The 144179-nt window shown below is 38.5% G+C and overlaps 3 protein-coding genes across 7 annotated transcripts; 2 read left to right on the forward strand and 1 right to left on the reverse strand.

The window, feature by feature from the left end:
• Positions 1-1298: 1298 nt before the first annotated feature.
• Positions 1299-10402, forward strand: wdr31 (WD repeat domain 31). Of its 2 annotated transcripts, XM_086314498.1 has the most exons (11): positions 1299-1627; positions 2200-2271; positions 2404-2536; positions 2800-2874; positions 2989-3133; positions 3347-3376; positions 4770-4870; positions 5052-5119; positions 6227-6368; positions 6805-6967; positions 7089-10402. In XM_086314498.1, the coding sequence occupies exons 2-11, from the start codon at positions 2225-2227 to the stop codon at positions 7283-7285; spliced, it is 1101 nt and encodes a 366-aa protein (XP_086170624.1). In that variant the 5' UTR covers positions 1299-1627; positions 2200-2224; the 3' UTR covers positions 7286-10402. The 2 variants fall into 2 exon arrangements, with proteins under 2 accessions (XP_086170624.1, XP_086170625.1); XM_086314499.1 differs by lacking the exon at positions 3347-3376 and having other exon boundaries at positions 1300-1627; positions 7089-10401.
• Positions 10403-11102: 700 nt separating this feature from the next.
• Positions 11103-17576, reverse strand: bri3bp (bri3 binding protein). Its single transcript, XM_086314500.1, has 3 exons — positions 17246-17576; positions 15843-15945; positions 11103-15234 (listed from the first exon to the last, which is right to left on the reverse strand). Exons 1-3 carry the CDS (start codon positions 17420-17422, stop codon positions 14813-14815), a joined length of 702 nt encoding a protein of 233 aa, XP_086170626.1. The 5' UTR covers positions 17423-17576; the 3' UTR covers positions 11103-14812.
• Positions 17577-19705: 2129 nt separating this feature from the next.
• On the forward strand, positions 19706-79539 carry stpg2 (sperm-tail PG-rich repeat containing 2). Of its 4 annotated transcripts, XM_086314502.1 has the most exons (15): positions 19735-19837; positions 19971-20283; positions 20614-20717; positions 20861-21028; positions 22011-22169; positions 26092-26204; positions 27383-27494; positions 32644-32763; positions 39890-40049; positions 41488-41651; positions 41872-41964; positions 66197-66362; positions 68408-68523; positions 78280-78480; positions 79093-79532. In XM_086314502.1, the coding sequence occupies exons 2-14, from the start codon at positions 20178-20180 to the stop codon at positions 78445-78447; spliced, it is 1749 nt and encodes a 582-aa protein (XP_086170628.1). In that variant the 5' UTR covers positions 19735-19837; positions 19971-20177; the 3' UTR covers positions 78448-78480; positions 79093-79532. The 4 variants fall into 4 exon arrangements, with proteins under 4 accessions (XP_086170631.1, XP_086170627.1, XP_086170629.1 ...); XM_086314501.1 differs by having other exon boundaries at positions 19710-20283; XM_086314503.1 differs by having other exon boundaries at positions 19712-20283; positions 32644-32748; positions 79093-79528.
• The last annotated feature ends 64640 nt before the right edge of the window (positions 79540-144179 follow it).

The following is a 144179-nucleotide window of genomic DNA, read 5'->3' on the forward strand; positions in this document are numbered from 1 at the left end:
TCGAAACATTTTTTAAATATGAAAATACATGTAATAGCAACGTTTGGTTGTGATCTCCGTATATACAAAGATAATGGCTCTTTAGAGAACAAAGTAAGAGAAAAAATATACACATTCATACTAGAAAACTCTTAAACATTGGAGTAACATGGATTATTTGTTATATTGTAAAAGTGTAACTATATTTATACACAATTAAGCCTTTTGCTGCAAGCAAAAAAAGTTAGAATTGAGGTCATCTCACATAGGTATTGAGCAGTGTTGATTGTAACCTAACTAAGTGGCCTATTTAGACCGTTTAAATGGGGGCGTGCCAGTGACTCAGTGGTTAATTGCATGTGATGTATTTGTTCAAATCTAGTTTATGAAGCCTCGCTGATCTTATCTTTTCTCACTGCAACTGGGAAAGAAAGGACTGAAGAAGAGCCTGAATAAAAGATGTAAAGAGGAGAACTGTTTCAAGTAGTAGAATTAATGTTATGTGTCCAGAGACCTGTCTGAGGTGTCCCAGATTTGCAGCTTGGGGAGTTTATTCAGCCTGTGCCTATAATAAATGTCTACAAACCGGCCCTCTAAAGGGAGAGTCATCCACAGGTCAGTGACTTTCTAACCTGTCAAGTTTAATTGATTTTAATGAGGAGATTTCACTTAAAACAAACCATGTTCCATGCTGCCAAACCATAATGCTTCACCAGTGTTAATTCCTCCACTAAAAACATGCAAACTTGTATTTTGGATGGAATTTTGTTTTTTGTTTTTTTTTTTTTGTTTTTTTTTGTTTTTTGTTTTTTTTTTGGGGGGGGGGGGGGGGACTGAGAGGAGTCGTATGCTGTCGCTAGTTAAGTGTATGTTATATACACTTTATAATATCTTCATTTAGGATTTGCAATTCAACCAATGCCTCTGGGGATACATGGGGAAAAGAATAAGAAAAAAGCCATCTTTGCTTTTGCTTTAATGTGAAAATAAAATTATTAGGGTCCACCATAGGTCTATACCACTGTAGTTTAAGTCCTGGTTTTGGAAAAGAAAATGTTCCCTCTAGGCAGTGTTTTGCATTTTTTGGTGCACATGATGAGCTTGGGCAATGGATACACTGCAGTGAACAAAGAGGATTTTAGTAAGCTACCCTGTGGTGAAATATACCCAAAAGCCAGTACATTCACCTGGATTACTCCTGAAAAAACAAACATTCCTAAAAAATTGTGGTTTTTTTGTGTTCATTTGTGTTCACGTTTGTCCAGTTATAGAAACAAACAGTGAACAGGCTTTTATTTTTGTAAGTTTCCGGTTACTTCCTTCTGTTTCTCACGTGACCTCGCCTGGTTACGAGAAAGCGTCGCTCCCTGGTCGCTACGGAGGGAGGGATGGGTGTTTTGCAGTTAAAAAGACACTTTTGTGCACTTTCCCACGCAGTTAGGACAGTGGTCTGTCATGGCAATGTGTGGGAAACGGTTCGCTTTTGTTAAAATAACAACTTTTCCAAGCTTTAACGCGTGCTCGTCTATGTTCTACTGCCACTAATGCATTGATCTTTCTTAGAATGACAGATAAAGATTAGTTAGCATGCTAGCAAGCTAGCTCCTCAGCCTCTGCATCACCCAGCGACGACACCTGCCAGTGACAGGTAAGAAACCCTGCTTCTGTGCACTACAAGTGTGCGCGAGTCATCATCCATTTTTCAGCTTTATTAACTACGGTTAAAATCCACCGAGTACCGTTGCATAATGATCGCCAGCAAAGTTCTTAGCAGGTGTTTTCCAGTGACTAATACCTTGTGACAGTAATGATGCCGCTGTAATAGGATTTGAGCCCTCTCCTTCCTGTCGCTTGTTTGTGGAGTGGAGTACACCGGGATAACGAGGGTGGGGCGTAGCTGTGCGTGTGTGAGAAAGTACTGTTTGTATTCTGTTTGCTGAATGATTTCCACCAAAATGTCACACAAGGCTTCTAACTCACTAAAAACAGACAAAGTAGTTAGTTGTTGTTGTTCTTTTAGCTGCAAGAGAAGCACAGAAAGTGTGTGCCTAATGTAGCTATTGCATTAAGCACTGCTCTGGGATAGACAATCACTAAGTGAACTGTAGGGTTGTAGTGAAGTCCGAGTAGTTATCCCTCATCGTTACTACCACAACATGTGCGTTTAGTTGTTATGAAGCGTGATTTTTCAGTTTGATGGCATTTCTCTGTGTGTGTCAGTGTGACTGCAGGTTCCTAGGCAGACATGGGCAAACTACAGAGCAAGTTCCGCAAGAGGTCTGAGCTCTACAGGTGAGACTTGTGCTAGGCCTTCTCTCTCTCTCTCTGTGTGTGTGTGTGTGTCTGTATTATATATATTATTACATATTAAAGTTTTTGCAATTTTATGTATGTGTGTATTTTTATGTGTGTGTGTGTGTACAGGGCATCTCAGGCAGAGAAGACAGATAATACCTTTGACAGTCAGGTGGTGCAGTATGAGCCTGCACATCATGGGTCCATTAACACAGTGACCACTCTCAGTCCAGACCTGTGTGTTTCTGGCGGGAGTGACCAGGTAAAGCCAAAAATTGAACTGTTGTACTGATTATTAAGTCTCTTTAAATATTATAAATGTTCAAGCCACAAATTGAACTTTATCATGGTTTTAAGTGATTTTAAATCATAGAGCTCACAGAGTAAAATGCCCAATTCAAAAAAGACTCACAATATTGGATCTAAGGTATGATACAGGTTATATTAGAAACCCATGAATTAAGGGTATAGATTTTGTGAAAACTACACTTAAACATGGTGTGATTAGCATCTCTACCTCTGTAGGCTGTGGTGGTGTATGACTGGAAACAAGGCCGGATGTGTCAGTCTTTCCAGGGCCACAACCGAGAGGTTACCAAGGTAACATCAATACCGTGTGCGCACAAACTGATAAAGGAATGACGCCTTAAACGTGTGACACATTTCACGTTCCCCAGTCTCCTCTTATCTCCTGTGAATTCTGTACTCTACCAGGTGATTTGTTATCCAGGTAGTACATGGATCTTTAGTGCCTCACGGGACAAAACTGTACTGATGTGGGACCTCAACCAGGGAGACGAACCTATTCAGGAATTCTGTGGGCATGAGTTGGTGGTCAATGGACTAGCTATCAGTCCTGGTACATACACACAGGCACTCACACACAATGAATCTCCTCAGACGTGAGTAAATGTTTTAAGTGTTGTCTTAAAGGTTATATTGCTTAAGGTAAATGTACCAGTCTCTGATTTCTAGTATGTTAAAGTGCATGATAAAACACAATTAGTAAGTGTATTCTGTCATATCTTTGTACAGATAGCTTCTTATTTATCCCCAAGTATTTTTTTTGCAGTTGCAGACAATCAATTCAAGAAAAACAAAGGTACCTCAGAAGACATTTCATAAGCATGAAATAAAAAGCAGAATTGGTGTAATTAAAACAAAAACAAAGGCAACCCCCCCTCACAAAAAAAACAACAACAACAAAACAGACAAAAACAAAATAAAACCTAATTAGCTCTAGTTTTTGTTACCAGTTCAGTTTAATTAGAGGTAACTTGCAGAATGAATTAGCTCATTTCAGTTTAGTTTTTATTGTTTGAAAATGTTTAGTTTTGGATACATTTTTATCAGTTTTAGTATTGTTTTTGGTCTTTTCTGTTGTTCACTTTTTGAACACTTTTACTATAAATGTATAAACAAAAATAAGCACATTTCATCTGTAAAGGTCTGGTCAAACTTACAGTCATGGCGTCAATGTCATGATAAGTTTGGGCTTTTAATGATCTGTTGATGAACTGTTTTTCCAGGGTCGAGTGATTGTACAATATACATCTTTATTAACTTTAAAAAAGAATTGGGTGCAATTTGAATTTGGAGATACCCAAATTGTGTTCCAAAACATCCTAACCAAATTCCTCTCATCTTAGGCTGAAAGTCTGGGTCTTCTTCTAGACGATGGCAAAGTTGTAATACATCTTAGTAACTTATGTATAATTGTTGATCTGATGATCCTGGAACCTGCTGTTATTTGGGAACGGCTCATTAAGCTTCTGGAATGGCCCTCACGAACTTAACCCTATTGAAAATTTATGGACTACGCTTAAAAGCTGAGTCTGTGCCAGGAAATCAACCAGTTTCAAAGAACTTTACCATTTCTGCCGAGACGAGTGGTCAAATATCCAGCCAGAAGCTTGTTGATGGCTGCCAAAAGTGTCTGGTCAAAGTGCACTTTCCAAGGGACATTTAACTAAATGTTAGTGGGGGTGTATTCGTATCTTTGACTCTGTGTGCATTAGAGAAAATCCAAAATAAGTTCAAACTTGTGCACCCAATGCTTGTTTTATAAAAATCATTAAACATGTATGCTGTACAATGATTCAACCTGGAATAATTAAAAGACCAAAATTACCATGACAGTCATTTCCATGTAAACTTTTGACCACAGCTTTCATGCGTGTGTTGTGTGAAATGTGACTTCTTAGCAAACCAAATCATACTGAAAGATGAAATATCCCTGAAGTGAACCCATATTCATATAGCAGCTATAATAGTTGAAGTATTTCTTCTGCGTGTCCTGTGGTATGATAAATGGCTATTCTCAACTTGACTGAATAATTTGCCTTAATTAGTAGAAAGTTAGCACTACCTGGAATGTCGGATTTTCTCATTTTATTGGAAGTAAGAGTTTTTATTTTCACTTCTGGCTGCACACCAACATCTATTTCAGGTTAACGATTTGCACCAAATATAAGTGTTTCTTTTATGGTCGGTAGATGGAAGAAAGCTGTGCACTGGCTCTCGTGACAACTGGATGTGCCTGTGGGATATAGAATCTGCAAAATGTGAACAGAGACACAACATATCTAGAAACCTGGTAAGAGTAACAGTATTATATTTTTATGTGTTCACATCTGCGTACTAAGCATACTGGGCTGCTTTAGATAAACACCTGAGCACATGAGAGAAATAATTAGATCACCAAGCTACTTAATCAGACTTTTAGATCCTTTGTCCGCAGGGTGTAGATTTTTCCACTTTCCTGTCTCTCTTTCCAGGTGACTCATGTATGCTGGGTTCCAGCCAGCTCCTCTATTGTCCAGACCTCCGAGGATAAGACTATAAGGCACAGAAGGATTTTCTTTTGCTGTATTATTATTGAAATTCAGTGGAAATTAATTTTGTGTGCTGTAAAATATGATGATTTGTTTAAATCTCAAATGAGTGCAGATTTTTTATGTGTAATTAATAGCAGGAGTGGGATGTTTCTCATTCGGTAACACTGAAAAAGATATACTTGATGTCAATCTACAGCTTTTATTATTGAATTATGTGGCACAAAAAATAGATTCAGTTATGCCTTCCCTATTTTCTCTGCTAAGTCAGTATCATGTCTGACTGTTCAATCAGTCAAAGGTGAGTTCAAGTCCCATTTGGTGGTAAAATTTGGATTGGGAAATTAAACCGTTCACCTAGTTTTTACTTTGTAGCACTTTTCCTGTCCGTGACCTGACCCCATCTCTAAATTATTGCTGAAATTCAAAAATACCTCGTGTCTTTGGGAGCTAACACGCTTTCTGCCTTTGAAATGCCATAGAAGAAAAAAGATAATATTGTGAGTACACCAAGACAGCAAATCAGACAGTAACACAAACCTTAACATGAACTTATGCAACCCTTGTTATCCTGTTATTTAATGCTGAAGGACTTACTGCTGTTGTCCACATAAAGTCAGCCAAAACGTAGCTGCAGCAGCCAATTAGAGCACCAGAGACAGTATTAAGCCTCGGCATTGAACCTAAACTCACACAAAGCAATACTGCTTGTTTTTTTTTTTTTTTTTTTTTTTTATTTTATTTTAGTAAGGCTATAAATGTGAGTCATATATAATGTATAATCAAGGGATTTAGAAAATGTTTTAAACCAAAGCCAACATTTTTGGAGTTTTTACTGTTCAAGATCCTGGGAGAGTAAAGTGATTACAGAGCCTAACACTTAGATAACACATCCATGACCCCTTGATCATGTTGAACCCTAAGCATTTGATGCAGTTAAGACATTTAGAGACTTAGGATGTGTTCTGGGGATAATCAGCATGTGTTGCGATTTATTTGGAAAATTCACCCTGAAAAGTAGAAGACCCTAAGGACATGCACTCTCATGTGTAAACACAGCATTTTCTTACACGTGTGTTAAATGTCCTTCTTTAGTAATGGTTTGCTTATGTATACAGGGTGTGGGACAGCCGTGTATGGCAGGTGACCAATACTTTTCCAGCTAAGCAGTACATCCAGACCCACTGTGATGTCTCTCCAAATGGAAACTACTTGGTGTCCAGTAGCAATGGCTTTGGAGGACAGGGGTGTGAAGCCACAGTAAGACCTCTGGAGATATGTGTTTGTTGTTGTCTGTAAAGCTCTAAATGCACAGATATTGGGTAGATTGAGGCTGTCATTAGGTTATTTATTGTCTGGGTTGTATTACGTTGGTGTGAAAGACACACTAATTGGAATGAACAATTTCTTTTGCTCTGCCAGTTTAAAATTATGAACTGATGCAGCACAATTTGTTTTGTGTGTTTGTTGTCTTTGACTGATTTTCTTGCGGGCTTCACTTCCAACTTCCAATTTAATATAGAGATTTAGAGTGAGTATAATACAAAGTAATATAGGTTGAGGTTTTGCCCTCATGAAAAATGGATCAGATTATTTTTTTCACAGTATCTCAAACACTCCACTGATTTTGCCGATGCTTTTGGAACATAAAACACTGAGATTTGTGATGGGTGGACTTGTGTCTGTGGGTTACTAGCTCTGGGACCTGCGTCAGCCTGGCTGCAAAGTTGTGGAGTACAGAGGCCACCTCCAAACCACAGCCTGCAGTGTGTTTCTCCCCATGCATCCTGGTGGCACAGCTCGAGTGGGAACATCCTCCCATGACAGCTCTGTCAAAATCTGGGATCAACATACAGCAGGTAACACCTCTACTCACTGATGAAACCATTTCAACACAAAATAAATAATGAAAAACCACTCTGCCTTTTTTATCTCTGTGCTGGCTTTGCTGCAACCTTGTCTCTCCTGTCCTCTGTTTAGTTTGTTTAGGGACGCTGTCTCTGGAAGGTGCCGGTCCACTGGTTTCGTTGGCACCGAGTGATTCCAGCAATCTGTTGTGTGCCAGCTTTAACAATGGCGTTCATCATATCCAGGTGGACCAGGGACCACAGCAGGCTCAGAGTTCTGGTGCAGGTGGTGCAGGGGGTCTGGATGTTAAAGTTGTGGCACGATTTTGACACCCAAGGAGTGCCAGGTGTGAATTATAATGTGAACAGCCAGAGACTCAGCGAGAACGCATCGCTGGCTACGGAAATCAAGTCATTTTATTTTATTTATTTATTTTTTACAGACTTTATTTCTATAAACATTTTTGATTTATTAGACTGCCATGCAGTGAAAAGAGGCGACAATAATGACGTATGGAAGATGCAACTTTTGTCCAATTCTGGCCCACCATGGATGTCCATCATAGATACTCTTCATGGGGACTAAAAACAGGAAATCATACCTACAGTCACCACCAGAGTAACATGATGGAGGGCAGGATTTACCTGTTTTTTTATATATATAAACTGCCACTTTATTTAGAAATATGTACCATGAGGGTAAACAGCCATTCCAATAGGTGATTGTAGTTTACATTGAGTGGTTCAAGTTCTTGCACAGTTAACTAAATTGCCAAAAACTACTAGACAGCCTCTCGCTGTTGTATTGTTGGTCTAGGCTCTGTATACATTGACTTACTTGCTGATGTTGTCTATTTAGCCCAAAGTAATATTTACAAAATTTTATGAGCTGCTATAGTTGGGTGCAGATGTTGTTTTGCTTTTGTTGGTGAGATGATTGCAGTTTGGTCACCGTTTTCTACCACTGACAGTTCTGGCACTAGGTGGTGCTAATTAATTTTAACAATTGAACAACTGGACTAGTGGATTAATTTTGACAAACTGAACTGCCCAGATTACAAAGGATCAGATTGAGTGGATGTCTCATAATTAACAGTACAAGAACTTAAGCACTCAATTAAACACAAACTAATGCACGGTGAAAAGAGGAGGAGTGAACCTGCTGTTTGGTCAGTTTTTATACATCATGAGCCATGAAGGAGAATTTGAAGTCCAGAATAAGCAATCGTTTTTTGTTTTCCTGATGTTTCTTTTTTTTCTTTGGTTTTTTTGTTTGTCAGCAAATGTGATGTCAGCAAAAGAGCTTGTTTGTATGCTGATAATATTTATTGGTTTGTATTTTAACGTCAACCTGTTGGGGTTTAAAGATCAGGTCAGTACAACACCAAACTGTAACACATCTGGTTGCCATGTAAACGTAAATGGACAAAGACTTTTTTCTTTTTAAAAAAAGATAGAGATCCTGATATTTTTGTGAAAAGCAGCTGATAGTTGAATGTTTTTTGTAGTGTTAACTGTAATTTTTAAAAGTACTATGCAAAATACCAGAGTAATTCCACTTTTTTAATAAAACGTTGACTCAGTAAACACGGAAAATACGAAATATTGCAAAGCTAAAGTTGAAATGCTGTGCAGGCTGTCCACATAAAACTTTCCAGCAGTTACTTTAGATCTTATTTAATCAAGGCTGATGAAGAATTTAAGTGTTGCAGATGCTGAAGTACACGCTGCAGTTTAGCAACCCTTTTCATAAATAACTGAACTTGTTTTGGAGATATGAAACAAACTATTATTGTATTTACAGTGTAGGTTTAAACAGTTTAAATACAACAGCATTCACCTTTTTTGTTTTACAGATCTAGATGGCCATCTGTCACAAGGACAGTTGTTGCTTAAGCTTCCAATTTAATCAAACAAAAATGTTTTGGTCAGGGATGAGAACCACAATGACTAACTTATATTTTATGTGCTGCGAGATGAGTTCAGATACAACATATGGATGCTCATCTGTGGAATATGCTCAGAGTCACTTTATTAGGTACATTTGTTCAACTTTGCCAGTTAGGCTGGTCTGAGTGTTTCAAAAATTGTTGATCTGCTGGGATTTTCCCACACAGCCATCACTATGGCTATCTAAAAATTGAAAATATCCAGCAAGTGGGAGTTCTCTGGGTGAAAATGCCTTGCTGATGTCAGAGGAGAATAGAGAGAACGATCTGAGCTGATAGGAAGGCAACAGTAACTCAAATAACAATTTGTTACAACCGAGATTTACAGAAGAGCATCTCTGAACGCACGCCCTGTCAAACATTGAAGTAGATGGGCTAGAGCAAAGACCACACCAGGTGCCGCTGCTGTCAGCTAAGAACAGGAACCAGAAGCTACAGTTCACATGAACTCACCAAAAGTAGATAATAGAAGATCAGAAAAATGTTGCTTGGTCTGATGAGTCTTGATTTCTGCGTAGTGTTCAAATTTTAGTCTCAAAATTTGGTGTAAACAACATGTAAGCATGGATCCATCTTGCCTTGTATCCTCTTATGGTGGTATAATGGTGTCTATATTTTCTTGACGTGCTTTAGGTTCCTCAGTCCCAACTGAGCGTTGTTTAAATACCAAAGCCTACCTGAGTATTGTAGCTGACGACGTCCTGCACCATGTCACAAAACTCAAATAAATCACAACTGCTTTCTTCAACATGACATGGTACTCAAGCAGCCTCTACAATCACAAAATCTCAATCTAATAGAGCACCTTTGGGATGTGGTGAAACAGGAGATGTCGTGGATGTGCAGCCAACAAATCTGTAGCAGCTGCTATCATGTTAATATGGATCAAAATCTCTAAGGAAAGTTTCCAGCAATTCACTGAATCCATGTCATTCGGTATTAGGGCCCTTCTGAAGTCAAAAGTGACCCAGTACCACCATAGCGTATATAATAAAGTGTCGGGGGAGTGAATGTTGGTGTAGTCTTTGCTGAAAATGGGCTTGTTCCAGATAGATGATAGGTAGCAACTAAAGATTGCAAGGAAACTAATGAGTTTCGGTGATGGATTGTTCCAAGTATGATGGATTGTTCTGTCAAAAGGTGCTAAGAAGTCCCCACAGCAGTTATTCTATCTACCCTTGGGGAAGAAAATCAGTGGTAGAGAAGGTGAGATTTAGTTTTGTTTGGATATTTGTCAAGCTGCCAGATGACTCAGTTCATTCTGTGTGTTTGATATCGTATAATACAGCAATAAAAGCATTTCGTGTCATAGTGGTAAAGCTTTATTGCTCTTTGTGTCTGATGACTTTTTATCTAGGTCACAGCCTTATATTTTATCCACCACCTTGCGTAGGACTGCTTTAAATTCATCAGGTTAATAACACGGTTATATGAAACTATTTGTAGTAATACCATGAATTTGAGAGATGCAAATCTACAAAACAAAACACTCCTGTTGGTAAAGTTGTACAGCACTTTGGTCTACCAGGTGTGTTTTTAAAATGCTATATAAATAAATAAATAAATAAATAAATGATGATGATAAAGTTTACACAGGAAAGCTGCCAAGTACAACTTCATTTTTCTCTCATCAGGCACTGGCAATTTTCTGAAGGTTATTTGTTTTGCTTTACCACGAAAGCCTGTTTTGAGATCACTGTTTTCCCACGGTTTCCAATCCTTACTTCACTGTTTCAGTAATGCTCTTTCCATTTGTGATGGTCATACTGGAACTATAGGTTGAACTATAGGCTGAGCACTTTCTTACAATAAGAGTATTGAGTGTAATATATAGCTTTTTACAGTATCGTGTATTTTTTTCTGGGATAACTGCTGCCAAAAGTGATCATTTAATTCCCAATCTGGCTGAATGGGAGCACCTATTCCCAAACAATCACGGCCTTTTAGCAACCAAATAAAACCTTTTAGCACCACCTAGTGTTAGAAATATAATTGAAAGAACACTTCCAGTAATTACTAGCTATACTACAATATTGAAGCAATTGTTTAGGCGAAGAATTGCAAACCAAATAGCCATTTACTTTTATCGTGTATTATGAAACTGAGCATGAAGCAATGTGTTTCTCCTTCTCTCTCACACACATGCACAAACAAACTTTAGATCTTAAAATTATTAATGAATCATAAAGTGGAAGACATTCAGTCATAATCTGGTGTTTATTTAAATCTGGACCTCATTTTCACTCTGGCACAAAAAGAACTGCATCCCCACTGACAGGTTTTCATAAACACAAACATCCAAACAGAAAGTAACAGCAGGCAGAATAGTTTGGCTCTTCAAACAACAACTGAGTACAAAAATACTCATTAAAAACAAACAAAGAAAGAAAAAGGCCTAAAAACATTAAGTGGTGATATGAAAAAGAAAAGCCATCTGCATCTACTCTAAAATCAGCAGTTACAAATAACAAAAGAAAGTAAGTGAAGTAAAAATAAAAGAAAACATTATTGGCACAGCACAATATAAAAGCAGGCTATGTGGAAAACAGAGAAATACACAAGATACAGTACATTAAAAAGAAAGAAGTACATGTCATTCAGATGATGTTGTTAACATGGAATAAATAGATTTTGAATGCAGCATATATTCTATGCCGAGAAGGATCTACTGGCATCTTTTGACATCTACATGGTAAATGAAGAGACATACAGCTGCCAGCAACTTAAAACATGAACAATTGCTTCCATAATATCTAAAAGGAATGGTAACACCTCCCTCTTGGAGCTGGTTTGTGAGTGTTTTCAAGATGTTAGACAGCAGTGTAAGAACTTCTGGGTACTTTAAAGAGAAACTGTTTCAAGTTGTATCTGTTTTTAAACAGTTTTCAGTGTCTAGAATTTAAAGTCTGATAAATAGCCACCAAAATCCTGAATTCACTCTAAACCAACCGCATGGCCTTTTCCGAATTCAATATAATACCATCATATACTAAAACCCATCAACATACATCAATATCACACTAAACCTTTATTTACCTCACATGCTGCCAGTAGTTAAACAAAGGTCACTGGCCAGACTGTTCATTTACAGCTCATAAAATGATAATTTTGTTTTAAGTACTTTAAAATTTGACTCCATGTCAGCGACACAGTGATAATGGAATGATGGGAGAGAGTCTGTCCGGCTCAGGATTGTAATGATAGCAAACAGCATACACAGTTTAATCATCAGTGCAGAAGAACAACACTTATAACACAATTCCAAAAGTAATTAACTTCTGGCTATTTCAACCCCATCACACATACTTAAGGGCCCTGCCTAGGCAGTCAATAACATGAATATACTGTAATGCAATGCAACATTATAGGCATAAAAGTTAAGCATGCAGGAAAATCTCCGGTTACACGGGATATATGGGTGACCTGGGCTGGCTGATGGCACTCTGGGCAAAATAAGGAGACACTAAGAGTTTATATAGTTATTGAAGTTTGCCATCATCAGGCTTAATTCTGAGATGGAGTTTAATGACAACCTAAACTCCATGGGAATTATCACACAGCGCTGGGAATCAGTTAACAAGTTCATTTTTCTATACTTGGCATAAAATTACACAAGATGAGATTTTCATGGTATAACAACCTACAAAGAAATCATGGTTTCAAGGTACAGAGTTATTAGTGTATCGGTTTGAAGAAAAAAAAAACCCCAAACGACCCTTAAAAGTACAGTAACAGACTTCAAAATAAAAGTAGTTGGTGGGTGGAGCTTTTCTCCCAATAGTATATAAGCAAATACAAATTGTATGATAAAGTCCACTATATAGGGTGTTTAAAAAAAGAACCATTCAATTCTAACGGCTATATTCTTTAAAGATATACATACAGGAGACAGCAGTAAATTTTAAAATGTATGGCTGAATTTAAAGTTTTACATAGAAAACCTACAATGTTCACAAGTGCTCAACATGTTACCTGTGAACACCTACGGAATTAAAGCACTTTTAAATCAGATGATTCTCTTTGATAGACCCTGTATACTCTGAAGCCAAACGGCCACTGCAACCCTGACCGGTTGATACAACACCTTTCATTTACAATGCATGTCATAGCACCCACACTATTGAGAGAAACAAAATTACAGCCCACTAATCCAGCAACTACCACTACATATACTGGTAGTTTGTGTTAATCAAAATGATTAACACAATCATGATGTTTGATGTATGAACTCATCCAACCATCAGCACCACCACCACCTCCAAAAGAAAGATCTGAACAGCATTTGGGTCATTTGTTATAACAAAACTGTGATTACAGAGTTCAGATTTAATAACTTTAATTTAGAGTAAAGGATGTTGGGACATTATTAAGGAAGACATGCTATAAACATAGACAAGCAGTGCAGGGGACATTCTCTTACACCAATCCATGGTAACAAATGAGATTATGAGAGAAAACCACCTTCAGAAATATACAATTAAAAGAAAAAGAATATATCAAACCAATTAGTGAGAGCTATGGTGATGCAGACTAACAATGTACCCAAAGCATTACTTTTTAAACACAACATTTTAGTGCATGAATCAGGCAGGCTGGTTTTAAACTACCATTGAAATACTCATAGGAGAAATAATCACTTTCATATTAGTTTCAAAAGCAGGGTTAAGTAATATCCAATACAATTTTTTCCCAGCAGTATTAAAGTCACTAAAACCTTTTTAATCTGCAAGTTCAGGTCAGATCCTATTACAATTGATTAAAAATTCTTACCATAACAGATGCGTCTGTGTTGAGACAGATTACATATTTAGGACGATTAGCTACAGTTCAGATAACCAAAATAACCCCATGCTGGCATTTAAATAAAGAATAAAAGGCTAGATTTAAACTCCAGCATTTCAACAGAAAGTATTGTAAGATGCTGGAAACAAATGAGAAGTCGCATCTGAATTGTGAAGAGACCAATACATGATTTTAGCATACTTGATATCTCATTTGAGTTCAACATGTGTTGGGTGAGTCCCTGAGATATTGCTGCCTGTCTGGTGTTGACTTTTTATACAGTGTTTTTCCATTTCACAAGGTTGCCCCTCACACATGCACACAAACACGCACACATATTCAAGTAGGTCACTGAACTGCATCTACACACATATTCAAGAAAAAGAGGTCCTGATGTCAAGCTTTTGTCACTATGAGGTGGTGATTCAACAAACTAGATCTACATTTCAACACTTTGGATGGAAAAATTGAATAAATAAATCTTGCTATGGACAACTTTCCAACAGCTGGAATATACATATTAGAAACAACAATGCCCCCCGGTACCACACACCCTACCCCCTCCTATAGCAGTAGCTTAAAAAAAGAAAAAAAAAAAAAAGGGGAAAAATGTTTTTGTGGACAAGAACTGAGACTTAACCCCCAGGTCATTTACAAGGATCAAATTAAGTAAATATACGTAAAATATGCTTATTAATCAAGCACAAGCATTGACAGTGCCTAAGCAAACCTTAAAAATTTAAAATAGAGGAGTTTCGTAAAAGTAGCTGAGGTGTAGAAGTAGGCTAGCATTTAGAAAACCTCAGACATCTCCTGACAACTTCCTCAGCGATGTAAAAAAACCTTCCAAAACATCAACAAAAAAAAAAAATCAAAGGAAAAAAAAAAGTTGTTTGGTTTTGTGCAAGCTCCAATTCAACAGTTTCTCTTGTTACCCAAATCAATTCAAGCCATTAAAATACTGTTTTCATTTGTACTTTTGTCCCCAACTGACAATAGAGTTGTAAATACCCAGTAGTTTTGTTGCTGTAGATGTGTGTAGGAGACAGTATTCTCTTATCAAATACATCAGTTTTTCCCCTGGACCCACCCCCCAAACTCATCTTTGCTTCAACCTAAAATGTGCCTACTGGTCTCCGGTGCGTTCAATGGTGTCTATTACACGACTCAGCCTGATATTGAGCAGCCTGATCTGAGTGTCCAGGTGGTCGATTTTCTCTTCCAGTGAACCCGCCCCACCGCCACGGCGCCAGTATGCTCCCACAGGGCCTGTCATGAAGTACACAGCCATGATGAAGCACAACGGGAGCACTGCGCGCTCAGGGTCACCCTCAAACTTCTGCAGGATGTAGAGGCAGGATAGGGCGAAGAGAGTGACGCGGGCTAGCCAGAAGAAGCGTCCAAACACAGCGTGCAGCAGGTAAAAGAAACCCCCCAGGAACATAGACAGGAACCAGTAGGCCAAGAGCACAGCGGCGACTAGGAGCAGGGCACGTGCTGGGGAGTTGGTGAGAGATGTGGGGCTGAAGTAATGGCTGAGGTTTGAAGCTACACGTGTACAGGGAGAAAGGGAGAGACACGAGAGAAAGTTAAAATTGTTAACTGTTTCCAGAAGCATGTATAATTTCAGATGCGATCTAGGAAGATAAATTTTAAACATACAGTGCTGTTGAAAAGTATTTATGATCTTTGTCACACTCACATGTTTCATCAGCAACTTTGTTTCTCATCCGTAATTGAGTTTCTTTAGATCATGATGATGTGTTGCTTTTTGAGCTCCTTTAGCAAATTTCACTTAGCCAGACAGTTTCTATTCAAGTGATTTCTTCACTCAACACATCTGGCAATATTTAGGCACAATTACTTTTACACACAGGGCCAGGCGGGTTTGGATAGCTTTTTCCTCTTAATAAATAAAATGAAATAATTTAAAGAACTGCATTTTTTAGTTACTCTGGTTGATATTAATATTGTCTAATATTAAATTTAGTTTGAAACATGCAAGTGTGGCAAGTATGCAATAAACTAAGGGATCTGGAAGGGGACAAATATTTTTTCATGGGACTGTACGTCTTGGCATTTTTAATTTTTTTACCTGCCTTCATCATTCGGACATTCCTAACAGACATGTCCTAAGCAGCAATTTGTAGACTTACAGTCAATGCCCATCACATCCAGCAGATCCGACCAGATCTTCCAGATGGTGTCCAGGAAAGAGTCCACTCCATGGACAAACCTCTCCGTTGCTTTGGAGAAAACCTATGAGAAAATAAACAACCAATAGCAAAAGCAGGGTGAAAAATAACGTCCATGTACTGAGTGCATCATCGTCTCCTATGAATTATGGCAGTCTGTTGGTCAGACTACAATGTGCATTTCCCAACTATTAAATAAAGCAATGCTTTGGTGGCTTTTCAGTCCATAACCTATATTATGAATGATGTTGTGCTCATAGGGACTCTATGCAAAGTATGCAAAGAACTGCATTAAAACCAGGAAGGGCAGTTATGGGTGTGTTACAACTTTTGATCTGGCAGTGACCCAACACCATGGTCTCTGCAGCTATAAATCAAACCCCAGTTTACCAACTCTCCAGGCAACCGACTATTTTTCACTCTCAAATGGACAGGTAGCTAATGTGTTGATATAACAGTGGCCATGGTCGAATTTCCCAGAGGAACCCACCCGAGGGATTAATAAAGTTCTATCTCATCTTATCTTATCTTATACAGGATTATCATTACAGCAGCAGGTGCTTTTATTACACCGTGAAAGCAGTGTTTTCATAAGAACCCTTTGGCTGCCCGCTTTAGTAGCTCTTTTTCACAGCACACGTAAACATTGCTGGAAAAGTCACAGATGCAATGAAGCATTTACAGCTGTATTTAAGTAGTCACAAAGGCTGATGTAAGTATCAGAGACAGTGGTTTAACATCCACACATCACTATCTTACGCCATAACTTTAATCAGGCACTCATTATTTGCATGTTCATCAGGTAAGCAGATGCACACTAAGACATGAAGCTCCGTGTTACACTGTTAAGTCTACAGGAAAAACTACTCAACTCAACATATCTGACTTAATTACGCTTTGGCGGCTTAATGCAGGAAATAACATCACATTTCAAAATGCAGGAAATGCCGCAGGGCCAATGAGATCACTTGAGCAGGCCCCACTAGTTCCTTAATAAGAGCAGATTTCTAATACATAAAGAAACATAAAGGCGGTTATGCTGTGAATCAATGAAGCTATACCTATTTTATTTAAATTTAGATTCTCTCATTCGTGGCTTGATTTGGCTTCACACACAAATAAGAATGCAAGAACACGAAGCACGTTTTTGTTTTTACTACGATTTTATACCCAGGCTTTTTCTACCGACTTAAACAGAAAAAGGGGGCGATAAAGGCTTTTTTTTCCCCAAAATGGCATCCGTGGAATTATTAACCAGGCCTTTTCCTGTTCGCCATGCTTGGACCACAAACCGTAATGGCAGCTACGATGAGGCTCATGAACAAAGCCAGCCGCCGACTTAGCATGATATGGGCCTAACTGACCTTGTATAACCCTCTAATGTTGTCCTCTCCGAAGACGCTGCTCAGAGTCTGATAGATGCCGTTAGCTGCCCGTCGGAAGCTGTTCTGGTTGCTGGTCCTGCTCCTGCCCGCTTCGGCTTTGCCCAGCAAAGACGCGGAAAGCACCAAGAAAAACACGAAAAACCTGATTCTTTCCATGGCCCCAAGTGCCGAGAGTGTCAAAAGTAAATGTGTATCAAAAATTTTCACTTAAACGAGGAATAAAACGGGTAATTAGCTGCCGAAAGCGACACCTTGCCGGGCGATGACCGACGCTGGCCGTGACGGTGGAAATAACTTGTGGCGCTTTCACGGACGCTTTGTAAAATTCTCGATCTTCGCCTTTACCGACTTGCCATTTGGGAGACTTTAGTAAAAGATTACCTGCAGAGTTGATTAATACATTTAACACCCTTTAACACGGCTTTATTTTCTCAGATAGAGAACAAATATATGAACTACAGTCCACTAAAAGAATAAAGAAATCGTTTTTAGTGGGAATTAGTGCTTTTCTAGATTTATTTGCAAATAATTGCATTAAATCTACAATCTACTTTCTATATATCTAAATATACAAAAAATTCTATATAGAAACACTATAACTATTCAGTGATATACTACTGAATGCATTTTAATCCCTTTTAGTCTCTTACGGCTGGGTATTGTGTTTTCCGTTTTCATGAGAAGCAGCATTGCCTTCACGTGAATTTAAAACAGGTTAGACTCATCTGAGGCAACCTGCTGCCCTCTGGTGGATATATTCCCCATCTCCATCGTACCCCTTATTTCTATCAGCCCTTCCCCAACGTAAATGTACTATAATTTGTATGTGTAACCATTATTAAGCTGAACCCAAACTGTTAAAATGACTGCTAAATAGCAGCCCATCGTTGTTACGTGTTTAGTCAGTTATCTACGATGTACATCTCTGTCGTGATTTGTCCAGTTTCCTTCTCCCATCACAGATACTGCATGCTTTGTATTTTTCAGTTTAAAAAAACGCTCTGCTTTCTGGTGTTTATGAGAAAGGAAATGTTAACAGCTGCTTATTAAACCACAGCCAGAAAACGAAAGCATTTATTACATCAAGTTCTTCTAAGTTACAAAGTGTTATTAGAAGTACTCTCAGAGTTTGGGTAATGGCACAGTTTTCCAGTCAGCAACATGAATAATATAAATGCAAGGAGTCCCAGGTGTGAAACTGTAATATGAGTCTTAAGAAAATATGAATACATGATGGGTTAATAAATAAATACAGTTGCTTTTAGGATATCACTATTGCAATTATGATAATTCAGACTCACCATCTGAGTTGTCAGAGATGGTCTTTGAGAATATATCTTTAAGATATCATATGTGCTGTGTAACGTTAATGAGATTTGTCCAGTCAAAGACACACTCCACTAACTAAGAGACGTGAAGGGAAATTCAAGTATATGCAGTTCAGTGCCCCCCTCAGAGAGCTACTTGTTACTTGCATAGCTTTCCCCTGAGTTCTCATTATCCAAACCTTAACTACATTGTGGGACAGGAAGAAGTGGGTCAAGAATGAACTGAGACTGGTCAAAAATGTAAATCAGTAGTACTACTACTAGTGTAGTGGTGGTGGGTGGGATGGGGTGAGGCTCTGTCACATTCAACCACTAGATGGTAGGATGGGACTATGGCTTCAATATAGAGGCTAATGCTCTAATTAAAAACAAAACAAGAAGCCCCCTCCATGAATAAAAAATGCCAGAAAAGGCCAATAATGTAACATAAGCAGTACTACAAGAGTTACAAAAAAAATGTACAGGTGATACAGGTAATAAATGCTGATACGTCTCTTCAAAGTCCTTCCAAAAGCAAGTCTCACTCTTATTTCAGTAGTTTTTTGAAATTTGCTTGAAGTTCAATCCCCTCCCTCCCATAGAGACACCACTGAATCAGGTAAAAGCTAAACGGTTTGTCGACTTGACCCTTACAAGCTTTCAAAGAGTTTTTTTATTCCAGACGTTGTGGGCTAATTATACCAGTCCTTCGAGCAGCTATTTTGAAATGTCTCTGGGGACTTATTTGGAAGTAATAGTCTACCTAAATTAAATTTAAATTCACTGCTGCCTGGAATCCAAAACTACAAGCATAGAAGCACTAGTCAAATCTGATACATTTGTTCTCCATTACATATATATATACTAAGTATTAGGCTACAGGGCAGTGATTTTTAACTAAAAGCAATCACGACTTAGACTTTCCTCAAGTCAAAAGCACGTTTCTTAGTTTACTCTCACAGGTTGTCTTTATGTTCCGAAGATATGCTTCGTCCAGTAGGAGAGCAGAGAGAACAGCTATGTTGCTACACTGGGTCGGTAACCGAGCTGGACTTAAATACAACAGGTGAGCGAATAATGGTGCACAGGTGCTGCAGCGGGAGCTTGGAAAAGCCACGCCCACTCCGGGAGGAGGCGAGCAAAATTAATGCTCACTAGCACAACCACGCACGAGGGAGAGAAAGAAAAATAGAACAGCAGGAGGAGAAGAGAAAGTCAGGTGTTCCACTTGGAGAGCAGTTGGTACTATGACAGATATAAATATGTAGGAGCTTGTATTCTTCTTCTGAATTCTCCCATGAACTTCAGTTCTCAGAGTGCCACGTCTCTCACTCGCCTGTCTTGTCTCTGTGGTCCTTCTGCTTACTTCTCCTCCTCCGTGTGTGTTCGGTCTGCAGTTGCCATGTAACAATATGTGGTAACCAAGCAACTATGCAGGCGAAGTAACCAGCGCAGTCCTGACAAAGGGGAGCACAGGGCAGGCATTTTTTAACCTTGGTGCAGCATAATTTAATGAAAGTACAGCTACACCCTATCACAGAATAAAGAAGGAGTATTTATTGTGTAATTACATTTTAGCGAGACTACCACTCTGTGAGTTAAACATGTACGGACGGGCTCCAAGAGTGACTTTCATGACAGCAGGGGGTGCATCGTCTGCTGTTGGTCCCGGATCATACAATGTGAGCCAGTCCAGTTACAAGATATCAGGTACTTACAAGGAAAAATATCTGTCCTCCCAAAATCATTTTTTTTCTTCTTCAGAAAACTGTAAAACTTTAAGTTAACTTAAATTAAATTTAGCTAGCTTGCAAAGAAAGAACGTCGAATATTTAGGCTTACAGATTTGAATCTGCTTATACACTTTCAATTGATAAAAGTTAAATTAATATGTCTTGGAAGTATAACAAAATATGTAAGCAAAAAACCTTCCTGCTGCTTTGTTGTTTCACAGTTACATAAGTGTATTAGAAAATAAAGCGTCCTGCAAGCTTGCAGTCATTTGTATACCTTACCTTGGGAAAATTTTCACTGTTGCAGATGGCTATGCACCATTCCTTTCCTTGAGTGCCAGGCAATCAATATTCTCCAAAGACAGTGAGAGTTTATTAGGACCTGGACACTATGACTGCTCACCTGTCAAGGTGAGTGATCCATTTAATTTACAAAAGCTAAATGACGATGTTGCTTGTCCATGGTTTAAAACAAATATTTTAAGAAATATATTTTTTGATACCAGCCTTATTCTCTCTTTGCTTGGCTTTCTGTTGAACCCTTGTCTCTTCAGTTAAATGTCCATGGTGGCAGCAGTCTTCAGAACCGCTCCAAGCGTTTTGAGGATGTGGTGTCAGAGGTTCCAGGCCCTGGGGCCTACAATGTGTCGCCTGCCTCAAAAAAGGCACACAGGGCTGTGACAGCTAATGTAGGACACCCTGGAAGGCCTGGCAACAAAGTGGTAAGCATATGGGTGAAGATAGGAGGGCATAGTACATGAGTAGTACTGACACTTGCTACTTTTATTGTATTATGTCATACATCTGTTCTTCTGAAATACTCAGTTATCATAGATGGCAATGGCTTTATAATGCTGAATATGCCCACATATCCACTTTAGTGCTGTTATTTCTTGGCCTTTCAAACTTTTTTAACTCTTTGTGTTTGGTGTACATTTTGGGCAAAATCCCATTGGCAGGCGTAATACCCATTTTAATACTGCTATTTGTTAGAATAAAGCAAGTAGAAGAGACTTGCACAATCAAAAGCTGGTACAGAAGACTCTTCATCCTGTTTGTGCTGGTTTGAGTGTTGAGTGCACTTGCAAACTCGCATTCTATATCATATATGAACTATGGAATAATGGTAATGAATGACACAGTATCTTGTTTATCCCTTTTGTAATTTTTTCAAGAATATATGCAAAAATCAGCTATAAGTAAGTGCTTTACAAGCTGTTATCTGTGGATATTAGTGGATACCTAACTTGGTGCGTTTGAAACTTGCTCCTCCAGAGCTGAATGCGAGCGTCTTAGTAGGCGTTATTTTTTTATGCTAGTTGTAATTAACCAAGAAGCAAGAATGTACATTTACATTACTCTCAGATCCCAGAAAGTCAGTAGAAAAACTTCCTGGCATTTTTTTCATTCGATTTCTTTTTTTATGTTCCCTCAGTATCTCTGGTTTCTATTGCACTGGTGCAGTTCTACTTTTTACTTCTTTTTCTCTTCATCGTGCCCTCACTATCTTTTGCTGATCTTCTGTCCCTCATTTATGGTTCTCCCTCTCGCTCTGTCCCTCTCTCAGTCTCGTCTTTTATTGGCCCCAGGCACTGCTCAGCTGCTTTGTAAGCCAGGGCATTTTTTTCCAACAGAAACCCTGACTTTTTGCTTTACTCTTTCTGCTTTTCTCCTGCCTTTTTTTTCTCTTTGCATTGGCTGCAGGCTAAAGGTCTCCGGCTAGCTCTTCAGTCAGACATTCCATCCATTCCCTCCCCGAGCCAGGCCTATGGCTATGAAGAGGATGCCCGGGGTGTCCTCCGTAAGCAACAGCCCCCTCCTAAGGACACAACCATGGGGCCAGCCTACTACAGTCCGCTGCTGGTAAGGACAAATACACACAGACAATTTCGAAGTCCTGTTGGAGTTTGAACATTCATCCATCAGAAAAGGTGAAACCCTCATTTGTGAATGCATGCGTGCTTTCATTAATCAGTACGAGTATGTGTCTGAGTGTACTTTCTCTTCCATGAGGCAACATCCATTAGTGTTAGGTAGATCTAATGCACCGCTGAACCCCCACCCCACCTCATTCACTTGGCCCAAAAACCATTTCCATAGCTAATGAATGCAGCTCCACTTTAAAAAAGCCACAGTGCACCAATGCTCATCCATTTTACATGCCAACAAAGAGAGCCATTAGTAATTATTCTTCAAGCTATATTACTGTATTCACTTAAAATAATGCACACGCCTGCTGGTCTGGCTCTCAATTAAGTAATTTTTCATCTGTTAATGACCTGAGGAAGTCAACAGCGTCCTTGAGTGTTGGCCGAGGTTGTGTCAACACACCGGCGCAGGCACAGAGGCGTGCTGTGATTTAGGGCTATCAGCAGTGCATCCATCCATGGCTCTTTTTCTTTTTTTTTTCTCCTTTGACTCAGCTTCTGTTGCTCTCCCTTTGAAGGTTCGACCTCGGTATCTGTCTGTCTCCTTCCCTCTGTTCATCCGTCTGACACACTTATTTCTTTAAACTCAAACACTTCCCCCACCCCGTGCTCTGACTGAGTTCAAAAGTGTGCAGAGGAAGAATTAAGTGGTTGTCTGAGGACATAACTTCAAAGTGCCTGGGACAATCTCTGAATGATAAGACATTAGAAAGACATCAGAAGAACAAAACTTTTTTTTTTATCTTTGTGTTATTGAGAAGCACAAAAACATGTTTAATCACTTTTATTTACAGATATGATTGGACTCTGTATTTACGAAACAACATCAACTGACTTCTGTGTATTAAATTGGCCAAATCAACATAGTACACAGGATTAGAGTCAGACTGCTAAGCTGTATAATACAGATTCCTCACTGATATATTGGTTAAAGTACATACGATGGTTCATATGTTAAATCCATGAATAATGCAGTAAGAACCACTTAATATTTTGTTAGTTCACAGTATTGTGCAGTATTAAATTTAGCGAATTAACGGCCATCCAGATGGTGATGTGGAATGCAGACTCTGCAGACCCCAAAATCTGTTGTACAATATCTGCTTTGTTTCTTCAGCTTTCAGCTGTGCACAGCATCGTCACCATGTCAAGTTATGCTCTGTGAACACTTATTGATGATAGCCAGGACACGTGATGACAAATTACTGGGCAAAAGTCGTGTTATGAACCAGGGATGTCAGATTTATTTTACTTGACAGCCCAACTGATCTCTAGTGAGACAGATGAGTAAAAGAGGTAAAGCCATTACATAAGAACCTATAAAAATACATTTTATATCTTTTATGTTATTTTCTAAAAACATATGAAAACATTATTTTTCATGGTGTTATATCACCATTATTTCACAAAGCAGAAAAATAAGTGCGCATTCAACATAATGGCTCAGCTTTTCTAGTCAGTCAATCTAAGCAATATATCAGCACGGTTCTCTGATTTAACCAGGAAACATGCTTCAGTGTGCTATGGCAGACCATTGTTAATGTCTTTACCAGTTAGACCCTATAGCTGACAATGACTAAGACTAAGAGTTTTGATCATAACTCTCATGGTGTAAATTATTATTAAGGATTTGCAACGCAATCCTTTGTGGTGCAAAATACACCAAAAAGATTAAAAAAAAATCAGACCCTTCTGTTGATTTCACACTTTGAAACGTCTTTATTTATGTTGTTCTTTTTAATATGTCAGATATTTGTATCACTTGTCAGACCTCTTATTTTATTTTATACCAGCAGGCTTTTTTAATTTATTATTTAAAAAAAAAAATAAAGCCTTTGAGAATGATAGTTTGTCCATAATACACCATACAATCACGGCCCTAACATAATGCATTAGTCATTTTACACATAATCAGCATTTGGCACATTGTGGATAAGTTTATGTAACACACAATTAGGAGTTTCAATGTATTGAACCTGCCACAAAAACAGCCCTACCAGCCCTTTTTTCTAGTCCACTTTTTCAAATTTTTATATAAATAATACATATTTTGCCTTTCCATTTCATCATATCTGAATGCACATCTTTATGCCCTCTATTTGCAATGTTGTTTTTGCTTTTAAAAGCTTTCCTTGACATAAATAGGCAATTTGTGACTCTGAGTTCAGTGCCGGCTGCAAAATCATCATAGTTTGTGTCTGTAAGCAGTAGAGAAGTGTTGCTTTTTTTGAACATCCTTGTTTCTTATCTCCCTTCCTTGAAACCTGATTGTGGGATCATAGGGAGCCTAACCTTAGATCTTGTCCTCCAGTCACTGTTAAAGTTGAAATAAGGAGACAGGCACCACACAGAGTTTGAAACTTTTTAAGACTGCCTGGCAGTACCTCCATAACCTGCCTCACAGACAGTTGGGTCAAGGAAGAAGTTAAAAGAGAAATGAAAAAAGGTTTGCAGCTTTGATTTTTTTTTAATCTAGCAAACATTTTTTGTGTGTTTTTTCTGTATTCAGTTTTGAGCTGCAAGCAGCAGACTTATGCCATTGTCAGAAACATGAATTATTTGAATTGAAGACCAAACTGAGAAGAAGGCTACTTATATGAATCACATATTATGAACAGAATGCTGTAAAGCATTTAATCTTTCTTATATTTAGTAGAGCTACAGTCCATCCATTGGGTATTGTGTCAGGAAAGGCACTGGGTAAAAAAATCAGCTTAATCATATTAATCAGCTGCTCTGTTATGGCAACTCCTTGTGAATGAGGCAGCAGCAGATAATTGTTTGAATTTGAGATTGATGATACTGTAACCAATACATTATCACCAATCTAAACAGGAAAATAGATGCATAGTTTTTAGATTAATAATATATATACATGTATTTATTAATATGTAATATAATATCAGGGCAAAGGATAAGCGGAAGCGAATGGATGGATAATATCAGGGCTTATTGGCATGTGTGTGCATATATAGGACACAAAAAAGCATTTGAATATCTTAATATCGGTCATGAACCTTCACCATTTAAACAAATAACATCATTCTTTCCTCCGCCCTACTCCCTTCTCATTCTCAGTTAGAAGACACTCACTGCTGGTACAAGAGTGCCAACAATAATTTAGCTATTAGTTGCATTAATTTTTATTTATTTAGGTTTTTGTTTTATTTTTTTTTAGCTCATTTACAGAATGTCATATCAATCAGAGAAAGAATCCAATATCGAGTGGCTGTGTGAGGTGTTAATCGTGTCAGTGTTGGTGTGAAGGGGACTGCTTTCATACTAGTTTCAAATACAGATGTTGTTGTGCAACCATTGTTGTTTTCAAAGTGTAATCTTCCCTCTGTGGCTCTTATGCAAACCTATTTCCACTGCTGAAATTTATTTGGTTTTTTTTGCCATCTGTAAGTTAAAATTGGGTTGCTTTGTCAGCTTTGAGTTATTTATTCTGCATATTGATTAGCAAGTCTCAGACTGGGTAAATGCAGGTAAAAATGCAGGGAGAGAGAGAGGGAAAGGGAAGGCTGTTTTTGAGAAAAATTCACAAATGTTACCTCAAATACTGCAGACTAGTACCCACTAGAGAAGTCTTTCTTAATTTTTAAGCTGTAAAATGGAAGTGCAATCTATAAAATATAGAGGATCTACACCTGGCATAATTATATTTCCTTCAGTCTTCAAGAATATGGGCTGGAAGACAAATATTCTTCTCTTCTCTTCTCTTCTCTTCTCTTCTCTTCTCTTCTCTTCTCTTCTCTTCTCTTCTCTTCTCTTCTCTTCTCTTCTCTTCTCTTCTCTTCTCTTCTCTTCTCTTCTCTTCTCTTCTCTTCTCTTCTCTTCTCTTCTCTCATTTCCAGGAGATGAGTTCTACACAGAAATATAAAGGGGTCCACTTTGGCAACATGACAGGGAGGAGATCTGAGGAGAAGGTGGATGTGGGACCAGCTCCAGGACAATATGACCCCGAACTGTGAGTATCACATCATTGCTAGAAACAGTCCCATGGACAGCTAATTAACAATCCAGGCATGTAACTTCACATGCCTGGTTTTCTGTAAGTTTTCTGTAGGAACTCCTTAAGTTTGCAGTACCTATGGAGAGCCTTGCCAAACAACCATGTAGCATCATGTGCAGTTCTGAAATATTGATATTTAAATTGATTTGATGGCTAACCACCGGTGCATGGATTTGGAATTTATTTTCACAAATTCACATCTTGAAGCAAGGAGCTGAGAGGGTGGTTAGATAACACTCTACCCTGCATGGGATCTCAGATGTTCACTGCTCTTGAACTCTTACCAAGATGTGCGCTGAATAGAGAGGCTGCTCTTCCAAAGTGAAATATTACTTTGATCCTATAGCTGGAGCATTACAGTTGACATTTTTCAAATACCATTTCTATTGATGGCCACAGAGGATGGCGCTTACTAAGCACTTCTACATGGGTGGGCACACACTCAGCTCAGCTATTCATAAAGGAATTGACTTAGAAGAAAAAGAAGAAGCCCTTATTTGTCACGTTTCCTTTGCAGCACAGTGTAATTCTTTTGACTGTGCATCACCGTTGTTAGACAGCTGGTGTCAGCGATGATATGGTACATCTTTATCAGAAAGGGTTAGCAGCCTTGCTAAAGGGTTCAGCAGGTTAATTTTAGTGGTGGCTGGGGCTGAAACTCTGACCTTCTGATCAAACAGAACCCAAACCATTCGAGCATCATTGTCCCTTGGCAGCAGAAGTAATAAAAAGGAAGGTGGTTTACTGGTGCAGGTAGACATTAAAACATCCACACAGCCATGTCTGTGGCACACATGTGACTACTGGAAATGTTTAAAAATAACAGTATATTCAGTCTTTGCTCCTGTTACAGTTATTACAGGCATTTCATCCTTATGAGCTCCTTTACTCTGGATTATAACTTTCCACTCTTCTCCCCTGCTTCCCACTTTCTTTGCTTTGCTGTTCTCTTTCTATTTGTTTTTCCACTCCACATTTGTCTTTGCCACTCAGTCAGTATATTTTTTCCCCAATTCTCATTTTTTCTGTTCTATTTTGTATGCTTTTGAACACCTCCCCCTTTGTATATATTATACTTGTTTGCCTATGTTTTCTATTTTGAAAGACATTGTCATTGCCTCTTTTTCCTGTAGAGTCCCAGAAACACAGTACGAGAATGTGAACCTTCAAAAGGATCAGAGAGGTAGAGTTGAGCTTGCCATCCCTCGCTACCATGAACTTGTGTCCATGCAGGCAGAAAAGAAGGTGGGTTGGCATGACTTTGTATCCCTTTGATTCCATATATAAAGGTTTAAATCAATGATAAAAAAAAGCTTTAGAGGGCATGAATCAAGGTTAAACTCTGAGCTCACAATCTGTATGGGAACGGCTGATGCAGCCAAGGTGGCATTGATCACTACAGTAAATACAAGCCATATAATTTTTCCAATAAATGCATTAAAATGCTCACAAACACTGCCAACACAGTCAAGAGGTCTAGTTCAATGACTGGAATCAGCTGAGGTGACACCTAGCAAACACACAGCTCCCTCTGGTTGGCACCCATATGTCACATAGAGTGCTGATGCACATGATCTTGATTACTTTTATTTCTTAGTTCAGTTTAAACCTGTTTGTTATTAAAAAAGAAAGTGGGAATAAAGAGAAAAATTAGCCATAGAATCCAAAACAGTTTTTTGCATCAAGCAAGTAAAGTTTTAAACTGAGCATCTGGGGATTGACTTGATTTTGGAGCCAACTTTAAGTGACAGGAGATTCACATTCTAAGTAACCCAAATGATTATCCTAAAGAGTGGCCATTCTGGTCACAAGTGCTAATTAAAATGTCAGCAAAATCCAGCACCTTCCAGTGCTATCACGCTGTTAGCCTAGTGGTGAACGCAGTAGCAGACATCAAGCAGACACAGAACATTTACTGAGTCACGTCTCTATTTACTTGGTTAACGTCAGTGCGATATTCACTCTCCTTTCATCTTTGTTTTTGGTCTTTACAGGTTTTTTGTAAAGACATCAGCTAAACTGACTCTTTAGCTGATGACTACTCCACTATGTTCACGAACTGGTCCCTCAGTCTTTTAGTTTTTGGACATGTATCTGTCAGTTAGTTTATAGGATCATTTTGGCTAAGAGAAGTTTCTTGTTGCTGCCACAAAATGACTGATCAAAGTAAAGCTGAAAAATAAAGCTGTGGCTTGTGAAAACAGTGGGCAAAACACTAACACACAAATGCTCTACAGAGCTGACAGCAACTAACTTATGCAGTATCATGAACAAGTATTTCTCCCCTTCCACATCCAGTTCCACTTACATGTTACCTGGCCCTGTGTGAAAAAGTAATTGCCCCTAAACCTAATAACTGGTTGTGCCACCTTTGCTAGCAAGAACTGCAATCAAGCATTTGCAGCAACTGACAGTGATTTATTTCTCATCACTTTTGGAGGGCATGTTTAAGGTCATGCCAAATCATCTCAAATTTGAATTTAAGTCCAGACTTTTTTTTTTTTTTGGTTTATTGTCCAGCTGCATCTATCTATCTCAAGTGCTCTTGAGCTTCAAGGTAGAAACTGATGACTGGACATTTGATTTCAGGATTTTCTTGTAGAGAGCAGAACAGCTCCATCAACTATGGCAAGTCGTCCTGAAGCAGCAAAGCAGTCCTAGACCATGATGCAACCACCATCATGTTTGTCTGTTGGTACGATGTTCTTTTTGTGAAATGTTGCATTAGTTTTACACCAGATTTAACAGGACTCAGACCTTCCAGAGAGTTTGGCTTTTGTCTCATCAGTCCACAGAATATTTTCCCAATAGTCTCTGCAATCATCAGGATGTTTTTTGGCAAATGTGAGACGAAGCTTTGTGTTGTTTTTGGTCAGCAGTGGTGTTCTCCTTGGTTTAAAGTTTTCTCCATTTGTAGTTAGTTTTTCACATGGGGCGAGGTAGGTTTTTCACAGCACTGTAGTTATTTGAGCTATTGCTGTATGAATTATTAGCCAACATAGTACAATACAGCACAAGAATAATGTTGAATTATGCTTTTGTAAAACAAAGACTTGAATGTGTCCATTCAATTATTAAATAATCTTGCTCAGTTATGCTCAATAATAGACATTGAAGTCACTGACTTAATTTTATTTGTGTTACTTATATATTTTATGATATTTTCTCATATTTGTTTCAGTAGTCTTACTCTAAAATCAGAAAAAATAACAAGACAGCAGAACCTGCTATTTTTAAGGCACTAACCAACCTTGGAACTAAAAAGACTGAGGAAAAACAAGCTTGAGCACACAAAGTGAGCTGTGCTACAAGCTGAGGCAGGAAACTTACTAACAGCACTGTCACACTGTGTTTTTTTTTCTCCCTGAGAATGCTGCATGCTGACCACAAATAAATCTAATCACACTTAATTATAAAAATGATCTCTGTGTTATGGTCCTTTTGTAAGTACCATTTAATGTAAAGCCATCATAATCACATTATGATTGAAAAATGAGCACTGCCTCTGACCCCGCCTAATGAGTCCTCTAACCTTCTGTTTGAGCATGTCATGTTATTATTTAATTACACTAAAATACAATGTATATGGTAGTACCTTTCAACAACAGGCCTTTGATTAACAGGTAACTAACGTGTGATTTTTACATGGAGAACCGGGTAAATATGTTGGATTCCTAATGGATTTTTCTAAGCTGAAAGACAGTTCACTAGTTCATCTCATAGGGGGCAGTAAAACATAAGCTTTTACTACAGACTAATATATTGGAAGTGGATGAGTAGAGGGTAGTTATTCACCTGCATATGAACTTGACTGTGCTGGCAGAGTAATGCTCTGTGATGCCTTATTTTACCGATCGGTGGGTTAGAGAGGGCGAGGTGAAGGCTGGAGTTCATGAAAAAAGGTAAATGCACCGTTTAGGTTTTTTTTGTTGTCATTTATGCTTTTCCCATTACTTGTTTTCCTTTTGTCTCTCACAGCCTCTTATTGCTGTTTTACTTCTCTTCACTTTTCTTTATCTATATTTAACCGTTAAACAGTTTGTTTAAACACGTACCTTCAATTTACCTGAAATTTCTCACTGACTTTACTGTCTGTGTATTTTTTGTGTGTTCTATATGTTGTATTTGGACCCCCAACCATGTTGGTTGCACCTCCATCCGTCATCATTAGTATCTCACATGTCAACCCATATGTACTCCCACACATACATACACTGACCAGATGGGTGATTTCCCACAGTGGGGACACTCAGGACAAACACCTTTACTTCCTGGAGATCAGCAGACAGTCTGCCTCTAATGGCTCGGGGCTGCTGGTGTCCTATAGACTTTAAGAGTCTGTGTGCAGGATTTACCCATTAAATAGACATTCTGACATAGCTAGGGCAATATCTGAGCAAACCACTTTAAGATACCATTACAGTGTGCATCCCTGCAAACACAAGAAAAACAGATAAAGTTGTACCCGTGCAGTGTCTGATATAACCCTGGATATACAAATTACACTGTCAGTTCACCTTTAAAATGCTGTGAATATCATGTTAATGTTATCACGGGTGGTGATATTATGTTTGCAGCATGTGATATATTTAGAAACAGGGAAGCAGCACAGCTCCCAGGGGGGAAGAAGGAAGAATTCTTGGCAGGAAGTTTAACTTACAGGATTACCTACCTCTAAAACTGTAAATTGAGCCTATTGGGCATGCAATATATTCATTTAAATGCGTTTTAATTATAATATGTGTGTTGGGACAGAAAGGCATTGTTATCTTTGTAAAAAAAATTAAGAATGTCTATATACTGTATGGTTTGATTTAAAACTGTATCAACAAAGACACTATACAAAAGCTTAAAGTTCTGTTTAATTCAATTTTATGTAAATACAGCCAAATCACAACCACGGTCTCCTCAAAGTACTTTATACTGTAAGGCAAAGACCCTAAAATAATAGAGAAGTTGTATAAAGTTGGCGTGGCTGTAGAGCAGGTCATCTACTAATCGGAAGGTTGATGGTTTTATCCCTGGCTACTCCAGACAGCATGGCAGATATCTTTGGGCAACCCTTGAGCTGCTCTCTGATGCATCCATCGGAGTGTGAAAGTTAGACAGAAAGCATTTAAGCTTAGGGGGGGGGGGGGGGGGGGGGGAAGTGCTTGTATGAATGGGAGAATGAGGTCTGTTATATAAAGTGCTTTGAGTGCTCAGGTAGAATACAGTTTTTCTTGAACACTTGGCAATAACTTGCATGCAGAAACCTTTACACAGAGTTCCTTTCTCTCAAGTTACACATGTATTTTACTGGATTTGATTTTAACCAGCCAGCTTTGAAGACTCTTTTTGAGCACATATGCAAATGTATTTGCATATGCAATGATGAAATAAAAGCATTGTAAATCTCTTCAGAAAGTCTTTGCAAACCAAATTCTTATGAATGACAAAACAGGCACATATCTTCTTATCATTATTAAATGTGGAAAAAATGTTATAGGTATGTGCTGCAAATCAGTAAAACAGGTTTCCTAAGAAAATGGTGGCAGTCTTACTGTACGTGAAGCACACCGTGGCAAATTTGATTAAGAGGAAAGGAAATAAGAGGGCAATATAGTCATTGTTCATTAATAGACTCTGAGCTGTCCTATGGCATGGGGAAGGTCCAGAGGTTCACTGAGCTTCCCCCTCACAGTGCTAACAATGGCCAAAGAATTTTGTGATGTTTTACTGCAGAACTAGTTAAACCACCTGCAGTAGAGAAACCTTGTTGTTTTCCAACCGACAGAAAAATGCCCAGCTCTGTATCAGGCAGCGTCGAAATGTGCGTAGGTGTGATTGTAAGAAAGTGTCCAGGTTTTCTTAGCCTCTCACTGTCAGCTTCTCTGTGAGTGCTGTTTGCTGCTTTGCCAGATGCAATGATTGCTGCCTCAAAATTACGTAGTCTTCTTACGTTGGCGTATGACATGACTATTACAGCTCGGTCACACAAAAGCACAAACACTGTGCACACTTAATGCTGATTGTTTTTTCTGCTCTGTTTCTTTACATAAATGACTTAATTGGAGAGCAGAGAAAGAAAAGGGCTTTTTCCTGTATGTATTCACAAGTTACTCATCATTAGCTGCATTTTTTTTCTCTGCTCTTTTTCCGTTCGATCTTCTTAATATTTCAGCCTCATCTCCTTGCCAGTGAGTGCTCATCATTCATAAGAGATACAGGAAAGCGCAATCTCAGAAACTCTGTCCTTGCATCCTATCCTCTGTTTCTTTCACTTCCTCAGCTTTTCTCCTGTTTTTCTTATTGACACAGCTACACGAAAGGTGATATTAGCAAATCATTTAAATGTATCCCGATAAATTTCACCTTTGATGTACTGTAAATTTCACTTTCTGTTTCCCAACAGGGAGTTCCTGGTCCAGGCCAGTATCACATCAGAAGTCAGTTTGAGAAACCTGTTGAGCCTGGCGGCCTGCCGAAATTCTCTTGTACCTTCCTCTCAAAAACTGAGGTACAGTCCAGACAGGTCTGTGGTAACCTATGTTGGTTTCAGGATAATATGGTATATTTCAGTTTTATGTATTGGTTTTCGTGTTGCTGTTGCATTGATTTTATGTCAGTTCATTTATTTGTATCTTACTGGGCAGTATTGCAATAACTTTGTAATCCCTCAGTCTTGTCTTAGTGTTTCTTTAGTGTTCTCCTCCTGTCTTCTTACACTCACCTTTATGTTCTGCCCTTAGGATCTTCCATGTTAGGTCTGCCATGGTTCCATGTCTGTTTGTTTTCATGCTCTGTGTCTCCTGCTCTCTCTCTCTATCTTATCCCAGTTATGTCTTGGGGTTTTGTCTCCCTTACCTGTTCCCATGTTCTTCTTGTGTTTCGTCCTTGTCTTCCTGCCTGTTGTGTTCTCTCGTGTTTGTTTATCCCTGTCCTAGTGTCAAGCATGTGTGTCCTTGTCTGAGTCTTGCTGTGCATGCTACTTCCTGTTTTATTTTGTCAGTCCCTCATCTGATGTGCATGGTTTTTAGTTTTGCTTCCATTGTCTCGTTATGTGCAAATTTCTTCCTGCTGTGTTCCCATGTATTTCCACTTCTCTGATCATCCCACATTGTGTATATTGTGTACTCTGTTTTCCTTGGTCCTTTGTGAGAGCATCTGTTTACCTCTCATGTGTTTCTATGTTCCAAGGCTTCCAGGTTTCTAGTGTTTAATTTCCCAGTTTAGCTTTCTAGTTTAGTAATTTGTTTGGTTTTCTCACGTTTGTATTAGTTTTTGTCTATCAGCCTAAATAAACGGCTTGCCTTCACTTAGCTCCTGTGTCCATGCAACTGCATTTGGGTCCTCTCCTCTGGTCTGCACGATCTGACAGATTTAGATTAAATGCAAGAATGCTTCTATAATTTCTCTACTTTTAATTTTATGTAAAAATAAATCATTATTATTAACATCTATTAATTAAACCTCTGTTTGTATCAGAGTTATAACCCCCATTAGCTACTGTACTACAGTTAGGTATTTATGTAGTAGTTAGCTGTCTCCTAGCAACTGCAGCAAGTGTCTAGTTGACATGATATTGATTGTAAGATAGAATATGAATAAAGGGGTTGGTGACACACCTTTATATTTTATCATTTTCAAAGAGGAACTGTTACGGTCATTTTGCAAATCCATAAATTTATTCTTAGACTCCAAATCTTTATCTATTTTATACTGCGCCATAGTACAACCTCTCAGTTCATCCACTGTCTGAGACAACTCCCTCCTAATCTGAATTCTTTTCATGTAGTCAGTCCCATTATAAGCTATATATAGCACTAGACAGTACTACACCAGGTACAGTCCTAAAGTGTTTCTTCTTTTCTCAAACCAGTGGTCTCATAGCTCTGAGTCTGATGACAGGCTGAAATATATGATGGCTTGGACATAATCTACAGGAATCAAATATATTCAATTTACTGTACAATATCTCAAAGGAGATTGCTTTTTAATATGAAATACTTTCAGATCAGTTACAGATCCACAACACTGAGCCCTTCTTGGCTTGTTTAATTGATGTGCTGGGATGGGAGGGATTCTTCAGATAGGGGTGAAGATGAGTTTATTAAGAGGCTCAGAGGAGCGAAGATGAAGGACGTGAAAATGTGTAGTTTCACGTTTCAAGAATAGCTGTCTTCTCCTCTTCTGTGGCACTGGCCCACAGATCTAGTCCTGTGAAATTCTCAGACTGATTTCATTATCGCTCTGACACACGTGATAGTGCATGTTCTCACACATAATTACGAATTCAGATTGTGTGTATATTAGGTGCAGTCAGATTCAGATTCAAGTTGCTGCTGATATGCAAGCACAGTTGGGATATACACACACATGCATAAACACATTCCAAAAACTACCTTTATTAGATCTAAAACGTAAAAGTTTTACTGGTGAAAACGGCCAATGCTAGATTCTTGGATGTATTTTATGCATGTGTGTGCATGCATGGGTGTGTGTGTGTCACAGTTTGCTATGACCTAATTTCCTCGACCACATGCTGTGTTGGTGCATCGACCCTGTGATGTCGTCACTGACACCCACCAAGAAGCGTGTGTGTGTGTGCGTGCATGTGTCACAAGTCATCTTCAGTGAAGTACTGAGAGCGACAGTTTTCTTAGATCTTCGTCTCACTGTGAGTCCGGTTCCATCTGACACTGTTATCCTGTGGAGGGATGGAAAGGAAACGAGGAAAGGAGGGAGGGGTGAAAGAAGCAAGAGAGGCAAGGATAAAAGAGGAACAGTTGGAATCTTCCAGTTCTCATCTCTCCTCCCTTTGACTTCCCAATTTTCCAATATCAAAGCACCAATCTGACACATTGTGAAAACATGGATTTTATTTGGTCTCACTTTTCCAGTCGTCCAGTCCCTTTATTTATTTACTCGTTGTCTGATCGCTTGTAAGACCTTTCTGTGTGCTATACTTAATGCGTTTCTGTATTTGTCCCCATGTTTTTGTTTGGTTGCTTCTCCCCATACCCTCATTAAAAAAAAATAAAAATACAACCTCATTTTTTGAATTTGATGGTAAATAATCACTAAGATGTGAAAATGAAAAGTTTTGGGACTCTGTACACAACAAACCAAAAGGTAGATGAAGAAAATATGTAAATTAAATTCATCCACCATCCTCTTCAAGGTGGTCTCTGCATACATACCTCTGGACGACTTCCCGTGATCCAACGTTTATGATAAGTATAATCAGTGGTTATGACACAGACAGCAAACAGCAGTCTTCAGCGAAGGAGTTCACAATCTTTAAGCCCTAAAGTGTCTCATGAGATCAGGAATGCAGACAGGAGATTGCCTGTCATTTTTCAACATTTATGAGGCTTTGCTCCATGAATTCATGTGAATTCAGATGTGTGACAACCTTGAAGGGTAGAACAGCTAAATTTAAATCAGGTGCCTTTTATTGGTTGAGCCACAAAACTTTTTGATCGCTCCTCATATAATCCACACATTTTAATACAAATCACGGTCTGTGGATTGCGTGATTTTATTTATTTTTTATTTATAGATGATAATGCTTGAATAAGCATAGAGCCGTGAAGCTCTCACAAAATCCTAAAAGGAGCTTAGAAATGTTTCTGCAGCTGATGCTGTGCAGAGACAACCTGAGAACATAAAAAATGAATTTCATGTATGCGTCAGTATAGAGTGTTTAAGAAGACATCGCGTTTGTCATCTGATATTTGAATACAAATGGAAAATGGTAGCTAAGCTATGAAGATAACATTATCTAGCAGATGCTATTGTTTGTGATCTAGATGTGATTTAGTACAAACCGTGATGTTCCTTACTCCCTTAGTGTTGATGTGGCCTAGAAACAAAGCCTTGAGTTTAATGTGCAGCACACTGATAGTATTTAAAGTTGTGGTCAGAAATTTACATACACTCATCATGGGCATGTATATCATGGTAATTTCTGCCTTTTAATGATTTCTTTTGAACTGTTGTTTTTCCTGTGTAATTGTACAGTATACATCTTTATTTATCTTACTCTGGCTGGATATTTGACCTCTCTTCTTGGTACAGTATTCTTAGGATTGAAAGACCCCATCAAACATTACTCTTGTCAGTGAGGCCAAATAGCTCAATCTGTCTCGTCTGACGATAAAACCTTCCTCCATTTGGCTCGTCCACGTGTGCAGTTGCAGCTTTCAGCTGAGGTTTTGATTTTCTTTCTTTCTTTGTTGGCACCATCTTGGTCCACGGCAATCAAAAACTCACTTCACTGTGAACAGTGACACTGTTAATGACCAGTTAATGACCAACTTGAGCCTTATTGGTTTCTGAAATCTGCACCAATTTCTTTTTGTCTGTGGGTGACACACCTTGGGTCTTCTTCCAGACCCAAGGTGTGTCACCACTACAAAATGGTGACACATTCGAACAACTTCTACTTACATATAGTTGTTAGGACTAATGATCGTAGTTAAATCTACAGTCTGCTTCTTAGATCTTCACTGATTTCCATTAACTTTTCCATTGCACTGAGTATTGGTCAGTCCAAGAGTGCTGTAGAACAAATCCTTTTTATGCTGTCAAAGACAAACTACCATTTGTAGTCAATCATGCTCACAAAGAGAAGTTAATAAGCCTCGGGCTTGTCAAGGTAAAATACAGCATCACCCAATTCTTGTTCTTTAACCTCCTAAGACCTGAACTTTTCCACGGCATGCATTTTTAATTTCACTTTTTGGGCTGATTGGGACCTGATCAATGTAAAAACAAAGAATTACCAGATATTTTTTTTTAACCTAATTTTTGTTTCTAAGAAAAATGAGAGCCACATATAAGGACATTCATTTAAAATTTCGATACAACAGTAGCAGTATAATGTCCTCATAAGTGGATATCAGGCCCTTGTAGATTAAAATTGAGTATTTTGGTCTAAATAACCCAAAATGTGATGTCCACATATGTGGACGCCAGGTCCTAGGGGGTTAAACTCAAGAAAGAATGTCTTTAATGCTATACAATTATTTCTGTTCAAAGAACTCATTATCTCACTTTATTCATGTAAATTTGACTGTCTCTGCTGAGTGCTGAGTCAAGCTCTAGCCTATTAGCAATTTACACACTGGCAGCATGTGTGCTGAGTCTTTCTATTCTGAATTTGTGAAACAGCTCAGACTCAAAATAATCTCAGAATTTATCAGAAATTTTAGTTGTTCTCCTAGTTTTTGTCCTTTTTCTTCCGACCTACACAAACCCACATACACGTTACGTTCTTCAGACCTGACATTGAATGCTCAGTGGACTAACACACCATGTAAAAAACACTCACGTCACCCACCCTGTGTATGCGTAGACATTTTGGCTAAGGTTATACATCTTGGCCTTTTTGTGCCACCATAGGATTCACTTCTTGTAGTCCACCTTCTTTCTGCTTAGTATAAACTGACATCAACAGTGTAACTTATAGCTGTTTGTTGCCAAATGGCACCAGTGAGAGCTCTTGTACTTGGGCTATAGTCTCACTTCTCTCCGTGTCTTCATTTTTCACTTTAACAGTCATTATAACATTCTGTCACTGAAATATTCAACAGTGCCAATGAACATTTTGGCTTTGAGTTTGAATTTCAAAAGAGTTGCTCTGGCATTTTTCATCATATGTGCTTAAAAATGGAACAACAGGAAGCAGAAAAAAAATCCAGCATCCATGTGAAGTGGTAACAAAGCTCAGCATGTCAGTTAAAGAGGGAAAATGTGCCTGTTAACAGGACTTTACTCAGAGCCAGTAAGCCAGAATCAGATTGACAGATGGTCACAAACCCCCGCTCTATAACTGCGTTTGAAAAAATAGTGTGGTTTGGCCCTGGGACAGCTCTTCTTGTCATTCTTGTTCTTCTCTTTTCAATCTCGAACCCAAAAAACTTCCCCACTGTGTCATTTTCAACTTTCGCTCAGTTTTTTTCTTCCATCTAAACATATTTTCTTCCTTTATTTTCCCTTCACGTTTTTTTACCTTAAAAAAAAAGCTCAATAATTCAGCTGTGCATTACTAACACAATTCATTACCCCACAACTAATTTTCCATAGGCTGCATCTTGTTTAAATGCAAACTGTAAATCAATAATTGGCATGCCTCCAAATACATTATATTTAAGACCATTCTGTAGTTGAACATCAGTCATTTGAGGAATTGGCTGTGGTTTGTGTGGGGGTAGGCATTGTTAATATAGCCTCGCTGCCATTTGAAGGTATCAGGTGATTTGTATTCCTCTGCTGAATGGTTCCGTTGTGAGTTAAACTGAAGCATAGTTCACCTTCAGTAATCTTGACTAAAAAGGCAACTTATCTGTTTTGGTTCTTTGGTTTCCTGTGTTGTTATAATAGACTATTAGAGAAACACCCTGGAAGTGAGGCTGCCATCAGCAAAATGTTCAAAGAACATTACATACCTGATTGTGTGAATCATTATCTTTGCATTGAAGATGCTGTTTCTCCATCTCATTTTCTATCCTGCCACTTAGTTCTCTCTGTATGCATTCTGCTCTCATTTTTTGTGTCATTGATTTCATTATCACTTTTGCTCTTTCTATTTTGCCTTTAGTGTTTTTTAGTTTTGTCAGAAGAGCTTTTCCACATGTAATTGGGATTTGAGATTTGAGGCAAAAAGGCAGGAAAGAACTATGGCTTTATGGATAGTGATTTGTGTTGTTGTCTGACTTTGTTACTGATTGAAATATCTCAATGAGTATTTGAATGAATTGTCATGAAATTTGTGTCCTTCTCATGATGAAATGCAATAACTTTACTTTCATTTATTACCCTGCTTATGCTATTGATATGCCATCTGCCCCACCTGTGTTTTTTATGTTAACCCTTTAAAGCCTGAACTATTAAATAATTGCCAGAAATTTATTTTTTAAATGAAGTGTTTATTGAATCTTCTGACGAATTAAAATATAATTATTAAATATTAATTTGTATATATGAGTTTTAATTTGTATCTTACAGTATTTGCTACATCTGGAATTTTTAAAAATGTATTGTTCAGTTTATTTAGGTTTTAAGGGGAGAAACTTAATCACGCTGATGACTTAGGTTTATCAAATGTGATACAGTAGTCGTTTAAACCAATCAAACTAGTGCTTGCAGATTAGCATCTCAAAGCCCTGCTGTGCTCCAACAAAATATCTACTGTATGTTAACCCCAGTTCAATCATTACACAATTTCCCCAACTCTCTTGATTTTTTTCAGCTGTGCATGTTTGCTCATACTTCTGCCAAAAAACGTCTTTATTAGGAACAAAGACTGTTGATATAAAAACAAACCCATATCACCATGGGAACTTCCTCCACCACTGCTTTTCATCCCAAATGACCTGGACAGAGATGAGGGCCCAGCTGACTCTGGTAAAGTAAAGCTTTGACTGATTGAAGCGGAGTCTGTGGATATTTGCAGCTGGATTTGTTACCGTGTTCCAGATGGACACCGAGGAGATGAAACTGTGTTGGTCTCTATTTGATCGATAGAAGAGGGCTATTAAACATTCAATTGTGAAATTTCAGTGTGTGCTGGATACTTGACTTAAGACGCCTCACTTTGTGTTTCTTCCTTCACGCGTTTATCTGTGTCATTCTCTTTATTCTCTTTCCATTAGAGGTTTGGCCCTGTGAATGAAGTGTCGCCCCCTGTTGGTACATATAATGACCCGCGCTGTGCCCTGGAGCTGCTGAAGAGGACCTCAGGAATAAAGAAAAGTCCATTTGGTGTCACTGCACCTCGCTTCTCTTCTAACCACAGAAAAGGCACCACACCAGGTCAATATGTGTTTTTGTTGTGTGTGCGTATGTCTGTGTGTACTTGAATGCACAGGCAGTGATTTTCCTCTGACCGGTAGAATGTAGTTTAGCAGATATCTAGTAATCAATTGTTGCTCCAAACTGTGGGTTTCTTGCTTTGCACAGATTTTGAAACATAGATCTTTCTCTTAGTTAATAGCTGAGGCTTTTCAGTTAATATTCATACCATGTCAAACATGACTTGCACTTGATTGCTGCCTTTTAATGTTAGAGGACAGTATTTATTAGCCTTTGATGCTTTTTTAAACAAGCCATGTTCTCTGAAAGATCAGAGTTTAACCTGACATGGCCATTATACTCAATTTAACAAGTAATAATTAAGAATAAGTACTACTTTGCAGCTTGTGTTAACATTTTGAAAAGAAATGAAAGTGACGTGACTTGTGTGTGTGTGTGTGTGTGTGTGTGTGTGTGTGTGTGTGTGTGTGTGTGTGTGTGTGTGTGTGTGAGAGAGAGAGAGCACGCTGTGTTGTCCCATGAGTGAACCCTTATTTATAGAGGTATGATTAATTTCTGATGTCTGCTTGCATTAAGCCTTTGAAATACAACACAAGGAATAATAAAACTAGTGCCTCGTCTATTTCGGCATTGCTACCTATATTACTTTGAACAGCAGTCATTTATGTAAAAACAACCCTTAGACTTTACGAGCACACCAACATTAAATCTATTTCTGTACTTTCTTTTCCAAACATCTCTCTGCAGTCTGTGGAGCAGAACTGACAGATGTGATGCATCACATGATTGATTTTAAGAAGCTGCCTTAATTTTTTTATGGTTCTGATGATTCACTTTATACAGATAGTTTAGTTATATTTTATTGCTTTTTTAAAAGTTTTTGGCAAAGTCTTAGTTTTATTTTAGCTTGAGAAAAATGGAGAAAATGCTAATGTTTTTCACTTGTGCTACCTTGAATATTTGAATATTGCTGCATTTTGTCATGTGTGTCTGTTAACAAATTCTGCATAACAAATATGTATTTTCTTAGGTTAAAGTGCAAAGGACCATTTGTTCGTTCTTCAGTTTTTTTTTTTGAAGTACATCTGTAAACACAACATATTGCAGAGGAGACAGATGTTAGAAAAGCAGTAAAATGCCTCCATATGAAAGTTATTGTAGCACAGGTGTAGCACAGATGTCACTTCCCAGTCAGCACAACATGAATGCTACACACCCTGCCAAATGTGCCACTAAGCCAAAGTTACACCTCTGCAACATGTGTCTAATAGCTGTGCCTGAATGGCAAGATTTGCATCATCGTAGTTGTTTCAGATAAAACTAACAAGTGCTGGTTTTGAGGGAAAGTAGAACAACAACCAATTACGATGTAGTCCTGGACTGCTTTATTTAAGGTCAGGTGTGTAAAAATGCACAGTGAACACCTCTGTCTGTCCAGGTCCAGGTTCCTACAATGTCTTTGAGCATGGCTTAGCCCGGGAAAGTTTTAAAAAGGCGTTTTTTTCTCAAACCAAGACGGGAGGCTTTGGCTCTTCTTCTCAACGCAGCTCCCTTTTCTACAAAAAGGAATCTGTCGAGACCCCGAGTCCAGCACAGTATGAGGTAGGACAGATTAGTAGTAAGTCATGAAGTTTTCACAGTGTTATTCATCACATCATTTAGAGATTAGTCCCAGATTCGTCAATATGTTTGTCAATATTTTTTGATTTAAAAAAATCTCCTAAAAAGTTTAAGCTTGATTAGAGTCTTGCATGTACGTTGCATGTTCATATTGTCACGTGTATGGGCACATTAATGTCATTGTCATATGTTTTGCATATAGAAGGAAAAGAAGACAGAGGAGAGCTACAAACAGCAGCACACAGCGGCTTTTAAATCGGTCACAGAGCGTCTGGCTTCACCACTGCTGGCTAAAGTAAGTTTCTTTTTCTCTCCTCTTTCTCTGAGTTTGTCTCCCAGTTTCTCGTTTAAAATGGAGCACTGTAACAAAAAAAAAAAAAAAAAAATTTCCCCCAGGGATCAATAAAGTATTCTGATTCTGATTCTCCCACAGTTGTTGTTGTTGGACAATTTTCCATCCAGAGATCAAGTTTATGTTGCAAATCTTCTCAAACCTACTTAACAGAAGAGCCGAAATGAAGTAAAACAGTAGAGCGTGCCAAGGTTTTAGTTCCATAAATGGGCCATCACAGCAGTCCATTTTCTCAGATTGTCTTCTTTTCTTTTCCTTTTTCCTCCTAATGCTCATTTAAGCTGAAGAAAACAGGTCACATCTGTGATAATTATTTTCTTGCTCCTCTCCTCTGTGATGTCACTTTTCCTGTGAACATCCTCCTTTTGTTCTCTTCCACTTTGCTTAATACAAAATCTGTCATATATTTACATACCAAACTCTTTCCACTTCTCAGTGTTACTTTGATTATTTTTCAAAGCAGTTATTTATTTTATTTATGATCAAACAGTTTTGTGTGTGACTCAAAATTAGAACAAGAGGAAGCTATGTTTTTAGGCTTAATTGTATGATTCAATATTAAATACTTTGATGTTATTGTCTTCAAACTGTTGTTTTTCTAGATGCCATTATAAGGATATTATTCTTGAATTTAAAGATTTCTACAGCAACTGGTTATCTTAAAGTGTTTAATAATTCATCTCAACCCCAGAAATTTTGGTGTTTATGTTAACTTTTGCTTTCTTACTCTGCGGGTCCCGAGTTAAACCTTTCTCAGCTTTAAGGCAAGCGATTAGAGCAACTATGAATAAAACGCAGGACACTGTTAAGTGATATACCCTAACATACATTAGAGTTACCTAGGTAACTGGAGGCTGGAATCTAGGCTAGCAACAAACCACCAGCGACAGAGCAGTAGGGCTGCCACGATTTGTCGACTAGTCACGATTACGTCGACTATCAAAATCGTCGACGACTGATTTAATAGTCGACGCGTCGTTTGAAGCTTTGTAAGATCCCAAAAGACGCAGGAATAAGTAGCAGGATTTAAGAGTGTAATAACGGACTGAAACAGAAGATGGCAGCACTGCATGTACAAGGATGCCAGCTGCCGTTAAACCCCGAAGAAGAAGAAGAAGAAGAAGAAGCAGCTGTGTCCCAGAATTCATAGCGCGGCCCAGCTCAGTTTCCAACAATGGCGGCAGCTAGTTAGTTTTAATATTACTCTTATTATTCTTTCTGGGTCACAAAATAAACGTTTAACATATTTTCAGCCGAGAATGTAGCTGTGTAAACCTCAAATATCGGCTCAGTTTATCAGGACACCACATATTTTCAAAAGCGCTCCGACGTTTTCGGAGACATCTGTTACCCACTAGCTCGATAGCTAGCCGGGGGCTAGGTCACTAGCGCGGTGAGAACACCGGACTCCCGGCAAATTGTTTTCAAACCCACCGCTGTCTTTCGCTACTCAGGTTAAATATATATGAGTCACTTAGATAAATTAAAAATGTTGTTGTTTGGCTTTTTCTTTTTTCTTTTTTTTTAGTATTTTATTTGTTCCTGAGTAAATCGGTTTGTCTGAGATTAAAGTTATAGTTTTTACACAGCTGAATAAACGTCAAGCAGACAGCTGATTATCAGAAGTGTGAGATGCTGGAGAATATACTCCGTTGTCCTGTTATATTTTAGATAGCAAGGAGTTTATTAAACTTCACCGAAACAATCTGCAAATTTCATTAAAATTGAATAAACTATCATCTTGTCTTTATGTTTAGTGAGCACCTTAAAAGCTTAAAGCTGTAAGCTAATGATAGTTATATAAGAGCAGATGCTGCTGGTGCAATAAGCTGTAGTTTTACGTCCAGTGGATGATGATCTGATTAGTCGACTAATCGCATAAATAATCGGTGACTAGTCGACTATCAAAATAATCGTTTGTGGCAGCCCTACAGAGCAGTATGCGATCAGAAAACCTACTTGTTATTGGAAGGTGCTGGTAGGGCAACTTGAAAAAGTGTGGTCCAAATTGGAAACAGATTTTGGCTTTGTCTTCAAAGTGAAAGTTGCGTTACACTTTTCAGAGTTTTACTGCTGCTCACTGAGTAGTTCATGAGCATTTGCAGACAAGTTGAGATCCTCCATGCACAGAAGCATTGCAGGTAACCATGGGAACCTTCCAGACTCCAAAACAATCACAAGGAAGGTTTTGATGTAGGTTTGTGTATCTCATTTTGAGCATTTTTCTCTAGTTGTTCTCTGGTTTGGAGGGGGCCATGGACTGACCTTTATGCACAGGTAGTGTGCATAAAGGTACTGTCATCAAACCCCAGCAATGTATATTCACCAACCAGTTGGCAAATATATACATTTTTCCCTGGTAACTGATGGGTATGAGAGGTCGCTGGCCGGGTTCTAGGTCCGTGTAACAGGGTGGCATCATGATTTAATCTTTAATATCTTTAATTTTTCAGTGTCAAAATGTTGGTTTATATTCTTTTGTTTTTAAAGTTGAGAGATCAGGACTTTTTTCATACTGGGTCCTCAGTGTGTAAATATTCACAGATGTGAAGTCCTGCAAGAGTGAATCAATTTACTGCTCAACACAAGATGATAACTACACAGCCAAAGGAAACTGCACACACACTGTAAATTGAAGGACTTATTTATTCCTGGGTGGTATATTTCATGCTTAAATCTAATATTACATTTGATAAAAAATTATAATAAATCCCACGTCTTTGCAGATTTTCATCTAAACAAACAGACAACTGGCAAAAAGTAACTGTTTCGAATGTGAAGCAGTATTTCTTTGCCCTGTATGAGACATGCCAATATTTACTTGCATATAAATAATGCAAATGTGAAATTGCTGGATGTGAGGGATTGAATTTTACTAACTCGAGCACTGAAAAATTGTGAACATGTGAATTTCTGCCTGAGCTACAGTGAATATTAAAGATGCAGAATTTGTACTTTCAAGTACCCTTCTGGGTACCAGCTGCTGTTTACTCTGATTAACTCTGAAGGGTAGAAGCGTTATCTTCATCTTGAGGCAAAGGTCCCCAGAGCTGATTTTAACACTGCAAACTGGTGCTCTCTACAAAGACAATGTTTAAAGGGTAATTTTGCACTTGGCATCGTGGGCAAAGATCTGTAGGTACATACTGTAACTCTAGCATCACTGGATTCAATTGATCTTGTGAGATTCATGTGCATCTCTCTCTGCATATCACTCTCACAGGATGTTTCAAAGAAAAAATCTATTTCTGGCAAGTAATCTTGAACATGCCTTGACATGTCCACTTGTTTGCACTTCTCAGCAACTCTAATTAAATTGGTGCGATATCAGCAGTGTTATTATTTATAGACACTCAACAAACTACACAATATGGGTACGTGTGTACATGCAGGCACTCAACAATTCTTTCTTATTTTAACTGCATGCTCCTTTATGACTTTTTTCTATTGTGTGTGTGTGCGCGACAGCGAGTGGTGGCACAGTGATGTGACAGACTGACTGGCAGAGTGCGCAGCTTTTCCTCACAGTGTGAATGTGCCTGAATTTTTCAGTGTTTTTCAGGAGTGAGAATGAACTTATTTAGACTTCAAGATGCTGCTTTGTAATATTTCGGTTCAATCTGACTTCACACTCTGCTGTCGCAGATTTTTCATATTCGAAATCATGGCTGTGCACTTACTGTATGTACATCAAAGAAGCTGATTAAAAGCTTTCTGCCTATATACATATTCATTTTCTATGTTTGTGTGTGTATATAGGTGACAAATGAAATTCCTACTTTTTGTTGTCAGTTTTAATGTGCTGCATTATTGTGGTGTTTATTTATTATATCCCATTTGGTTACTATACTATATCAATAGTTAAAACGATAGGAAACTCAGACAGTTTAAGTCCCTTTGAAGTTAAATATTAAAAAATAATGATAATGGTATTTCCCAAGTTAGATGACGTTGAAGTCCCAGTGGTTTTCCATCCCCTCTGCACAAACCAAAAATGCTTTACAGTCACTGGTCGTGACACATAACCTTAATGGGTTTTGTTCTTGCTGTATGTTCAGAGAGGGATTTACACCGTGGACACCAGCTGGATGCCATTAACTACCTGTTAGGACATTAAACCAGCAGGACTCTGGGGACAAAGGAGCAGGGCTTAGGAACCGCGATATTGCATAAGTAGCTCAACTTTAGAAATTGACATGTGCGAGAAATGAAAATATTATCAAATGCGTCTCCATTTGCGACTTAGCATACTAATATCACACATCGGCAATCTCCAGTGAAAAAATTCTCTTGCTCTGCCATGTAGTGAGATCAGAGATCATTGTCATTTGGGCAAAAGATGTTAACTTAATTGTGTTTCATGGTGCTATGAGCTGCACAGCAGAAAAATAATGTCATAAAACTATCTGCGTAGTGCAAAACATTATTTTTGCTGGCCTCATGAGTTGTACTGTGTGCCTGCCACTAAAATGCCATCAGGCAAAACAGGGCATTTGTTAAAGCTTTTATTCTCATTGTATTTTTTTATGGCAGTTTGGCAAAAAATGCAGTAAGCACGCTGTATATATTTATACATTTTTACATTGTTTATGCATTCAGATAATGCAGATCTGTCAGATTTTATTGCATATCACAAATGAGCTCAAGTGAGAGTGTTGGGACTAATTAGAAAACTGCGAGCGATCCATCAAGAATTGTGGTGCTGATCACCTCTTTATTAGTCTCTACCTCATATATCTGTCTGCAGCGTTTGCTATTTTTCATGACAATGGCTCAGTTGAGTTTTCTGTCAAGCTGCAGTATATTGTGCTGATGGATGATCTGACTCACTTAGAATCCTTAGTTTGCTAAATTCCAATGCAGTAGAAAACTTGACAGCATACTACACAGAATCTGCATAATGTTCAGATTTTGACATTGTCATGTGCTAATAGTTTTTGATCAGGATTGGATGTCTGCAAGTTGAAATGATCAGCAGGAGGCTTTCATTACATGCTGGAGACATGAGCTGATTAAATATTTAACAACGGCTTTAACTTGGTTCAGTTCCCAGTCGCAGTACCTCCAGCTTGGTTGTGTGTTCACGCAAACATAATTGGTCATGTTTGCAGGTGGGAGGCTGTTGAAGTCGAGGTGAAAAGAAGCAGCTGGTGGCACATGTCTCAGAGGTAGCACATGCCCGTCTGCATCTCTCCTCAGGCAAACAGCATTAACAGAGACGAGGACTGCAGCACAGAGGATTTTGTACATTCCAAATTGGGCTAGGGGAAAAACACAAACAAAAAATCAAAACATCATTCTCAAAATAGCAGAAAAAAACAGCTTTCATTTACAATATCGCCACCCTGTTTTCCTCGCTTACACCTGTCTGTGGTTTTGTTTATAGGGGAATAGCACCTTCAAATTGTCCGTGGTGGGGACGATCTGAGGCTAAGTGTAGTTGCTGCACACAGAGCCCCCTTTATGACCATTTAATGAAAAATCACCTGGGGACATCTTAGCTGTAACAGTTAGCCACATGCTGTGCTTCAGCCAAGGCTGTATCCCTGGTAACGGTCCCCCACTGGGATGGATATTAAAAGAGTCTAATCAGAAAGCAATCACGAACATGAGAAGGCAAAAAAGCAGGAAAAAAGAATAAAGGCAAAAAGTGTGTCTTTATTATCTCTTTTATGTGTGGGAGTTTATGTCTTCTGTACTTTGACTTAAAAGCTTCAATTAGTATTAAAGGTCAACATTTTGCTGGAGAATTTATTCACATTTCATGGCTTTTGAAATCAGAAATATAAAAGATACACCATGTCAGTTGAAATGATAGAAGCTGCTTTTGTGCAGTGCGTTAAACACACATCCAGGAGACCTGTTATCTAACTTGTCTTTGCTATTACTGGGTGACTTTTATTTTTCTGATCATTTATTTTAAAGAGGTTTTTTTGTTTACTGGCGAGTTCCACATTATTTGAGAGGAGTCTATTATTAAGTTTCCTCTCAGTGAATTTCAAATTAGTTTTCTAAAGATTTAATGACTAAACAGTTCCTAAATAGCCACTCACTTGCCACTTTGTTAGGTCATCTGTGTAACTGCTTGGCTGAGACAACGTGCTGATGTTCAAAGTGAATATCAGAATGAGGAAGAAAAATTCATTTAAGTGAGTTTGAACAGGGCATTGTTGTTGGTGTCAGAAGACTTGGTCTGAGTATTTCAGAAACTGTTGATCTGCTGGGATTTTCCCAGACAACCATGTCTAGGGTTTACTTTTACACCCTAGACATGTCCATCACTTTATCACCACTGTGTACCTATTTGTGATGGCTACTTCCATGTCCCAAAGCTCAAATCATCTCAAACTGGTTTCTTGAACATGACAATGAGTTAACTGTGCTCAAATGGCCTCACCAGTCACCAGATTTTGATCCAACAGAGATTGGGTTGTGGTGGTACAGGAAATTCGCATCATGGATGTGCAGCTGACAAATCTGCAGCGACTGTGTGATGTTGCCATGTCAATATGAAGCACAGAGGATTGTTTCCAGCATCTTAGTGAATCTATGTCAGAAAAAAAATAGTTTTCAAGAGAGAAGTGGATTCAACCTGGGACTAGCAAGGTGTACCTAACAAAGTGGCTGATAAGTGTATACTGTGTAACAAGTACTGCATAATTTAATAGGAAGATTTTGAGGAGTCTTATCTGGTGGTGGATTTCTTAAATTTCTGACAATTTAAATCAAACACAACATGACTTGTTCAAATACTTGAAGCTATGTCAGATCTGCACTTTACCCACAGGTCTGGATCTGATAGGGGCTGATTACCTGTCTGGGGAGAAGAAAGACTCACACCTTGTTGGGAAATGGCAGATATGAAAGGAGAGATGATTATGAGTATAGAGCACAGCTTAAATGAGTGTTTGCTTTTCTCTCCCACTTTAATCCAGAGCGTTTTCCAGTATCATTTCCCTTGATCCCCAAACCTTCTTTCTTCACTTCTGGACTGGTCTCCCTACATCTCCCCCCCCCTTTCATCACTGTTTTCTTTCACCTCATATACCTCTTTTCACATTCTCTCCTCCTCCTGTCCAACCCTTCCTGACACTGGCCTTTCTCCCTCAAAGGTCATGGGATACCCTCAGGCAGTGCTGGCAGAGAATAAGTGTAGAATTTAATTTGGACCTATGTTTCAACCCGAGGCAGTGGAATTCCTCCCTTTTCTATAAGTCAGTGAAGTATTGCCTTGTCCCTTGAAGTGACAGGAGAGAAATTTGACTTGGCATTTTGTCTGTCAAGTTCTTCAACTACATCTCTGCTTTACATCATCTCTGTTAGCAGTGATAAGATTAATAAAGTTTCTAGTGGATTTTCACTCTTTTTTATTTAGTGAGAGTGAGGAATTGTCAGTGGTAAGGGTATTGGTTTATCGTAAGGTGATAGCTATTCCTTTAATAAGGGGTACATTGCAACCTGTGATGTCATTGAATTGTGGACAGTGGGTTAAACTTATTGGTTAATCCAATGAGATACACAATGCAATGACTGTGAGTAAATAGAGTATTATTTGATATTAAAAAAAATCCATGAGGTAAAAGTGAAAAGTTCAGCCAACACCTTAGATTAACCACCGTTACACCACTAAAGCAGAAACTCACCGAAGAAGCAGAGCCTCATTATTCTGTATTTTCAGCAAGTGAAAGGTTGCAACTTTCTCCGCTTTAGTTTATTTCCAGCATTAACAACAGTCCTGCAATTTTTTCATTTATCTCATTACTATATTCTCAATTAGTATACATATTCAATTTTGCCAGTACTATCCTAAAGTAGGTAGAATTAAAAATAAATAAAAATAACACATTTGACTCATGTTGTTCAGACACCTTAAACCAACAGGCTTGAGCAGTGATGAAGATTAGAAAGTCATACTCAAGAAACTGAAACAGTACTGTCTGAGGAGGAAGCCAGGAAATATGCAGCTTTCCAAAGTGTTTCCATGGGAGTGACAGAGGTTGTTATTATCATTTCCTCCAAGACACTCACTGTGGGTCAAATTAAAAAGACAAACAAAACAAAACTAACAAAGGTTTGGACATCAAAGTTTATAGGACTACGAGACTAAGCAAGAGAAGAAAACAGGTTGAGATCAGTGAGCAGCTGATCTGTCAGTCTGAGATGAGAAACTCACTGCAGTGAAAAAAATCAGTATTCTTCAGCATCAGCGGTGCCGTTAAATGCCAAGAAATGAGACTGTGTGTGATGACATCCAACAATAACAGAAGTCATTCTTAATGAAAGACGACATAACTTAAGGTAAAATAAAATGAGATTAAGAATATTAGAAAAATTTGTAAATTAAAAGATGAAATCCTATACCCTCACATTTAGCATTTTGTTTTCTTTACATACAATTTAATCTTTTATTTAATTATTTAATTGTAATTGTGAATATTTTTTAACTTAAAGCGTTTTGGAAAACTCCAAATAATGACCATAAATAATGATCGTAGAGTACAAACAAATCCAGGTATGAAAATATTGATGAATCACTGATTTGTGCGAAATGTCTGTATGCATGATTTACGCACAGATTTGTGTGAGAAATTTGCCCTCTCTTATGTTTATAGCACAACAGAAAATAAGAGGTTTTTCCTCATTTAATGTATGATCTGTAACTACTCTAAATACTGACTGTATGCTATTGTTGTTAATGAACAGGTGTGAATTATGGCAGATATACACAAGTTAATACAAAAACTATTTCAAAAACATAAGAAAAAGGGAACGCTCCATGGAAACTCAATAAATGTAATGTGATTAAAATCTGTTCATCTGTGCAGTTTGGGGGCATTTGTGACTTACGATATGACAACATGTAAAAGTGGTCCAAGTTGAGATCTTCAGATGTTTTGCCTCATTTAAAAATAGTCCTCAAGATGTATGTATTTTAGTGCGATGAAAGAAAAACATCTAACTCAGACATTTGACAAACTGGAAAAGGGTGGAATGCCCACTATGGGTCAGGGACGAGTTTAAGTATCTCAGGGTCTTGTTTACGAGTGAGGATAGAGGGAAGTGGGAGATCAATAGATGGTTGATTGTAGTGGTTTGGTGTGTTGAAAAGACAGCTGAGTAAAAGCGAAGAGTTCGATATACCGGTTGATCTACGCCCCTTCCCTCAGCTATGGTCATATCGACATCTACTATTATATGAAAATAGTTTAATTGTAACACCAAGATGAAAAGACAGCATAAACATAGCATAGCTTTGGTATCCTCACTGGCCTCCCCTACCTTCTAGAACATAGGTGTCAAACTCTGGCCTGCGGGCCAAATAATTACATTTGGCCCGCGAATCCATACCAAATTACTGTTAGAGCTGGCCTACTGGTATTATACAGCTAATATATATATTGTTTAGTATTAAGCTTTGCTTGTTCCATATTCAGTTTTTCAGCTAAACGTGTTTGAGTCCATAAGAAAAGATTCATTCTTATATCTGGAGGAATAAATATATTTCAATAAATATTAACGTTAGCCCGCGACTTTGTTCCAGTTTTGAATTTTGGCCCACTGTGTATTTGAGTTTGACACCCCTGTTCTAGAAGCTCAAAATTCAGTGAGCACAATAAGTTATTAACTAGAGCAGGTTTTGTATACCTTGAACAGGTCACCAGTCTAACACAAGGCTAACACAGGAAACTCTCATATAAATGTGAGCTCTGACACAGGTACATCACCAATATCTTAAACAAAAATATCTTTGGATTATGGGGGGAACCCTACAGTCCTGGTATCAGAGTGAACACATGCAGGGCCCCAGCTGGCCAGTGACCCCCCCCCCCCCCCCCAATTTAAATATTCAACAATATGAAGATTTTTGTTGCAATTTTCTTTGCCTCATGGAAGAAACTGGAACCAAGCAATAATGTCTCTGTCAGTCAAACACACTTCACTTTATCTGTACTAATATCTTTTACTGACAATGAAGAAGACTTCATAATTCTCTCTCAGAGAAACTGAATCAGTGAGAGACGATATTAAACATGTTTTTTATTACATGTACCGCTGACATTGATTGGAAGCAAGATTCATAATATATCAATGGTGCCAAAATAATAATGAAAACAAATAGAAAAAAGGGAGCACTTCTCAGCTGGAGACATTTCCATCCTCCGCTTGGCAGCTCCTTCTGTTGCTTGTTAAGATAATACACAGGCTGTGTGCATTTTACACTTACTCATATATTATAATTTTGCTTTTGTTCCTGTGAATGATGGGTAATAAGGGCCATGTACTGAAATGAAGTTAATTCACTCATAAAACATAGTTAACGCTAAATGCTAAAATATGTAACTGTGCTAGGTGTTACTGTACCTACAGTGTGTGAGGCAGCTCCAGAGTGTCCTGCCAGTATTGATGCACACCAAGTCAAAATATATTGTCAAGGGGAGGTATGTGGATTCTAAATTGCTGTGCTTCCCTCCTATCCCTTTTGTTGGCCATATACAGCATAAAATTCTTATTCAGTCGATGCTGTGTGTAGTGACACAGAGAGACATCATTGACAAGGGCTGACACAGTGAAGAAAAACCTCATTAATGTGGATGACAAGTGCAAAAAACAATATACTGCTCTCAGAAAAAGATACCACACATAATGGATTTGAGAGAGACAGAAAAATTAAAGGAGAGATGAAACTAAATGGAAAAAACAGTAGGAGGGATTGAAGGAGAGACAAAGAGAACGCGAAAGAGAACCTCTGTGTATATTGTGTAATTATCTATCCTATTAGCTCTGGTTGAGATAATTAGAGTGTTTGCTAAACATACATTTATCCAGCTGAAGAGCATCAACGCTTGCTCTGCGCTGCAGAATGAACTGAAATGTGGAAACCCATGTGGCGAAATTACACAGAGAATGAAGGGGGTGAGATTAAGGAACTGGGTAGAAAGTTGGTGGTGGGGTTTGATGGAAGAGGGAAAAAAAGAGTTCAAATGAAGGGAGAAAGATGGGAGGACAAGTGGTGAAAAATTAAAGATGATAAATAAAAGCAGCGGGACTCAGTCAGAGAGTGTGACAGTTGCATATGCCATGGGCGAGATATGGTTGAGTTGCAAAATATGCAGTGGGCCAGGGTTTGTCACTTATTGACTTTTTGTCTCTGTGTTTCATTGCATTTTTATGATATATCCATGGACAGCTAATGGCATGTCATGGTGCAGCCTCTATTTATGGGAGACAAGGGAGTCGGGTGATGAAAGAAAGGAACAAAAACAGGAAAATAGACTTATAGATTTGATATGGATTTTACTGTCAGCTGTCTGGGTAATGATGATGATGGGAATCCCTGTGAGAATTTAAGCAAGCTCACACACACTGACACACAGTGCTGTTACTGTGAACGCGACTCATTTGAAATGCACCCATAAACACATAAATACATACATATTACTCCGATATCACCTGGAATGTAGAAACATGTCTAGATAGGTCCATTTGCAAACTCTTATTAATGCACACACAATTTGTAGTGGTTCACACACAGGAGATCAACACACACACACGCACAATTAAGTGATTGAATGAGCGCTTAGTGACACTTCTACCCTGAGGCATCAGACAGTAACACTTCCATCATGCTTTGAATATCTTGAGAACATTTCATAAATGTGATAGATAGCAAAGTAAAAAGTGAAGAGGAAACAGGGGGTGGAACGACTCCTGCTGCTGCATTTTGTAGCGGTATTGACTGGTTTTTTTTCAGGTGAGAGATTTGACTCCCTTTTTCTATCTTTTTGTGTTTTCTATACTTGCTCACTCTCCTCTGTTTGCTTGCAGCAATAAACAAAATAAGAAAGGAAATGACCTACGGCTATGTGCTGTTGTGCGAGCTGATTTACCCTCCTCCTTGTGATGTGCGATACCACTTATTTCCTTTCAGATCCGACACAAAGTCAAACCCCGGCTGGCATATATTGAATACCAGTCCTCATGGATACTAATACTTGATGCATACAAAAACTTTCTGTGCTCAGTGAAGTGTACCCTGTTTGTTTCCCAGGTATCATGTGATTGTTGCTGCTCTGTTTGGATCCACTGGCTGAAATTGATCACTATATGCGAACTCTGCATGCAAATGCTTATTTAGCCACAGCTATGAATGCAGCCTCTGGAAATGTACTGGCTACTGTTAAAGAAACAGGAATCAACAGGTTGCTTGCTCAAACTTTATAGGAATAAATGTTACTTTATAGAAATACATTCTATTAAGATTGAAGTACAAATGCGGGCGGCACAGTGGTCAGCGCTGAATATCTCACAGCAAAAAACGTTGGCACTCAAATCCAAATGTAGTTTGCTTGTTCTCCCTGTGGCTATGTTTTTTCTGTCCAGGTAATCTTCCTCTAACAGTCTACAGACATGGATGCATGTTGTGTTTTAAATTCGTTGTAGGTGTGAGTGTAATAGACTGGCAAGCTGTCCAGGGTGTACGCCACCTCTCACCTGTGACTCTGAATTTGATAGGTGCTTAAGAAAATCTATGGATAGAAACTGTCTGTATAATACATAATGAATACTTGTCAGCTATATGTCTATATTTGGTTAAGGTTTGCAATATAATAAGACTTTCAAAATGAATGTACAGGTTAAAGTATATTGTCCTGTATTTAATACTGCTAGTAAAATAGCCTTTTTCAGCATCACCTCCCTTGAAAATTTTAAAACAATTCATACGATCCTAGGGACAGAAATCTAATCATACCTCAAACATTGATGGTGAATCATTATAAAGATATATACACTATTTAGGATAACATTTAAACAAGATACAGTGGGATTCCCATATTTAAAAGTAAAAAGCAATAAAGTGCAACAAAGTGATAACTTGAAATTCCACAAGTGACAGTTTTCATTGGGGTGGGGCAAACACTGATTTGTTAGTGGATCCACAAGTTTTAAGGCTTATTAGGAGCTACAACAAGGTAGCCACATATAATACATCAAGTAGGTATTTTATAGCACTTAAGAGTTATCATGTCAGAAACTGTTTGAACTGTCAGATTGAGTGTTGCCTAGAAATTTATTCAGAAAAAAATAAATGTGTTTTTTTGCCTGTTTGACCAAAACAGTACTGACACTTCACTGACTGGAGCCAGATGTTGGATGAAGATGAGTGGGACTATATGTACTCATGCAGGTCTGATGTTGTGACATGTTTTGAGTGTATGTGTGTATGCGTGCGTGTGTGTGTGTGTGTGTGAGAGAGACAGAGAGGGAGAGGAGAAGGTAAAGCTGCTTTATAAATGCATATAATGACAAAGCTAAAGGTTCTGCTGGTGTCTTTTAGAGGTTGGGATTTCCATGACCTCTTACAATATTAATTAACTGTAGTAAACAACAAAACTTTCACTGCTCTTTGTGGTGAGATTGCTATTAAAGGCAGTGCCTGGGCTTCATTAAAACCAGATTAGATTATTCAGACCATGAATATACACCAAAAATTACACAGCATTTTGGAGAGTCTCCCAAGTGAGTATAATGTCCAAAAACAACATATGTTTACGTTCCTGTGGTAAAATCCTTTAGCACAGGAACGACTTTAGCAGACTTTAGCACCACTTTAACCACAGTTTTTTGTCCTGAGGTCTTGTTTTATCCAGGTAATTTAAGTGTTAAGGGTTTTTCCCTTCTCACTGGAGTAAATCGCCCTGGTAACTTATGCTGTAATCCTAACCTGCTCCGGGACAATTTATGTTCCAGATTAGAGATCAGCAGGCAGGAAACCATTGCCTACGGACCAATTGATTTTCCATAAAATAGTGTCACTAACCCACTTCCTGGAACACCCATCGGACCTCTGTGCACAGACAGTTGGTGGATCTAAAGTTTTTCATTAGCATCTAGTCTTCATAATTCCCTGATGAGGATCAGTAAGACATACAGCTTCTTAGATGGAACTTTATTCATTGGTTTTCTTTTTTATCTATTGACATCAAACAATTTATAACAGTTTTATTTTTCTATAACATAGCATTAATATGTGATCCTAAAACAGGACATCTGCACTGTTGCAGATGACATTTGTCCAGAGAGTGATCCTATGTTTGAATTCTATTTTTATATTTAATCCTTACTCTCAAAGCCTTAAACAGAAGCTGAGTCGACAGCTGAGAGAATCAAAAACAAAACGGAGGGAATTACATTCTGAATTTTGGTTTAAAATTGCTGGAAGTGCCTGTTTTCCAACAATTATTTCATTTACAGCTAGTGTAGGCACAATATATAGTCTCTGCTGGGGGAATACGTATTATATGTGCAGCTTGTTAAGTCGTATCTCACTAAAGCCACTGAATAGAGTGCAAACTGTGAAGAAAGCCTGACTGTGTTGAACTTTACTTTGTGCTAGAAATGCTGATTTCTTTTGACCGTTATCACCACTGGTTGTGACAATAACCAAAATTACTGCCTTTAATTAATGCCTTAAACTAAACTATGTTGTCTTAAGTTGGATCAAGGAACTTTGCTACCTTACCTAACCCTAACAAACTTTAACAGTAGCAGTGATACGATATGAAAAAAGGTTGGCAGTTTGGGGAGCTATTATAGATAATGTCATGCTGCTGTTGGAGGTGTCAGATTAGGGAACATTTCTTTGTGTTGCTTGAGAGGGCAAAGGATGCGCTCTCATTTAAATCAGTCACATTTTGTCTGTTGCATCACAGCATCCTGTACCTCATGTGCCAAAAGCTCATAGTGTCCAAAATAAAGAGTGATTATCTTCAGGAGTACATACATGTTCTCAGTTAGGCTCCTGTCAGTCCTCACATAAAAGATTAATATTCAGAGCCTATTGACAGATACTTTGACTCATAAAGGTGCCATAGAAGATGCGATAAAGAAAATTGTATTTAGCTGTGGTTAAAATGCGGCTTTTGCTGAACGTCCTCGCCCTCAATGAGAATAAAAATGAAATCCTGGTTTTTAATCTCGCTTGATGCCAGAAAGCTCAGTTCACAAATATCACTTCATTCTGTAACCTTCATATAAAGAATCATGTATCATGTCAATTTCTGTATAATTGTTAATCTTTTTCCACCCTGAAATTAGAGTTGCAGATTAAACCTGTCATCAAATAGCTTATTTCAATTAAGACTTTTAGGTAAAGTCAAACCTTTGCTTTCTTTTAAAAACAATGAGAGGGTGATTATCACATCCAGACTGATATTCTTTATTTAGAGTAGGCAAGGCGCTGTTAGGACAAAATGCTGCTGCTAGATTCCTGGCTGGTAAATGGAAACATGAACATATTTAACCACCTGTGGAGTTTAGGATTCATTTTTAAAACCCTTTCTTCACTTATAAATTCTTACATGGGCTTGTACCAAAATATCAGTCACAGAAATTACAGTTTTATACCCCTTGTTATATTCTTATTTCAGCTGACTGATAGCTCTGATAGTTCTAAGCACTAGATTGGCTTCTAGAGAGAATTGATTGAAGCTCTTAGGCTCATAGTTTTAATGTTTTAATTATGCTTGTAATTATGTTCTCTTACTTTTTTGGTTTTCTCCATTGTTTTATTGATTGTTGTGCAGCACAGGTCTACATGTCTGCTGTGCCAAAATCCTAATAAACTTGACAACATTATAGTTCCAACCTTCACTGAAACATGTTATTGTAAAATGTCAATATTGGTTAAGAGTAAACAACGGGTACTTGTTGAAGGGTACTTCTTTTAATAGCTACTTGCTTAATGCAAAAATGTCTTTTTCTGATCCCACCTGTCCTCTAATTAAGGCGTGGTAAGCTTAATTTCCCTTGAGTGAGACGGCTACATATTCATTGATTCATAACTGATGAAAATGTAGATGTTTAGTAACACTATAGCACATTGTTGCAAATCTTTTTCAGTGTACAAAGACAGCGTATTGTGGGTTGTAGAGGGGGTGGGGAGACGTAAAAGATTAGAGATAATGGAGACCACAGAGACAGTAAAAGGAATGTGTCAGAGGCACAGGAATAAATGTGGGAAATGCGGCTGGATGCACGAGCAACAGAGGAAAGACAAAGAAATGAGAGAGAAACACAAGTACGTCTTAAAATGTGTGATAGGGCACAGATGGGGATCTTGTCTGTGTTGCACTTTCAGATTTGATGATGTGTGGATGCTATCTAAGTTATTGCTTGAAGAAAAAAGATCACATACGCTTGGTGGAATTCTTTTTCTGGCGTTTCCCCCCTACTCTTCCCCTCTTGCTGTGAAGTCCTGGTTATTGTTACCTCCCTGCTGTCTCGCTGTTATAAAACAAGTCAACTGAAAAACAGCCCCTCCTCAGTCTGTGACTCGGAATAAAAGACGTTTTACGAAAGAAGGTGGATAAACACAACATGACTTCTGGCAAATTCATAAAAGTACAACAAGCGTTTGCAGAGGCCACACCCATCATGTGCATTGCTGGTATGGTGTTTGGGCTGTTGTCATTAAATACTCATATCTGTATCATGTACAGACAAAAAAAATCATTTGTTTTACATTTTCTTAATTAACTCATTCACTGCCATTGACGTCTATAGCCGTCAATGGCAGTGAATGAGTCAATGGGTTTAACTCATTCACTGCCAATGGCTGGCAGTGAATGAGTTAATTAGCAGATATTTTCCATTGATTTCACATCTTTACACTGTACTATAAGACATATAACAAACAGATTGTATTTTGATCAGAATCATCAATGTAAACAACCTTTCTTACACTAAAATGCTACTTAAAAGGAAACTGTTTATTTTGCCAATTAAAGTCAAAGTCAAAGTCAACTTTATTTGTCGATTCTGCCACATGTACAGGACATACGGAGAATAGAAATTGCGTTACTCTTCACTCCCTAGATAAATAGCAAATGAACATTTAAATATATTTAAATATAAAAGTGATTAAAAAATGCAAGTAAAATAATTAAAAAGTAAAAATTTAAATAAATACAATTTTACATATAACAAGAAAGCTATATAATATACAAAATAAGGCAAAAAATAAGGTTGTCTGTCATCTGCTTGATTTGTTAAAGTTTACCCATTACTGTAACATGCTCTATGCCAAAATATCGAAGCATCATTTAGAAGCATATTCAGAAACTTCATTAAAAGTTTCTCTGGTCAGCTTGCTTTTCTAGGATTAAATTAAATGTTTGGTGCCAAGCACTGAAACAACATTTCAGTTTAACATCCACCAGTCTGCCGTCTGCTTTCTGGTGAGGAAAGTCTTTAATAAAGTAGGTAATGATTCCTTTCACGTGTCCACTGTTTCTTTCAAATCAGTTGCTTAGAGTGAGTCAAATAAGAAATATTGTCAGCTAGCAGCATTAATACAAAGCCAGATGTAAAATGCTGCGATTTTGATAAATGAAGCCTTTCAGATGCATCTTTTCTTTCTAGCGTCAGGACGATGCTCTGTCAAATCTTATTTGTATCGACCTGCTTTTGAAAGTAGCGAGAGATTGGGTCCCATTTGTATTTATTTATTTGAGAATAATGGAATCGTCAGCAGATACCTGCAGACCTGTGACACTGCCCAGAATAGAGATCAGTATTTAAACAAATTAAAAACTTATTTTCCACGTATAGATTGGATTAGGAGAAGTGAGATGTAGCAGGCCTGGTTCTTTAATTTGATCTTGTCTTTGTCTATTAAGAGGACTGCATTTCACTTATGCCGCCAGTTTTCTCAGCTTCAGTTGTTTGTTCTAATCTTTACAGATTTCTTTTTGCTTGTATACCATTTATCTTTTGGTTTGACCATCTCTAGATATTTTTCTCCCCTCGCATTACCTTTTTTTCTCTGACGGTTAATCGGTTTCTCGATGTTTCTCTCTCTTTGTCTCACTCTTCGAGTTGATGAAGGAGACGCATGTGTTAAGCAGCTGTGTCCACTCTGTGTATGTGCATGCCTATGTACACGTGTATTTCTCTGTCCAAAGTATGGGCACCAGCTGTGGCCAGCAGCTGTGTGTTTAGTGCCTTTTTTTTGAGTGCGTGTGTGTGTGCTGCCATATGCAGGTGTGGGCATGTATCCGTTTTATGCAGCAGCTGTGTGTTTTGTGTGTATTTGGCTATGGACAGCTGTTTAGTAGGAGGTGATGATTTTAGGAGCCAAGTGCACTGTCATCTAGGCAGGCGGCCAGGGGACAGCAGGAAAAGTAAAGCCCAGTAAGGTGTAAGGCCTGGCGTGGGTGTTATACTCAATTGGGCACTTCTGGAACACTGCTGGATCTATCATAGATCATCAAGGCCCCAGCTGTGGGTGTCAGACTTTATACAGGATTATTAACCTGCCCCACTCTATAGATTGGTCTGTGATTGCTGCATAAATCAGTCAGAAGGAGTCACTTAAAGGGAACTTATTATGCTCACATTTTGAGCTTCAGATTTGTATTCTTGAACACCACTAGAAGAACTTTGTTGGGTTTTACTCAGCCTTGGTGCAGAGCGTCAGTTCATCCTTTGTCTGAAACAAGTTACATCCATTAATTTGCTTCAGCCCTGGGTGGTTGGTGGATTCAAACCCAGGACTTTTAAGCTCTGAGGCAACAATACAGTTCTAACCACTGTACCACCGTTCTGCCCCTGATGTTACTGAAGCCAATTCCTCCCTCCATTCATAAAAGCATTCTTTTTAATCAATGAGGTGATTATATTTCTTCCAAATGACATTATAAAACACTGTCGGAAGCTGTCTGAAGCCTGAGCTTTGGCCTACAAGGATTACAGGCAATATTTAATATGAGCATCCCTGATTATAACAGTAAATGTGACTGAAAAAAAGAAAAGTGTGTTAGGTCTCGGTTCACTGTGGTTCATCAAGACAGAAATGTAAAACTTCCATACAATTGTTCCTCAGAATCCAACCAGCTATGGATGTGTACATTTAAGTTTGTTAAAGCAGGAAGTTGAGCACTTTTGCAAAAGAATGAGTGATGGAGACCGAGCTAGCAAAAATCAGCACAAAAAGAAACTCAAGAAAGAGAAAGGCAAGGCAATAAGGTAATAGTAAATATGCAAGGAAAGACAAGGATAAAAATAAATTAAGGAGAAAGCAAGATTACAAGACTACAAAACACAGCAGAAAACTGTAGCTGTCAGCAAATTGTTAGAATAACTGCTGCCTATAAAGTGTGAGTAGGAAGCAAATGGGACCCATATGGTTTCCTTCTGTCACTGCATCTATATTGAAGACCTGTCTAAAACCTCATTAAGGCCTTACGACACCAACCATACCTCCACTACTAAAATCAGACAGATGGTTATCAGGCTCTGTGATGAGACACCAGCTGTGCCTATGACACACTGATAGACAGTGCTTTCTGGGTGTTCTCCTTTCATTTAAATGTCATCACTCCATTTTGTTACACAAAGCAAAACAACACACACAAAAGAAAATAAAACAAATGCTGCTGATTAAACAAAAAAATGGTGCAGTGCTTGTCATATAAACAAATTATATTATTGTGTCTATAGATTTACAATCCATTAATTTATTTTTCTTCTAATTCAACCAGTAACACCCTTTATATAGCAGCTGGGTGAACCACACAATCTCCCACTGTTTTTTCTTTGCTGAAGGAAAATTCTTTGCTAGAATTATTTAGTATTTAGGCCAACAGTACTCTTGTTGGGTGTTGATCACAGCCCCAGATGTCTAAGCACTTTTGAAAAGTAAGTAGAGTGTTGCATGGACTTAACGGTCTTAATTGCCTACACTTGAGAGCAAATTAAACAGAGAATTTAAGGATTCGAAAGTCTTTGCACTGGAAACAGGTAATATTATTCCGAAGACACATGCAGACTGTGTATGTATATATATATATATAAAAAAAAAAAACACCCAGCACGCCCCTGCGGGCGGTTTATCCTTCAAGCTCGGGTCCTCTACCAGAGGCCTGGGAGCTTGAGGGTCCTGCGCAGTATCTTAGCTGTTCCCAGGACTGCGCTCTTCTGGACAGAGATCTCCGATGTTGTTCCCGGGATCTGCTGGAGCCACTCGCCTAGCTTGGGAGTCACCGCACCTAGTGCTCCGATTACCACGGGGACCACCGTTACCTTCACCCTCCACATCCTCTCGAGCTCTTCTCTGAGCCCTTGGTATTTCTCCAGCTTCTCGTGTTCCTTCTTCCTGATATTGTATATATATATATATATATATATATATATATATATATATATATATATAAACCGAATATATATATATATATATATATATATATATATATAAACCGAATATATATATATATATATATATATATATATATATATATATATATACATATATATACATACGTACATACATACACACACATCTATCTATCTATCTATCCATCCATCCATCTATCCATCTATCTATATATACATACACATACATACATATATGCAAGAGAGAGGTAGAAAGTCAAAATATATTATATCCAGCATGGAAGTACAGTCTGAAAGTCTGAAAATAGCATTCCACTCTGAAAAGAAGAGTGAAAGGCTTTAAGAGTAATGAGATGATGAAGAATGGGATGTACGTACACACACACACACACGCACACACACACACACACACACACACACACACGTGGATGTGCACATGGACAGAGACACACATACACCTCATATGTTATGCCTGACCATTATTCAAAGCTGTCACTGCGCGTACCGCCAGATCATTAATACAGCCACTGTCAAGTGTGCTTGAGTCATTAGTATGAGAGGAGATGGTGCGGAAGAAAGGCTATACTGTAAAAAGATAATATGAAACATCTCACTTTGTGTTTGGATTTAGCCATGGTGAAACTCTTCTAAAGCTGTGAATGACGATGCGTGAGAATACTAAAGGATAGTATTCTGGCTGTTCTTGTAGAAATGATACTTTACGTATGTGCATGAAAAAGTAAAAAATAACCAACATTTATACATATACATGTATATGATGGCTGAAATTGTAAAAATTTTGAATAAAATAGTTAGAAATAACCATAATAAACATAAAATTTTGTACAAGGAAAAATTGTTCCCACAACTTCATTTTTCTTGATCAAGGTAACAGTTCTGAGAGGTGTGCTCCAAACATTTTTCATGAATAACCCGAATGCTCCACAGAGACCCTCACTATAATGTGAAATTGTGCAGCAGCCCTCTTGAGAACAGATTTGTTTTCTTCAAATAGCACCAGCCACTTGACACAGCAATGTGAGGTCTAACAACTGATGTGGAGATGCACACATATTCAGTTTTTGTAGTTTTTTTTTAATCCTTCAGTGAGAGCATGCATTAGAAAAATACCATTAATTAATATCTTATTAATACTTATAGTTATATTCTGTTAATTTCTGATAGACTTGCATTATAAAAATACCAACATAAAAATATTTAATTTATGTTGTTCTGTACCATTGGCTGTCACAAACATGTATCTAGCATCTATTGTATTTATTCACTCAGTCACTTTCAGACAGACAAGGGCAATGTGACAGAATCATTAAGAAAAGTGTGTCTGTGTGTGTGTGTGTGTGTGTGTGTAGAAGGCAAGTATCGAGCTGTCTAAATGTCAAGGGTGTGTAATTAAAGTCAACCTGAGTGCTGTCAATAGTTGATGACTACTACTGGGAACATGTTTGTTCCATATTCCGGTATAATTATAGACCATAGGGCTCCACAGATGTGCCTACAGGTGTCAGTTGTATTAAATCAACTATGACACCAACCAAACCAGGCAAACTACAGGAGACTGTGTCACTGTTTTCTTCACCTTCTTTCAATTTCAGTTTTCTATGTGCATCTTCAAATTGAATGTTTCCATGTTTTGTGTACGGTTATATTGTTGTACACATGTTGTGCTTGCCACCTTGTCCCCCTGCTGTGTCTATAATGAAAAGCTAAATGGCCGCAGTTAAAAGTGATTAAAGATGGACGGCTCACTAGGAGGAGAGGGAGAATGCAGCAGTTGGGAAATGACAGCGTGAGGTAAATGACAGCCTTCCTATGTTTAGGATAAGTGGATAGTGCCGCTATATTCAGCATTCAGCATCAATTATTCAGAGACCCACTGACAAATCCCCAGTAACTGAGGTTCCTCTGCAGCAGTCGAAGTGCGAGTTTCACCCGCGATTCACCCATTCTCCATTTCAGATTTAAAATTCTATCACTGGTATCACCAAGGGTACCTCTGTGAATTAGCTATGTATTAATATTTATTATAAACACTAAGGTTATAATAATCTGATATGTAGTCTATGTGCAAGAAATTACTTGTGACATGTTGGAGTTGCAATCTGTTTCTGACATTGTTTTTTGTAGGAGTGTAGTATCTACAAACTTTCAGTGTATGTGCACATTTAGGTTGATTTGGTTGGTACAACAGATAGATTTCATGCAGTTTCATGTCCTGGTTAAAGACACTTATAGTCACAGTTTTGAAGATAGACGTGATCACATATGAGGCCCACATATCAGCACACATACATACATACAATGCTCTGTCATCATAGTTAACTATTACTAGTTGGCGTTGTTGTCAGCTGCCAGTTTAACATTAGTTTAACTCCTCTTGTTGGTGCTAGCAGTGCTCCCTTTAGTGAGCAGATTGCCTGGGGTGTGCTAATTTAACTAATTTAATTTCTCAGGGGTGCAGCTTGTTTTGCACAACAACGTTCCTGAAAGGTATCCCGGAGCTAACGTTTGAGGAGAAAGTTCTTTAAAGCTGTGCAGTTCATAATACACTCAGAGGTGACAAGGGTAAAAAAAAAGAAACACCTGTCCCTGTTTTCAGATATCCGAGTTCACCTCGACATGGAGCCAACCCCTGTCTATTTGCATCACTGTGCACAGCTATGAATTATCTTTGGATCTGAACAATGCGGAAAATAGCGGCTTGCTTAATCCACCACCTGTGGAGCCGTCAATGTCAGTGTCTTATCTAGTCTTGTCCGGCAACCATGGTGTGGGTTGCCTTCGCAGCTCTTCTGTCTAACCTCTGCAAATTTTCTACAAATTTTCTAATTTTCTCCTTCTCAGCTGGACCAAATTTACTGGCTCAGGCAGGTACTGCCCCTGCCGCGAACTCTGTGACCATGAACTCCAAACATATCGGGGCATCTTAGCCTGCCTGGTTGATTGGGCTGCAGAAAGCAGTTGGCAATTTAGCTGCTGGTCATTCTGTCACACATTCAAACTCTGAGTTTCTCTCTAAACTTTTTTTTTTTTCCACAAAAAAGCGTGCAAACTCTGAATCAGCAGATCTCATTTTTCAGGCTCGAAATATTCTCAGTTTCCAGCTGTGCATGTCTGTCAGAGCACAGGGTGGCTTTGCTGAATTTCACTTTGTACGCCAACTCCATTTTCACACCGTTTTACAATTACGGGACATGATGGCATTTATGATTGCCATTGTGCCATTCAGGCTTTTAAAGATGATGTCTGTGTGCATCACGTCACTTCCGAAGTAGACTTGCGATAACCGTTAGGTACTTGAAGGGAGCCTGAGTTGCGTGCTACACTAGGGCCCCTCAACAGGGGCCCACCTTTTCCCAAGGTGATGTCCTCAGACGCCTCCCTGGGGGGGAATATGTGCGGTCACACAGGTATCGCAGTTCAAACTGCACACTATCCGCCTAAAAACCAGTAGCCATATTAAACATAACTGTAAATCTTATGCAGATATTTCATTCTTCACAAACATGTGTTGACAAATTTGACCAAAATGACAAACACTACAACTGAAGACACTGTGCATGTGTTTATCATTATTGGTGCATTTTTCTTTTAAGCAACTTGTTTTGTAAGTTCACAATATTGTTTGAGTTTGTTAAATTGTTCAGTTTTTTAAATTCTAGTTTGCATTTTGACATCAATTAACTAAAGTAGTTTTTCACTGCTTGTTTTATTTCTAGATAAAAACAATAGCCCCGACGAAGATGATTTGACACTGTTTGGATTACCTTGCATTTGCACGCCAATATTCATGCATACATGAGTGACACTATAATAAATGGGATCATGTGAGTGTGTTCTAATAACAGATGGCTGACCTTGCAGCTGTGAAATGTTAAAAGTGGAAACTGCACATTTGTGCATTTCATTTTGTTGCATAAATGTTAGTGTCAGTTTTTTCTAATATATCATTACTCTCCTATGCTCTGCTTTTCTCTTCTTGTAGGATTCCCCTGCACCCAGCAGATACAATGTGAGTCAGACATTTGAGAAGGTTAATGGCCACTCTTACTTAGAACCCCGAAGTGAAGACGCTAAGAAACGGCAAAGCTGCTTCCTGTCTGCTGCACCGAGAAATGATTTCTTCCTACACAGTAACTCCAGCGTGCCAGGTGTAGCACTCGATTTTATGTTTGGTCTGTCAATCAAAATAATGCATTTCCCTGCCCCATACCATAACCCTTACTTCCACAGCTGAATGCCTAACTGAATACCTAAACACTAAACAAAGCGTTAAACCCAATTTCAAGTGTTAGCTTTGTTGCGTCCAGCATTTTGGTCTTCTATGTTGTTGGGCTCCACAGGTTCAGTGGCCCCCCTCAAAACACATTATAATAAAGACCCACAAGGACATTATGTAAAGAGAAACGGCTTGGTCTATGTGTGGGTCGGTCCTTCCTTTCTTTTCAGAGCTAAATATTCACAAACTGTACTGTGCCTCCCTTTGCTATCATACAGTCCAATTAGTTTCATCTCTATGGGCCTCAAACCTAATATTTACCTGAGTTACACCCCCATTGAAAAATGTTGTTAGAAAATTGATAGATTCATGACTTACTTGGATAATTTATGACTAGCCCCCTTTCACCAAGGGACTCAACCCAGGAGAAACCTCAAACCGTTTAACCAAAATCCAATTTGCATATAAATAGATTTGAACTGTTTGCAGAATTGTTTCTGCTTAGAACGCAAACACGCACACACTTATACATCTCCACCCTGAAGCACTTATGTGGACACGCGTATATGGACACTTAACGTGAACTTAGAGACACACAATAAGCACACTGATATGCACATGCTTTTTTCCCCCCCCATAGTTGAATTTGCATTTATGAATAGGTCTATAATATATGGAACATTATATTACTTATCATGCTGGGTCTAACGTGATCATATTTCTGATAATGGTAGGACCGAGCGTTTAGCTATGCATTATTTCTGAGCAAAAATTAATGACTGTGGTGCTCATAATGATCTGTGACATTAGCAGTTGCTCAAGGTGTTTTTAACCATGTGTGTAGTCATAAGTTGATTGCATTTAGCCACTGGGGCTGAATAGCACCTACTGTTGTCTTACTTTAAAGCTGTTAGACCAATGATGAATTCTTTATATATTTTATGTCCCCTCATCACAATTCTAAATGCAGTGAATATAATATCTTGCCCAGGGGTCCATTAAACCATTTAAAAATCAATTGTAAAAGTTCTTATCATAACTCCTTAAAAGTTGGGTGTTAGCATTATTCTTGTAACCTTAGCTTTGAAGTTTTATTGGATTGTGTCCATCCTCTGTCCATCCTCTGATTCACATCAGAGTCCAGTATTATGCAGGTATATCATTTTCCAGAGATTACAAAAAACAATTACAATTCTTATCTGCCACAGCTTTGCTGTAGACCTTTTATCCAGAGAGTCACATGGCAGTTACTTCTTTTAGTTTTAATTGTGCTAAAACTTGTATAGAATTTGATAATCAACAGAAATATAGATTTGTACTAACAATTTAAGATTATGATGGGATTTTTTTGGCTGAGATCTTATGATTGCTTAGCCTGAAGGTGATAGTATGTGGCCAGGTTATTATAGTTAACTAAAACTAAATGAAAAACTAAAGGTGAAAAAAGATTTAGTTAACTAAAATTAAATTTAAATCTAGACTTTTAGAAAGAATTTAAACTAACTGAAATGATTTTTTGAACTTGGAACACTAATGAAAATAAAATAAACATATTGTATTTGTTAGTTTGGTAAAAATGTTATCCCAATTTGCCTTATGAGGCTTTCATAGAAATATTTCTTGAGACTTTAGATTTCCACAAGACTGTGAGTGAGCTGTTTTGAAAAGGTTCTGTGTTTTTATTGTAATACTTGTAGTGATTTTGCTAAATGTTGCCTCTGACACATGACTGTCATACAATAATAATTAATAAAGATTAGAACTAAGACGAAAACTAATAGAAACTAGACTAAAAATAAACATTTTCAAACAATGAAAAGGAAACTAACTATAACTACAATCAAATTAAAACCAAAACGTAAAAAATAAATAAAAATAAAAACTAATCAGGAAATACAAAACTATACTAAGTCCGGTAAGGTAAAAAGAATGTTCTTTGTATGTTTACTGGCTTTTAAGTGTGTTTGTGTTCATCAGGCCCCGGCCAGTACAACCCAAGTGTAAAATCTGCTCCAAAGTTGGCACTGATGTCCTCCAGAGAAGATCGATTCAAAGTTCCCAAGAACATCAGCCCAGGACCTGACACTTATTGGGTAACAGTACAAAAAGATCTATTGTAAAACATCCTCACTTTGTACCATACTCCCAGTGCGCTTGACTGAACTAAAGTGCATTTATGTCCACAATTTGATGCAGTTTGTACAGTTTTGCCTCTGTATACCCCCACAGTGGATTTACAATCAAACAATTATATGACTGACGTTCAAGGGTTTAACAAAGTTACATTACAGACATTTTATACACATTATACATTTTATGAATTCATGAAGGCATCTCTTGATTGTAGACTTTGACAGTGATACTCTTATCTCCTTAACAGTGTTCTTGACTTGTTCCGGGTGTTGTAAAGTTGTTTTTCTTAACCCCGGAAATAACTCTGTCTTAATACACTTTATTTGTGTGGTATTTTGGGTCTTTTGGTGTTGCTGAGCTGCTAGGTGCACTCCTTTTGTACCAGACTGGTAATTTAGCCACGACTAAAGATTTTGCTCTCTCTGATAAGTTTATTTTGGTTTTTCCACCTAACAATGGCATCTCTCACTAGCATGTCTTTGAAATACAAATTCCACAGTTGAATCAATTTCAAATATTCTATCTGCTTCATTTGTCATGAAATCATAAGTTAACCAGGCTCACCTTCTGAAACATTACAGACCTAAGTTTAAGTGTGCAGATGCATGCTGAGTTTTTAGCATATATGGACACAGCGGTTGCTCTTTGTGTGTGTCGTGTACACCTGAGATGTAATACCCAGAATGTCTGACACTACTTGAGTTGCAATCCCCGCAGAATCTATCACATTTCTCCCAGTGACCTTGAGCTGTGCGGAAGAAATTGATTGCTTAATAGAAAAAAGAAAAACAAATCCAAATTTCAATATCTTTCCTGGGCTGATGTGCTTTTTTGCACAGGGCAGGTTTTCAGTTTGTGGGAGACTTTATTCTTAATTGACCTACCTGGTTGAATTAAACTGGGTAAAAATAGATGCCTTTTATTAAGTGTAATGTCGTTTAATGCAGCCACCACAGAGGACTGACAGAGACAAATGCACTTCATGACTGAAGCATAATGTAGCTGTAATGAAACTTAACCAGAGCATAATCTTTCTCTGCTTTGTTTTAGTGCATTTTAATAGAGATTACAGCTTTGGGTTTCCACTGATGGTGAATGTGTGTGAGTGAGAAGAAAGTGCTAATGTTGTTCGCCAGTCCCCGCTGATTTTGAATGGCGAACATCAAAGACAAAACCCGAGGTTTGATTCAAATCTCACTACACAGTTCATCATCATGTTCATGTCCATGGGTGCGATGTTATCACAGAGCTCTTTTTTTTCTCCGTCTGCCTGTGTCCCAGTCTGCCTGCTGCCTCTGTGTAGTTTTAGCTCTCAGCTTTCTACTGTCTTCTCTTCTGTAGTCTACAGTCTGTGTCTCTTCTCTCCCTGCTTTACCTGTTTTCTAGTTTTACCTGTATCTGTAATATGAAGACTTTTTCTCCAGAAGCTTTGCCCTTCAAAAGCATAGGGAAATTTGCCTCAAAAGGTGTTTCGAGACACTGACACGGACACAATTTTAGTTCAATTAACACCATCAAATTTTAGCACATTAGTAAAATGTGATAAATGTATCAGCACAGTAGTGGTGAGATGTCTCAGATAATTAAAGCAACATTGCAGGCTTAATTGAATATGACCGGCACTGGTGAAATTATCCACCTGACTGATATTGCCAATCAGGCAGCAAAACACAAATTAAAAGTAACTGGTAAATGCACACTGTGTAATGTGCCAGAAGAGCAGAAACGGCAATAGCAAGGGGAAGACTTGTTCCAAGTAAACAATGGATAACAAAGCGAGTGTAAACTTCAAAAGAATATACTTTGCACATGCTTGATGAAAAACGACGATCATTCCATGTTTGTCAGACCTCAGGGTAGTCACAGTGCATTTGATAAACAATACTTATTGTAGTCATACCTTTAGTTTGTTTATGATATAACACCACAGGGCTCAGTCAGGGTTCAGCACAGAGAGATAACCAATAGAGGCTCAACTCTACTTTTGTATTCTAATATATCAGATGTATCTCTAGAGTCTTCAGTCTGTTTTTCCTTTGTCTCCAGCATAATTAGAGTTTCTCCCCTCCTCTGTGCAGTTTACATCACAAGTTCAGCAAAGTATCTTTTTGTAAGTCAGTCTTGGCATGTGAGAATTTGTTTCCTCACAGGATTTCTAAACATGCACGTTTTCCCATAAGACTTTATACAAAGGTTTGATATGCATTAATGTGCTTTTTAAAAAAAAACAAAAAAAAACTTTTGCATGAAGAATTAGGTCAGACTCAGAGGCCTTGACAATAGATCAGTCATATTAGGGTTAAAATAGGATGGCAACCTCATTATGACTAGGTCTTGTTTTTTTGGGGTTTTTTTTTTTGCATTTGACAACCGATTACAAGCAATTGTGGTGGCCGCTTTTCACTGCAAGGAAATTGCACTGGCTGCCTGGTAGAAGGTGGCCAGTCTCCACACAATTTTAGCCCAATTCAAATTGACTTCGGTTGCTCTCAGATGGGCAAAAGTTGTTAAATAATCGCCTTCTATTTTCAGTCTGAATGTTCAGACTGAATCAGTCTGCCCTGATGAGTGCGACTGCTAATTGGTTGTAAAGTTGTTGTTGTTTTTTTTTGTGGGATGGTACAAACAAATTTGTCTGCATCTATAACTTTACTGCCTTGGGTTGCTGGTAGGGGTGGGTTTTGATTATCGATTTATCGATTAAAATAGATTCTGGCTTGGATAACGCGATATCGATTTTTAAATATAAATGTACTTTGCCCGAAATGCCAGAATATCAGGTTAAACCTCACAAAATTTCAATAACCACCATTCTGCACAAAGACGTAAACACAAAGCATGGACCTGCCGACAGATCAGAATCGTGAGATGTCGCCTTTCTCACCCGACGGCACAGACACGGTCGGGGCTGAAAGCTGACAGCTCGCTGATTCTGATGTTTCGGCGGGTCCGCGCTTTGTGTTTACGCCCTTTTTGCGCTAGATTCTGAAGCTGCGGGTTTTTATCTCTCTCCAAACAATATTGACCGAACCAGATGCAAAAGAAGATCCAAACTTCGCTTCACGTACATCGTCATGAATTCCCTCTGACTTTTGCTGTTTTGCTTCCACCACGATAAAATCACACTTCATGCACAGCTCTCTCTCTCTCTCTCTCTCTCTCTCTCTCTCTGTACTTCCAGAACAATTTCCCGTCTAAAAATCAGTTTTCTTCATTATTCGCTTGCTTGTTATGTATAAGTCTACCGTTGTTTAGAGCGCTGTTGGCCCCTGTTTTCCTTTTACTTACTTCCGAAAAGAAAACCTAATTTCTGCTGTTCAATAGGCTACTGACCAAATGTAAACTTTTTAAAATTATGCAAAATTGCAAAAGGCTTAGCTGTGTCTCTTAAAACCTCTGTAACTTTGCTCTGCTTCACTTCAGCAGCATCGGGTAATGTTCATGTGTTGATTAATGGTTTTCTTTCGTTTTTGATCTACTGCAGAATATTTTTAAGGTCATCTGCTATAAAATCCCAGGCCAGGAAAGTCGCCTTCATGCTTTTCTGTTTTATCCTCAGTTACTTTGACACAAAGGCATCTGCTGTGATGCTCACACCTTTGATAAAGTCTCGCAAGTGTCAGCTTTCCTTTTATAGAAATAAAAATATGGAAATGTACTGATACGTGATCAGAATTATAATATTTCTGACTGTCTGAGGCAAAATTTACCTGATTCAAATCGAATCGAATCAGATTGAATCGAATTGGGGATCAAATCGATTCAGGACCTTGTGAATCGAAATCGAATCGATTCTAGAAATCAGTGACGATACCCAGCCCTAGTTGTTGGCACTAGCTACGTTAACTGTGTGTAAATTCATACTATATAGTCATTTAGATGTTAGAGGTTGCATTGTTAAGATTATGTGCCTTTTCTTTTTGGTTGTTATGAGCTGATACATTTTCTACATTTATTTGTAAGTATCACACAAGACGGAGGACGCTGTAAATACACCTGTAGCTGTGGGAATTTCTACTGTAGCTAGTAAAACTGTTGAAAAATCTGATATGATCCTGCTCCCACCTCAACCTGTCCTATCTCCATCCTTTCTCCCCCAAGCGGTTGGGTGGTAAAAGTTGTATTGAACTGAGATCCACATCGAGTGTTTGTCTGCAGCTACTTTAACCATCACAGAGAGCTTTAAAGATGGTAGATAATTGTCTCAAAGTAAGAGTAAATTGGTTTTGCTAAACTTTGTAGCAGTGTAGTTACATGATTAGATCTTCAATATCAGCTAATAATGCTCTCTGTAGAAGTGAGCTGCAGATGAGTAAATTAGGCCCTAAGTTCTGCTCCACTGGCTTCCCAAGAGCTCCGACAGCATAATTTGTATCTTTCTTCTGTCCAAGTATATACTTCATTTGGGTGCACCAGTTTCTCATGAATGCCTCTGGAGGAGGCATGATAGGTCAGTTGGAATTTTTTTTGTAGGTGTAAATGACTTTCTCTTGCAATGTGTTAGAGGCTTCAAGAGGCTCAATCCCACCATAAGCAGCAGAAGAACATATGTTGCAAACCTGCCAGTCACTTCTAAGATGAGCTAATACAATTTGGTAAACTAGATTTGGCATTTCAGATTACTCATGATGCCTCTTACCAGAAGCACTGCACACTGTTTTGTAAGTACTTTTTTATTTTCAACCTTCATGTGATCTAAATAATTTTAGATGTCCATCTGGTATTCATACATATGTATAATGAAGTAAAGGCCCCATACAAGAACATAAAAAAAGATTTCATTCATGGGTTATAGACTGATTCTATTGCATTGTACATAATCATATGGCTCCATTTAGCTGGAGGAAGTCAAGTTCCTTTTTAATAGCGAAATGCAAGTTTAAGCTCGCTGCTCAGTAATTAGCTGTGTGACTGTGATTCTATATGACACCACGGGCCATGCAGCGTTAAATATAGTATGAAGTGGAGCAGAGAGGGAGATAAATAAGTGCTTGTAGAAGATGAGCAGGCAGAGTGTAGCATGGTAGTAATGAGAAGGAGGCAGGGGGGAGAGAGAGAAGGGGAAACGGCGGTAGAGGTGAGTTGGTGCTGAAAAGGTGGTGAAAATGCGTGGAGGAAGAGAAGCAGAGAGACAGAAAGCAGAAAATTGAGCTGCTGAAGAGGGTAGTTAAATTCAACAGCTGGAAATGTGTTCTGAGCGTCTGAAATCTGAAGCAGACTTTTCATGTAATGGAACAGTAGCTATTTCAGCATAAGTGTGCGCATGATCATTCGTCCATACATGTGCATAATGTCACAACGCTATCTACTTGAGCAGCATTTGTCCACTGTGAAGGTTCATTTAGAGTTTCCATTAAATGCACTATGTGAGGTACCTGCTTGAGCAGGCTTGATTACCTTTCTCACTCATACAGTAACACTGTTCTTAGTGGCTGAGCTTCATTTAACAGAGAGAAAAGTGTGGATGGAATATGGAAATGTAAAACGATTCGGGGAACGGATGTCGAGCAGAAACAAATATTAATTAAATGCTGTACTCTTTAATGGTATATATATGCTAGATGAGTACAAAACACATAATGAGGCAAGAAAAGAAGAAACGTAAGTTTTTTCATTTGAAATAAAAAAGAAATAAGTGATAGTTTAATAATTAAAGAGTATATTTTTGACAATACTCTCAGCACTTTACTCTATTTCATGTGCTGCACAAAGCTCAGCAGACAGTGGTAACCCTTTAGATTTGAAATTTCAATATCACTCTGCTGTACAAGTATATATACTGTATGTATTTATTGGCACCCTTCATAAAAATCTACTATTACTCAGGCTCTTAGTCACTATGATTTAGAACATAAGGTTTTCTTGACGCAGTTGACATATTATGATATGCTTCTCAGTGTGATGCCTGCGGCTTGTAAGGGCTCTCACTGTGTGTGAGTTTTCATGTTCCTACTTTTAATTCTTGTTGACTTTGGAAAATGTGTGTTTTAAAAGAGCTGGAAACTACAGTACAGTTTAATTGACTGTTAATCTGTTGAATATACTTCACTGTGGGAGTTACAAATACATTTAAAAAGGAAGGTCCTTGCATGGCTTTAACCAGCTATGAAGTCTGGAGTTTTGGCAAGAAAAATAGCACGAATCAGTGTGTTACACACTAGATCTTTGTTGTTTTATTTTGTTTTTATTTATTTATTTAAGACTAAAGGGATTCTGTGAAGTTGTGGTTTATACACACAGCATTCATCTTCCATATTTTCATATATAGTGTTGCTCCTGCAAAAAAGAAGCAAGCTGTACAAAATAAAGTCCTTCATAGTTTTCAAAATACCTGGTTTTGCTGGCATGTACCTCTAGGACCTTCTCTAGCCTTTTCTGCTGGTCAGTGGAGCACAAGTGCTATGCCTTAAATAGAGAAAAATTGTTGAGCTCACAAACTTCTAAAGCCTGATTAGGGTCTTGGGTCCTTGTCTCCATATTTGTCTCACTCTTTGGCTGGATCAGAATCTATTTTGGTACCTGGCATTCATTTTGTTCTCAGTCTTGTAAAGTTTTCCTGAATAGATCTCGCAGGGTTGTTATGTACAGACCTTGTGGCTGTTCCATCTACACTTTGTGTCAAACTGACGGACGGACTCAAAAGGTGTATAATCTGTTCTTTGGCCGACTGAAGTACTGGTAAATACAAGCTGCTCATGAAAAGTAATTTGATTCTCTTGCGTCTCTTGTTTTGCTGGATTGTGGGTAGCAAATGCTTGCGTTCCTTCACTGTGTGTGGCAGGTGCTGTGTGTGTGTGTGTGTGTGTGTGTGTGTTATAGGGACGACTGTGCATCCTGCACTCCTTCGTCTGTGCTCATGGGCGCGGTTGAATATGTCTTCATACATACCAAGTAACATAATCACCACCACCAATTACCAACCTGCAATTTTCCCCTTTACCTTCTCCCCTCTTTGACCTACTCAAGCATCCCATAATCTCCCTCATCATTGCCATTCCAATGGTGTCGTCACTTCCAAGGGCTCTTCCCCTATCTCCTCGACCTACCCAGTAACCCCGAGGGTGACCTGGAGTTGAACCTGCAACCCTTTTCCCATTAGGATCAATACTGAGATCTGAGCCGTGCCGCCAGTGTTCTCAAATCCTGCTGCAGCACCTCTGGCATACTGATGTGTGCGTGTCTGTGTGTGCACGTACGTGCTCAGAGGTTATATGGAGGTAGTGGGGGGTGAGAGAGAGAGCGAGTGAGAGAGAGGGAGATAGAGCTTTGCAGAAAAGGCTCAGCAGTACCTGAGTAGGACAGCTGATGAAGTGTGTGAGTACATAGAGCATATATATGTGTGTATGTCTGTGGGTTTTTTGGGAGGTGATTTTAGGGGGCAGACTTTGAAGTGAACGTGGTGTTTTGTTTAGTTTTTTCCTCTGTAAGACTCCCCCTCCAGCATGGACTAACAGACTCAGTATTTGTAAGGGTTTTTGGAGTCATGTTTGTGATTTTAACCTTAATGACCCCTCGCTCTAAAAGCATATTGGAAATAATTAAGCTCTTCAGATAATTATTTAATTTTAAATTATTTGGGCTTTATATCATTGGATCTGTTACCAGTCTATGGTAGGACTGAACAAAATGTTTGACCATAATATAATATATGTTATTTAGTATAAATTTGAAGAAATTTAGTATAAATTTGCACACTTACTAATTTCTTAAGCTTCGTCAAGAAATTAGTAAGTGTGCAGACCATGTGTGTTAAAAGACAATACAAAACCTTTGTCAGCAGGATCATACACTGTGAGTGAATTCACTGAAGTTTATCTAGATTAAATCCCTAAATGTTAAGAACACTTCATTACTCCTGTTTTAAAGTCAAATGACAACCACCCATGAGTCCTGAATTTATTGCATTGGCCTCCAGTTATTCATTTATGCATTAATTGTTTTGGGGTTTATTTGGTTAATTTTCTATTTCTTCTCTTTCGCTTTTTAAAAATATACAGTAATGTGCAAAAGTCTTGAGCCTCATATCATTCTTTACGATTTTCTTTGGAAAGAGCCAGATTTTAAAGTGATCTTCAGCAATAACCTAGGCTTGAAGGTCTTTTTAAAGATTTTTTGACACTGGCTGCGTTTTCACTCATTTTTAGTTCAGTTCTGTGTTTTTTGAGAAGAATGGTTTTTTTCTCCTTTGTTAAGCCACTTAACACTGACCTATGAATCATTCAAGCATAAAAAGCCACCTAACTTAAGTGAACCAGTGGTGTGTCTACACATAACAGACAAACGTAGCAAAGAACCAATGTTAATTTATATCTTTTGGTACTTTGTTAATAGCGGCCTTTTGCAAAAACACATAGTTAGTTTCCATTTCTACCTAAAGAGGCATTAGCTGAATGGATAAAAGGACATATCTGAAAATGGTGTCAGTGTGAAAAGTGACAGACCTAAAAAACTATATATAGCAGACGAAAATTGCCTGAAAGAATCTGAAAAGAATCCAACAAAGACCTGACACAGGACCTGAGACATGCATCTTCACCACCAGTGTTAGTCAAGTTAGTTGAAAATAGTAATTAGTTACTAATTATTTCTCCGAGAAAGTAATCCAGTTACTTTACTGATTACTTATTTTCAAAAGTAATTAGTTACCGTATTACTTAGTTTCCTTTTAAAAAAAACATGATACACAACCTGAATACATAATAAAGCAATAGACCTTTCAGCCCAATTCTATTTTTTATGCATAAAATATCATATAAAATTTAATTAAATGAAAAAGTGTCATTTTAATTTTTTTTATTAGTTTTAATCTTTTAACTTTATGCACATTGCATCAAGCAGAAATTAAATTATATGCAACAGTCTTTGACATGAAGAAATTTGTTTAACATTTAAACCTATTTTCTGCATATTCCAGCATATAAAATAAAATTATATTTTGTGTTTACACTCACTCTTTCAAATAGATGCAAGTAAAACACAGCAAAAAAATAAATAAATAAAAACAAAGGTTCAGCAGCACCAAGTCCTGTCGCTCTCAAGTCTATTTTCACCTGTTTAGCAGGAGTGGGGCCGGTGGAAGTTTCCCCAGCTGAATTGGATGTGGTAGCCACAGCGCTCATGTCAGTGGGGGGATCCGGGGTTTTTTCTCTGAATTTCACATTCCTGTGGCAGCGTGCTCGCTGCTTGCTAAGATTTGAACTTAAATTTTTCACTGTAGAAAGAAGTTTTCTTCCCACGCAGAGTGTACAGCGGACGCTAATGTTTTTGTCACTTTTTACAGAATCCAACTTAAAGTAATGCAAGTACTTCCAACCTTTAAACGCTACATGGTCGTACTCTGTCCCGCACTATTATTCATTGTTGATCTACACACATCTGTTACTGCTCATTTTCATGAGACACTCTCACAAACAAAATCACAGTTTAGTAACGCAGGAACGAACCTGCTTACGGGAAAGTAACAGTAATCTAATTACTTTTTTTGCAAAAGTAATAGATAGATCAGGCTATGAGAATAATAGTGGCCATACCAAATATTGACTTTCATCAAGCTCATTAGAATTATACAAACGTTTTGCTTTATAACCTGTATTTCCAGGTATGCTTGCATATGTTCCAAGCAACATGTGAAGAAATGAGGGGTGGCCGAGAACACCCATTTAACTTTTCATCATCCTTCATTGTCCCTCATCTCTGTTTTGTTTATGTCTCTACAGTTGAGTCCAAGTATTATGAACACACTACTGAAGGGCACCTTCAACGCGACGCTCAACAACCCTCTGAGTCCCAGCTGCTCCCCCCGCGTGGCTGATGGGCCTTTAACAGCCCACAAGGCCATTAAAGCAAGCACACCCAACACCTTTATCGCCACCAGCAGTTCATAGAGTTCTTTGTGGGTCAGAGTTTAAAGATGAAAGGTTAGTGGGGGGAAAAGATCAGTCCTCAGGTCATTACATTTAAATTCATATTCTGAGAAAAGTTGAGTTTTCATGAATATTGATGTCATGTTCATTCTGTTTGAATATATAGCAGATAATAAGTGAGTAAAGTTACAGTTTAATAACTGAAAACAAGGTAAGTTTGTTCATGTAATAACAGAAATGTGCAATTACAATATGTATTGTAATTCAATATCAGGCTTTAGGAGGTTTTTAGACTAATTGTGAGAATGACAGTAATATTTTTATATGTTGTATGAGTGCATTTCATTATGCATTTGGCATAGTTTTTACTCCCAGCCACTTTTTGAAAGCTTATGTCTGCAATTTGTCCAAACTGTTTGTTTTGCTGTGTGTGATATTTGTGTTTGAGTGTGTGTCTGAGCCCAGAATGGGCTATCAAATAACAGAGAAGTTCCCTAGAGCTGTTGTTCTGGTAATAGGTTTCAGTTTTTCAAGTGCTAGAAATTGCCCTCAGAGTAAATTACAGTTCATTTAAGCTAATTATAACAGCCAGTATCTTTTTAAACATCAAGTTTACAGTGCATAATGCTGACTGATTAACATATTTGTTTTTCCTTAATGTTTTAGGCAGCACTTTGGAAGAAGATGACTTTGCATTATTGTCACAGAGTGATACTGTATACCTACTAAGAACATTTCATCTGAAGTTGGCTGTTGTGGATTATTTCCCCCTGTATAAACCACTTTGTATATCAGTAACATTGATAAAGGCATTCATATGAATAATGCTTGAAATGATTTGTTAACTTGTTATTATTCCATAGGGCATGTTGTTGTCTTAAGTCAAGCATCGAAAGATCCAATCTGGCATAAATGAGTCAAATATTAAAAATGTTGTGAAGGTTTTGCTACAGTACTTTTTTTTCTTGTTATAGTTAATAACAGTAAAGCTGGATGAATGCTAGCACAGATCACAGCCCTGATGGGGCGTACACACAGGAAGAGACAAATGGCGATGTAGCAGCTAGAGAAACGCCAATAAAATCTAATGACTTGTGTAGATGACAGTCAATGCAACTGTTGGTGACCCTAAATGGGCGGGTCCTGAGTAAAACTAATCTGGACTTTGAGGCGAGTGATTGGAGCAATCAATGGGAGTGGAGGATACTGCTGACTGATGTACGGCGGTGTGGGAAATACACAAGAGAGTTGCCTACTAAACCAGAAGCTGACCCACAGTTAAAGTGCTTGGCGAGCAAACTGCTTCATATATGATTAATCTTTGAACTCACACATGATGCATCTTAAGGTCATGAGAAGCTACTCCTTAGTTAATGCCAGTAAACCAGCACATTTTTAGAATTCATATAAATTTGTTGCCACACATTAGTGCTTAACATGCATAAGTCATGAAGCAAGTATTATGTATATTTGCAATGACTGCCAAAGAAACAAGTGTGGAAGTCACATAGACGTGTTGTATGTCCTCGCATTGATGCACAACATATACATCTAAACCAACAGCAGCAGCCTGTAGAACTATATTCTCCTTGTAAAAACAACGCTACAGCTTATCTACTGTGGAATTACCTGGTGCTGTACACTCAGTTTTACTTATCATGCACAGAGCCGAGGTTTGACTGCGGTATGAAATATTAAGTGTACTCGCTGTTGGGCTTTGATATACCTAAAAGTGGAGACGGGCTGAAGAGTCGAGAAGAGGCTTTATAGTAAAGCTGTGTGGCACCGTGATGGGGAAAAAAAAAGAAAGAAATAGTTAACCTTAAAGAAATAGTTTGATGTTGCTGGAGAGCACTTATTTGCCGTTGTGCGTTTGCAGAGGGAATGGAAAGACTTTCATATGTCTGTGAAATATGGGGCTTCAGCTGACCGGCCACTTTTCACTCTGCTGGGAGTGTCTTCTGATTCAGACTGCTGAAATCTTCAGCAGCAGTCTGAGAATACTTTCTCAAATCAAGGATGTTTTTTTCACTCGACGTGTTAGGAAATTCAAGCCTGCTCAAAAGTTCCTGACCTTGTGTAGGTAAGATGGGTGGATGTGATGAGGTGATAGAAGTTTGTGATGCTGGATGAACTACTTTTACTGGCAGTTACTACCGGAGAGTGTAGATTTATGTCTCTTACCTCCGCTGATTGCTCGGCATAAATCAGCTACTCATGGTTGTGTGAGTTCTTCCTCACTTTCAGACAAAGTTAACAACAACAAGTGTTTTAATAACCTGCTGTAGAAGCACAGGTGACACTTTGCGTGCACATCTTGTTGCCAGGATGCAGTTTGGCCATCTATTTAAAACAAAAATAAAAACCGTTCCATCAAATGACTCAAACCACCCACTCCCCCTTTACTGTGTGGGATGTCTCTTTGCCCTGCCGTGTTCAAAATGCTTCTCTGAACATTCAGAGTAACAGGTTGGACTGAGTACCATGTCTCTGATTGTTCCTGTGGGCCTTTTAGCCTAATGAGGTGTTTACCCCCTATCATTATTCAGCTGGGAGCGGAGCAGAGGGAGGAGAAGGTAGAGAGAGGGAGGTGAGATGTGAAGTAAAACCAAGACAGAGGGAAGCATAAAAGAGGATAGGGTTGAAGAAAAGGAGTCCAGTGGAACATGGGGGGGAAAAAAAGGGAAAAAAAAGAGAGATTGTATACAGGCAGAGGGAAGATCAGAGAGAAAAGGAGAGCCAGAGGAAGAAAAAAGCCAGAGAGGAAGGAAAGAGCGTGGTGTTATTTATGCCTCCCTCGGCACTCGTTTTTACCTTTCCCCCCCCTGCGAGCTGTTTTACATCGGCGATCTAATTAAATCAAATAAATCACAGCACACACACACATACACAAGCACGCACACACAGCTGCAACTGCCCCTCCTGATTCTCAGATCATGAACATCTCCTTCCCATACACCCTCCGAATAAATCTCGATTATGGTGCATTACACGGCACATCATTCATGTTGTTTATAGGTCTAAAATATGCAAACAGACCACGGGCATAAAAGTGATCGATGCACAAATGGGTTCTTTTTTCTCTTCAGTTCTCATCTCTCACACAGCACCAAGCACTGTCACTTACACATGTCTTGTGTGGGATGAAGAAATATTGTATTGTGTCCTTATGCTGTGTCCTGATGGTGGCTATTTATTGTCTTTGGGAGATAAATGGAGTTTTACTACCTCATTTACTAAAGCACCGTCTCTCCTTGTGAGCCCTTATTAAATATAATTAACTCTGCCAAACCTTGAAACTGTCCCTGACAGATCTCTTGATAATTGTAAAATGGGGGTAAGTTAATGGGTGCTTTTACTGGTTACTTTTGTACATGAAATGCATGGGTGGAAAAAAAAGACACGAAAAAACTAACAGCTGCTAAAGCTTTCTTTCCCAGAAATAACTGCTTCAGGGAAATAAATGTTTGGGCATATGTTGTCCAAATATGTTAGCAAATGTATAATTTTTTGGCCAAACCAAGCATAAAATTAACATTCATATTGTGTGATAAACACTGTTATTTAGTGAAGGCATATCAACGTTTTAAAAAAGACAAAACTGCACAAATTACTAAATAAGCCTGTCATCGTGATGGTTTGAATATATGTTTTTCTCTTTCTCTTCACAGGGTAACGGTGAAAATAAAGTTTTTCCCAGTAAAAGGATTTCACTGGATTATTCATAGTGAAACTAGCATTCACCATATTATTAATTGTAACTTACAAAATGTTTATTTCAATGTGTTTAAGTGCTTGTAAGCCTTTGTGTATCATTAAACGCCATTTAGGTTAATTAACAAATCCTTATAAATTTTATTGCTTTGATGTAAACACACATTTTTTATGATCTTAGGGGCTTTCCATCTCATCCACACGTGTCACTGGGTTTTAACACAATCATATATTGAATTATATTGAAAGTATAGTGTACTGGCTCCATTGTGATACAGTGAGAAGAACAGTGAGAAGAACTAGACAGGGTTACATTCTGTTTTGATGCTTTTTGATGCACGTTAAAATATTCAGATCACTTTACCTCTCCTTTTTTCAATGCATGCAAATCTAATGGGATATACTCAACTGCAATCGTCGTGTGATGACAGCTACACAGCTTGGTAGAAAGCCAGATTAGCCGGTGACTTTAATTAAAGAAGATGTACAGTAGTCCAGAAGAATCAATCTGCAGGTTAACAAGCGCTGACAAGGGCAGAATAGACTGTGAGGCTTTATTAAGATACAGTGAGAAGAACGAGCCAGGGTTACGTTCTGTGGTCATCACTTCTGAACTACTCTCTCTTTCCTCCACCTGCTGTGGGTGATTCTTGCCTTAAAGTAGCACAAATTGGCAAATGATGGATATTTGATTTTTTATTTACTTCTTTAATTTTTTATGAGGTGTCAAGCTTAAGAAATTAAGTTTACCAAACAATTAAATTCTCTCAAGAGTAAAAACTTGCTTATTGTACTTGGATTACTGTCTTGGTCTTGACTGCGCTTCTGTGGCTATAAGTATTCTGGTACACTATCCTCTGTAAAGCTTTTTAATGCCTTTAGCGTTTCTTTCTGTCTTTGCCATCATCCACTGAATATAAAAAACTCTCATGGTCTCCCAGTGTTTTTGCAGGTGCGTGGAGCTTCCTTCAGATTAATAAAAAATGCAAATGTGATTCACACAGTACTAAAAACTAGCTGTCCCCCCCCCCCTCCAAACATCAACAGCTTCAATCAAAATATATTTCCCAAATCTCTGCAGCTCCTTTCCTCAGTACTTCATGCTGACGTAATTTCTGAGTCATATCATCAACTTCTCCAGCGCCTCTCACTCTGTCTCATCACTTGCATATCACTAATTAATACATTTGTGTCTGAGAACTGTCTCCCTTATTTGCTGAAGTTGTCAACTCTGTTTTTTTAACACTTGGCTGCTCATACTTTAACACTATTATACTGTATCTACACCACTAACACTGATACACTCATCAGCATCAGTGAGTGCTTGTTCCTGGTGTATTAGCAGTACTTTTTCATTAGCACGTTTTCTTCAGGAGACTTTACATATCACACTCCTTCACTGATGTAAAGAACTGTACACTTTACACACAACATATTTAAACTCAGCTGCTAAACACTCAGAATCTTAGCTTTAGTTGATTGCATGATGAAGGTTATTTCACTTATTTACATGTTTAGGCTTTTAAAAACAATAGAGGAAACTAGCCTTACATAGTTTTGTTGTAATGATGATTCCAGAAGTTATTTAATAACTGTAATACATGAAAACTGCCTTTTTTTGTTTATTTGTATGCCAACTACATCATCAGGAGCAAAGCAGCCAAACTTGACACACAAGTTCATCATAAGAGACTGAAGGTTCTTATCTGTAGCAGATATTAAGATGTCATCATCATCACCCTGTAGCAACGGGCTAACATGACCAGTTTTTAACATTTATGTAACTATAACAGCTTATAAAAGCATTATATCAGCTTAATTTCACCGCAGTAATTTAGCTCCACAAAACTTCATTTATACTTAATGTATTATGATACCATTGGCCACCTGGCAACCATCTAGCAGCGGGTTAAACTAGTATATGTTGATGCTACAATATTATTTGGGCTATTTATGGTGTTGGCATAAATGCAACAGACCATTTTATTTAATGACAAAATAAGTGGGATTTAAATGCATGGCCATTTCTTCTCCTGTTATTTTCCTTATTTTTTAAATAACATCAAGGAATATTGCAATATTGAAGTTGGGTCAGATTAGCTTATGTTGATGTGACACTACATTAAGCCTTTTCTCCAGCTGTGTAATTATTTTAATCATTATCAAGACAGTATTACATTAGGTTACTTCTCCTGATGCACTGATTCACTGTTGCACAGCTTTTAAGTTCTCTGGCCACATTACCATGTGTGTGGAGCATTAGTTAACATTTGACTGAGAGTAAGTGGTATGATATATAATATAATATAATATCAAAATATTCTTATTGATATTCTGTACAGCACATGTCGCTGAGCTGTTATTGACTACGTATGTTAACACTGTTACTACACAGGTCCACTTGCTGCTTGTGAAAAATTCCAAGCTGTGCAGTATGTGGGCTTTAAAGGTTATCTGTGTTTGAAGAGTATGTTATATGGCTGCGTGTGCCAGCATGTTCTTAATACAATTGTGGACATTTTTCTAATGTTCGCATTTAGATGTATGATTTGCCTTTGAGCACTGATTCATACCCTAAGAGTCTGAGCTGTGTAGCAGAGTATATTTTTGTGTGAATGTTTGCAATGAGTATATGAAGTGTATAGCAATTCTAATGCAATCAGTGCAATAGCTTGTTCATAATTTATATCTTTACAAAGATAACTTTCAGTCTTTACTGAGACTGTCAGAGAGATATTTATTTAACTTACTGCTCATTATATAAAACCATGCTAAATACTGGGTAGGACTCTCAAACAGCCTCACTTTCTCTTCTCAGGGACACATAATTACAGATTACAGATACAGCAAACTGGTATAACATTATGATCACTGACAGGTGAAGTGAATAACACTTATAATCTCTTTATCGTGGCACCTGTTAGTGGTGGTATATTAAGGTGTGGTGGTCAGAATCTATCAAAAGTGGTCTAAGGAAGGAACAGTGGTAACCCAGCGACAAGGTCATAGGCAGCCAAGGCTCACTGATGCCCTTAGGGAGTGAAGGCCATGTGATCCGATCCAACAGATGAGCTGCTGTAGGTCAAATTTCTGGAAAACGTCATGTTGGTTCTGATAGAAAAGTGTCAGAATAGTCAGTGCATCACAGTTTCATGCGTATGTGAAAACCCCCGTCCATCGCCTAAAGTACCAACAGTGGGCCCATGATACCATGAAGCCCATGAAGTTGGCCTTGTCTGGTGAATCATGTTTACTTTTACATCACATGGACGGCTGGGTGTATCTGAATTGCTTACCTGGGGAACACCTGGCACCAGGATGCACGGATGGGAAGAAAGCAGTGTGATGCTTTGGGCAATGTTCTGCTGGGAAACCTTGGGTTCTGCCATCCATGTGGATATTACTTTGACAGGTATCGCCTACCCAAGCATTGTTACAGACTACGTACACTCTTTCATGGAAACGGTATTCCCTGATGGCTGTGGCCTCTTTCAGCAGGACAAGGCACCCTGCCACAAAGCAAAAAAGGTTCAAGAATGGTTTGATTAGCACAACAATGAGTTTGTGGTGTTGATTTGACCTCCAAATTCCCAGATTTCAATAAAATCAAGCATCTGTGGGATTTGCTGGACAAACAAGCCTGATCCATGGAGGATCAGGCCAAACTTACAGAACTTAAAGGATCTGTTGCTAACATGTTGATGCCAGAAACTACAGAAAACCTTCAGGGGTCTAAGATAGTCCATGCCTCAACTGGTAAGGGCTGTTTTGGCAGCAAAAGGGGACCAACACAATATCACACAAGTGGTCATAATATTGTACCTGATCGGTGCATGTCAGATGCGCACTGATGCTGATGCTGCTAATATCCAATTCTGCACACACACACACACACACACACACACACACACACACACACACACACACACACACACACACACTATGGTATAATATTCACCATACATACTCGTGTAGTATTGGATAAGGATGTGTAAGTACAAAAAGTCACACCTTATGTCCTCTCTTGCAATACACTTAATAAGGAAGATTTTAGCATTCTTGATGCACAGAGAGCTCAGAGCACCTTACTAGGAACAGCATACAAATAAAAATCATGTTGTTTATTCTTCTTATCTCTTCATCCTGGAGTGGAATATAAGGTCACAACAAGTTCCCTCCATTTAACCCTTGCCACATCCTGAGCTGGACCCCAGGTGTACCCCATCTCCTGTAACCTCCTGCTGCTATGCCCAGCATATTAATGCACAATGCAGTAGAAGTCATCGACTGTAGATGAGACTACCACACAGAAGGTTTTGGCAGGCATTTATGTGTCTACGGACAGGGTTTTTTTTCAGTCATAACACTTTTCCGCTCTGTGTTTAACATCACAGTGAGTTTGAATATTGGTGTGGTTCAGAAACTTAGTGGTGTTGTGGATAGTGTGAGACTATCACAAGGTGGACTTTAGTTTCCTATTACATTAGTTCATTTCATGAAGTTGTGAAAGTAATGCTGAGATGTTGTTATATGTAAGTGCTTTGTTTGCATTAGAGCACTTTGGACGTGAGAATTGCGGTCGCTGAGCTGATTGAAAATAAAGAAAGCGAGAGTGTGAAATTGCATGCGCACATATTGTGTTTGTGCAAGCTTTTTGTGACTACTTCATGAATGCCTGTGAGCTTCCTTTGTTGTGCATATGTGACAGAGAAGATAATAAAGAACGGCTGCCTCCGTTTCTGCGTGTTGGCAGATGCTGGGAAAATGTGTTCTTGTCACGCACCAAGCTTTTTCAGTGTGTGTGTGTGTGTGTATGGGGCTGTTGGGGTGGTAGACCATGTGTGTGTTATTGTGACATATTGAATGTATCCCTGAGCTCTGTTCACTCCAGCGCAGTGGGGCCTGTTGGCCACTCATCTATCTTCCTGGTCTTCGCTGTTGGCTACGGTGATCCTGATTGGCACTCATTACCAAACCCCGGTGGGAGCACATGCCTCATTGGTTCAGAGCAGATTTGAGGGTGGGTTGAAAATGAAGGCTAAAGAAGTGTGTGAGTGTGTGTGAGGATGTTATTGATGAGACTGAAGTGTATCCTGGCTGATGTGTCACTTTGGCATGATTCATGAACTTAGAGATGTTTGAAGAAATGACAAATGTTCTTGTGTGCATTTTTGTGCCATTTGCTTACATGTGTTTACCTTCCTGTTTGTGTTTGTGAATCTGTGAACTGTGTGACTGCGTGTATTAGCCCACGTACGTATGTGTGGGGGTGTGTGTGAGTGTGTGGTCTGGGTGTGCCTCTCATCATGCCTTTTTAAGTAGTGGGGCACTTTAAATGGAAATGTACTTGACATTTAGGAGGAGATGCAATCAGCGCCCATTAGAAAGCAGCTGATTTCCTCCTCAGAGTTCCTCACTGACATTGCTCTCTCTTTCCTCCCTCCTGCTACTCGCTTCTTTTCCATCTTACCACAGTATATCATTTCTTTTTCAGGCTTTTTGATTTATTTCCATTTCCTCGACATTCGGCTGACTGGTCCTTCTCTCTCCCTTTCAATCTAATTTACCTGTACGCCCTTCCCTCCTCCTCCTTTGTCTCTCCCCATCAGGGCATTGTAGTTCAAGAATAGATGTCTGATTTCATTTCCACATTTTGCTGCGTTCATCTCAGTGCCATTATCAAGGCTCATTCTTGAACAGATTTGTTTGGAACGTTGTCTCATGGCAAATCATGCAAAGTAGAGAATCATAAATATAACAGCACACAAACAAATCTGCGTGATTATTAAAACCGAGGCTCTTCTCATCATTATGTATTATTTTTTAGAATATATGATACAATAAGCTGTTCTATGTTGTCAAGTATTTCGCTCCCTTTGCATTGTCATTTGTCTGACTGTGCTGTAGACTTTGACATGCATCATCTAAATGCAGAGTCTCATTAGAAACAAGCTATTTACTGGTTAAATGGTGCCTAACAGCCTGGTTAAAAGTAAGTGATCAAGTAATTTTTGCAAAGACTGAGTGAAACTGAAAGCAAGCAAGCACAGGAAAAGCATAATTGAGCAGGGCTGCAAGTATTTTTACAATTGATTTTATCATTAAAAATAACCAATTCTTTGTCTGAAAATGGAAAGAAAACACACAGAAAAGCTGCTTAGCAGGGTTTAGTTTACAACTTTAATTAACTTGTTGTGCTGACAAGTCCAAAACACAGAAGATGAAACCGGTGAATATTGTTTATGCCTGAAAAATACCAACCGATTACCAGAACTGTTTGCTGTGCCAAAAGCAGGTTAAACTTTGCTTTTAATTATATACGTCTCACATAATATTTCATTTTAATGCTGCAACTAATGATCATTTTCTTTAATCCCTTCATTAAATTTCTATGAGTTGGATGATCGTCTATAGTGTGGGGGAAAAAAGCTTCTCTAATCTCCAGTTGCGCCTTTGATTGCTTTAGTTTTCCTTTCTAGTCGTCGTCAGTAGTAACCCAAAGTGGCTCACTTTCAAAAGATGTAAATGAAGAAAAGCTGCAAATCCTTACATTTGACAGCCTGCATTGAGACAGAAAAATATTCTTTGTATATATTTTCTAGTTCTCCAATTAACTACTTAACCCCTAGTTTGTTTCTTATACAATTTGTAAGAGGCGGTTCTTTTGCCCGGTTGTTTTTTGCAGTTATTCTCACTATAATAAGTTGCTTAGTATCTGTATTTTATCTGTTTGTACTTTCTTGTGCAGTGAACCTTTTCTTGCATATGCTACTCACATTGACTGGATTGAAAGATACTCATAAGCAGTTTGCACTGGAGCTGAAAACTAGGAAATGATTTCTTGGGCAACACTGACTTTTGTACTTGGGACCTATGTCAAGATGTGACCAGCACTCAGGACCAATGGAAAAATCCCGAACACCACTGGCTAAAATACAGGCCCAAACCATGATGTAGCCTCCACCATAATTTAGAGATGGTTGCTGACATTCACTATTTTACCCCTTTCCTCCACGCGTATAACAATTTGAACGCAAATGTAAAAGTTGGATTGGATAAGACCTCTTGTGACTAATTCTGAGTTCAGTCCTTGTGAAATGTAACATATCTCTATTCTATTTCCTTGTTGGTTTTCTTCCTTAAAAATGACTCGTTCACAGCCACTCTTCCATAGACACTGACGAAGCCTCAGCAAATAGCAGCTAGATTAGCTGTAAGGCCACATGGATCTCTCAGGTCCTGTGTCAGGTCACTGTTTTTTTCTTATTACTTAAGTACACACGGCACACCGTGGCCAAGGATGGAAGGTCTTGGCTACCAGGTCTTTGTAAACACCTTGTAGGTGTCTTATGTCCATCAAAACGTGTTATTTTTAATATTTTTCATAGATTCTGTTAAAGAAATGGAAACAAATTATCTGTTTTTGCAACTAGCTGCTAGAAACAGAGATGCCTTTTTATGCTTGCACTGAATGATTCATAGTGACTTAAACAAAAACAAAAATTCATCCGAAAAGATCAGGACTGGACTGAAAAAGCAACCAATGTCAAAGGAAAAACATGGAAAGACCTACAGAAAGTCTACAGAACTATTGCTAAAGACCAATAGGTTCCTTTAAAATAGTTTTAAAAAAAGAAAGAGAAGACATAGAAAATTAACCAAACGAAAAACGATTAATGGATAAATGAACAACCAAAGACCAATGCAATAAATTAAGGACTCCTGGGTTGTTGTCATTTGACTTTGAAACAGGGTACATGTGTGTTCTTAACCTTTTCCACCCTAGATTTAGTCTAGAGTAGAGTTAAGATATCCATCCAGGTAAGTAAATGTCCAAAAGTTTATCGTGTTCATCTGAATGTAGCGTTTTCAGTGGGAGAAACGTTTCATCACTCATCCAAGTGACTTCTTCAGTCTCAGCTGACTTTTTTTGTTTATGTTGGAGCCGCACATTTTTTTCCACTCCCATTTATTTTACGCTTGGGGATTAGGTTTAATTTCAATCAATGTTTGTTGCTGCTTAGCTTTCCAATGTGAGCTTTTTTGTTTTTCCACTCTCCTTCTTCATCAGGAGACTACAGTTAAAGAATAGGGGTTCGATTTCATTTGCACAGTCATCTGTGTTCATTTCAGTATCATTATCAAAGCGCCCTTTCAAACAGATTTTTTACCAGGGTTGCGTTGCCACAAAGATGAGCAAAAACAGTATCCTGATTAGCATAATCCCAATCAGCAGTTGCTTTGAATGTGTTAAAAAACTGGTACCAGAATCTCCACAAAAACAAGAGCTGTCACTATACCTTCGGTTTTGCTGCACCCTCCTGTCCTGTGTAAGTGTGTCTTTTATTTTAGGACATGCTGGGAGAAGCCATTTTTAAACATGTCTGTGCATTTTGATGTTTTAAAGCTATATTGATTTCCCTTTCAGGACAACTCCCATCCTCCATCCAGATAAAAAGCTCATTTTAGACTTTCAGCTTTGATGACAGATGGGAGTCTTCAGTGAGAATCAAAGTTCATTTTAGTTCACAGTTGGAGTACAAAGAACAGACAACAGGCATGCAAGTTCACCGAAGGATGCTCAGAAGTATCTGAATAATAAAAACGATGGTGGGAGAACAAATCATATTAATTAATGATAAACAGCAGAGAGGTGAGCATGTGTCAGCATAGCCTGTATTCATCAGTAAAAGGAACTGAATCATTGTTTGATTTCAGATCATAGGGCAAGGAAGACTTTTATGGAAAGGAAATGAATGCGAGTAGGCGTTAGCAGGAACATCGAGGGCAAATGCACAAGGGTAAAGGATTACAAAAAATATTTGCAAAGTCAGGTCAGTTGAATCTGTAGATGGATAGGAAAAAAAGCAACTCTTTTAGCCTCTGAGATAATGGGATTGAGCCAGTGAATAAAAGTGTGCTTTGTAGGCATGAACTGTGAAGACAAAAGGAAAACATTCAGCAGAGAAAACTCATAGATTTAATCCTTTGCCGGAGCACGTGCCGAGGTGGAGGCATGCGATCATTACCAACTGTCTTATCTGTTTAGATGTCTGTCAGCAGGATCATGCAACTCGCAAGCTGAATTTCATAAAACTTGGAGAAGTGGTGCACGGGCCAAGAAAGGATTTTTCAGTATACGTTAGAATCACTTTCTTTTAAACTATGAAGTAGGTCAGTGACATCTGCAGAGGATGGCATTTGAAAGTGCCTTTCTGGTTTGAAAGACATTATTTGGACTTGAATGAGGAGGGATGATTCCACTGCCAGCTGCATATTCATCTAGTTGTGATATTGCATCCAAAACGAGGTTACTGCTATTTTCTGAAGCCAGAGGCAGATTGCCAAATAATTTTACTTTTTTTTTTTTTTTTTTTTAAAAAAGCAACACTACTTGGAAAAAAAAATGAAGTTAATCCAATCTTTCTCCTCATGTGAGATTGATGGACAAAGATGGCATGAAGGGCTGGAAGGCACCAAACAGATTGAACATCAAGTGGATTTTGTTATTTCACATCCAAGCAATGTGGAAGATGTGATTTTCATTTAAACTTTTCTGATTATTTAATTTTTCTGTCAGCAATCAGCCCCCCCTCTCCCAGCTGCACTTATATTTTACTGCCTTTGCGGCAGTAATTATCAAGCCAGAAGTACTGACATGAACTGCTACATAATTTACATCAGTGTCACAACAATGCACCCTCCAAACCTTGAATTTTGGCAGATGGTGTTTCTGTTTGAAATGTTTTTCATTTCCTCCACTCTGTATCCAAAATTGATATTCCACCACCCAGTGATTCTTGGCTGCTGCTGTTGTGCTGGGGATGAGATGAATGTTGGCTTTCATCTTAAACCAATAAATAAATGAATAGAACTGAACAAAATAAAATAATGAAAGCATTAAATAATAACAGGGACAAAGTTTCATGCAGATTTTGTGATCCAACCTCTTGTTGAATTCCTATAACTCTATTTTTTTAAAATATATTTGTGTCTTTGTAAGAGCTGTGGACATTACTAGAGTTTTTTAGTCACGCTTGCCCACCTGATGGCCCAGCAAAACAGACCAGCTAGCAGGGCTGTCTGAGCTACCACCCTTTCCTTGTTGTGTCTGTGTATTCATACTTCTCCTTTCTCTCTGTTAATGGCAACACAGCTACACTTTAGAAAAAGATGCACACTTCTTTAGATTGCCTGATTATGAGCATGCTGCATCATTTGTTAACATGACAGAAACTTAATATTTTCAGTGAACCTGTATGCAAGCTCCATTAATAACAAAGAGGCCATGCATATGCTTTATGCAGTGCAGCAATGTGGCAAATCTGAAAACTGTGAGAAGACTTACGTCACCTTTTAACCTTCATCCCACCGGCTTGGTGAATAGTGACCGAAACAATGAGATTATAGATAAGAGTGGTAGAAATTAGCTTCCCCCGACAGGTGGCAAGGCAGTCCTTTAGAGATTGTGAGGAGCACAGTCATTCAGAAGAAGCTCGTGTAGAGCTGCTTCTTCTTAACATTGGTCTTGGCTCAAGTTCAAGTGGTCTTGATTTCTGATCAGGATCTCTCCTGGATGCCTCCTGGGGGAAGAGTTTTGTGACATACTGGAAACACCACGGTGTCTCGCTGGACGAGCTGCAAGAAGTAGCCAGAGAGAGGTTGGTCTGGACTTGTCTGCTTAGACTGCTCAACCCAGAAATGCATTCAGCTGACACAGGTTAGCAATTTTTTTAAGATTTGTGGTCACCTGATAATTGTGACTTAAACTCATTTTTTGGTAAAAAACAAACAAACAAACTTTGATGTTTAATTTATGGCAGAGCTCTGCTCTGTTTGGGTAATTGTTTGTCTGTGCAGAGGCTATGGAGAGGGGTATCCAACGTATGCAAATATGCTTGCATTGCAGTCCTCCAAAAACCCTACAGCATGTTACACAACCTGAATGATGAAAGTGTAGGTCTAATGCTGACTGGTTGAAAAGTGGGCCACAATAGGAAAGGGAGTGACAACGACCTTCGCCACAAATGGGAGAAATGCAGCTGTGGACACTTTTCATTGTTTTTAATAATTGGTTTCAATTCGGCTCTCTGTATGTTATTAATTCAGTCTTCTCCACATCTGGCAAAGACCGATGACAGTATAAACAAGCCCGGCCCATAGACTGGTTGGTTGTCTGTGATTCTGCCCTGTGACAGACAACATTACTTGACAGCGGCATTGTTTTTTTAAAAAAAAAAGAAATTATCCAAAGGTATAACATAAAGATACGTGATAATATGAAATACTCAGCTACTAGTTGCGGTGCAAATAAAAGTGAATGAATATGACTTTGTTGTGAAAAACATAAAAGGGTTTTCTGAAGCTATCACGCTGACCTTCATTTAACCAAAATTAAACACGGATCCTTTTTTTCTTGTCAATCATTGATAAAAATTGTGAGGTGCAGTGCTTTAACTTTTCTCACACAAGGAAAAGGATCACTGCTTCAGCGTCTGTAAAACAAACCTTCTCTGCAGTTTAGCGCACAAGATACAACTTAATTAACTTTAGCTTAATTTGTAAAATCAGCCAGTACACTGAATAATGATGCCTTGAAACTAAAACTATAAAGTTTGTTTTTGGTTTAAATGTTTGTGCTGCTGTTGTAATCAGTTGATCTAGCAGAAAAACAGCAGTTTAAAATAAAAAAACAGAGGAGGAATAATCAAGGGAAATGACGCACAAAAAAAAGAGAGAATAAACCTAAAAGAGAAACAAACAACAGATGTCAATTAAAATTTTGGCACACTAGTGTTTGTCTGCTGAGACAAACACAGAGCAATGTTTTTTTGTTTTTTTTATGAGTAATGACTAAATAGGGTTTAATTAAAAGACAACTTGTTTTTGACTTTATGGATTAGAAATGATCAGCTTTTATTACAACTGCAGTCACCGTTTTGGCTGACTACAACATTCATTTAGCTAACAAGACAAGGTATTGATCGAGTATTGACAGCTCATATATAATCCTTAAGACTTAGGATCGTGGACAGGCACAAGGCGTGTGTATATGTGTGTGTGGGGGTGTGCACTGTCCTGCTGTATTCTTCGAAAAAGGAGACATGACAAAATGCAAAATGGGCAATGTGCACACTTGGCTACTGTGGGTGTGCGAGCTCTCTGAATTTTCTATTTTCCATCTCCACTGTAGAGATTTATTAAACTAAACACTCCTGAAAAACAGTGTGTACAGGTGCAAACATTATAACCCACCAAGAGATTTCCATATAAACACAATTTTTACAGGAATAATTGCATAACTATCTAGGCACTATGTTTTGCAATGTAGGATATCTTTGCATCCAGTGTGTGTTATGACAGAGGAGCAACAAGATCATGCAAGAATGAAAGAATTGCATAAAATGACAAGATACACTGTGTGCGGTTTCCATCGACTAATGCTGTCCCTGGGTAATAGAAACTCCAGTTGAGGATAATTACTTTGCAAATTACTTTTACCCAGGGCTGATGAGCACACAACTCTAACTTTTGTCTAATCTCCTGTTTAACTTTAGAATGACAGTGGTTTCAGGAATATAACTCCATGCGTATTGCTAATAAATCACACACATACTGTAATCTGTGAAAAGCATTCCTCTTTTCCTGTATGAAACACATTTTTCAGGATGATAGTTTTTGGAATCTCATAACACGTTAGTTGTTGTTGTATTAACAGACGAATCTGTATTGTTTCTAGGCATATCTATTTTCAGAGACTTGCAAAAAGTCTCTGAAAATAGATATGCCTTAGGTGTTAAAATCTATAAATTCTCTTGTATTTCAAGTGGAAAAAGGAAGCATTTAAAACAAATATATTTTAAAACACTAATAATGATCAAAAATGACCAGTAATTAGTCTTGCATTCATAGAGCGATGCAGTGGAAAAGCTTTTCGTATCTACAGTTGAGCACCAGCACCGTCGCATGATGGTGACATTCATGTTGTAAAGGTTTTCTGACTGCTGAAGCAATCTAAGATGAAAAAGTAAAGAAGGAAAATTTTTATATAGTACCTTTTGAGATAAATATCACAAAATGCGTCACAAAAAAATGCTAGAACATCAAAACAAAAGTTTCTCAAAAGCAAGTTTTAAAGGATGAGTTTCAAGCTGTTTTCTAAAAGAGATCACTGAGTCCACAGATCTCCGGCTCAGAGGGAGACACTTCCAGAGTCTGGGGGCCACTGTTGTAACAGCTCTGTCTCCCTTAGTTCTCAACCTTGTATGATGCACATTCAAAACAAACAAACAAAAAAAAAAAACATAGTGTAGAGAGACTCTTTTCTACACAATGGGATAAACTAGGAACACATGAGGCCCAAATATGTTCCATCTCAGCTAATTAAAACAGCCCATTTTGTACTCTCTTGCAAAATGAAAAGCAAAAAGCAGCAAAGAGGACAGAATGGATGTAGCCTTACTCAGTAGCAGCATATGGTCTCAAGTGAAGAAGGACACATGAGAAGCTTTCATTCACAGAAAAGATCCTTCCTGGTATCTTGCCAGAGAACTCTGGTAAAAGCTTAATCTGTCAAACAGGATCACTGCCGGGCGACGATGCGGACGGAGAAGGGCCTCCTTCTTATAGTTGTGTCAAAGCATGACATGCTCATTGCAATAACGCTGTAGCTCTGGGTCAGTTGAGAGATTGATATTTTGGATGGATGTTGGATGATAGCCTTGATGCTTGGCGGCCAGATTGCTGTAGGAACAGACTGTGTAACATCTCTGTTGACGAGGGACATGTTCCACATACGTGATAAATATTTATTCTAATTTCCCATAATATGAAAAGCAAACTTTTGAGGCAAAAGATCAGGTCACATTAGCTGTAGCCTGTTATTGTTTTAGGGTAAATATAGCTTCAGTAAATAAAACCTAATGAACATTTATACGCTTAACCACACTAAATGGTGATTGTACATATATCAAAACAATTGAAACCACGCCCCAAAAGATATTTTACAAATGTTTCTGCAACTTATTGCCTCAAACTTGTGCATTCTTTTTAAAGGGCACCAGAGGGCGATACCTGTGGTTGCAAAAAGAGTTCTAGTTCGATAGAAGTCTGTTGGAAGAACAGCCCTCTGCTGGGGGCTAAACATTTTTCTGCTGCATTTATGATGCAGTACAAGTGTCAGAAAGGAGAGTTTTACCTAGTATGTTGTCACTGGATAATGACTTGTGATAGACAAGCTGTAAGCCAATAAGCGTGTGGCTTCACAGTCACATCTGCGCCTTATCATGACATCAGGTTTTGAAACGCAAAGATGGCAAAATCACAAATGCTTATCTCATAACTTCAAAAAGAGACACAAACCTGTCGGAAACATTGTGCTTCTCTGCATACTCAGTTTTATGGTTTCACCATGGCAGAATGTGCTTTCATATAATTAATCTAGATAAACCAATATTTGCTTCTAAATATACAGAATACAAAGGCAAAAGTTTTGGGTAAAATTATAAGCAGGTAGCTAAGGAGGGAACACATGTGCTCATATGCCGTCCACTAGCTATAGTCATGTATCAGTTTTTTTTGCCTCCTTATTTTACGCCTCAGCTTGGCTTTAGCAGAAAGCCTGAAATATTGGCTGTTTATACCAAAGACTAAGACAGCAGGGTAACAGATGGGCTCCCAGATTGTCTCATGACTAACCATCTATCCAGTTTTGTTTATCAATCTCAAGCTGTAAGACAGAACCTTAGACTTAAACTTAGACTATTCACATTGGTAATGGTTCCTGCACCTATTAGCTTATCCAGTCTGGACTCAATATCCTTAACTCCCATCATTATTACCGGGGAAACACCCAAAAGAGAGATGTTTAAAAATTTAAGCTGGTGTTCATTTATTCCAATATATAAAAGTCAGATTAGGCTTAAAAGTCCAAGCTATCCAAATATTAGAGATTCATTTTTATAAGAAGCAATTAGGAGTTTGTGCATGTGTTCCACAGGCAAAGCCTTCCAGAAGATTAAAGGTGGAAATCTTTTAATATGAAACAAGAATAGGAAAATTTTGGTTTGCACGAAGAGCATAACATTATAGAGCAAATCAGGCGGTTCCCTTTACTACTTTACTCTTTTACACCCCATGATCGCACACTGAGTCACTTTACTACAAAAACACGGCAGCTTAGCAGAGGTTTTGAGGATTTCTGTATGAAACATAGGTTTAATATGCAGATGATTATGCTCAGCACCTAATGAGTGCAAAGAAGACTGGGTTTTGTCAATTTCTGAGAAGTTGGATTTTGGTGAAGAAGTACTTGATAAGTGTAAATAGTTCTCCTCTTGGAACATCTATTGGATTTGTGGCTCTTTCTCCAAAATGTGTGCAGCAATTATAGCATTATTCAGAGCACAAAAGCAGTCCTTTAAATACAGGCAGCATGTTTCGGGCTTTTACTGATGAAGGGGCTGTGATTAGAGAGAAGAAGAATGGGATTTTCTTTGTTAGAATGGGCAGTTTTGTTGCTTTGCAAAGTTTTTCATTCCTAAAAGCCTATGCATCAGAAGATAGGGAGGAAGATAACGAGATAGAAAGGGGGTGGCGGCAAAAAGAGCTTTTACTGGAAGCCTAAGATACAGAATGGAAGAACAATCAAAAAGGAGAATTGAGTGGGAGACTGACAGTAAAGAAGGAGGAGGATACTTACTTTCATTTGCCTAGTCATTCGTAAAGACTTCTTAGTGAAGGAAAAAAAGATGAAAAAAAAAAGACAAAACAAAGATCTGCTCTCCATGAGCTGCTTGTGACTTTATTACAGCTTGCAGAACCAATTAATCAGCATAATGCATTTAACCAATTATGCTAGATTTGATCTGACTGTAGGGCTAATTCAATAGAGATCCTTAGTGATTTACGAGGGCCAGTTTATTGTAGTGCCGGATTGGTGGTCTGACATCCCATTGCGAGATAACTAAGAGGCATTAAGGAGATCTCAGAAAACATGTAAACTGACATCTTTCAGCAGAATGAGGCTTTAAAAATCCCCTGACAACCTTCAAAAATCTTTTTAACTTTAAACAAACTTTTACAGTGACATTTATAGTTTTCTTTTATTGGACTTTTAAAGCAGGGACTCATTGATCACATTCAGAAGACATTCTGTAAAAAGACAAGGTTGTAGGAAAGAAACCCCAAATAAAATAAAACGATTGTCTAATAAAAATGCTTTTCTATTCTTTTTCCAGTAGAGTTGATTAGTACAGTACATTGTAATTAGTTTTCCACCAAATGACCGTGAGCAATGGCCACGTGCAACTCTTCCAGTGGTACTGGAATAAGTAAGAAAGCCAGTGTTATAAATTATATTGACATTTATTTCAAAGGATACTTTTGGCTGTAAAGTAAAAGAAATATTATGGAATATAGTTAGCATCATCACCTGATACTTCATAATAAGAATTTCAAATAGAAATATATTTAAATTAAATTCTGTGAAGTAAATAATGTGAAGGTTACCATGATTAAGCATCTTGATGATGCTTCTCAACTTAAAACTGCGATTGTGAGAATTTCTTGTGGTCAGTAGGTGTTTATTACTTTTGTAGTGGAGTCATGCTGGGAATTGCAAGCCCACCATGGTTCATGGGAAACATTTTGACATATCACAGCATGAAAACGGTTTAAATCATAATATTAATGATGATGCTTTGGTGTCAGAATCCTGGTATTTTGCATGCTTGGCCATGGTTGATTGGAACACAAGCATATCAGAGCCAACAGCAGTCACTGTTTTCTTACCTTTATTTCTTACACACACATGCTCACAAACACAGATGCTGTGAGCTTTGTGACATGGTGTTATACTGCTGAAATCAACCACTAAAGGGCCCAAAGTACACCAAGAAACTAATGCCCATGCCGTTACATCACCAGCAGCATGGGCCTAAATTATCAATACAAGGAAGGATGGATCCATGCTTTCATGTTGTTTTTGCAAACTTTTGACCCTAGCATCCATATGTGGCAACAGAAATAGAGACTTCTCACAGAGGACTTTTTATTTTTGTTAGCGTTAGAGACAGTTGCATGCTTATGCAGCCATTCTCATTTTGTGGGCCAGTTACATATAGTGAAAGACAGGAAAGGTTGTGTGATTTTATGAAAAATAGCTTGTCTCAGTCTTTTTGTTCTGCCCAGCCCCCTTTATTCCTTTCCATTTCTCAGCCATCTCAGCCTCTCTATATAATCTTGTTAAATTCATGCTTTCTGTACTGTAATTTTTCCTCATTGCTCTTCCTTCACACACAGGTCTCACTTGTGTTTTTTTTCTCTCCACACCGTCCACACTCCATTATCTCTCTCCTTCTACACATCTTTAGCCTGGCTAATGTGCTCCCTTCACTCATTCATACACTTGAATACTCACATACACACGCGCGCGCACACACACACATTCGCACTAACAGACCATTCAGTTCCGCCAGCTTGTCGGAGTGTGACTGATTGATTACTACCCAGAAGGCTTGGCTTTGTTGATGTCAGAAACAGGACAGGTACCTTGGACCACAGGGGGCACAGGGAAGATTGATGTCTCTCTCTTTCACAACTCCCTTTTCTTTCTCTCATTTTCCCTCTGCATTTTCATCTTTCACACTTCCACACGCAGACGCTCATTGACCCCAAGTGATCACTGGAAGGGCTTTTTGTAGTTGCACTTGAGCGCAAGTCAGGTAGGAAGGCAGGCATGTAAATTATGTAGCTACGATGTACAGCTGAACAGTTTTCAGTCTTACACGTAAATTAGGTTTCTTACCGGTGGAAACACAAGTTTTAGATAACATAAAGATGCCATCGTAAATGGACTCTCATTTGGACACTGCTGTGTACGGTCAATAAACAGATAAACACTTGATAAGAATGTTTTAATAGGAGGACACCACAAAGGCTACCACCTGGTTGTTCACAAGCTAGGTTCACATGTTCTTTCCAGTCTTCTTGTCAACTGTGACTCTAATTTTATGCAGTGGTTCCATCTTTGTGTAGGATCTCAGAATGGTGGTCATTCTTAATTAGTCTGATGGCTACACAGGTAACAAGTTTTTTGCGGCTATGTTGTGGACAGTGTTGGGAAGGTTACTTTTAAAATGTATTCCACTACAGATTACAGAATACATGCCCCAAAATGTATTTTGTAACGTATTCTGTTACGTTACTAAATGAGAGTAATGTATTCTGAATACTTTGGATTACTTAATATATTATCATGCTGTTTACAACTACATGAATGTGATTTGTTACTATTACTGAAGGTCCCCGGCTCCGAATGGTAGTAAAGGGACCTCTGACTAATACGTCGGGTTCCGTGTCGGGCTCGTAGCTGAAAACTAGCTTTACTTTGTTGTGTGGGTCAACTTTGCTTGCGAGAGACAGAGAGAGGCGTTGAAAGGCTGCTGCAATGGAACTTATTGTTTCGGAGGAAAACATGAACACGGTGTACAGTCGAGTCTTAATAGCGTACTTACAACTGGGCTCGTCAGGCTGCAGTGGTTATTATTATATTTACATGCTTCCAGCTCCCGTTTCTGCTCGGTGACAAGTCGTACTTTTCAACTCTCCTTTTTCTCCCTCCTCGCGCTCACAGACACATCACCGGTATGGCAGTCCATTCTCCCTGCAGCACGGACTACACTGCCCATGAGGCTACATTCTTTAGGGCTATGCCTGTAGCATTCTGCCTATTAGCTTAGCACAACAACAACAACAACAAAAAGGCGCTCTCTCACCTAGGAAACACACAGTCGCAGAGAGAGCGTCACCCTGTAACCATGGCAACTGTAACGCTGCCGCCTGGAACAACAGAACATAGCTGTCAAACAAAACCCAAACAGTCCGCGACAATATGAAACGGGAAAGTACCGCCGTGTAATCCATTTATTTCAACAAAGTAACTGTATTCTAAATACCACCTTTTTAAACGGTAACTGTAACGAATACAGTTACTCATATTTTGTATTTTAAATACGTAACGGCGGTACATGTATTCCGTTACTCCCCAACACTGGTTGTGGAGTTGAGGAGAAAAAATTAGATTAGAGATAATACACTTCATGAGGCATCATCTTATCTATCTGCCTCACTAACTCTTTCCGTTTCTCTTCCTCAGCCTCTCCCTCCTCTCTCAGTTTCAGCTCTGCAGGAGGCATTAATGATCTGATATGGGATCTGCCCTTTACTACCCCAACCAGCTGTAACACAGCATTTGCAATAATAATAGCTGATGTGGGGCCACCCATTGTTCAACCCCAGCCAGGTGTTTTTGGACACCTGGAAATTTAATGATCTGACCGGGGAAGCGACCCTTTGACACTTCGACATATGACTATTTTAACACTACTGTGTCACAGATTGTGGTACGAGAGGCATTGTAAACAATACACCACATACAAACCACATTCCTTAGGTTTGACAGAGGCGGATACATAAGACCATTTTGAAACTGCGATAACGAGCAGTGTTGGCTTTAGCTGACATTTGATAAATGGACCTAATATAATGATATTTTGTTTCAGATATAGTTTGGTGCAGTGACCTCTGCGTTTTTTTCCGTTACTAAAGCTGCAGCCAATTTTGCTCTTATCAGTACTGTTTCAAAATTTCATTTTCTGCCTTAGCCTATTACATTTACACCTGTAAGTATAAACAAACCTACAGCTTTGTGAAATTAAAAGGCAATATACAATTACAACAGTCACTGCTATTCATGCTGGATGCCTTTTGGTGTGCCTCAAATTTACATTACATTTCTTCAGCTAATAACCGCTCTGCTAATTATGATCACTTTGTGAACACAGGCTTAAAGATAGACAAAAATAAATCGCTGTCACATAAGCTCCATATTAATATAGCTGTATCTTACTCTATGTGCTTCCTGCCCATTGGCTTGTTTGTCTATATGCAAGACTGTGATATTATATTTGTTTTACCGGAGATTACGCGACTGTGAAATGGCTGGGAGGCTTTTATGCTGCTCTTTTTCCATATATATCACTATAAGGACACTTAAAGACTCTAATAGTGTCCCTTTAGTTCACTGCCGTTCTGAAAATGTAATGTTGATAAGATAAGATAACCTTTATTAGTCCCACACGTGGGAAATTTGTTTTGTCACAGCAGGAAGTGGACAGTGCAAAAGTTATGAGGCAAAAATTAGAATACAATAAGAATAAATACAGTACACAACTGTACAGAATAGAATAAAATAAAATACTATATACAGTAGAATAAAATAAAATAAATATACAATAAGATAAAAATAGAATACAAATACAAATACTATATACAACTGAGTAAAAATAAAAGTAGTGAAGTAAAAGATCCACGCAAGGTTACCATGATTAAGTAGCTTGATGAAGTTACAGAGAGAAATATTTTACAATTTGTGGAGCTTTATTTCTTGAAGTAGTTTTGTGTGAACCACTAAAGTGTGAGAGGTGAAGGAGAAATTAAAAAAAAAAAAAGAAAAACATTTTAAGTAAGATTTATATCTCTCCTTTGCTATTCCTGTTTTTCTTTCTGCCTCTATAACACCCCAATTTATGCATATTTTAGACTGTCCAGTTTTGCTCTGTATATTGAGCTATTATACAGGAAAATAGGAGCATAACTTCAAATTGCCTCCTTCATCATGACCAGTGATGCTGCAGGGAGTGTGTCTATACACCCTCTAAACCCCTGCAGGGCTAGGTTTCGTGTGGAATAAATCCCCAGACCTGGCTCTCTCAAACAGATTATGCTACACATGATCTCTCTCTCTCTCACACTCTCTCTCTCTCTCTCTCACACACACACACACACACACACACACACACACACACACACACACACACACACACACACACACACACACACACACACACACACACACACACACACACACAGCTTTGGACTACATGCTGTGCTCTGTTCCATATTCTTTAAACATCCTTGCAGATTCATGCCATTTAATGCCCATGCATATGATTCCCATTGCATATGTAGATGAGCTGGGGAGACAATTCATTTATTGTACAAACAAAAACAATGTTTTTAGGTCATAGCCATCATATCACTCATTGTTTCTTTATTTGAACAACTGAAAACTGCCTTTTTTATTAATTTATGCAACATTTAGGCACTGTCATCTGACAAAACTCAATCCCAAGACATGAAACAAACCCATGTAATGAAATGAGTGCATCCAAAGAGGCATACCTTGTTATTCATCAGTGTTTCCAATCAGGCAGCTCAGTGGGGGAAAAAAATGTCTAGACTAAACCAGGATACACCACATCCACAGACGTCATACATGCGGTACTCAGCTCGTTCACAAAGCTAAATTAGAGAGCCAAAATGCAGTGACTCAGTTTTACAGGCTATCCAGAAACTATAGAAAAAATTGAGAATCACAGCACAGTGTACAGTGGAGCAGTTTAACGGGGAACTCCAGCAGGAGTTCACAGTGCCCAGAGCAGCAGAGAGCAGACAACAAATAGGTTGCTAAATTAAGTCCTCATCTTCTGTGCTTCACTCAGCGGCCAGGTTTGTTGTAGGCAGCGAGTCTCCCCCGGTGTGTGAGAAGTAGCTACCAGCGCTGCCAGTACCACAGAAAAGTAACAGTAGTCACCTTACTTGAGTCAGCCATAAAGTGTTAAAGCTCATGTTAATAAAAATGGAAGAGAGCTGAGATAAGCTAACCTGGCTTGTAGCTAAGAGAGCAAGAAGAGTGAACTAAATGTGTGCCATTTGCTTACTTCATGGTAGGGGGCATCCTGGGTGAGTCACAAAGATCTCAGATTTGATTTGATAAGACAAAATTATTTTTCTGGCCATGGCATGTACAGTTTTGCATTGAAGTAATACAGCTATTAAAATATAATGAGCTGTAAAAAAAAAATATATATATATATAACTATTTTTCCTAAACAAGCAGAACTGAAATCAACATTTAAATATGTAATTAAATGAAATGAGGAATGTCTCCTCATTCCAGCTGGGCTTTGTGTGGTCACCCTATAATGATGTCCAGTAAGAGGTGACTATATCATGGGACAGCAAAGACTGAAATTTTTTGGACATGTGCAGAGGAGGGATAGAGGATATGGTGGACAAAAAAAATTTGATTATGGAGCAGGCAGGCAGGAGGAAAAGAGGAAGACTATAAAGAAGAATTATGGATGTAGTGAAGGAGGAGAGGTAGAGGGTTGGTGACTGAGGAGCATGCTAGGGAGAGGGTGAGGTGGAAGCAGGTTATCCACTGGTACAACCAATTAAAAGTAAGCAGCTGAAAGAAGAAGTGCTAGTTGAAAGTTAGCAACATATCTAATAAGTACACAACTGTACCTAGGTGGCTGCATCTGTCTCATAACTTCAATATTACAGTAATTAATGCACACTGACAGCAGTGAGTTTCCTGTATATGCATTAAATCTCTTCAGCTTGTCTGCATTCCCACACTGATAGACAGCAGTCTAATGTGGCTAAGGAGCCACGCTCACACACCCACGCATTGTTCCCAAGTCAGTCGTTGGCTAAGAGATTTAATGTTGCCTCAATAATGACTAATGAGCTATAAAATGCAACAAACAGCCATACAGAAAAGCAATAAAAAACAAAGCAGACTAGGTTTTAATGCATCACCACTTATACACAATTGTACATTTTAGATGAATTTCTTTTGCTGAATTAACTGTCATCAATAAATTAAACTTGTTTTTCAAATAAACAGTTATAAGTTTAAACAATATAAAACTTCACCCAACATAGAAAAGATGGAAACTACCCTGTGCTTTGTGTCTAGAATTACCCACAAGGATGTCATTGTTATGATAGTTTCGTATATATATATTTTAAATTTTAAGTTCAGTATAGTGTCAGTTTGTTACAAGAGTGAAGTTTTACATTTCAGTTAATTTATATTGTTTAAAAATGTTTAATTTGTTATTTTCCCCCAATACCTCTTTTAGATCAGCTTTAGTCATTTTAAAGTTGACATATTATAATTTGTTTCCCATATTTATCTCAAATCAGTTTGAGAAATTTAATTTGAATCCATTGTGTCAAATAGCTATAGGATTGTTTGTTAACACAAATATGCACCAAGGCTGATTAAGTATTTATATTTTCTAGATAAATATTTCTGATAAAGAGGTAGGTACTGGTGTAAGGCACTGTCGTTATTGCCATGCACATGTTATTTCATATTGCAAAAGAATTAGAACAGTAATAGTTATCAAAGCTGCTATGTCTGCAGGGGGAAAACACCTAAGTTGCAGTGGGAAAAAACAACTTTTCACTCTAATACAGCAACATAAACTAGAACCTAAAATGAACATTTGAGTTGAATCAAAAGCTGTAAAAGTGGCTGTCACAACTGCCAAGGCTAAAGCAGTTGTACTTGCACTTTATTTTTTATATGCTGTGTGAGAAATATGTTATATGCTGCCATATTTACGTAGGAGGTAGTGCAAAATGTTGTAGGAGTTTAGCTGTGTTTACCATTACTGTACCCTGTAGGTACAGAAATAAATGTATTTTTTCCTTTCTCTTAAAGTTCCAATTGTTACTTTGTTGTTACTTTGACCACACTGTGATAACTATGATAACCGACATGAGCATTATCCTGACCAGGGACGTGCGAGAAACTATGATGTACAAGAACATGAAACCTGAACATAACCCGAGCAGAATACGTGAAACTTGACGACCTGACGGCGACTAAAAGAAAACACAGACTAAATACACACAGAGGTGATTAGGGGAAGTGGAAACGTATGGGGAAAACAGCTGACACAAATGAACATCATGACACCACAGGGAAAGGTACATTAAGCACAATGAACATAGAAACAAGACTTTCAAAATAAAACAGGAAACACTGAGAGACGTAGACATGACAACTAGCACAGAAGACAAGAACAGACTCACATAGATGGAAACCTAAACTAGAATAAAACTCAATTAAATCCTAACTAATAATGGCAACACCAGAACTAAGCATATATTCAATATCATATAAGAAATCAAAAAATACAAAGTGAACTCAAAATGCTGGGTCACAAACCCAGCCCCTGACAAAAGGTCTAAAAGAGATTTCCAAAGGAATTTGAACCAATAGCAATGAGTTATTTTGTCACAGTTAGCTATATGCTAAGTTCCTTTTTCATCCTTAGACACTGCAAAGAAATTTGGGAGAAAGAGTTCTTTCTCAAGTTAGTATTATGTATGTACAAGTATCTCACAAGAAAAAAATGTTTCAAAGTAACCACTTTTTCCTTGACCATATTGTAAGTACCCAGAAGCCTCAAACAACCATATGTGAATGACCACAGGGATAAGACGCAGAAATAGACTCAAGGTGTCGTCCCCGAGGGCTGATGAAGGAGTATCTAAAAACTCTCGCTAGGAAAACAACATATTGCTTCATGTTTTAATTGGAGCAAGTTAATGGTCCGTGAAGACTTGTGTATTAGTCACTAAGACAAGCTGTTCTGATCAAAAAAAAAAAAAAAAAAGTGTGTGTGAGTGTTATCACACGGATCGCTTCGTTTTCTGTGTCTCACTGGCCAAATGCCCATTATGCATCAAGCCTAGAGAAGCGGGAACCATCAGGTTGCCACTTATGTGAGTGAGCGTAAAATTACAGGCATTCTGGAAACAGATGATTATGTTTTGACACATAAAAAGTATTACTGAAGATGTGCGAGGTGTGTCCTCCACTCCCTGTTTAAGGGTATCTGTAACCTCGGGTAATGATCTGGCTGGCAATAAAGTTTGATCTGATGAACCAACCCCTCCTGGAGTCACTGTGATGCTGGGACAGCAATGCAGCCAAGCAACCACAGGCGTGTCCCAGACGCACGTAGCTTCTCTGTCTTATTTTTACTCCATCTGAGATAAGGGAGGAGCGACATGCGGAACCATTTTTGTCCAAGGTTTATTTTTTATTTATTGTTTACATTTTACATTTTTTTTCTGGTAAGCGAGCAGAAACTCCTAATGACAGACATTTCCATCGGTGAAAGTTACTCATGAGTAAATTTGGCCAACAGAGCTGTCACAACTGCTCAAGTGTCGGTGCTGACTAGGTTATGTGATATGGTTTTGATCTGTCTTATGATCAAGCTGGACTTTCTGGCATGTGGGGACAATATTAAAGCATTTTTTTTAGGGCATGATGGAGCTGCTCATATTACACACACATCATACTTGTGTAATTCAAACCAGAACATTAAGCCTACTCCAGGTTCATGTAAGCCTGTTAATCAACCATCTGGTTGAAAAGTGGAGTAACTTTCTTTGCTAACTTTGGGTGTTCCTCTTAATGCCGGTCTGCTGTGCAGTCGTACTTCCTCTTTTCTTCCAGAATCCAGGTGCTGAGGTGTGAAGATGATGGGACACTGTGGATAATTAAGGGGCTTTCCTGGAGTAAGGTATAATGAACTGATTTTGATTGCTAATTTGTTATGATTCATGTCTGTTGCGGTTCATGAATTCATGTTTTAGGCAGGGACTGGGGAAAAAAAGACTAGTTTTTATTGAATTACTAGATTAACAACGAAAGCAAAAGCTTTCTGTAATATGAAGCTGGCATGCTCTATATCTTACAGTTAGTTTTACATCTAAGCATGTGTTCTTAAATGAGTGCTTCCTAAAAATGAAATGAAATTGCAATTTTTGCATTGTACTGTTAACAAGCTGACCATATTAAATGACCGTGGCCTCTAGTACTCATAATAGCTACATGATGATCACAACCTATATACAGGCTGTTGTCTGATACTCTTCTCATTAAAAGCCAACCTCACCTTATTTAAATTGGCTCGCTATATTTCCTCCTGTGCCACTGTACCACTTCCAGTCCCTCTGTTATTTTCAGACTGCTCCCCAGAGTGCTGTTCTGACCAGTTGAACTTGCAGCTGCCATGCATGCTAGATTTCATTTTGGAGAAGAGGACAAAGCTGCTGCAGGGAGTCAGATCTGACAAGCAGAGCAGGGGTAGAGTGAAAATTGGATCACAAAATGGTATGCACCACAGACATCTCAGGATGTTCTAGTAGAATTCAGTTTTGTCAGACTCATCCTGGGGTACAAATTCATTCTGTTCAATGAAATAATATTGTCGAGTAAGCTCCTGGTCACTCTTCTTCCACCGAAAACCTGTTTGTGGTTGGAGCTAGCTTGCTTCTGTGATGACCTATACATCAAGGCTGGGTCAGTTTGACACAAAACCGATGTTTCCTTTATAGTTAAGTTTGCTGATGCCATCGATATACACACAACAACAACTTTGGAAGCAGTCCAGAGATGCACAAGGAGACTACTTTAAAGAATGGTAAATGGCCTGTATTTGTATAGCGCTTTTACTAGTCCCTAAGGACCCCAAAGCGCTTTACATATCCAGTCATCCACCCATTCACACACACATTCACACACTGGTGATGGCAAGCTACATTGTAGCCACAGCCACCCTGGGGCGCACTGACAGAGGCGAGGCTGCCAGACACTGGCGCCACCGGGCCCTCTGACCACCACCAGTAGGCAACGGGTGAAGTGTCTTGCCCAAGGACACAACGACCGAGACTGTCCAAGCCGGGGCTCGAACCGGCAACCTTCTGATTACAAGGCGAACTCCCAACTCTTGAGCCACGATCGCCCCACGAAAGAAGAAAGCGTTCAAATTTAAATCAGCCATGGCCTTGACTTTTTTATGTGCAGAGTTGCATAACTTTCTTTTTAAATCTCCTATAATCATGAAGATTACAGCAAAAATCAGTTTTCCATGTACAGATACTGTGTTGTAACATTGTCCTTTGCTCATCCCTGTGTGTGTGTGTGTGTGTGTGTGTGTGTGTGTGTGTGTGTGTGGTAATCCAAGGTTCTCTATTCAAGCCACACTGACTGTGCATTCAGACTGTGTATTTCCCTACCTTTGAAACAAAACAGAGCTCCCCATGTTTATAAATAGACCAAAAGAGCAACATCTAACACTGCATTGAAAAGGTGAGAAGCAGTCTAGAGCTGGTGCCATTAAAAATCCAAAGAAATAAAAACATTTATGTGCATGTTATATTTCAGCTAATAATGAGACTCTGTACTTCTGTTTTTTTGTGTTGTATAATGGACCTTTTATGATTCTCATATTATCGTTAGCATGAAACAATGAAACAACTGCTAATTTTACTCAAGCAAAACATAGCTGAGACTAACTGAGCACAGACTTAATACTTCTATGTTAAATCTATGCTGTAAGTATGAACCCCTCTTAAATCCTGCATCATAATATAATACTTGTTGCATTGGTGCAGCCCACAACTGTTGTGATTGGCCTGTTCAGTGCCCTTGATTCCTTCTGTGCATTTCTGGCTAGTTTGTCATCAAAGGTTTTGAATTTATCAGTTCGACTTGTGTCGTGCTTTATACTGTAAGGCAAAGACCCTACAATAATACAGAGAAAACTCCAACAATTAAACCACTCCCACGAGCAAGCACTTGACAACATCAAGTGCTTGGATAAACTCAGGATAAACTCACTTGAGAGAATAATATTCACTGAGAATATAAGGACACGTGTTGGCAAATTCCCGTAGGGAGACTGCAAAATCTCTCAGAGTGGATGTGAGGGAAAGTACAAAAAAGTGGTAAAACACAGGAAAAAGACAACAACAAAAACAAAACAGTGTTGTAAGCTCTACAAAGATTCACGGCTTTGTAGTCTCTGTAGTCTTAGGAGTGACATGGTGTGACATTTACTGCAAGTCATCAGAAGGGGAAGTTCAATTTCTCTTTATCTGTAAAAATCAGAGTGGTTCAGGAGTAAGAGATCATAAATCTAATGTAAATGCTCCTCCGAGTAGTTTTTTTGGTCTGGACCAAGTGACCAGTGCACCTTGATGCTTGTGTACGTAATCACATGACTGTTAAGGTCTGTGAGGCTAAATTCATTTTTGGAATGATGAAAACTTTGTAATGACTGTAGATCATTCATGTTTATGGCCATTTCTTCAACTTCAGTGGAGTGAGTGAGTCTGGCTGTATAAGGATACTGAAAGAAAAATGAAAAAAAAAAAATAAAAAAAATACCAGAACACAAATTAGAGGCAAAAAATAACAGCTTAGTTTTATTTTGAAGAAGGCGTTTAAAAACAGCATGTATCAAGTGTGCGTCTAGGGATTTGAGAGCCATAAAGTGATAAAACCAACAACAGAGAGGAGAAGGAGGGTCTAAGGTTTGTATTTAATCCCTCTGCTGTTTGTGTCTGCAGCTCTCACAAGAACACTAAAGCTTCCGAGGCAAGATGTCTTTATCACGCCGTATCCCCACACCACATTTAACCTGCCCAGCATATCCCTTTCCTTATCCTCTTCTCTCCACTCCTCACTTCTTTTTTCCAGCAGCTTTTCTGTGGATATTTCTTTGCCCTTTGCTTCCTCTTTGCTTGTCTTTGAGCAGCCCTCAACGTGTATTCGCAAGTTGTTTCATTACAACAATAGATCAAAATAGGTATCGCTGAGACCGACTTACTTTGATCTTTTCATTTCAAGCAAGCATTTATGCTACTTACACTCGCAGCTATCGCAGTTTCTATATAAGCACGAGTCAAACCTGGCAGGAATACATATACTGTTATACCATCGAGTGTGTGTGTGTGTGTGTGTGTGTGTGTGTGTTTCTATGTTTATGTGGACTTATAAAATCAATTCTTTCCCACGCAGTGAGGATGTTTGTTGTTCGATAATTTAGAACTAGGCTAGCTTTCAGCACTTAGTTGTTTTGTGCTGTTTCTGCTGTTTTGTGCAAACTTGAAGTGTTTGCAGCAGAGAGGTCTCTTTATTTGAAGGTGAATAAATATGGTAAAGTGGCTGTATTTGTCCTCAGTGGTCAATGTCAGCCAACACTCTCTTTAAATTCAGATCGGCAGTTTTTAACAGGTGGAATGAGGATTATTAATGTAAAGTGGAGTGGGCTTTAGTGTACTCCAAAGAGGGCAAACAAATGACCCCTTTTCAGCTTAAGTGATCCCTGTTCAGCACAGATTTAGCTTGGCTAAAAATTTCCTCATGTTTAGTGAATCACATGTGTCATCATGAAAGGCTTGGAGTAAAAAAGAAAAATACTTGTGTAGCTTTTATGTATTGTTAAATGCTTCTCCAAAAATTTGTTAATGTCTTCCTTCCATGTTTAAGTTGTTCTAAGATATGGATTTATATTATCTGAATCTATGTCTTGCTGAAACATGCCAATATGATAAATACCTGTCAGCTGAAGATTGTACCTTTATAATGCTGACTTTTTATGCACTAATTTGAAGAAAGACTTTTTTGTGAATAGAAGACAGACATGCTTTTGAACACATTTGGGCAAGCACTAAGTTATTGAAATACTTTCTTGTCAATACGCTAAATTATTACAGTAAACATGAGTGCTAAATTCATGTGTAACGTGATGTCAACTTGATATCATCCAGACTAACAAGTCTGGGGAGTGCTATACAATTTCATGAGATTTTTCACATTTAAATAAAAGCTTCAGTGGTGGAAGTCAATCATACTTTATGACTGTTTGGCCAAGAGCCTGAGCGATCACTCCAGCATGAGGGAAGTTTTAAACACACACACACACACACACACACACACACACACACACACACACACACACACCTTTATCTAACCCTCACATCATGTCCTTGCCCTCAGCTGCCACTAGCTAATGTGTCACGCTTGGAGGTGGGGGAATCTGGTCGTAGAAGCTGGCACTTGCCTCGGGTTACACTCAAACACACACAAATGCATACGCATAAAAGTGCTAACTTGTTCCTTAGGGTGTGACAAGAGGACAGTGAATCAAAGGACACTGGGAAACAGTCATCTATGACATAGATTGACTCAGACAACCCTGCTTTCCATCCTCTTCATTTTAAATGAATTAGTGACACAATGGATAACCTTTGTGTTACACTGCTTCGGATGTTAGGCTGCATATACACAAACATTACACTGCTCACAGTTGAAGTATCTGATGATCTTTTAACAGTGCTCAGAGTGTGAAAAAAAAAAAAACTTGCTGGTGAAAAAAATTTGCTTGGGTCACAACTGGCAAGGCTTCTGTAAAGTAGTGACAACCCATTGTCAGGAGGGACAAAATATACAACTACAACAGGGGTGGGCAACTCCAGGCCTCGAGGGCCGCTGTCCTGCAGGTTTTAGGTATTACCCTGGGTCAACACACCTGAAACACGTGATTAGTTCGTTACCAAGCCTCTGGAGGACTTCAGGACACGTTGAGGAGGTCATTTAACCATTTGAATCAGCTGTGTTGAATCAAGGACACGTCTAAAACCTGCAGGACACCGGCCCTGGAGTTGCCCACCCCTGAGCTACAATCATGAAGTATACAATGTAAATCCAAACAGAATACAATGATTTGCAAACCTAATAAACCCATATTATCTTCACAACAGAACACAGAAAACCTGCAACATTTTTCAATTTCATAAAGAAATTATTTGCTCATTTTAAATTTCATGTCTGTCTCAAAAACGTTGGAATGAGGGCAACAAAAGGCTGCGAAAGTACATGGTACTAAAAAGAAACAGCTGGAACATTGTGAAACTAATTAGATTATTTGGTGGCAGGTCAAAAACGCATCTGCAAATAAAAAGAGTTTCTAAGAATGGCAGAGCATCTCAGAAGTAACAATGGGCACAGAAATTAATCAGCAGACAAATGTGTCTTTAAATTGTAAAACAATAATATAATTGCAAAGACTTTGAATATCTTATCATCTACAGTGCATAATATCATCAAAACATCAGATCTGGTGAAATCTCTGTACGCAAAAATCAGGATTAGATGCCCGTCATCTTCAGGGCCTCAGGGAGCACTGCATTAAAAACAGGCATTAGTCTATTGTGGAAATCACGGCATGAGCTGAACACTTCCAGAAATCATTGTCTGTAAACACAGCTTGTGGTGCTGTCCTCAAATACAGGCTAAAGTGCTGCCATGCAAATAAGAAGACATGATTGAGAAATGTATCTGTCTTCTCTGGGCCAAAGCTAAGCTAACATGGACCGAGGCAAAGTGGCAAACTGATCTGTGGTCAGACAAGTTGAAATTTTTGAAAAACAATGACCCTGCATCTTCTGGACTCTGATGGTATAGGGGTACATAGAAATGGAATTGGCAGCTTGCATAATTTTGAAAGGTACATATAGATTATAGAGTGCATACATGTAATTATTGATGTTTTACAAGCAGATTCCCCTGCTTTGGTTTGGTCTGTGTGGAAAGTGCTGGTACTAAGCAGCTGACTATGTACTGCAAACCCAGTCACAGCTTTTCAGTATAAAGAGTTATGTCAATCATGAACAGCAAGGCAAAGTGTAGATGGTAAAACCGGTACAATTATTACACTGCATTTTGAAAAACAAGTTATGACCAACTTAGCTTAAAATCTGTTGACCTTGTTTACAAGGTACCTTTGAAACGTTGGTACAATGTTGTTTAAGGTCACGGCTAGATAACTGTAATTTTCTTTGACCTGCTACCAACAACATCATCCTCACAAATAATAACAGAGGGTAAACAAGTATCTGCTCTCTGTAGCTGCCCTTTTTGAAGTCCTTCACACAAATTTACTTGATGTGGGGAAAGCCACATGGTAAGCACACAAACATTAAAAAAAACCAGCGAGTCAATTTTCAAAGCACATATATTTTTCCATTTGTTTACTGGAACAGCTGAGTGGTAAAGAAAAACGCTCCAGGGAATTCAGTTTGCCATTCGTGTGTCCTGTCTGTATAAATTAAGAGCTGAAATTGCAGGTGTAGATATTTTCTCCCCCCACATCACCTTTTTATCCAAATGTGTAGAAAGAGGGAAGGTGGTGCAGACATCAGCAGTTCAGTGAATCTCTGCATATAGCTACTGGGAAATAGGTAGACCTAAGGGAAAAGGTCAAAGCAATATAATTTTGACAACTAGATTGGAAGGGCTTGTTTAGCTTCTGGGGGTGTGGGTGTTCTTTCCTACAGTTCTGCACATTACACGGGGCAGAGTGTTGTGTGCAGTATTTTCTGTCATATAGTGAAAGCAAGCTATATACATTTGGTATAGTCTGGTGGATGTTACTTAGAAAGTAATGGAGCCTTGCTTTCTGGGGAAAGTTGTTTTGATCATAGCATGTTTAGAGAAGAAGAAGAAGAAGTACAAGACATGCTGTTTGTTACTAAATATTAGTTCTTAAATATAGAACAAAGTAATTAGCAATTTGATTGCATGAATTTGTAATCCATACCCTGTAATTATTTCATTTGTAAACAAAGATAATCAAAGAAGACTTAATTAGCATTCAGCGTAGCATACAAACTCTGAAAAGGAAAGATGAGGTGAGAAGAACAAAAGTAAGGAATGAGGTAATCTTATTATATCTAAGAGATCCATTTATAATAAGAAAGCAGCGCTATGCTAAAATGCAACTGCAGCTAATGCTTTGAGGACAAATTGCTTATATATAAATTGCTTATATATGAGCACAAGTCATTTATCATTAACTATCAGGCTCAAAATAATTCCACATGTCAAATGTGTAAGAAATTTACGATTGTAGGATTTTGCTAAAAATACTTTTAGAGCATGGCAGATGGGTTTTTTTTTGTTTGTTTATGGGCGAAAGGCACCAAATTTGAACTCAAGCCAAAAGTGTACTTTAGTGGAGGATGATTTATCTAACTGGCTCAGTACACGATTATGATTTCAGTTCATTCTTGACCTCGGAAACAAAAGTTGACATAACAACTTAACCAAAAAGTTGACGTAGGTGGAGGTGTTCTGAAGCCTTTCAGTGAAATTGTTCATCAAGTACAGCACTGTTTCCAAGGTCAAATATTAATGCATAAACAGAGCCTGGTCTGTCTGCCTGTCTGTCTAGATGGCTTTCACCAGAGAGATTTGTTTTCACAACATTGTTTTTGGTCAGTGATGTTGGTAGACATATGTTTATGCACAGCTCTGCTGAGTTACCACCAGAGCATTTCAGTCAGGTTAAAGTGTTCAACACCTTGACTCTTTTCTTTTTAGCCACTCTGTAGAATGGTTGTTCAAACAAAAGAAAAAAAGCCTAAATCATCACCCCTGCACCACTGTGCTAGACCCTCCAAACACGCCATACTTGTTCAGTCTTTTTCTAAATGTACTGTCACGAACTTTAAAATTTATCATGCCAGCTGAGGCCTGTAGAATCTCAAATGTAGCTCTTGGTTTTTTGTTTTTTTTTTGCAGTTTCTCTGAGCAGTGCATGGCCTGACATTGGGGTCAGGGTTTTAATAGTTTTGCAATTTTCATTAGTTTTTATTTTTATTTAGTTTTGACTTCAGATTTTCAATTTTATTTCAGTTTTAATTAGTTTTTACCAATTGTTTGCTAGTTTAGTTTAGTTTTTATTTTTTTGAAAATCCTTAGTTTCAGTTTAGTTTTGATTAGTTTCAGTTATAGTTTTAGTTGTGTTTGCAATAATTAAGTGTAACAAAATCCCAGTTTCATCATATCAGTCATTCTCTTCTGCTTATCCTTGGGTATGTTGCTATTCCAGCTACCATACCCTGCACCCTGGACAGGTCGCCTGTCTGTCGCAGGGCTAACACGTAGAGACAGACAACTCACATTCCCACCTATGGGTTCTTTAAATAAATAAATAAATAAATAAATAAATAAAGGGAGATGAACAACCATTGATACCAGGCAACTATAAAATGTATATACTTGGCCCCAATGAGACTATTAACTCTTGCAGCACCGGGTGTTTGTAATTTTGGTTCAAGTGAATTGATAAACTATTTGAAGGCAATTGACTCACACAGTTATGTAGATGTCCCCGTCCTGTTGTCTCGGGATGCATCACGCTGCCTTGCCTGGGGTTAGCTTCTGTTTTCTGGGGATGAGGGTTGAGTGTGCTCCCTTCTCAAGGTAAGCTAGGTTAGCCTTCTTGTGTGAGCTTTTCAAGTGCACTTTAAGGTTTGTGGGATTTTTTTTCCCTTTATAAATGTCCCTCATAATTTGTCTCTTTCCACTACAAGACACTTGCTTTATCCAAAACACAGTCATATTCAAAGTAATCCCAAATTGGACTCTGGCGCTTTCTCCCGACTTTTCCTGACAACAAGATTCTGCGCGTGGACGGAGCAGCAACACAGACGACTCGACTAACGTACTGCCACCTGCTGGCATAATTAGACACAGCAAGAAAAAAAATCTGGAAACTAAACTTCATTTTCACTCTTGACTATTGTAGGACACGCACACATCAACGAAAACGAAACACATTTTTGCTATAAATTCAGGTAATTTTAGTTAGTTTTGTGAACACTCATTACAGTTTCAGTTAGTTTTCCTTTTGTTGTTTTTATTTTTAATTCCGTTAACGAAAATGTTTTTTCACTTCTAGTTTTCGTTATTTCGCTAGTTTTCGTTAATGATAATAACCTTGATTGGGGTGAATTTGTTGGAACATCTAGTCCCGGGAAGACTGGCCACTGTTGAATGTTTTCAACTTGTAAATAATCCTTTTTACTGTAGAATGATGGACTTTAAATTATTTGGAAATGCCCTTATGACCCTCCCCAGACTGATGGGCAGCAACAGTTCTTTCTCTGAGATCATTACTGATGTCTCTCCTCACCTAAATACTCTAGACCAGCAAACTGCCAACACTGCTGCCTTAATAGAGGGGCTCACACTTGCTGATGATCATTTAATCAAGTGCATTTGATTAGCAGCACCTGGCTTCTGCTTACACTCTTCATTCCAATGCAAGCAGTAAGCTGTACTTAGTTTTCCTGCACACCACTTCTGTGTTTTGGCTTAATTTTTGATAAAAATACAATGAGACGATGTATTATGTCATGTAACATTGTTGTATTTACCTCATTTTTAAACCAGCTAGGGATGTTTTTTTTCCTGATACATAAAACTTTAAAACTGAAAGAGGGTGTACAATGACTGTACATGTACGAATATAATGTATATTGTATTTGATAGGCAAATATAGTACTATATATCTGTTTACAGATCCATTAATTTCTCAGCAAACATCATCATCATGTTATCTGATTAAAATTTCCAGAACAGCTAATAAATGGATCTTGGGGTGACATTGCTTTGATTTATATTTCTGTTAATGGAAAACCTTTAAAATTCTAACATCTAACACAAAAGAAATGCTCACACAGACCCTGCTAGCAGAAAATCCACACAATCCACACAATCCCACAGTCACATAGATGTTAATGGGAAGGGACAGCTCCCCCAAGGCACCAATCAATCAGCATGTCCTCACGCTCAAAGACAGACTTCATGTGGGACAGGCTTGGTGTTTGAGTGTGTGTTTATCAGTCTGTGAAGTCCAGTTTTATGACATAATTTTATGTGCGAATTTGATTAGTCTTTGTACCAATCGGCACGTCGGTAAATGTTTTGATCAAACCCTCACAAATGAGAGGGAAGAAGATAAAAGGTGCACTCACGCTGAACACAGAATGGGATTTCTCTGTCAGTCTGTCTCTAACCTTCTCTCTCATACTCTTCCTCAACTCGATGACACACAAAACAAGCATGTAGAAGGGATTTATGACAGCTGCATTGATAAGGTCATCATGTGTATAAAACGAAAAGAGAGGGGGGGGGGAGAGAGTAGATGAGAAAGAGGGAACAAAAGGTGGAGACGTGATGTACAAGCTGCAACTGGTGTGTTTGTGTGTGTGTGTCAGACATTTTGGTTTGCAATTTTCTGGGCATTTGAGGAGATTATTAGTCTAGATTTCTTGCATATATTACCAAGGGCATGTAAAATTGAAGCTTTGGTTAGGTTGAGCAATGCTGATGTCTTGTTTTCACCGAGAAATTGAGAATAAAAAAAAAAGCGACCTCATAAAATCAGTGTGGCTTACAAAGAAACAAAGGTAGCAGCATTGTGTTGCCTCCAGACAGATTGTTAAGGCTACAGGCAGCTAGGCTTCATCTTTTACCTGAAGATGGGAAATCAATCTTGGTAAGAAAGCAACCAAGCAAGCATATTTCTACTATTAGCTATTCCTTTAACGCAAGGAAAAGCACTTGGCTAAAGATAAGGAAAGCTCATGCTTGATAGATACTTTAACATACTCTTATTGCTATCCTGCCAAAAGCCAAATGAGAGGAATTAAACCACTCACATATCTTTATTGCAAGTGTGAAGTAGAGCTGGTTAAGTTAACTTAACCTTAATGACTGGGAGCAGAAGGGAACATCAAGCCCTACTCGGTCATAAGGTAACCTCTCCAGCAGCTCAAGAGCTCATTAATTAAAAGGGTCACCCTTGATGTTAACATGTTGAGACAGAAATAAGAAAAGTATGAGTAAGAAAAGAAAAGTGGCCGTTGAGTTAAAGAGATGAGGGAGAAAGAAAACACCTTCTAAGCTTAAAAACATAAGAAAACAATATATGTAAGATCAAGTAGGAAGGGCTTGATATCTTGGCATTTTCTGAATCCTGTTTCTCCATCCTTACAGCCAAATTTTGCCTTTTGTTATCTTTTCCATAAGTAATCTGTCTATATCTGCAGATTTTTCTCTCTCCGTTTATCTGCCTGCCCCCCCTTTTCATTTCCTTCCATTCTATACTTTGTAAGTGATCTATTTCCCTTTCATCCATACGTTCTTCCTTTTATTGGTCTGTCTCTCCATCCCTCCATCTTTGCCCCTTTTCATCTATTTGCTCTGTAAAACATCTTTCTTTGATCCTTTATTACTCTCCTTCCTCTCCATCCACCCTTCTTTCCACCTATGAAGCATATCTGAGTTGTTCTAACTTTCACTGCCTCTAACCCTGTCTTTCATCTCTTTGGTCACCTCGTATCCTGCTGGCTCTCACCTCAACTTCTAACCTGCTCACCATGCCTCCATCCGTGCCTTTACTGCACCCAGCTTCTGTTCTCTTCATCCTCTCTTCCGATCTTGAACGCCAGCCTCCGTTAACCAGTTCCTCTAAGCTCTTTTTTTCAGTTTACTTCCATGTTCTGTAGCTTTCGCACAACCTTCCGTTCCTGTTCAGCACCTCCCATCATTCACCTATCTCTGGATCTCTACCGCCTTCCCTCTGTGCAACAGATCTTTCTCTGCAGGTCTTTATACACCTGAGAGCACACCACCATCTGCTCAGTGCATTTCTTACTCTGCCTAACATCTTCCAGTATTATATCTCTCTTATTTTCGCTGTGCTCTTCTGCTTGCCTTAGCTTCTGCGTTTTGATTATGAGCATCCCCTTGTGACTAGTAACACCCTTAGAAAATATCTTTCAAAGAATATAAAGAAAAGGATTGTTATGCCCCCCCCCCCCAGACGTTTCAGTTTCATCTTTTTCTGACTATTACCAAGTAGTTTTGGTTCTAAACTTTACTGGATAATGAGTGAAAATGACAGTAGAAGAAAAATGTGGTGTCAGATACAAAAGGTGTAATGACTTCTCCAACATCCAAATTCTTACTTTTTTGTCCCTTTAAAACATGGACAAAATCAATGCATGTGAGTCCTTCTATTAAAAAATTGTTCATGAAAATGAAAATGAAATTTGCATCCAGGAATGATAGATTACATTTTGTGAATGTTTCATTAACACGCAGACTCTATGTTCTGCTAGTCACCTTATACCTCTCTTTTAGTTTTTCTCCTATGATGTATTATGAGTTAGTTAGTTTTAGCAGTTAATGGAAAACTTATTTCTTCCAATTCATGTTCATGAATGAATTGGCGGCTTCCAGGTTGAATAAGCTGCGAAATCCACTTGAAAGGGAAGGAGGCAGCGGCAGAGTACAAGTTGGTGGACTTTCAGAGGAGACTGGATTTTGAATGAAGCATTGGAAATAACACTTTTATTTTATTTTCCTTTGTATTATTTTTACACTTCTTTTAGGTATATGCAGCAAAACTACATGGCAAGGTTTACAAAGTCATAGTTCTAGTCTTTTATCACATTTGATCAAATTTCTAGTTTTCCTTGATACCAAGTTCTGACGTATCGTCTCAAAAAATATGTAGTGTAGCATTTGTCACCCACTCTGTTCATGACTTTTCTGGACAAAATTTCTCAAGTAGCAGAGTGTCTCTCGTTTGGTGACTCCAGGATCACCTTTCTGCTTTTTTTTCTTCTTTTGCAGATGATGTAGTTCTTTTTGCTTCATCAGTGGACAGCCTCCATCTCGGACTGGAGCAGTTCATAGGTAAGTGTCAAGCAGGAGGAATGATAACTAACGTCTCCAAAGCTGAAGACATGGGTCTAAGGCCAATTTAGAACTACACGTTTAAAAAAAAGAACTAACATAAATAAAATACACTTCAGCTAATTACTTAACCCTCTCAGGCTCAAATTAAACTTTTTGTTGCTAATGCACAACCAAGTCCTGCAGTGGTACTTCTGAGTAAAAAAACCTCATAAAATATGCATGTGGGGTAATCAGGTTGTTGGTTTTTAACTGTTGCAGATCGGCAACGCCTGCGTTGAGGGTTAAAAACCCCCAAATTATTTTCCCAAACCACGTGGAGCCGCACTAAAAGGACTAAAGAGCTGCAGGTTGCCGACCCCTGGTCTAAGGTGATATGAACTCCAGGTTGGGGATAAGTTGTTGTTGTATGTTTAAGTATTAAGGGTAGAGTGAGATTAAAAGACAGATTGATGCAACGCCTGCAATAATGTGGATACAGTACAGGTCTGTTGTGGTGAAGAGAGATTAACCAGTCAATCTACATTCCTGCCCTCATCTATGGCCACAAGCTCTGGATAGGAACCAAAAGAATGAAACTATGGATACAAGTGATGGAAATGAGCGTGACTGTGACTGGACTCTTCCATACAGATAGGATAAGGTGCTTGGCCATTTGGAAAGGTCTCAGAGTAGAACCATAACTCTGTGTCAGTTAAAGTGGTTCGGGCAACTGACCAGGATGCCTCCTGGGCACCTCCTAAGTGAGGGGCTGAAAGCATGGTCTACTGGAAGGAGGCCTCAGGGCAGACCCAGGACAGGCTGGAGAGATTGCTCCTCCCCCGACACACACTCAGGTAAGCAGCTGGAAATTAATGAATGAATAGATGGAATTAAACAGCTTTCGGCTGAAATATGTTACTTGTAAAGTCACTCTGACTGTGACAAAACAAACACCTGGTATCTATACACTATCACAGCGCCATAAAACTGAGCTGAAATAATTCTGTGTTTTTTTCAACCTCAGGTAATTTGTTTCTGAAGAGCAAGCTAAGAACAATCACGTTACAAACAAAAGAATGCTTGGCAGTGCAACATGCTGTGTGCAGTAAGTGTCAGAGCAGAGAGTCATAGACTCATTGTCAATCTCTTCATCTCCTTTCGTGTTCTCATTTCCTCTCCCTTTTTTAGGTTCTTGATTTCTTTCTTTATTTCTGTCATAGTCTTTTTTGAGGCTTTACAATACACGAAGGCTATTTGTATTATGAGTCACCGCTCTGTTGCGGTACAGTTGTTTCCTGTGAAAGAGGCGAGAGACTACGAACATTCATGTCAGATACACTTGCTGTTTCTTGGCACTCATTGTTTTGTGTGTGTATCTGTGATTGCATACATTAGGGTGTGTGCTGGGTTAACAGACTTTGGCCCGTATGCATGGCTGCAATGGGATGTTGTCACTTCAAATGATGCAAACGAGCTGAAGGGAAGACTTGTGTGTTTGAGAGCTAAGTGGGAGTTTAGCACCTCAGTGCTGAGTGCAGGGACAAAACACCAACACATGCCACTTTCTACAAGGACAACATAAGGACTAAACGATCAGGACAGGTGTTATTCCTGTGTTGTCTGTGCTGTTTTACTGCTATTTCTTTCATTATCAGGACAAGTCTTTGTTTTAGGTTAGGGTAGGTGGGGCTAGGAAGAAGTAATGAATGCTCCATCGACATGCACAAGACATGAAAAAAAGTACACTATAATGAGATGCGCACAGTAAAATAGTTTCAACGAAAAAAGTGAAAGAAAAAAGTAGGGAAACAAATGAGCGAGGAGGAGGATTATCAAAAAGAATAAAAGATGGCAGATTCAAAAGTAAAAAATAGGAGCTGTGAGGTGAGAAGTACAAAGGAAAAACAGAAATTGAGTGGGCAAGTTTAACTTGCCCCCTAGATTTTTTTTATCCACTTGCTAGGTTGCAGGGCATGTGATTTCAGTGAAAATGTGTGCAAATATTTTGTGATAATAATCAAACTGACTCAACATCAGCCGACCTCTACGTGTATCAAGTCAAGGCACCACGCTGGCAAGGCCATATTAAGATTCCAGAAACTGTTTTTCCTTCTTAATTATTCTCTTTACATGAATATTCCTTTTACAAGACTTCTCATTCGATTTCAGAAGCAAAACACGCGTTAGAGTTCAGACAAAAGCTCAGCTCAAAAAGAATTGATTTGCCCAGCCCTTCACCCTCTGGACTTCACTACTTTCAGCACCGTGCTTCTCAGAAAATCAAAAACAGGAAAGAGGATGTTCCATTCTCGACACTTGATGTGGTGCCCTGAATGATACACACACACACACACACACACACACACACACACACACACACACACACACACACACAGACACACCTATGTGCCCACTGATTTACAAACGCACATGAAAACAAAGACACACACACACAAAGTGAAAAACCTCAACAGATCACTGCAGTCCCCATTTTACTCAATAAATAATGTGTGGTGAACTTATTATGTGGTTACTGCTTCTTCTTTGCTTTTGCAAATAAAGTGCTCTGTCAACCAGGTGATATGTATTTTTGACTTTTGCAGAGTCTCCTTAAAGGAAACTACTTATTAGTTACATAATGAATGCAATCATCCAAACTCTAGCAACCGTAGCACCTAACCTCTTTAATAGTAATTGCAAACACTAGGAGACTGCCTCTTCACAGGCCCGGTTCTACATTGTGTTGTGACAAAAACTCGAACATGATCTTTTATGAAAAGACCTCAAATATGAGCAGGCCTGTAAACAGCATTACTCTGGCTTCCATGCTGCGTGATGGTGTTTTCAAAGCTTTGGGCGGGCTTGCAGGTGCTCACATTAATGAGCTTGCAGAGGCCCGCCTTGGAGATTCTCTGCATGTTTCTTTCTCCTTTTTGCTATCTCTCATCTACCTGGTCTCCCTTTTGTCCTCTCCTCAATTTTTCTACTGGTCAAGTTAATGGGTCTTTAACCTTGTGTCAATGAGCTAGGGGCTTTGGTGTGATCGCCCACACCGCAACTATTCCCTTTCCAATTAGGCAGAGATGCAGGCCTGAAGACAGCTTCGGTGTGTGTGCACAAGAGATCTTCAAAACATAGCCTGAGGTGCCCACAGTGAGTGCCATTATTGTGCTTAACGACAGAGATAATGGGATACAGACGCAAAAACGCGCGCACACACACACACACACACACACACACACACACACACACACACACACACACACACACACACACACACACACACACACACACCTCTCCCCCAACTACAGTTATAAACATAATAATGACTGTTATAATACACGTAGAATCCCACTGGGGGCTTGTGAAGATAATACAATCAGAAGATTATAATCATCAGCAGACTTGAAGCTATTAATTTTATCCACAGTTTGCTTGATTTGATACCGTGCAGTTCCATTGTATGTGACTGATGTCTCAGAGATTGTATTAAGCCTGATATTAGTTTGATACATTATCAAAAGCCTTTGCCTTTTTGTTTGCAACTAACGATGACAATCACCTTAGATGAACTATAAACCAGTCTGTGGTACGTTTCATGGCCAGTAGCTCCAGGAACAAAAACTGAATCAGAATCATATCATCTGTGACTTTCTCAAGCTAAATTAGAACAATAAAGGATTTACCAAAGATTAGAGAGTGCACACAATAAGATAAGGTGTTCAGTATCTATTAGCGCTGGGTGGTATCACCACAAATTTGAACTGGGATATTTTTAAACATTCTGGTGGCTTTTCTACTTGCCACCAGAATACAGAGTCCCTCTTAATGAAATAAACAAAACAGAGATAAAATAGAACCACATATCCAAAACATTAAATAAAATGGGTTCTCTGACTTTAGTATTATAGCAAACTGTACTTAAATTATATAAACTAGTGACATTTCTGGAGAAATTTTAGTGGAAAATTGTTGACTTTGTCAGACTGACTGAAATGGCAAAAATTGCCACTGTTTTTAAACCAAGTCATCTTAGTGGCTTATTCTCTTGATGGGATCTTATCTGTCACTCAGCTTAAACTCAAAATGTTCCCATGGCAGAAAATATGCAGCCCTCAGGAAAACACTTATTGGCCTTAAATATGGCATGCTCCCCTGTCTGGGTGTGGAGGACCTGCACAGGTTCTTTAGATGTGTCTTTGACCTCTCTTTTTCCTCCTCCGTCATTTCTGTTGTTAGTGGCAGAGCCTTTCCTGTCTACTCACAGATTGTTGTGCTAACTGGCTAACTAGTGGTCCCCACTATGGGCTTTTGCAATTTAACTGTCTAAATGTATTTATTCCTGTTTGCATGCTACAGAGTTTGCATTGTGAAGCACAGTTGGTTGTGTCTTATCAGTTGTTGTGCAGAAGTTTATTGCTGTAACACAAGTATAATGGGTGCTGTCTCGATGTGGCACTCTCTGCTTGTTGAGGAGGAATCCGTTTCTTGCACAGGTATGGAATAATTCACATCATTCAGGAAATTGAAACTATTATACTAGATGTATACAACCCAACAATTCTTCTTCTGTTTCTTTTGGCTGCTCCCTTTTGGTTCGCCATAGAAAAATCAAATGCCTCCATCTTACCCTGTCCTCTGTCACACCAGCTACATATCCTCCTTCACTACATCCATGAACCTTCTTCTGTGCTCTTCCTCTTTTCCTCCTGCCTAGTAACTCCAGCTTTCATATCATTGGTTCACTACATCCACTGCCCTCCGCACATGCCTAAATCTTCTCAACCTAACTCTGTCTCCAAACAGCCCAGCCTGAGCTGTCCCTCTAATGTACTCATTTCTAATCTTGTCCATCCTCATCACTCTCAGTGAAAGTTTTAGCACCTTCAGCTCCATCTCCTCCAGCTCTACCCCCTGTCTTTTTGTCAGTGCAACTATCTCCAAACCATACATCATAGCATCATAGCAGGTCTAACTACCATCTTATCACCTTTACCTTTCACTCTTGCTGCTACACTTCTGTCACAAATCATCTGAAAGGGAAGGTAAAAGTAAAGATTTTTTTAAAGAGGGGAAATGTATCACCAGGGTAGCTTTTAACCACAGAGCCCACAGTGTAACTCAGAGAAAAGATGTAAGATTTAACTACAAACTTGAAAGTGGTTGCAAGTTGACAAGATAATAACTGCCTGGACTGAGAGGGAGTAAAGGTATGCTTCACGGGTGGGTTTCGTTGGATGTACAGCCAAGAGTCCAGGGTACGCTTTGGTAGTTGGGCAGATGGGGGATGGTGGAATCCCACATACCGGTACTTGGTCTGGGTCTAGGTATCTGAAAGCCAGTGGAGGTCTAAGATAGAAACCCAAAGTAAAATAAGGCAAGCGTGAGTGCATCAGCCAGTGTGAGTGATGGAACAATCTGAACGTGTTCAGAAAGCCAAGGCTAATAGACAGCTATCTTAATGCATATGGATCCTTGTGGTCACTTGGCTACCTCCTCCTCCTCCGCTGTACCTGTTTGCTGTGGTGTTCCCCAGGGATCTGTGCTAGGCCCTACCCTGTTCTCACTGTATATGCTTCCTTTAAGTGTCATTTTGGAGAAATACCACATTGCCTTTCACTATTATGCCGATGACATCCAGATCTATTTTGAGCTGAATGATGATCTAGCTATGTCCGTGAGTAACTTTCGAGAGTGCATGTGTGAGGTCAAGCAATGGCTTCTGGCAAATTTTCTTATCCTTAACGATAAGAAAACTGAAATTATGATCTTTGGCAGTGACGCTCTTCGTGCCAAACTTCATGATGCTTTTGGTTTTCTCACTAGCTCTTTCCCTGACACTGTTAGGAATCTGGGTGTGCTACTTGACAGCTCATTTAAACCTGACAAACAAGTATCTGCTGTCGTCAGATCTAGTTTCTACCAACTTCGCCTTATTTCCAGGGCCAAACATTACATCCCGCACAATGACTTGGAAAAGCTTATCCATGCCTTTGTTACGTCACGACTAGATTACTGTAATTCACTTTATTATGGTCTCCACTCTACCCTCTTACATAGATTACAGACAGTCCAGAATGCCGCTGCACGCATTCTAACTAAAACTAGGAAGTTTGCTCACATCACTCCCGTCCTTGCCGATCTGCACTGGTTGCCTGTGAAATTTCGTATTCAATTTAAAATTCTGTTGTTTACTTTTAAAATTACCAATAACACAGGGCCAAGTTATCTTAAGGAACTCTTAAATTCATATCTTCCTACGAGGGCCTTAAGATCTTCCTCACAGTCATTGTTGGTTCAGCCCAGATCTCGCTTGAAGTCTAGAGGTGATCGAGCGTTCGCTCTAGCTGCACCTGAGCTGTGGAACAGTCTCCCGATTGGCATCCGGGCGTCTGATTCTATTCAATCTTTTAAATCACGGCTTAAAACATATCTGTTTGAACTTGCTTTTTCTACCAGTTAAATTCTCGCCTTGCTTCTAGTGAGTTGTCCTAATGTTCTAATGTGTCTGGTTGTTTTGCGTTGTCCTGTGCTGTCAATGTTTTCCATCACTGTGTTTGATGGTTCAGCTTTACAGCTTTACTCTGCTTTAGCTGTGTGCTATAGTTTATTCTTATTAGTGGTTTTTACCTGTGAACATAATCTCACACTTATATGACTCTGACGTTATAGTCTTAATTATTTTATTATTTTATTGTTGTGTTGCCTATGTCCTCTATCACTGTGTATGATGGTACAGTTCTTCTTTGCTACAGCTGTGTGCTATTGACTGTTCCTATTAGTGGTTTTTATCTGTGAACATAATCCCACACCTATATGATTCTGATGTTTTAGTGTAAATCATTTTATTGTTTTATTGTTTCATGTAAAGCACTTTGGCATGCCCCTGGCTTTTAATGTGCTCTATAAATAAAGATTGTTGATTGTTGATTGTTGAAAGGAAGACATGTATGGACATAAAAAGAAAGGAGGAGTATCACAAAAGGAAAATAAACTTTTGTGATACTAACAATCATTTAATCAATTTTGAACAAATTAAACACAAAAAAATCCAACCCCAGGCTTTAAATCTGATATCACCAATGTCAGTGATTGCTTACAGTTGCATAAGACTCAAGTTTGATCATTTGGGCATGGTTAGCGCTATTACTATGTACATACTGTTACCATGACAACCTCAGATGCAGAAAACAAAAAACTTTCTGACGAGCACAAACAAATTCTCAAATCTGTAACAAGTTACTCATTTAGTGGAAGATTTTCGTGTTGCCTGCGTAGATTCTGAATGAATCCTCGTGCCACGTCTGCTATCATCCTGACAAATTTCTGCACATTCCTCAGATTCTGTCAATCCTGACTGACACAAATGAATGCTGAGTGAATGCAAACTGAACACACACAAACACAGTCTTTACACTTAATTAAGTTGCCTGCTTAAATTAAACATAAAGATTCCTACAGGCAGTTTTATCACAAGTTAAAATTTGAGATGGTGTGCATGTTTCTGTACACTCGGGTTTATTTCTTGTGCAAATTGGCTAAAATGTGAATGCTTGTTTGTGTGAGTTATGAGGTTGGCGTCTTTGCAACGTGAGTACCCCTCCTCTTCCCGCTGCCACTACCAAATCCAACTTAAAGCTTTTCCCCCTGCTGAGAGTGTGCTGGGAGAGGAAGGGGGAGTTTGTGTGTGTCTGTGTGTGTCTGTATTGGGGAGTTGGGGGAGGTGGGTTAGAGTGAGAAAAGGGAGGTGAGGGGGTTGGTGGGGAAGATAAGAGGGCATTATCTGCCCTGCTCATTCTCTATTTCTCCAGCGGGGGGTGTGGCGCTTTCCCTGCTTCCTGCTCTGTGGGTTGCCTTCACAGTCTGAGGGAAACTGACAGATGCCACGCAAACACACACACGCTCACACTTGCTGATTGTCACTTTCCTTCACGTCCACACACAACACACATTTGCAGACAATTATATGTCTGCATTCACACAAACACTCACACGCACAAACAGAAAGGGACTGTGGCACTTTCGTACAAATACTCAGCTGTCTTTTTTTGTCGCACATACCCAAGCTCACACATACAGGCGCACAAGCACCGAAAGTGACTCTTGGGTGCCATTGCACCCTTAGACAGACAGCTTATTATCACACTCTAAGGCGCAAATTTCAAAGGCAAAACAAAACAAAGGCAGTGGTAAAAAAGCAAGAGGAGGGGAGATGGAGGGATGGAAGAGTATGAAATAAAGCACAAGAGCAGAAAAAGTAATGATAAAGGCATAAAAAATAGAGGGAAACGAGGCAATGCATACTGCATCCTTTTCCTTACTGCAGAAAAGGATGCACGAACAAAGGATACAATGAAGAAGCGAATGCAGTGGAAACTAACAGCCCTGGCCTTTAATTTCGCTCACAGCAGGGTCAAACTTATCCACCTCGCTTGGAGAAAGAGAGAGAGCTCAGACCTGTTATTGGTCACATGCTCTTTAAAAGCAATGGACTGATGATGGGCTTTGCAGGCTTTTACAAAAAAGGAAGAAGAATGGAGCCATTATGAAAAACAGGTCCAATTGCTTCAAATATGACAAATTTGTAAAATATGCATGCAGAAATGTCATGAATTTATTTTAAAACACAATGATTATATTTTTTCTTTGGTGTCTTATTGGTTTAAATGTATTAAATTGCAGGTAACTGTAAAATGACAGTTTGATGAATGTTGCTTTGTGTCCATGGTTATTTAGGGTAAAAAACTGAGAAGCTCCAGAATTTGATAGTCTTTAAAATTGCCCGCTGATTTTTTTATTTTATTTGTATTTGTTCGTCACAAATCTAAACTTCAGCAACAACATAACTTTTAATAAATTTACTTTCCGCAGTTACTTTTTAAAGTAGATAAAGATGCCAATCTGTTTCCAGGCTGTAATTGGAAAAAATATTTTGGGAAAAGAATAAAAACATTCAGCAGATATTAATTGTTGTTCCATCATTATCTAATGAAATGTTTTAGTCAGAGTCCCCTCAACTTGCAAATTAATTGATAAAATTTCCTTTGCATGTGCGTGTGTGTGTGTGTGCACGCACTAGCCTTCCTCAGTAAACCAAGTTCTTTTCACTATGCACAATAAATCAACACCTTTGTTTGCTGAACCAACAGGTTTGTCATGACGGAAAAATAGGTCTCTTGAATAAGTTAAATCTAAGTAGTTATTAGAATAATCATAATCCACTGTTATCACATTTGGAATGTATCAATGGGATGGCTGCACCTCTGCAGGTATTCTTACTGCTCTTGACCAAACTTCAGCTCCAGTTCTCGCAGGTTTGATAGGCTTTTTCTTCCAACTACAAATTTTCAGCAAATTTCACACAGTGGTATGAATAAGAAAAAAAATCATGCACAAACAGTATCCCACATTTTTAATTTTTAGTTTACAAACACTTCTTACAATGACTAACTACTCCTGACATTTTGCAGATGTTAGCTCTTTAGAGCGTGACGTGAAAAAAGGCTCTGTATTCCTCGTCCACATGTCAACTGAGTTTTTGAAAATCTCCAACCTGACAGGAGTTTTTAAAAAAATCTCTGTTTTCAGTGATTCGAAATGCCGTTTACGTGTGAACGAAATGTCCAAACCCATAGAAAAAGCTGCGTTTTCAAAAATACCCGTGTAGGTGTGGACATAGCGTAAAAGAGGTAGTAGTTTATTTTTCTCTAGTTTTTGGTTTTTGTTGGGATCTTTGTCAGTACTGGCAGGCAGTCATCTGCCATCACATGACTACCTAACACATGCAGGCCAGCAGAAGGGCATGAACCCTGCAACACGAACACTATCTGCTCCTTTGTGCAAGGGAGAACAGCCACAACCAGAACCCTACAAAAGGACCTCCAGCAGAGTACTTATGGCATCTGTTTCTGACCAGACTATCAGAAATAGATTGAGTATGGTGTGTGTAACCGATCATTTATTGGAATCTGTGGTCACAGCCTAGCACCAGGAATGGCTTGATCAGTGTTTGTCCAAGAACACAGAACTGGCATGTCTACCACTGGTCCCATGTTCTTTCCACAGATAAATGCAGGTTCAGAAGGAAGGCATGTTAAAGACCTGAACGACTCTTGAGACACTGTGGCAACCAACATGGCCAGTTTGGCAGTGGGTCAGCAAAAGCCTCGGGGGCATATCCTTCAAGGCCACACAGGTCTCCATGTGCTAGCTCGTAAAACCATGATTGCTTTTAGGTATAGGGATGAAATCCTCAGACCCACTGTCACACCTGGTGCAGTGGGTTCTGGGTTTCCAAAGTCTGTTGGCAGTTTCCGGATGACAAAGATATTGATGGCACTCACCCACCCTGATAACCTCGGCTGTGTTATGGATTTGTACATCTGCTGATTGTTCAGACTGTCCAGGAGCTCACTGAAGCACCAACGAGGGACATCCCATTCCAAACTTTACTAGTTGCCGCAAGTAATAATAATTTTATATTTATTAATTTAATAATTTTATGTGTAAGGAAACTTGACACTCCACCTGAAATGACGTTTCTAACTTACAAAATAAAATGTAATAAATAACTACATCGAATTATATTTAATTTTTTCATATGTATTTGTTAAATAATATATGAAAAAAAGGGAAGAATTAATGCAGTTAAAAAATAAAACATGTACTGGTGTTTTTCATTAAACTTGTTTGCAGTAATGCGCTAATGCAAGCTAGTGAGTGAGAGAAAGCATCATTGTTGTCAGTTCTTTTCACTCTGGTTCGCTCACTTTGACCACAAGTTGCAGGTAAGTAAAAAACCTGCACAAAAACATACAAATGGAAGCTGTTTAAACAGCAATAATACAGCCCCCACCCTGCTGTATTATTGCTGTTAGCTTCATGCTGTTAGCATCAACTGATCATCTGCCACTTGATGCTGGTGTAGCTCAAAGTAAACCGAGAGGTATACAGAACCATGGAGAACGTGTCAGACTGTGGATTGGCTTGTTGTCATATTTTTATTTAATGCAGCTTTTTGAGTCAGTATCTGACTGATGGCTGATCCAAATATCAGATTGAAATATCCCTAGCACTGACCCAGGCCTAGGAGATCCTCCACGATACCATCACATTAGGAGCAAGCCCAAATGCTGTCGGAAGTGCAAATGGAGGCCATACACATTACTGAGCCACACTATGAAATTTATTCTGTTTTCAGCTTTGATTTTTGGTGTGTTTTTCAATCCGGCCTTCAAAGGTTTGGTGATTTTGGTTTCCAGTGACTGTTGTTATGCCATTTTCCTTTAATAAATTACAGAGTGTATATCTGTAAAGATTTACAACTTGGATATTTTGTTCCTGCCGATCCGAAGGGTGATTTAAGTGTAAATTTTTCCTATTTCCTATTCATTATTGCTGCTGTTTGACATGGAAATATGGAAGAACTCTGAGAAACAGATATCCATTTATTGAGTACATTGGTATTCTGCACAGATAATATCTGATAACATCTTATTACCTATAATGAAAGAATAAGAGGTGTTTGTAATGAGCAAAGCATACACTTAAAATAAATGGACAGCTGAATATCAAAATGTTTCCAGCTGCACTTGGAATGAGATATGATTTCCTCTCTGCCAGCTTGTAAACAGAGAGCAGATAATGAGCGAGAAGTAGAGACACTGGGCATCTGGAGCAAGCATATGGAAATCTCTGTTAATGGTGAGGAGACAGACCATAATTCTGCATTCGATGTGTCTTAGCAACAGCTGGAATCGAATAAACACCAATTGTTTTGAAACGCGACTGTTACTTAATGAAGTAAGACATGATAAAATTATGTAATGATTCATATCCAAACTAGTCTTATCGTCTTAGGTTTTCTGCCATCAGCAAAAGCAGAATTGTATCAATTGTTAGAACTGCTACTTGAATTTGTTATGAAAATCAATAGAAATAAAAGTCTGTTGTCTTATAGCTTACTGGACCTTAATTTGTGAAAAATGGTTTTTTTTTTAGACACAGAATGCTGATAAGCTATGGTAAATATCAGAGCAGCAGGGGATTTTAAGGAGTTTGCAAATGCAAGCAGGGGGAAACTGAACAAACACCTTAACAGCACTAACATTAGAGCAGAGTTAGAAAACATCCAGAGACATCTCATGGTGTGTAAAAATAACAGAAGCTCTTACCAAATGACCAGCCGGTGTCAGTTTTTTAATAGAAGCCCAAGAGTGATATTTCCAGCCATCACTACAGAAACACAATTACAGACAACAAAGCCGTACAACTTTTGAGACACACAGCCAAGATCAACTTTTTCACAGTTTCAACTGGGAGGTTTTTACTCTGTAGAAAGTCACTCTACACACAAGTCCAGCAATAGCAGGCGAACATGATGAGATGCTTCACACACAGGCCATTCTGAACTGTTGTGCTCATGTTGTGATTCAATGCAAAAATCATGATCTTGGCCATGAGTGATACTGGACCCCCTACGCTGCTGTTTGTCACTTACACCCTCCTGCTGGCTGTTAGAGGGGGTCTTTCTGCTCAGAGAAGTGTTGCTGATGCAGTGACAGTCAGACAAAAAAATAATTGGACATTTTTAAACATTATGCATTAGCCTACCTCTGGCTAGATTCGGGTGCAGTTCAAGCAGACTAGAAAAAGACTGCAGCAAGGAACAACACATACTTTGCTACGGTTTCTCAATGAGCAGAAGTAGGCTCTCATGTTTGAACTGGACTGTTATCATTAAGTAGCTCATGCATATCAATACAAAAGTCAAACTGGCGCACACTTAACCTTTAACCAAAAAAAAGCCATTTGAGCATGAACAATCAAAAAGGTATTGACTAAAGCTAATTATTAAAATGATATTTGATCACCTGTAATTGTACCCTGGACTCACACTGAGATTTTGAAGTTCAAAAAGGGAATGAAGTTTGAAGTTTTTCAGTACATCAGCTCAGTCAGAAACTTCAAATTTCAAACAGCAAAATTAAAGAACAAGACAAAAGCACTTCAGGTAATCCTCCCAAAAATCTGTGGTATTACTTTTTATACCTCCTTTAAGAAATATTTTAAAACTAACACTGATTTTTTTCCAAGGACATTGGAATGTAAAAAATGTAAAAAAATCAATGTTTTGTGAAAAAGCCACGTTTCCCCCCCCCCCCCCCCCCGTGTATTGCATTCACTTGTCAGGTTAGCCTGTCACAGTGTGTCTCTAAATCAACATAACACTGTCTATTTCACCTGCAGTGAAACATCTGCTGAGTCATTAAAATGAAGGCAAATTCAATTAAAACCAACAACACATTTCTGCTGTGTGCTAGTCTGGTGTGATATCTGCAGACTGTTACACTGATCTTTTCAACAAATCGTGGCGCAGCAGCTATACAAACAAACAGAACCGCAGTTTTTAAATTCAAATATCGTTCAAATTATACACAAATATAAATGAAGCATTGTGATTTTGGATCTTGGATCTAATATTAGCTGCTACAGAGAACAAATCAGAAAACTGCTGACTGATTCTTGCAATTTTAAAGGCTAAATCCTGTTTTATACTGTGAGGGAGGTCATTACCCACACTTGACATTTTGTGGTACAGCTACCCTGACGTATGTTACTATTGAAGCAGCCAAGCTTAAGTGGCTAGTACAGTTTATGACATACTAGTTATACTAGCAGACAGCTTTACGACCTCTGTCATGTCTGCTGCACTGTTATAACTCATGCTTATGACAGCTTAACGAGGTGTGCTGATATACGGAGTTCATATTGTGCTGCGGCTCTTGATAATGGTTGAGTACTGTTCCAAGCTTTGAATGCATTGTACATTTCTTCAGTGGAGTGGAACCTTTGACACTGCTCATCTAGAGAGAGCTCATTGTATTTGGTGGCATTTTATGCTGGAAGACACATTTACAGCCACCATCTCATGCCACGGGGCCAGACCTTTGAATCCGTTCCCTCCATCCAGTGACTGATTTGTGGGGCATCTAAACATAAACTAGCACTGTCTTTGTTGGAAATCTGTCCAATAAGCTCCACAGGAGGCCTAATAATTAGCCAATCAGCAGGATGGGTGGAACTAACAGCACCTTCAAGCTGTTGCCAAGTGTTGTTAAGCTGTTCATATCACAAAAGAGCAAAAACAATGTGGACTACAGTATATGCGCAGGGTAGGGTGACCAACCATCCTCTTTTCCCCGGACATGTCCACTTTTCACTCACATTCTGTCCGGGGCATCCGGGGGGGGGGGGGGGATTTTCGAGATTAATGAAAATGTCCGGATTTTTCTACAGAGGACCCATATGTGTGACTTCATCCCTGAGCAGCTGCTTTGTGAGCGGTTGTTCTGCGCTCATAGACGGGACAAACAGCGCGCAGCAGCGCCTAGTGATGTTTAAAAGATGCCAAAGCGCAACTGCAGCTTTTCAAACAAACTGCAAAAAAAAAAGTCCCTCGTACCGTCCCGAACTGGGAATTTTTCTTATACAGATGAGGCCTTATTTCTGTACCATTATTTAATTCCAGAGGTTTTTAAGTTATTTTTTTGCCCTTGTTGACTTGTAAAAGCCTATATCACATTTTTTTTTATTTCACCATTCATTAACCGCACAGAGAAGGCATCGTTTAAATATGTTAACATTTTCTTTAAGCAAACAGTATTATTAAAGTTCTTCATGAGTGGGCCAAGAGTCCTCTTTTTTGGAAATCAAAACATGGCCAACCTGTATCCTGACTATTGCCCCGAACTTGTAGCTTGTTTTGACTTTACTCTGCTCCCAAATCCCCAGCAAAACCATCATGTTTGCATGGCTAAGCATCAGTGTTGATCTGAAAAGTAATTTAGATTCAGGCAGACACTTTGGTCTCCAGTGATTGGTTAGGGAAAATCAAATCCTGTCCACCATGAAACGAACGAAAGAGAAGCAGATACACTGAGTAACTCATAGTTTAAAATTCCAGCGTCGTGAATTATAAGTTTGGCTGTAAAGAGAAATCTTGACGGGCTTTTGTTAGGCTTTCACTGAAAATTAAGGTTAACCATTTGTCCCCGATGTGAAATGCCCCCAACGAGGGGTGCCATGTTGTTGGTAGTATCATGCTGTGAGGACGTTTTTTAGTAGCAGGACCTGGGAGAGTAGTCAGGGTTGAGGGAAAGATGAAATCCATAATGTACCTTGATGATAACCTCCTCAAGAGCACTCTGGACCTTAGACTGGGATAGAGGTTTATCTTCCAACAGGACAATGACCCTAAACACACAGCCAAAATTAAGAAGGACTGACTTTGAGACTGCTTTGTCTTCAAGTGACCCAGCAAGAGCGCAGACTTGAATCCAAGTAAATACCTCTGCAGAGATCTGTACCGTGTACCGGCGCTTCCCATCCAACTTGATGGGGCTTGAGAAGTTACCAAACACAAAACACAATGGGAGAAACCGCCCGAAAATAGGTGTACCAAGCTTAAACCATCATACTCCAAAAGACTTGAGACTGTAATTGCTGCCAAAAGATCTTCAACAAAGTAGGGAGCAATGGTTGTAATGGTTGGTTTTAAAAAATGCAACACAAAAGAACTGTGAATATTATCCAGACTGCATATTAAGCATACAATCTAATATCCAGAAATGCCATCTTTTTGTCACACTTGGAGAAAAAGCAGTTGAGATGTCTTTCTGAGAAATGTCAACAAAGTTAGTTCTTACACCTTGTAAATGAGGAAAAAAATATATAGACAGATTAGGAAAAGGTTCTTTTTTTTAAATTCACTTTATTTTAATTCACTAAGTTAATTCTAGTTTACTCACTGCATACAAAGTTTTTATCATTCTGTTAGAGCATATTTTTGGCCAAATCAGACTTCCTCCCTTCTCACTGTTATAATGTGGATGTTTCTCGTGGGTATCTATGCTACGGTTCCCAGAATATCTCATCCCAGCATTATCTGGTATCATTAAATTCCTGATTCACTGCTTCTGACTCACACTCCTTTCTCTGTCACTCAATCTTTTTTTGGTCTGCCTTATTCTCTCTCTCCCCCCCCCCGTCTGTCTAGCCACTAATCCACAATATGCCTGCTTTTTTTCTGAGCTTCATCGACCGGTAAGAGGAAACAAAATCATTAAAGGCCACGGTTTAAGCAAAATGCTGCAAGTACATAATCAGCCTTATGTGCCTTATGTGCCCAATGCCTTAAATGTCAAGACTGTGGAAAAACTGCAGTGAGAGTAAATGGAGAAAAACAGCAACCTAAAGAGAACAGGGTGCTGCTTTTGTGCATATAGGAGTAAGCGTAACCTATAATGTTTTAAAATCAGTGTGAAAATTGTTCAGTACTTTTCAAAATACCATATTAAATAACTTTTAAATAACTGGATTCATCTTGATTTTCATTTTTATATTTGTATGTCATGTAAATATTTACAGCAGCAGCAAATTAATCAGTTACACGTAATTGAATGAAGTAATCTCCAAAGCAAGCAAGAGGTAAAATCAGCCCTAAAGAAACATGAAAAATATATATAATATATTGCCATGCTGCTATGCCTTGTTTCATCACTGTTTTCTCAGTCATTCAGCTTTAACAATTTCAGTGGCATTTTTCTTCTAAACCCTTCCACTCTCTTTTGAAATAACATGTAAGATTCTTGGTGTCAAGTATACCTTTGTATAGTTATAAAAACTCACTTTCCACTTTAAGATTCCCTCCTGGTATGTTAGAGGATGTATAAAACATATAAGACAGTCAGAAACAATGTGTTTCTGAAACCTTGTTGAAATTCCTAAAGTGACCTTTAAAATCGAGACTCTGAATATACAAAAATCTTTAATTTTGAAAATTCTACCACTCAACAAAAGATGACTCTTGCTGAAAATACCATTCTTGATTGCTTAAAGTTTCCACATTTAGAAAGTTTATGTATAAAATCAGGACTGGCTTCCAAATTATAGCTGGATGTAAATAAATCCTACCCACAGACAAAACTTAAGCTCTGTTTTTTGGGTGAGCAAAAACTTCACACACACACACATCTCTCTCTGTGTGGCAAGGTTCAAACATGAAAAAGCAAAACTATTTTTAATTAAAAGGGAATTTTAACAATGTTTCTTCTTAGCTTAGTCTCCGTTGTTCCAAAACTTTGAGCATTTGCTTGGTAAAACTGATTGGAGACTTGATTCTCAAAGAGCTTTTAGCTGAAAATGTGTGCATTTCCGCATAGTGACCAGCATAGCGTTTTTAATTTGGGGAAACTGGCAAGCTGAGGACAAAAGAAGAGGCAAGTCTAGAAAAACAATTTACAGCAGATGAACAGTATCTGAACATCATGTCCTTAAGAAATTGGAAAAGATTTGTCAAGGATCTGGCACAGATCTCAGAAATGGTCTCAGTGGAAAAATGGCTATCAACTCATTTTAAGGAAGACAATCACCGAGAGAAGGCTCGGGTTTGTAAAATTACACAAGAACTGCACTAAAAGTGGCAACAAGTCTTATGGAGTGATGGATCTAAATTTGGCATTTTTGCTTCAAATTGAAGTTAAAAAATATGATCATGTGACACAGTGAGTGTCTTCAGCCAAAAACATGGTGCCGGTTATTTCAACAGCCTCAAACCATGACACAGGTCTTGTCAAAATTGATGGAATTATGAATGCAGGAAGGTAATCCACCATGCAATACCATCTGGAAAGTGTCTGATTGGCTATAGCTTCAAACACAGCACACTGCAAATGCAACAAAAGCATACCTGGACAGAATTATCAGTCAGATTGGCCTCTCCAGAGACCAGACTCCAACATTCTTGTATCAGTGTAGGATCATCTTGACAGAGAATGGAACAAAAGGCAGCCAATATCCAAAGAAAACCTTTGAATTTTCTTCAAGAAGCCTGGAGAACTATTCCTGGAGACTACTTAAACAAATGACAAGAAAGCTCGTCTAAGAGAGTTCAGACTGTGTTGAAGACTAAAGCTGGTCATACTAAATATGGACTTTAAAGCTTGTTAGAACTGTACACTGTTTTTAGCTTATATAAAATATTTCCATGTATATTTGCACATTTCAATAAATCAGTGGCTCAAGAGTTTTGCACAACCCTGTGTGATTCCTTCAGAGCTCAGTTTCTTCATCTTGTACTCAGCAACCAAATCCTGAAACACCACTCAGTTTAAGTCAAAGGCTGAGATACAGGTAATGTAATAGATGCATGTAATGTAATAGAACTAAAGTTTGGGTAATTAAAAGTTTTAGGTGTGATGGGGTTTAAAAAAATGCAAACAAAGGTAAAAGGTGAAAGAGAACTGTTGTGTAATCATAGATCTAGTCTAGGATAATTGCAGAGAGAACAATTGTCCCAGGGACTCTGTCCTTAGAGAGAAACAGTCTGAGCGTGTGGGTGTTGGTGGGTGATGTCGCTGTCCAAGGTGCTGAACGCTTCCAGTTTCACTGCTGATTAAATCAATTCCAGCCACAAATCAAAAGTGTGGGTTCAGCTAGATCTGGTCACATTGTATTTTTATTTGTATTTTTGAAATTTGTACGAGTATATCCAACACTGTTTTTTACTAGTAAAACACACACATTACTAAATTAGTTTGTGTAGCTTCTCCACAAAATACCCTTAATCCGCTTCACTGTTCTATCTCCAGCTGCTCTTGCCTATAACTGTATCTAGGTCAGGCGGCACTTAGTGAGTCACCTCGTGACTGTGATTGCCAGAGGAGAAAGGTTACCTGATCACCATCCTCATTCCCCTCAACCCATCACATGGAAAAATCAGAGCTGATGGGAGAAAGTCATGCTCAAGAGAAATATTAACTTATTTGGAAAACTCAGGAGCCAGATGGATTTTCAGTTAGAAGCCACATTTAAATGTACTAGTTCATTACTGCATGCATAATATTTTAGTAATTTTATATCAACGGTTATGGATAACACCTCCCACCCACTCCATGACATGTTGGTCAGTCACAGGAGCTCGTTCAGTGAGAGACTGAGATTACCGAAAAGCACCACTGAACGACACAGGAAATCATTCCTGCCTGTGGCCATCTCCCTGTACAACGCATCCACTTAACACACTGTTTGCTGCTACAGCTACACATGTTTCTTTTCCAAATATTTATTTATAAGTGACTTATGTATGTATGTATGTATATATATGTATATATTGTACTATTCTTAGTTAGCGTATTGTCTGTCTTGTCTTAATGTTGGTTTAAAATGGAGCACTGTAACAAAAAATAATTTCCCCCAGGGATCAATAAAGTATTCTGATTCTGATTCTGATGATTTAAATTCACTCTTCTTGGCTTTTCACGGAGAAACATGGAAAAGCATATATGTGGATCACTGTCTGTTTAGTGTCCAATATACTTACTGAAACAGATTTGCGAAGCAGACATTAGGTACAATATTCTAAATGTCGAAATGTGCAATACTATGTGTGCAATACCTGGAATGTCATTTAGATTCTTTCCAGAGTGTAATATAACTCTCTCTGGACAGTGTTTTCATATAGTAAGTATTATTAGTAGATTGCTGCATTCTCTGCTTTATTTTTCTTTGTCTTTATACCTCTCAAAAATGTAACTTCACCTGAAATTCCAATGTGCATGGACTGCTGGTCCTATGCGCAAAAGGCAAATAAAAATCTGAATCATGGACGAACTGAAAGGAAACCCCTCTTTTTTCTTTACTTTGGCTGTTGCAAGACACATTTATCATGTCAACATTTTCTGACTAATGTTAAACCACATGAGACTTAGAAACTCTTCAGAGCCTTTAATAATACAGTATATACAGCTTGTTAAGGCTAATAACAGTTGACACAGAATTAATATTGTTGTTTGTGGGAAGTTAACACAGACACAGAAGAACACTTTACAGTTCAGCAGTGAGAAGCAGGGATATTTGTCTTAAATCAGTTTCTAAATGATCTAATCATAAGCCATATAATAAAAAAAGGGGCATTCGGAAGCATATACTTTTGTCTTTAATACAAAAGGAGCAGAACAGAAAGGCGCACTCTGCATATATCTGCATTAGCATACAAATTTCAGAAAACCTTTAAAATAATATTTTGACACACCTCTGGCTCAGTGAACTATAATCACAGTAGACTCATACAAAACACAACACTGCAGACTCAACTCACAAACGCACCCCAGTAGACTAAAGCAACAAATAATTTACTGAAATAAAAATAATTAAAAAGTTGTGTTTCCATGCTCCACTGGAACCAATATGTATCTGTAATCAGGAGCAGAAGAAAGTCAAGTCCACCTAATTACAGGCCGTGTAATGAACCACCTGCTGTGAGACTATGTCGCTGAATGAAGTGGGCCAGAAATGCTGTGTACTCATATTGTACACGCACAAACAGTGTCCCCACTCACACACAAATCCCACTCCCTACAAATTACACTCATACTCAGCGAGAATTTTAAGACCTCCACACTATAGAAAACCCCAGTCTGCATAAACAGCCTGACATGCATGCAGAGTAGGCTGAACACAAATTTCCCCCAAAATAAACTAAGGCTAACGGGAGAACAAATGCTTTTCAGTGTCCCCGCTGTGATCGGTAATAACACAACGTTTCTGTTTTTGGTGCCGACTGACACATCAGTGCATTTCATTTTGATTTAGAAGCACACAAACACACTGTAGGCTGTATATGCACATACACCGCCAAGGCAAAAAAATTACCCTAGAATAACCTGATATGAGCAAATGTCTGTCCACTTCCAATGTAACCCGCCTCACACATGCACACACAAACAGGCCATAGCTACCGCGCTAACCTTTTATCTCTAAATGATAAATGGAGGGCGTGGAGGATTCTGCCGTAGACAATATTGCCAATTTTCTACTTTGATGGCTTTTAAATTCTAACAGATATTTTTCTGAACTTTCAATTCATCATCCTGGACAATGTCCACTCAACCAGCAGAGCTGAGCTCAAAGGGCACATCCATTCTCAGACATGTGCATGCACACACATACACCAACCCACCCCCCCCCCCCCCCCCACACACACACACACACACACACACACAGAGGCAGAAGTAAAGACATATTGGTTCAGCTCCCTAATTTTGCCTGCAAGACCTCAAATCGAAAGACTCATTCTGTTAACTAATTTGTTTCTTTGAAGCTGTCTGAAAACGGAGAAGTATTTAAGGGCTTGAGGCATCTCACCAAAACATTCTTACAGAAAACAGCAGCTGCTGGTGAACTTTAAGTATCATTCAAATAAATAACTGATGCATCATCGCTACGACTCTTCTTTGTGGGTGTAATAGTTTTCAGAGTTAATCAAGTAAAGGTAAAGTTGAAGATCCCTATGCAGCTGACATTAAACTTAAATATTTTGATTTCAGCTATGATAAAGTATATTGTACTGCTCTGGACAAGGCATGCTGGAATGTAAACATTTAATATCTTATTCTAGACAGCAATATGTTCAGATACCCGGAGCCAAATAGAGTGAAATTCTAAGGGCTTAAATAGATACAGTACATCTACATCGTTTTGTGACTCCAAATCGACTGCTAGAGTTGATTGACTGCACTCAAGACACTGTTTGAATTGTACCAGAAGGGCCCTTCACAGTGAATGCAACAATGGTACTGCTGTGCTCTGAAATGCGCATGAATGGTTTGCTGCTGATTCAGGCAAAGCACACCGTTATGAAATGACACGTCAGGACAGAAAAGACTGTTTAGAAAAAAACAAAAAACAAACAAAATAACCCCACCCCGCTCAAATGTAACACAGGTATGTAGTGGCCAGAGCCCTCAACCGGTCCAGGATATGACATCATCCCCTGGCTCATATATACTTCATCTTGTTCCCAGAAATGTTTAGTGGGTAATTGTGTCCATAGACAGACAGAGCTCTGCTTTCATTTTTGCTAATTAATATTCAATATTTACATTGATGTACAAAAGCATTTAAACCACAGTGAAGTCCATGTAGTTTAATCTTTGTGTGTGTGTGTGTGTGTGTGTGTGTGTGTGTGTGTGTGTGTGTGCGCGCGCGTGTATATATATATATAAGTAAAACATTCAAGGATTTGTGTTAACTGCAAATGTTAGCAAGCCTTACCTGCTTTCGTGACCCATTGTAACCTTACATTACAAAGTCAGACCACGCTGCTGTGGCTAATTTGTTTTTTAAAATTGTATGCTTATTTAATAATTGCTTTGTATATTTTGAAGAAATAGAGTAAATATTTAATTTCAGCTTGTTTTTTTTCTCATTGTGATTTCAGTAATCCAAGATACCTGACACTAATCTTAATGACAAATTACTTTGAAGTCTTTCAGATAGGACAGAAGGAGACTGTGGGGTTACTAACAATATAGTGAAGCTGTCAGCTAACAGCATATTAGCATGAGTTGAGTGTCCTGCTTAGGAAATGTATTGCTCAATACATAAATGTGTTACCATTGTTCACTTTCTGTGTTACATGCATTTAGAGAAATCTGGCTTTAGAACACATTAGCAGGTTGCAGTAAAGCTCATCTTACTGTGTATCATGTGTCACAAGGCATGTTTTCACTACGTTTTATAAGATGCTTGCTAGTGGTATTATTTACATGTTTAACATATTTATGTTTTTTCACAATTAAAGACATATAAACACATTTCTTATTTATGCTTTATCTTTTACCTTGCAACCTTGCATTTCATTACCACAATAAATTCATGATGTTAATCTGTAATAAACTATGAAAAATCAATAACATGTCACACAGTTTGTGTCCTTTCCTCACTATTATTCTTGTACACAGGCTCTTCTGTTGTGCTGCATGGGGATGCTCCAATCACACAGAGAAAAGGAGTGTACATGTACAGAGAGCTTAAGAAAAAAATCTTAGCTATGGATTAAAAAACAACAATAAATACGCAAAGCACTCAAATAAATGCACCAAATTTCAACCAAATTTTGCACCAAAATTTGCACCAAATTTTTCTTCTTGTAATAAAGACCAGACCAATGGGAAAAAAATGTTTTGATCATTAAATAAAGAAAGTGGGCACATCTTGAAAAACTGGATACATCTCGAGGTCAATGCAGTGAGTCTTCAGGATGAATCTTCCTGTGCTGAGAGAGAGGTAGTAACAGTCAAAAGGACCACAAGGCCCTAAAAATTATTTTAGGACTTCTCAAATATGCTGTGACTCTATTTATAGCCCTGTATAAAAAATATACGTAGCTGTTTTGCTGATTCATGTGCATTTATGATTTTCATTGGTGGAGTGTTCACAAACGTGTTTTAATGCACAAATAAATTTAATTCATGTGTGCTGATATTATATTGTATGATGCTCCATGATCATTGCTGTAAAGAAACAGTGAATGAAGGTGGAATGACTCTCAGGGTGGTCTCTAGCAGTGGTTGAAGATAGAAAGATACCTATCTATCTATCTATCTATCTATCTATCTATCTATCTATCTATCTATCTATCTATCTATCTATCTATCTATCTATCTATCTATCTATCTATCTATCTATCTCGTTTAGAGAAACATTGTGTTCTTTTTAAAATGTAAAACTGAACAAATAATTAAAATAATTTGCAAAAAAAAAAAAAAAAAAAAAAGAACTGCAATGTATACCACATGACATACACACCCCAAGTAACACACACACACACACACACACACACACACACACACACACACACACACACACACACAAAGGGACCTCTTGCCCATCACCATTTGCTAGCCTTGTGTTTATGTCCTTGCCTACAGCCACA

The sequence above is a fragment of the Aulonocara sp. 'chitande type north' Nkhata Bay genome, linkage group LG12 (genome assembly GCF_057382095.1).
Source record: "Aulonocara sp. 'chitande type north' Nkhata Bay isolate Kocher_YH1m ecotype deep benthic linkage group LG12, A_spYH_male_GT1.1, whole genome shotgun sequence".
NCBI lineage: Eukaryota > Metazoa > Chordata > Actinopteri > Cichliformes > Cichlidae > Aulonocara > Aulonocara sp. 'chitande type north' Nkhata Bay.

Coding starts and splice junctions, on each gene's coding strand:
- wdr31 (XM_086314498.1), top strand. CDS start 2,225: ATGGGCAAACTACAGAGCAAGTTCCGCAAGAGGTCTGAGCTCTACAG. Junction 4,871..5,051: donor ACAACATATCTAGAAACCTG/GTAAGAGTAACA, acceptor CTCTCTTTCCAG/GTGACTCATGTATGCTGGGT. Junction 6,369..6,804: donor GACAGGGGTGTGAAGCCACA/GTAAGACCTCTG, acceptor GTGGGTTACTAG/CTCTGGGACCTGCGTCAGCC.
- bri3bp (XM_086314500.1), bottom strand. CDS start 17,422: ATGGAAAGAATCAGGTTTTTCGTGTTTTTCTTGGTGCTTTCCGCGTCT. Junction 15,946..17,245: donor ACATTAGAGGGTTATACAAG/GTCAGTTAGGCC, acceptor ATTTTCTCATAG/GTTTTCTCCAAAGCAACGGA. Junction 15,235..15,842: donor GGATGTGATGGGCATTGACT/GTAAGTCTACAA, acceptor GTACACGTGTAG/CTTCAAACCTCAGCCATTAC.
- stpg2 (XM_086314501.1), top strand. CDS start 20,178: ATGTACGGACGGGCTCCAAGAGTGACTTTCATGACAGCAGGGGGTGCA. Junction 40,050..41,487: donor CAGAAAAGGCACCACACCAG/GTCAATATGTGT, acceptor CTGTCTGTCCAG/GTCCAGGTTCCTACAATGTC. Junction 68,524..78,279: donor CAGGACCTGACACTTATTGG/GTAACAGTACAA, acceptor ATGTCTCTACAG/TTGAGTCCAAGTATTATGAA.